The 120,316-nt window shown below is 49.3% G+C and overlaps 2 protein-coding genes across 8 annotated transcripts; both read left to right on the top strand.

Moving 5' to 3' along the window:
• Positions 1–16,199: 16,199 nt before the first annotated feature.
• Positions 16,200–46,992, top strand: LOC140898214 (uncharacterized). Of its 2 annotated transcripts, XM_073311730.2 has the most exons (5): positions 16,200–16,287; positions 16,849–16,975; positions 17,969–18,085; positions 18,331–19,954; positions 45,063–46,992. In XM_073311730.2, exons 1-4 carry the CDS (start codon positions 16,264–16,266, stop codon positions 19,950–19,952), a joined length of 1,890 nt encoding a protein of 629 aa, XP_073167831.1. In that variant the 5' UTR covers positions 16,200–16,263; the 3' UTR covers positions 19,953–19,954; positions 45,063–46,992. The 2 variants fall into 2 exon arrangements, with proteins under 2 accessions (XP_073167831.1, XP_073167837.1); XM_073311736.2 differs by lacking the exon at positions 45,063–46,992 and having other exon boundaries at positions 18,331–33,621.
• LOC140898230 (uncharacterized) lies at positions 31,766–104,156 on the top strand. Of its 6 annotated transcripts, XR_013634617.1 has the most exons (18): positions 60,627–60,809; positions 61,081–61,224; positions 66,161–66,326; positions 67,033–67,541; positions 67,818–67,915; positions 68,274–68,396; positions 68,892–68,971; positions 69,427–69,532; positions 70,127–70,222; positions 70,976–71,080; positions 71,479–71,631; positions 71,855–71,948; positions 73,372–73,524; positions 74,407–74,552; positions 98,866–99,116; positions 99,691–99,789; positions 102,099–102,285; positions 103,210–104,156. XR_013634617.1 is itself a non-coding variant. In XM_078848814.1 (11 exons), exons 3-11 carry the CDS (start codon positions 67,034–67,036, stop codon positions 71,858–71,860), a joined length of 1,275 nt encoding a protein of 424 aa, XP_078704940.1. In that variant the 5' UTR covers positions 36,731–36,819; positions 66,161–66,326; position 67,033; the 3' UTR covers positions 71,861–71,997. The 6 variants fall into 6 exon arrangements, 1 of the variants encoding a protein (XP_078704940.1); XR_013634616.1 differs by lacking the exons at positions 60,627–60,809; positions 61,081–61,224 and adding an exon at positions 36,731–36,819; XR_013634618.1 differs by lacking the exon at positions 60,627–60,809 and having other exon boundaries at positions 60,955–61,224.
• The last annotated feature ends 16,160 nt before the right edge of the window (positions 104,157–120,316 follow it).

Below are 120,316 nucleotides of genomic sequence, written 5' to 3'. Positions count from 1 at the left end.
AGGTGTAACACACATTTATTTATTATTCCTGAATGTTGCTCTGGATAGAAAAACCTTTGCAATATTTCACAGGTATCAATTTTGGCCTGGCAAAATATAAATAAATGGTTCAAGGTTAAAATTTAAGGCGACCTCGCTCCTTCTTTCTGCCCTGCTCTGATCAGAACGTCTTTCATGAACAGGAGAATGAAGGCCTGGTAGTGTCATGGTAGAGCCTATTGTGCACAGAGCGTGTGTTGGCCTAGAGGTCCAGTGATCCACTCTATAAACAATGTATAGATAGTGATGGCACTCATGTCCCATTAGAATTAACCAGGTGATCCACATTTTTGGTGCTTTAACTCTAAAGATTCTTCTTTGATCTCAGCTTCTACCTGCTTGCTAACCACATGAGATATAAATCTTATCTGTTACTAGCTATGTGCTCACAGGAAAATTTTACTCACAAACACAGCACCAGGCCCCATCACTGTGAATTGGGCTGTGAAATGTACCAGGACTGACAGAAGGAAAATAAACACAGACTCCCCTAGTAACATTATAGTTCAGACCTTTTTTCCAGACAGCCACTGCTGCTCCAGCTCTCTCTGTGTTCCTAGCTTGTAGCAACTTAAATCTTCTCAGCACTATGGAAACACCAATCAGTTCCTGAGAGACTGTGAATGTCAATGGGAGCCAGGCACCTTCCTGCCAGATTCATAGGTTTGTAAGGCTGCCCCTTCATCCTCCCAATCTCCCTATAGGGTGTGGAGGTGTTAATCACCTTTTTCTGAGGGGCAGAAGTGGAGGTTAATCCCAGGGGAAAGAGACTGAAAGTCTCACTGTGGATCTCAAATCACTGGGCTCTGTGATGGTGCAGCACAGTGGGGTGGGGGAGGCAGGGCCATCCCTAGGGGTGTGTGGGGCCTGGGACATAGATGCTTAATTTCTATCTGCTGGGGCTCCCACTCCACCCCTTCCCCCAAGGACCCACCCCCACCCCGCCTCTTCCTGCCCCCACTCTGCCCCTCCCCCTTGATCCTCTCCCCTCCACCCCAGTGCCACCGCGAAACAGCTGATCGGCAGTAAGTGCTGGGAGGGAGGGGGAGGTTGGTAGGGCGGCTCCTCCTCACGCTTTCCTGCCTCACCTCACCACCCACCTCCTCACAAAGAGCAGGGCCTGGGGCAGTCACCCCAATTAACTGTACCCTAGGGATGGCTCTGCGGGGAGGTGAAATCCACCCCACATCCCAGGGCAAGGGCATGGGCTTCCAGCCCACCCCCTTGATTGGCAGTCACTGCTAGCAGGGCCACTGGGTGGAAGTGCTGGATGCAGTCCCTCTGCATCACTTGCTCACTGGAGATTCCTGCCATGGTGCCCAGGGAAGTGGCTGCACTGCATGGTCATGCTGTACATCCCTCCTCCATGCTCTCATAGGGGTATTTTATTTGCTGTGGGTGGGTTTCACCCAGAGAGAGGGAGAGGCAGTGGGAACTAGCTGTCAGGGGATCCCAGCTCCTTAACCCTGTATCCAGGGAAATACCATGCTACTTCCTGAAGGTAACACACAGAGACATGAAGACAATGTAAATACAGTTCGGAAGGGGAGAACTTCAGCTACCACAAGAATAAGATAGAATTCACAGTGTTGCCAACTCATGATTTTTGTCATGAGTCTCATGTTACTTATTGTTTTCCTTAAAGCCCCAGCTCCTGGAGTCAAGTGGATATGTGACAATTTCAGCCTTCAGTCTTAAAGAAAAAGTATGTTTCTAGCCCTTGTGGCTGTGGAGAACGCTTCAAAATATGACCCCAGTGCACCCTAAAGCGCAAAAAGTGGAAGGCAAATAAAGAGAACTCCAAAGCTGTTATTTTTACATAACCTCATGATTTTTGAACTTTTGGGGTTGGCAGTACTGGAGAAACTTCTCAGCAGTTCCAGGATCCTTGCTTCTGCCTGCTTTAGAGTTACAGTCACTGAGCTATATTGTCTGGGCTTGTGTTGTTCTGTCCCCTTGCCCCACCACAGCCATCCTTTGGGGGCGAGGGGGACACATAGGCTCTAGCTGCAGGCTGGGAAGCAGCATCGGTCCAGGCACAGCCGGGGAGATGCTGAAGAAGTGTCACTCCAGGTTGATTCTTTTCCCGAGTGGCTGCTGTTGTGCCCAATCTGGCAGTGCTCTGGATGCCTGCCCCTCCCTTGAACCGTCTGCCCCCCCCCAGGCTCTGGCTGTCCCATTGCTTATTCTGCTACCCCAGGCTGAGTGGATGTGCTCCTTCAGGGATGGTTGCAGGGTTGGTGTGATCCCCGCCCCACTGGACTCTGGGAAGGGCCATGTCCCAGGCTGTGAGTTCCAGGCATGGGGGAGGGAAGCAGAGGAGCTGCCCCTAGGTGCCACAGACAGTGGCACTGGCCTGGGTTCCCCCTTTCCTCCACCTACCCCTCTTCTTGAACTGCCCCCCTTGTCCTGCCCAGCTGTTAGAGAGGAGCCTGCCTCATTCATCTCTGTGGGTGCTTCACTCCCTGGATCTCAGTGCCAGTGACCAGATCTCAGAAAACATTTAGGCACCTAACACCATAGAAGCGAGGAGCCTAAATACCTTTGAGGATCTGGGCCTATGTATCTGTTCACTTATTCTCACCTCGCACCGTCTCAGCATTATGCCCCTGTAGCATGCACCAAGCATGCCTATTCTAAACTCTTCTTCACCTCAGTATGAGCTCAACATGCACTGAGCATGCTAGTCCCTTCCCAGTCCCTGACACAGAATACGGGTCTGTCATGCTTTAGTGCAGTGAGCCCAGCCCAGCAGAGAGCTCCCTGCTCTCCACTGCTTTCTTCAGCTAATGCTTAGGCCAGGTCTACACTACAGAGCTATATCAATATAACAACATCGCTCGTAAGTGTGAAAAATCCACACCCCCATGAGCAATGTAGTTATGCCAACCTAATCCCCCGTGTAGACAGCGCTGCATGGATGAGAGAGCTTCTTGCCTTTTCGGTAAGTGGATTAACTATGCTGATGGGAGAAGCTTTCCCATCAGCACAGTAGTGTCTTCACTAAGGAGTTTCAGCAGCACAGCTGTAGTGCTGTACATGAAGATAACTCAAGCCCCTAGTGTCTTCCTTGGTTGGCTTTTTCTAGTACTGAGGTGAGGGGAGTCTGGGGAGTGGCTCCCGCCCTGGAGCCCAAAGAAGCAATTCTCCTGTGGCGGGAGAGGAGCACTGACAGGAGATGCTGCTGCAGTTACAGCTAGTTACAGGGGCAGCTTCTTTGAACTGGACTCAGAAGGGTTGCAGCCACTGAATCACACTGTGCATTGAAACATTCTGGCAGTGGTGTGGTCTGAATTAGACACCTTGCTGCAAATTGTCCCTGACTTTCCCTGGCAGCTGGAGGGTGTTTGCAGAGAGGATTTGCTCTCTCTCTGTCCTCCCATTGACACCATGGGATCTATGCATGATGCTCCCCCTTAATGCTGGGAAAGGCAAGTCCTGTATGCAACCACCCCCTCCTCACCACACCACAACCAGCAGAGGTGAAAGTAAGCGGTATGGTAAGGCATACTGGCAAGAGCTGGTACACAGCTGACTGTACTGGCAGGACCCTGGGCTCCCAGCAGTGGCCGGAGCCCCTGGCCCTTTAGATCGCTGCCAGAGCCCCACAGCTGGAGCCCCGCTGCTGCAGCCCTGGGGTAGCAGCGGCAGACAGAGCCCCTGACCCTTTAAATTGCCACCAGAGCCCCGATGCGGGAGCCCTGGGGTAGCGGTGGTGGCCGAGAGCCCCAGGGCTCTGGCAGCAATTTAAAAGGCCTGTGGCCCTGGCTGCTGCCACAGCTACAGCTACCATGGGGCTCTGGTGGTGATTTAAAGGGCCCAGGCTCCCAGCTCCCTGGGCCTTTTAAATCGCTGCCCGAGCCCAGGGTAGCAGCGTGACTGAAAGGGCCCACAGATTCAAAGGCCCTACCCCTTCCTCTTGAGGCTTGCCTTCTGGTTGAGGCCTACCCCCACTTGCTCAGGACTGCAGCCCTTCGTACGGGTAAGTCACCTGAGTTACTTTCACCCCTGACAACCAGTCTCAGAGCCTGGGGTGCATGGACTTGGGCTGCGGGTCTGGAAATAGCAGTGTAGTCATAGGGCTCCTAGAAAAAGAGTAGCTGCCATGCAATTGGTTTATCGCTAGGACCCAGAAGGAGCTGGGGAGGAGGGAGTGATCAACAGCATCCCTCCGTCCTGGCAGTAGGAAGTGAACTGCACTGAGTCTACAGTAACCCTTTGTTACTGTGGGGAGTCCACGCTTCTTGCAAGATCCTCGAGCCCCGGCTGCAGCCCGGAGAGGGGAATCTCGAGCAGTAACATTCCCGCTGCTCCGCAGGCCTCTCCCAGAGCAGAGCCCCCAGCCTGGCCAGGACACCCCTTAACGGGAAGATCCTTGCTCCCAAAGAAGGCACCACTGGGGGGGAAGGTAAGAGAGACCTTCCCATCCTTCCCCCGCCCCCCACAGGGAGCTGTGCCAGCCCTAGGCTGGCTGCGATTCCCTGCACTGCGTATAGGAAAGATGGCCGCCACCTCTCATTGTTTGCAGTGAGAATGAAGCCAGCCTGCTCCAGGATCAGTGTGGGACAGGGACATCTGGGGAGCCGGAGCTGGAAGGGGGCTGAAGCGAAGCAGGGGACTCTGAGAGCCAGGGGGCATGGGCGGGGAGGCAGGGATGTGTGAGGGACAGGAGGTGGGTGAACAGATGTGTGAAGGGGCAGGATGGGGCCACGGGGATGTGGGGCCGCTGAAAGGAGGCTGAGGGAATACACAGAAATTGGGGGTAGAGGGAGAATTCTGGGGAGCAGAGCTGGAACAGAGGGGAAACTGAGTGGGGGATAAAGAGAAGGAAAGGGGGGCTGTGGGGAGGCTGGAAGGAGAATATGAGAGCAAATGGAGACTGGCTGGGGAGGGGAGAGCTAGAGGGTAGCAGAAGGGAGAATGATGGTGAGAGATACAGTGGCAGCTCCCCCCAGCCCATGGGGCAGGAGAGGGGAAGGGGGCTGCCCTACCCAGCAGCCAGTGGGTTGTTGTTTTTACTGCAGATAGTCAAAAGAAGCATGGGGGGTGGGGGGGGAGACAGGGGATTAACCCCTAAGAATTCATACCCAACAAGGTAAATATCCTCATGAAACCTGCACCGCTTGCATGCACACCCCCCCCCCCCGCTGTTCCCCATTTATTATTTCATTTTTTTAAGACACTCATGATTTGGGGGGTCTGAATGTTTCGGGCTGACAGGGCTAACCAGGGTCCTGCTCTGATTTCTGTGCAACGTCAAACCAGAGGTGCTGCCAGGAACAACAGAGGGTGGGGCCAGGTGGGCAAATGAGATCAGCCTCTGCCTGACCGTGGGGGGCTGCAGGGGCAGTGCACAGAGGGTCAGTCATTGGTGCAGCCATCAGAGGGCTCTGGTTATTGCCAAGGAAGAGGAGGCTGTTGTTTGTCTTTCTCTGCTCATGATATCAGAGCACTAGAGTTCAGTCCCTGGGGCAGATGCTGCAGCCTCCTCCATTGTGATCTGGGAGCCCAGACTGAGCAGTTGCTGCTCCCCTAATGGGGGTGGGGGTGGGTCGGTGCGCTTTTACAAACTGCTGCTGACACTGTTTGCTGCCAGGAGCAATTACTGATGCCTAGGGGTTCTCCTGGGCTGCCCTGTCACAATATGCTGCCTCTGCTGTTCCCCATCCTCTAGTCCAGTGGCTCTCAACCTTTCTAGACTACTGTACCCCTTTCTGGAGTCTGATTTGTCTTGTGTACCCCAAGTTTCACCTCACTTAGAAACTACTTGCTTACAAAATCAGACCTAGAAATACAAAGATGTCACAGCTACTACTGAAAAATTGCTGACTTTTTCATTTTTACCATATAATTATAAAATAAATCAACTGGAATATAAATATTGTACTTACATTTCAGTGTGTGTGTATATAGAGCAGTATGAATAGGGCCCTAACAAATTCCCAGCCATGAAAAACGTGTCATGGACCATGAAATCTGGTCTTTTGTGTGCTTTTACCCTATACTATACTGATTTCAACTGGGGAGACCAGTTTTCTCAAACTGGGGGTCCTGACCCAAAAGGGAGTTGCAGGGGGGGTCACAAGGTTATTTTAGGGCAGTCACAGGTATTGCCACCCTTACTTCTGCACTGCTACCTTCAGGGCTGGGTGGCCAGAGAGCAGGGGCTGCTGACTGAGGGCCCAGCTGTGCAGGCAGCAGCGCAGAAATAAGGGTGGTAATACCATACCAGGCCGTCCTTACTTCTGTGCTGCTGCTGACGGCGGCTCTGCCGTCAGAGCTGGGATCCCAGCCAGCAGCCGCCACTCTCCAGCTGCCCAGGTCTGAAGGCAGTGCCACTGCCTGCAACCCCCCACTACAATAACCTTGCAGTCCCTTCCAACTCCTTTTTGGGTAAGGGCCCCTCCAATTACAACACTGTGAAATTTCAAATTGAAATAGCTGAAATCATGACATTTATGATTTTTAAAATCTTAGGACCATGAAATGACCAAAATGGACTGTGAATTTGGTAGGGCCCTAAGTATAAACAAGTCATTGTATGAAATTTTAGTTTGTACTGACTTTGCTAGCGCTTTTTATGTAGCCTGTTCAAGGGCACCAGAGCCTTCCCAAAAATGGGGAGAGGGGCAGGCCCTGCCCCTGGCCAAGCCAGAAGCTGGAGTAGGGCTGGGAGGGCCGAAAGCATCCCCCTGCCTGTGTCCCTACCCAGGGCAGGTGGAGGGACCCAGGTTCCCCACAGCTGCCCACGCGGCTCTCCCTGACCTGGTTCTGGCAGAAGGGGGATTGGGGGCTCAGAGCCACAGCCCGGCCATGATAAGAGCTGGACGGGCAGCTGTGGTGGACCCTCCATCTGCTCGTGGTGTGGGGGACCCGAGCAGCCCATGGTCTGTGTCCCTGCCCAGCGCAGGTGGAGGGTTCACAGCTGCCTGCAGGATGGCTCTCACTCTGGCCGGGCTGCAGCTCCGAGGCCACCCCCGGCCAGAGGCAGGTCAGGGAGAGCCATGGGGGCAGTGGTGGGGAGCCAGCACGAAGTCGTGGTCCTGTCCTAGGCCAGGCGGGGAATCCGGGTGGTGGGGACATGGGCCAGAGGCGGCTCTCAAAACCCCGCCCCCACCGTGGACAGGTGGGGGGTCTGCATGCAGCTCCCCACAGCTGCCTGGGCTCCCCAGCTCCAGTTGGGCTCCACTCTTGCCTGACCGGGGGGGAGGGCTTCGGGGGGAAGAGGAAGGGAAGGGGGCAGGAGGGCCCTGGCTCCCTGCTCCCCTCCAATTCCAGTGCCACTGAGCCTGTAAAACTATGCAAATATCTGGATGAGTTGATGTACCCCTTAGAAGTCCTCTGCATACCCCCAGGGGTACACATACCCCTGGTTGAGAATCACTGCTGTAGTCCAGGAGTAGCTACTTCTGATGGGTGGGGACATTTTACATCACCATTTGCTACCTCTCCCCGTTCTCCATCCTCTGCTTTTCTTTTATCTCCTGGGCCAGGAGGTAGCAAGTTGTGATAGATGGTTGGAGTGGAGGGGCTTTCTCTCATCACAGTTTGTTACCGTTGTGAAATCTCTGTTTTAAATGTGGACATAAAGAAAGAAAGGTATTTTCTGTAACTTGGAAAAGCATTCCACAGAGTTAAACCTCAGGGAAATTATATGTAAAACTCTGAATGAAGGTATTGTTATATGTTTATGGCCTAATCTATAATGGAAAGAGACTAATAGAGTTTCTATAGGAAACAAGCAGTTAGTGCACACAAAACAACTGGAACTAGTGTAAAGCAGTGTAAACCTTATTTTCAATACTTACAAATACCTGTTAAATAGAAGCAATTAGGCAGCAAATCTACCATTGTTCCTTTACACAGACTCTCTTCCGCCCCCCCCCCCCCCTTTGCCGCTGTTACGCATATTGAACAAGTTTTCAACATAATATGCACATCTGTATTTTGGCACACACCTGTGAGCATATTGCCCTCTGATCTTATTTCAGAGACATTTTCTCAGACCTTTTCCTCACTACTGAAACCAAAGTGCCTTGTCCTCACTGTGTTTTTATGTCAGAATAGCTCCTGTGCCTTAGTTACCCTGAGGTTAAACCCCCCCCCCCCCACCTATTTTAACAGTGAGGAAAAAGGCCTCAGGGCTAGATTGACCAAGGGACTTGGGCATTGTGATACTGAGCGCGGCAATGCCTACTTTTAAGCACCTAGAATGTCACAGGAACAAAGCTGTGATCCACAAAGCCTGAGTTAGGTACTATGAATGGTGGGAAATAGGTGCCTGAGAATGCCATCCACAAAAGCCAGCCGGGAGCAACCTAAGCTAGCCCATGGGAGATGCCCATCAGAGGGAAGTTTCCTAAGTGTCATCCCTCTCACAGAGGTTGGCATCTAAGTTCCCACTACAGGTGGGCATCTGGCTCTGCCTAGCAATCCAAAAATGGGAACCCCTCACCTGGAGCCTAAGATGTTTCTTGAGAGAATGAGCTAGGCAAGTGCCTAACTCCACACAAAACAGCCCCTGACAGAGGTGGTGGTGCCCACCTTATAACTTTTAGCCCTGGGGTATGAGTTAAAGGTGAGTGGTTACTCCACATCCACCTCCTGTGGCCAGGTTTTGAATGGGACCTGATCCAATAGGCAGCCTCTGAGCTTACCTACCAGATAGGGCCCTGCATGGAATTCAGGCATTCACCTACCTGTCGTCCCTGCTTTGTGAACCACTTTCTATGTATTGCTTATCGAGTCACTGTACAGCTAGGCCAATATGCTCTGCACGCACAGCAATAGCTAGTATGACACTAGTGAAATATTGCAACGGCTTATTTACACAGGGCAACATTCGGAATAGTTAGGCCATTTTAGATTTGGTTTTGGTGAGTAGTGAGGAGCTCATAGAAGAAATGGTTGTAGGGGACAACCTTGGTTCAGGCAATCATGAGCTAATTCAGTTCAAACTAAATGGAAGGATAAACAAAAATAGATCTGTGACTAGGGTTTTTTATTTCAAAAGAGCTAACTTAAAAAAATTAAGGAAATCAGCTAGGGAAGTGGATTGGACTGAAGAACTTGTGGATCTAAAGGCAGAGGAGGCATGGAATGATTTCAAGTCAAAGTTGCAGAAACTATCAGAAGCCTGCATCCCAAGAAAGGGGGGAAAATTCATAGGCAGGAGTTGTAGACCAAGCTGAATGAGCAAGCATCTCAGAGAGGTGATTAAGAAAAGGCAGAAAGCCGACAAGGAGTGGGAGATGGGAGGGATCAGCAAGGAAGGCTACCTTATTGAGGTCAGAACATGTTGGGATAAAGTGAGAAAGGCCAAAAGCCATGTAGAGTTGGACCTTGCAAAGGGAATTAAAACCAATAATAAAAGGTTCTATAGCCATATAAATAAGAAGAAAACAAAGAAAGAAGAAGTGGGACCGCTAAACACTGAGGATGGAGTGGAGATTAAGGATAATCTAGACATGGCCCAATATTTAAACAAATACTTTGCCTCAGTCTTTAATGTGGCTAATGAGGGGCTTAGGGATAATGGTAGGACGACAAATGGGAATGAAGATATGGAGGTAGATATTACCACATCCGAGGTAGAAGCCAAACTTGAACCGTTTAATGGGACTAAATCGGGGGGCCCAGATAATCTTCATCCAAGAGTATTAAAGGAAGTGGCACATGAAATTGCAAGCCCATTAGCAAAATTTTTTCATGAATCTGTAAAATCAGGGGTTGTACCATATGATGGGAGAATTGCTAACACAATTTTTATTTTTAAGAAAGGAAAAAAAAGTGATCTGGGTAACTACCGGCCTGTTACTTTGACATCTGTAGTATGCAAGGTCTTGGAAAAAATTCTGAAGGAGAAAGTAGTTAAGGACATTGAGGTCAATGGTAATTGGGACAAAATACAACATGGTTTTACAAAAGGTAGATTGTGTCAAAGCAACCTGATCTCCTTCTTTGAGAAGGTAACAGATTCTTTTAAACAAAGGAAACGTAGTGGATCTAATTTATCTCGATTTCATAGAATCATAGAATATCAGGGTTGGAAGGGACCTCAGGAGGTCATCTAAGTCCAACCCCTTGCTCAAAGCAGGACCAATCCCCAATTTTTGCCCCAGATCCCTAAATGGCCCCCTCAAGGATTGAATTCACAACCCTAGGTTTAGCAGGCCAATGCTCAAACCACTGAGCTATCCCTGCCCCCATTTGCCATCAAATGCCATCAGTAAGGCATTTGATATGGTTCCACATGTGGAATTATTAGCTAAATTGGAAAAGATGAGGATCAATATGAAAATTGAAAGGTGGATAAGGAACTGGTTAAAGGGGAGACTGCAACGGGTCACACTGAAAGATGAACTATCAGGCTGGAAGGAGGTTACTAGTGGAGTTCCTCAGGGACCAATCTTATTTATTCTTTTTATTACTGACTTTGGCACAAAAAGCGGGAATGTGCTAATAAAGTTCGTGGATGACACAAAGCTGGGAGGTATTGCCAATACAGAGAAGGACCGGGATATCATACAGGGAGATTTGAATGACCTTGTAAACTGGAGTAATAGTAATAGGATGAAATTTAATAGTGAAAAGTGCAAGGTCATGCATTTAGGGATTAATAACAAAATTTTTTGTTATAAACTGGGGACGCATCACTTGGAAGTAACAGAGGAGGAGAAGGCCTCGGAGTATTGGTTGATCACAGGATGACTATGAGCCGCCAATGTGATATGGCCGTGAAAAAAGCTAATGCGGTTTTGCGATGCATCAGGCGAGATATTTCCAGTAGAGATAAGGAGGTGTTAGTACTGTTATACAAGGCACTGGTGAGACCTCATCTGGAATATTGTGGGTAGATCTGGTCTCCCATGTTTAAGAAAGATGAATTCAAACTGGAACAGGTACAGAAAAGGGCTACTAGAATGATCCAAGGAATGGAAAACCTGTCTTATGAAAGGAGACTCAAAGAGCTTGGCTTGTTTAGCCTAACTAAAAGAAGGCTGAGAGGAGATATGATTGTTCTCTATAAATATATCAGAGGGATAAATACCACGGAGGGAGAAGAATTATTTAAGCTCAGTACCAATGTGGACACAAGAACAAATGGATATAAACTGACCACCAGGAAGTTTAGACTTGAAATTAGACAAAGGTTTCTAACCATCAGAGGAGTGAAGTTCTGCAACAGCCTTCCAAGGGAAGCAGTGGGGGCAAAAGACACATCTGGCTTCAAGACTAAGCTTGATAAGTTTATGGAAGGGATAATATGATGATATAGCCTAATTTTGGCAATTAATTGATCTTCAACTACTGGCAGTAGATATGCCCAGTGGCCTGTGATGGCATGTTAGATGGGATGGGATCTGAGTTACTACAGAGAATTCTTTCCTGGGTGTCTGGCTGGTGAGTCTTGCTCACATGTTCAGGGTTTAGCTGATCGCCATATATGGGGTCGGGAAGGAATTTTCCTCCCGGGCAGATTGGCAGAGGCCCTGGGGGGTTTTCACCTTCCTGTGCAGAGTGAGGCATGGGTCACTTGCTGGAGGATTCTCTGCACCTTGAAGTCTTTAAACCACGATTTGAGGACTTCAGTAGGCCAGACATAGGTTAGGGGTTTGTTACAGGAGTGGGTGGGTGAGATTCTGTGGCCTGTGTTGTGCAGGAGGTCAGACTAGAGGATCATAATGGTCCCTTCTGACCTCAAAGTCTATAATTCTATGATTCACAGCTTCCCTCTTTGCGCTTAAAAAAATCAAATATGGGAAGCAACTGGACTATACAAAACTTTAAAAAAATATTCAAGACCTGTCATAAGGTTGATGATTGACAATGTTTCAGGGAAGGATTTCTGCAGTCTTGTATGGTTGCCCTGACTACCACTGTCAAAACTAAGGCCTCTTGATTTCTGTATAAAAGCGTCCATGCAGGGGTTCAAAGCCCTGTAATTTATGTGCATTAAATTCACACCTTTAGTGTCACACTATGTAGACAAGCCCTTAATAGGTAAAGGGAAGGGTGATAAGAGAAACTGAAGGGGGAAGCCTCTGTTAACATTTTTAGTTTAAAATGTTTTAGCTGGTTTTCCATGACACCCACACAAATCGGGGGCTGCAGACATTCAGATGCAAATACTTCTGCTGGCAAAGGAATAACGATAGCCACACAATCAATATCAGAGTTCTTAAGACATAATAATGGTTTATTTAACATCTGAACCAGCGCTATTATCTGTGTCCTCAATGCTAAGAAAATGCGTGTTTTTTTACCATGGGGTAACTAACCTGCATTAGCTATCCCCACTGTAAAGACAGAGTAGAGACAAGGCACTTCAGTTTCACCAGAAGGCAAACAAGGTGAGGTCAGCACTATGCCTCCCACTGAACCAATGCAAAGGAGTAACCGGATCATTCATTAAAAAAGTCTTGATTTTTGGCAGGACAAAGCAGTAAACTTGTCCGAATGAAAAACATCACTGAAATGTATCATAACAAATGTATCATACATAAAAGGTTATGAAATTAAAACACACAATTAGAAGGATAAACAATTCAGTAGAAATATCAATATCTATGTATGCAACAAATGAAGTAACAGAAGAGTAAAGTGTGGACGTCAGTGTTTGCAGGATGGGATGTTACTTACAGAAATAAGGATTTTTAATAAATTTTCACTTACAAAAGTGTGTGTGTATGGGGGGGCAGGGGAGGAAGCACAAGTTACTGGACGTCAAAAATATTATAGGATTGTACAACCAACTGTTCTGTTGTTACTTCTCCTAAAGAATCCATAATCCTAGAAGTATAAAGCTAATGTGCTCTAAAGGCGCAGAAATCAAAACGCAAATTAAAAGAGCGCAAAATGTATTTAGTTATTTGTTTAATTTCATGATTTTTTGTGTGTGTAATTGATGATTTTTGAATTTTTGCTTTTGTCAGTCTACCTTGGAGTTGTATATCTATATTTAGTTTTAAAAACAGTAGCCATTTATCTTTGAGAAGAATTTCATAAAAGGTACTATTGAGCCCTTGGGGCCAGATTTTTAAAGGGGTTTAGGTAACCTTTAAAAATCTGACCTGTAGTGAATATTTGGTAACCAAGTTCTGTAGATGACTGAGGCTACGTTTTAATCAAGGGTAATTTTTTAGTAAAAGTCATGGACAGGTCATGGGCAGTAAACAAAAATTCACAGCCTGTTACCTGTCCATGACTTTTACTATATACCCCTAACTAAAACTTGGGCAAGGGGGCTGTGGGTGCTCTGGGGGGATGGTCCAGGACCTCCGCTGGTGCTGTGGAGGGAGACAGGCGGTGGTGCGCAGCCCAGGACCCCCACTGATGCTGGGGGGAGGTGGGTGGTGGTGTGTGGCCTGGGACCCCCACTGGTGCTGGGGGGAGGCAGGCAGTGGTTCTCAGCCTGGGACCTCCGTTGCTACTGGGGAGGGTGGGGGGAATGGCAGCGGGCAGCCCGGGACCCCTGCTGTTTCTGGGCCTGGAGGGCGTTGGTGGAGCTGGCAGACTTTCTACTTGACTCCACATGTCCCTGCAGCTCCTAGAGGGAGGGTGGCCAGGGGGTTCTGCATGCTGCTCCCACCACAAATGCCAGCGCTGCAGCTCCCCTTGGCCAGAAACTGCAGCCAATGGGAGGTACAAGGGTGGTGCCTGTGGATGTGGGCAGCATGTGGAGCTCCCTGGCCCCGCCGCCTAGGAACTGCAGTGACATGCCAGTGGAAGCCGAGGAGCCCCCCCCGCCAGGTAAGTGCCGTCTCAGACCCCAACCCCCTGCCCCAGCCCTGATCCCCCTCCCACACACCCAAACTGCTGCTGCTGGTTGCCTCCGTGACAGACATGCAGCCTTAGTGATGACATGTGAAAATGCACTGAGGTGCTGGACAGAGAGGCAAAATAACATTACACAAAGGCATTCCTCATTGGCAGATCAAAGGAAACTGAAGAAGTTTTGACACCAACCCAGGAAATCTGTCAGCCTTGATGCCGTATGATCCTAAAGAATAAACTTGTGTATTAAATTTAAAAAAGAGCAAAAATTTAGATTTGAAAAATAGTGTCGCAGTACGAATAAGAAGTGTTATAGCAGAAACACTGTGAGATGTTTCAGAGTAACAGCCATGTTAGTCTGTATTCGTAAAAAGAAAAGGAGTACTTGTGGCACCTTAGAGATTAAGGAATTTATTTGAGCATAAGCTTTTGTGAGCTACAGCTCACTTCATCAGATGCATCCGATGAAGTGAGCTGTAGCTCACGAAAGCTTATGCTCAAATAAATTCCTTAATCTCTAAGGTGCCACAAGTACTGAGATGTGATTGCTGAAGTTACTATTAGATATTCAATTATTATTTGTTATAAAAGTATGCACAATGAGATCCATCTGCATAGTTTTAACAAAGGTAAACTATGAAGTGCAGCGAGCAATAAAATAAAAAAATTTAAAAGTAAATAATTGAAAGCTATGAAACACCATTTACAGCAGATGACTAGAAAAAGGCAGTACAACTCAGGCAATTGGAACAATAGCTAAGACACAGTTGTGACCTGCTATGAGACATATGAACTGATAAGGGATTCATCTAAACTCTGACCATTATAATTTTTGGAGGGGGGTGTTTGTAAAATATTTCATGGAATCAAGTCTCCATTCACAGATCAGTATGTCATATCAGACAGGGAAGAGCTGCCTTATCTAGACATTGGGATGCACTGGGCCTTTAAGAACACAGCCCTGGGAAGCAATTCCCTGGGATGGAGGGAAAAAAAAACATTTGGTTCCCCACCACCACCCCATTTTTGCAATCACTACAAATAGTTCACCCCATATGGGGGAACTTTCCTCTTCTCTGCCCCTCCCTGTCCTCCTTTGCCACACTGTCTGGCCATGCCTGTACCCGATTTTGAACTGTGGCTCTTACCCTCTGTCATTTACTTTGCTACTTGGCCCCTCTTCTTCCCCTGTCTCCAGCTGTTTGACCCTCCCGTGAAGTCCCTCCCCTCTGATTTGCCTCCTTTCCTCCTTTAACTCCTGTGAACAGCAGGGAGCAGATTGTAACCCCCCGAAAGGGCAGAGCCAGGCAGCGCTTTCAGCAGACGTTACTGAGCAGGCGCAGTTGGGATGATCCTGCTGAATAATAGGCAAATTGTGTCCAAAAGTAGATTAGAATGTTACGCTAGTCTCTCCTTCTTAAAGCTTGCTCTGCACCCAACTCAGGTAGGGACTTTCCCCGGTGGCTACAATTAGGGCAGCCCCGGTGCTGGGGAATGGCAGGAAAGTGACTCTGCACAAAGGGCCTTTTCAGGGGCCTGCAGCTGGTGAGTTTGTACTAGAGGGTGACGGGCTCCCCAGGTGTCTTTGAGCAGGTGTGTCTACTAGGGAGAAAATGCCCACCTAAGTTGGACAGTAACCAGTATTCTCCAGGCAGAAAGAGAGAAGAAGAGAGAGAGAGAAGACAGAACAGTAGAGTGGAGAGATTGAAAGGGGAAGAGAGAGCAATAAATGGGAACGAGGTTTCCACACCCCAACTGTGCCAAGCTCCATTCACTGTAGCACCCCGGGAAGATTGACTTTCCTAGATAAATTCATAGAGGATAGGTCCATCAGTGGCTATTAGCCAGGATGGGCAGGGATGCTGTCCATAGCCTGTTTGCCAGAAGCTGGGAATGGGCAACAGGGGATGGATCACTGGATGATTACCTATTCTGTTCATTCCCTCTGGGGTACCTGGCACTGGCCACTGTCTGAAGACAGGATACTGGCCTAGATGGACTTTCGGTCTGACCCAGTGTGGACATTCCTATGTTCTTATAAAGAAGGTGAAGAGCAGAAAGAGGAAAAGCCAGTTCCTGCCTCTGCCTAATCCCCATGCTGCTGGGGGAATGTGCTGACCTTGGGACAATATCAGGAGGACCCCCCAAAGCAGCTCCATTGATTCTGCTCTTTTCTAGCATTTGGCTCAGACTCTGTTACTGGGATGTTTTAAAAGTGTTTCAAGGATTTTGTTCCAGTGGGAGGAACCAGGTTTACATTGTAATAAAGTGACTGAGCATTTTCACAGTCTCTCTCTGAAGGGAAAGAGCCTGGGGGAATTGGGGTGTGAAATAGACTGAAACTCCTTCTGAAACCTCCCCAGTCGTCTTCTCACCCTGACAGGCTGCAGAATAACAACCACGTTTTGCCCCAGATTATCCCATGTTCCTGAGGGACAGGGAAGGGAAATGGCTGTGTTGGATCCAGCTCAGGTAAGGGATTCTGGGGAGAGCTAGTGGGGAGGGTTGTTGTTGAGGGGGAGGGGAAGGACATACATAGGGTGAAGCAGGGAGGGGGACAGGTATAATAAACCTGCTGGGACATGCCCAGCCTAGGGCTTTGTGTGTGTGTATGTGTGTGAATATTCCTCCATATCTGAAAGAGGAAACAACCCCCTTGAACAGGGCTGGAAAAACAAACCAGAGTGCTGGAGCCTGAACCCACTAGGCAGAGACTGTGGTGAAATACAAAAGGAAGGTGTTGGGATTCCTGTCCCTGTTCCCGTGTGGAGCTCTGCTTCCCATATCAGCCTGTGCCTAGTAGGAATGTGGTAAATGAGAAGACCCTGTCGTCCTCCGTCTGCTGGGAGGGACAAGGAGCTCTCACCTTCTCTCTGTTCCTTAGAGCCTCCTGGCCACTCTGAGCAGGGTGGGGGTGGGATTCTGCTCCTCTGTCCCTCCCAGAGCTGTCATGTCTTTGTGCTTCTTCCCCCATGAATAGTGGGATTGTGGCTGGGGCAGCAGGCACTGAGTGGGGAGCACCTGTTGTTTCAGATGTCGGTGACCTTCGAGGATGTGGCTGTGTACTTCACGGAGGGGCAGGGGGCTCTGCTGGACCCCGGTCAGAGAGCCCTCTATAGGGACATCATGCAGGAGAATTATGAGATGGTGACCTCAATGGGTAAGGATTCCTGTCCCCTCAGCTATTTGAAGCCATGGGGCCTGCATTTCTGAATCTGGTCAGGCTCTTCCCTGGTTAGAGGGGAATGGGTCACATAGTCCAGGGGCTCTCAACCTTTCCAGACTACTGATTTCTAATGTATACCCCAAGTTTCACCTCGCTTAAAAACTACTTGCTTACAAAATCAGACATAAACATAAAAAATTGTTATAGCACACTATTACTGAAAGTTGCTTACTTTCTCATTTTTACCATATACTTATAAAATAAGTCAATCGGAATATAAATATTGTACTTATATTTCAGTGTGTAGCATATAGAGCAGTATAAACAAGTCATTGTCTGTATGAAATTTTAGTTTTTACTGACTTTGCTAGTGCTTTTTATGTAGCCTCTTGTAAAACTAGGCAAATATCTAGATGAGTTGATGTACTCCTGGGAGATCTCCGCATACCTCCAACATGTACCCCTGGTTGAGAACCACTGGGATTGTCCACAGCTCCAGTGTGAAAGAGCTGTTAGTCTCCAAACCTTCTTCAGTGGGATAGGGGAGTCATGAACCTAATGGACTTTCTAATTTATGCCCATCACTCCAGCTTTCCTGGGGGCAGAAGCAATGTATTATCCTATCTGCATTAATTCTCACTCGCACACAGGATCTCTGTTCACCTCCCTTCATGGGATTAGCTCCATCTCTGGGGAGGGCTCTGGATGTTTAGACATAGACAGGGGTTTAACACCAGAGCTGTGTGTGCCTCAGCAAGTCCCCCAGAGCCCACAGATCCTGAAAATTCCTAGTGAGAGTGTGACAACTCCCTCCACCCCCAAACATCTGCCACTCCCAAGGGGGCTCTGTGACCACATTCCCATCTGTTCAGATCCCACAACCCCCATCACAGTACGAGGCCAGGTTAGAATCAGGGTATGTTCTTTGTGACAAATAGTTTTTGAATCCTCAATGCACCATGATCTTGCCTGATTTCACCCCCTCAGCAGGACTCCCCATTCCCAAACCTGACCTGATTGCCCGGCTGGAAAGAGGGGAAGAGCCATGGGTCCCGGATCTCCAGGCTTCTGAGGAAAGGAAGATCCCAAGAGGCACCCACACAGGTGAGCAGTCAGTGACACTGACACAGAAACCATCTGGTGAACCTATCCTCTTAGCTGTCAGGAGTTTTCTCCCCGACTTCACTTCCCTGTGAGTGTTTGAATGGGATGTGGAGGTAGAATCCAATTTCTCACTCTCCCCAATGGTTATTGGGCTACTGTGTTTTCCCTGTTTCCCTCTTTTTTTTTTTTTTTTCCCCTTTCTCCCCAGCACAGAATGACTCTCTTCTGGATTCTCTCTCTCCCAGCAGGTGATAGGACTATGAGTGAGAACAGGGAGGAGAATCCACAACAGAAAAGTAAAGCACTGCTGAAATCACAGGGGATGCTTTTGAGAAGAGCTAAAGGGAATTCTTCTCAATGCTTGGAAAATGTCAAAACCTGGGGAAATCAACATAAATCAAAGACGAAGCTGGGAAACCACCTAAGGAAGAAAGTAGGTGAATCCATTCAGTATGGGGTAGGATGTAACGATTTCAAGGAAACCATAGCCCAGCCAAAAACCCATGTGGAAGAGAGAACCTACAAGTGCTTAGACTGTGGGAAAAGTTTCAGTCGGAACTATTCCCTTCTACTACATCAGAGAATCCATTCAGGAGAGAAACCCTATAAATGCTTGCATTGTGGGAAAAGTTTCAGTCGGAACTATACCCTTATTCTACATCAGAGAACCAGTATGGGAGAAAGAACTCCTAATCACATTGATGGTGGGAAATGTGTCAATCAGAATTCAAACCTTATTACTCATCAGAAAATCCACACAGAGGAGAGACCCCATAAGTGCTTTGAGTGTGGAAAATGTTTCACTGAGAAGTCAACCCTTGTTAAACATCAAAGACTCCACACAGGAGAGAGAGCTCATAAATGCTTGCACTGTGGGAAAAGTTTCAGTCGGAACTATACCCTTATTATACATCAGAGAATCCATACGGGAGAAAAACCCCATAAATGCTTGCACTGTGGGAAAAGTTTCAGGCGGAACTACACCCTTATTCTACATCAGAGAATCCATACGGGAGAGAAACCCTATAAATGCTTGCACTGTGGGAAAAATTACAAGCAGAAATCAAGCCTTTTTTCACATCAGAAAATCCACACAGGAGAAAAACCCCATAAATGTCTGGACTGTGGGAAAAGCTTCATTCACAGCTCACAGCTTATTAGACATGAGAGACTACACACGGGAGAGAGACCTTATAAATGCCTTGAATGTGGGAAAAACTTCAGTCGGAACCATACCCTTATTCTACATCAAAGAATCCATACAAGAGAGAGACCCCATAAGTGCCTCTACTGTGGGAAGTGTTTCAGTCGGAATTCAAACCTTGTTACTCATCAAAGAATCCACACGGGCGAGAGACCCCATAAATGCGTTGTGTGTGGGAAATGTTTCAAAGACAAGTCAAACCTTATTACACATCAGAGAATCCATACTGGGGGGAGACCCCATGCATGCTTGGACTGTGGGAAAAGCTACAGTCGGCGGTCACACCTTACTAAACATCAGAGAATCCACACAGGAGCGTGCCCCCATAAATGCTTGAGCTGTGGGAAAACTTTCAATCAGAACTCAAACCTTGTAACACATCAGAGAATCCATATGGGAGAGAAACCCTATAAATGCTTGGACTGCGGGAAAGGCTTCAGTCAGAGCTCACACCTCACTATGCATCAGAGAATCCATACAGGGTATAAACCCTATAAATGTTCCGACTGTGAGAAAACCTTCATTCAGAGATCACATCTTCTTAGACATCAGAAAGTCCACATGGGAAAGAGACATCATAAATGCCCAGACTGTGGAAAAAGGGTTAGGAAGAACTCACACCTTATCATGCACCAGAGAATCCATGTGGGAGAGACGTCTTGAATGTGGGTGATGTTTCAGTTGGGCACATATCATATCAGGCATCAGCAAATCTACACAGGGAAGAGTTCTTTTAAATGTCCTTAGCATGGCGAATGCTGCAATTAGGAAGCTAAAGCCATATTGGACCTCAGAGACGCCTCCATACAGGACAGAAATGCTGTTTGTGCTCTGACTAGGGCTGGTCACGGTAGTATATACATCTCCATTTCCTAATTCCCATACACAGCAGTGGCATTTGGCTCCCAAGTACCTAGCTGCCCATCTCTGGGGGGAGGTTCCAGCAGCAGCTGACCCTGAGGTGATCAGGGACCCTCTGGCTTTGCCTGCTCTAAGCAAACCCCAGGCAGAGGAGGAGAAGTCCTGATCAGCCCCTCCGCCCTGCTGCAGCCTTCGGTACTGAACTGATGGGCCTTCTTGCCTCTTGCTAATCTGCTGGGGGAAGGGAGAGAGAAACTCCTCCAGAAGCTCCCGCTGGGGTTTTCCCCCCCTCCTCCCTTCCCATCCAAGATGGGGTTCCCTTTCCACTGATATTAGAGAAGTATACTTAGGCCAGGCCCCACCTTCACGCCACACACTTGTCCCCATCCTGCATCTTCCACCAGTCCCTGGGCTTGGCTCAGCCTCCACGCTTATCTGGAACTGTTTCCTGCAGGATAAGTGTCCCAGGGTGCTGGGGATCAGATGTCAAGTGATCAGGAGGGGGTTTTGCCAGGAGTCTGGGGGATTTAATATTTTGGGCTGGTGGAGAAGAGAATCAAATGGACCTCAGTGCTCAGATGATCAAGATATTGGTCATCATGGAATGAGAAGAGAGGGAGAGTTCAGGGTTAGGGAGGTTCTACCCTCTATCATTCACCTCCTCTGCCCCTTTTCCCTGCCGCCTTTACATTCAGAAGGCAACACTGAGAGGGACTAATTTCCACAGGGCCTTTTTTGGGAGGCCTAGAAATTCAACCTCACCAGGAGGCTAAGTTTTTCTAGCCTAAGAAAGTGGTCAGGAGTAGCAACCAGAATGATCATGGCTTGTTTTGTAAAGGACTTGGAGGTCTACTGATGAAAAGTTCTATCCAAGCACTACATATAATTTTTTATTTATTTTGGGCCAAGCAAAATGAGACCCGACACTCAACTCCATGGCTTTTTTTGCACGTAATGCAATGACTTTGAATGCTGCAACTGATTAATTCAGCCATTTCAAACACCTGTGCAATGCATGGGGAAAGATAGGCACCTGAGGATAGGAGCCACAAAAGTCAGTACCCTAGGTGGGAAGTCACCTAAGCTGGCCAGTGGGACATGCCAATGAGAGTTCTATCCTAAATCAGTCCCTCTGACAGTTATGTACCAAAGTCTGGGCTGCTGGGAATTGCCAATTTCTGCTTGGGATGGAGGCTGGGAACCCTGTTCCTGGACTCAGGCAACTTATGCTGCAAGCAATTGGTTTATCACCAGGACCCTCAACCCAAGCAGGCGAGGGTGGAGAGGTCAGAGCAATCGCTGGAGTCATGCAGTCCTGGCGGCAGGACGGGAATTGCACTCACTGCAGTAACTCTTTGTTGTTGTGGGTGGAATCCACATTCCTTGCAAGATCTCAGAGCCCAGGCTGTAGATGGGAGAGGTTAGTATCTTCCCAAGGGACCCTCCCACTTCGAAGACCCCGGCCTGCCCAGGACATCGGTCAAGATTCCTTCCCCACTCTGAACTCTAGGGTACAGATGTAGAGACCTGCATGAAAGACCCCCGAAGCTTATTCTTACCAGCTTAAGTTAAAAACTTCCTCAAAATACAAACTTTGCTTTGTCCTTGAACCCTATGATGCCACCACCACCAAACGTGTTAAACAAAGAACAGGGAAAGAGCCCACTTGGAGACGTCTTCCCCCCACAAGCCCTACATCCCCTTTCCTGGGGAAGGCTTGATAAAAATCCTCACCAATTTGCATAGGTGAACATAGACCCAAACCCTTGGATCTTAAGAACAATGAAAAAGCAATCAGGTTCTTAAAATAAGTTGTGCTGAATGGAATGTATATTCCTGTTTTTTTTGTAACTTAAGGTTTTGCCTAGAGGGATTCTCTATGTTTTGAATCTGATTACCCTGTAAGGTATTTACCATCCTGATTTTACAGAGGTGATTCTTTTACTTTTTCTTCTATTAAAATTCTTCTTTTATCAGCCATTTAAACAAAACAGAATCTAACGCATATCTAACTAGATTGCTTATTAGCCCTTTACAGGAGTTCTGACCTGCATTCCTGCTCTGGTCCCGGCAAAAGCATCACACAGACAGAGCCTTTGTTTCCCCCCACCTCCAGCTTTGAAAGTATCTTGTCTCCTCATTGGTCTTTTTGGTCAGGTGCCAGCGAGGTTATCTTAGCTTCTTAACGCTTTACAGGTGAAAGGTTTTGCCTCTGGCCAGGAGGGATTTTATAGTTCTGTATACAGAAAGGTGGTTACCCTTCCCTTTATATTTATGACACGCCCCCCAAATCACAGGGTGAAACACTGGCTGTGATTTCTTCCTAGAGCTCTAGGAGAAAACAGTTAATAAGACACATGCACCTCTAAATATACTATTAACTGTATAAAGACTAACAATATTTTTCACATCTCAAGGACGATTTTAACCAGTTGATTCTGGGAAACTTTCACAGGAGAGTGCATCAGCCACTTTGTTAGAAGCTCCTGAGATGTGTTGCATGTCAAAATCAAAATTTTGGAGAGCTAAACTCCACCGAGTTTTTTGTTGTTTCCCGTGGTGGTATGAAGCCACTTTAGCACAGCATGGTTGGTTTGCAGGTGGAAACGCTGTCCCCAAACATATGGGCGTAGCTTTTCCAGGGCGTAGACAATGGCGTAACATTCTTTTTCACTGACTCACCAGTTGCTTTCCCTCTCAGACAGCTTCTTGATGAGAAACACTACATGGTGGAATTGTTGATCCGGTCCTTCCTGCATTAAAACTGCTCCCACACCATGCTCGGATGCATCTGTGGTTACTAGGAACGGTTTGTGAAAGTCTGGGGCCCTTAGTACAGGGTCAGACATGAGTGTCACTTTAAGCTGGTTAAAGCTTCTGACACTCTTCGGTCCACTGAACGGCATTTGGCTGTTTCTTTTCGGTTAGGTCTGTCAGTGGGGTGGCGATTTAGCTGTATTGCAGTACAAATCGCCTGTAATAACCGGCCAAGCCTAAGAAGGATTGGACCTGTTTCTTTGACTTTGGGACAGGCCACTTTTGGATAGCATCCACTTTGGCCTGTAGGGGGTTGATAGTTCCTTGACCCATCTGGTGTCCAAGGTAAGTCACTCTGTTTAGGCCTATTTGACACTTCTTAGCCTTAACAGTTAGTCCTGCCTCCCTTATGTGCTCGAAGACTTTTTGTAGATGTTCCAGGTGTTCTGCCCAGGAATCCGAAAATATGGCCACATCATGAAGGTAGGCGACTGCATATTCTCCTAATCCCGCTAGGAGACCATCTACAAGTCTTTGGAAGGTGGCAGGTGCATTCCGCAGCCTGAAAGGGAGTACATTAAATTCATACAGCCCGACGTGTGGTGAAGGCTGACCTTTCCTTGGCAGATTCATCTAGCGGTACCTGCCAGTACCCCTTGGTTAAATCCAAGGTAGAGATGAACTGGGCCCATCCCAGTTTCTTCAATAGTTCATCTGTGCGTGGCATTGGATAATTGTCTGGGCAAGTTACAGCATTTAGCTTACAGTAGTCCACAGAAAAACTTATCTCCGCATCTGGTTTGGGAACTAGAACCACTTGAGATGCCCATGCACTGCCAGAGGGGCAGATTACACCCATCTGTATCTCCCGTTCTATAGCAGTTTTAGCTTGAGGAGACACCTGGTAAGGTTGGACTTTAATTGGGTGAGCATTACCTGTGTCAATGGAGTGGTATGCCCGTTCAGTCAGTCCTGGGGTGGCTGAGAATGTCGGTGCATAGCTAGTGCACAGCTCCTTGATCTGCTGTCGCTGCATATGTCCAAGAGTCATGGAGAGGTTCACCTCTTCTACGCCACCATCACTTTTCCCTTTGTAGTAGACACCTTCAGGCCACTCAGCGTCATCTCCTCCCTGGGCTGTAAACTGACAAACCTTTAAATCTCTAGAATAAAAGGGCTTTAGAGAATTAATGTGGTACACCTTAGGCTTTCGGTTGGAGGTAGGGAATGCTATGAGATAATTAACAGCTCCCAGGTGCTCCTGGACCATGAATGGCCCTTCCCACGATGCTTCCTTTTTATGGGCCTGGAGCACCTTTAAGATCATGACCTGGTCCCCTACTTTGAAGGAACGCTCTCTGGCATGTTTATCATACCAGGCTTTTTGCTCTTTTTGAGCATACTGTAGGTTTTCTTTAGCAAGGGCTAAAGAGGTTCGGAGGGTGTTTTGTAGGTTAGTTACAAAGTCCAGAATATTAGTTTCTGGAGAAGGTGTAAATCCCTCCCATTGCTGCTTCACCAACTGTAATGGCCCCTTAACCTCCTGGCCATATACAAGTTCAAATGGTGAAAACCCTAAACTGGGATGTGGTACAGCTGTGTATGCAAAGAACAACTGCTACAACACGAGGTCCCAATCATTGGAGTGTTCATTGACGAATTTTCCTATCATGGCCCCCAGAGTTCCATTAAACTTCTCCACCATGCCATTTGTTTGATGGTGGTAAGGAGTGGCAACCAACTGATTCACCCCATGAGCTTCCCAAAGGCTTTCCATAGTTCCTGCCAAGAAATTAGTTCCTGCATCTGTGCGGATGTCAGAGGGCCAACCTGCCCTGGCAAAAATGTCTGCTACTGCCTGGCAGACACTTTTAGCCCTAGTGTTGTTTAGAGCTGCTGCTTCCGGCCATTGGGTGGCAAAATCCATGAAAGTCAGTATGTACTGTTTTCCTCTGGGTGTCTTTTTCAGAAAAGGACCCAGAATATCCACAGCTACTTGCTGAAATGGAACCTCGATGATGGGGAGTGGCTGGACAGGGGCTTTGACCTGGTCTTGGGGTTTTCCTACTCTTTTGGCACACCACACAAGACAATAGGTAGAAACATCCTTGCCCATTCCCTCCCAGTGGAACGACTTTCCCAAATGGTCTTTGTTTCTGTTCACCCTAGCATGGCCACTAGGATGGTCGTGGGCTAAGCTTAATAGCTTTACCCGGTACTTAGTTCCAACTATCAACTGTCTCTGAGGATGCCAGTCTTCCTGGTGTCCATCAGAAAGAGTTTCCATGTATAAGAGGCTATGGGTTGTTCCGTACCGCTGTCCAAGCTCTTTGGAGGTTTTCATCTGCTTCCTGTTCGGTCTGGAACTGTTCCGTTGAGACTGGAGACATCAGTTCCTCATTGGATTGTGGATCTGGGCTTGGTCCCTCTGGAAGTGATGCAGGTGATGGGGCTGTTTCCATTGACTGTGAGCCGCTTTCTGCTGGTGCACTATGTTGGGGTTCAGGCTCCAGCTGAGCCTCTTGTGTAGGGTTATCTGCTGCTGCCAGTGCAGGTTCGGTGGGGCCCGCTGGTTTTGGGGTTGCAAGTACTGGATTCAGTGCTGGCAATGGTTCTGGTGCTGGTTGTTCCGCTGGTTCCGGTTCTGAGACTGGCTCTGTCTGGGTCTCTGTGACTGGATCCACTATTGCTGTTGCAGATATTGGCATGGGATCTGGTTCCATTACCTCGGACCGGGTCCTGGTAGAAGTTTCCAGAACAGAGCTAGGCATGACAGATTGCTTAGCCTGGCTGTGGGTGACCATTCCCACCCTCTTGGCTAGCTTCACATGATTGGCCAAGTCTTCCCCCAACAGCGTGGGGATGGGATAATCATCATAGACTGCAAAAGTCCACGTTCCTGACCAGCCCTTGTACTGGACAGGCAACTTGGCTGGAGGCAAGTCAAAAGAGTTTGACTTGAAGGGTTGAATCGTCACTTGGGCCTCTGGGTTGATTAAGTTGGGGTCCACTAAGGAAGCATGGATAGCCAACACCTGTGCTCCAAGCGGTGACCTTCTTCCCGCCCACACTCACAGCTTCCCTCTGCTCTGAGGGTATCTGGAAGGTATCTGGGCCTGAGGACCTCTGGTGTAATTTCGGTGGAATAAACTGTAATCTGTTGGGGTTCTTGGGGCAGTTGGCCTTTACATGCCCCAGCTCGTTACATTTAAAACATCATCCAGCTGACAGGTCACTGGGGTGAGGTGGGTTGCTGGAGAACGATGTGGCAGGACAATAAGGTGTCTGGAGTGTTCTTTGGGGTGTAGTTGGGGCCTTGGGCTGCCCCTGGTAGTAGGGTGTGGTCTGAGGGTGTCCCTTCTGGTATCCGCTGCAACTGTGACCAGGGTTGTTCCTCTCTCCTCCCTCCACCCGTTTTGTTCCATTTTGCCCCTCCTCTCTGGCGGTCTGGGACTGCTTGTATTGATCAGCATAAGAAGCAAGACTTCCTTAGAAGAATTAGAAGGGGAAGCAAAAGTGGATGGGAATCTGGGAGGCAGTGACCATGAGTTGGTTGAGTTCAGGATCCTGACACAGGGAAGAAAGGTAAGTAGCAGGATACGGACCCTGGACTTCAGGAAAGCAGACTTCGACTCCCTCAGGGAACGGATGGGTAGGATCCCCTGGGGGACTAACATGAAGGGGAAAGGAGTCCAGGAGAGCTGGCTGTATTTCAAGGAATCCCTGTTGAGGTTACAGGGACAAACCATCCCGATGTGTCGAAAGAATAGTAAATATGGCAGGCGACCAGCTTGGCTTAACGGTGAAATCCTAGCGGATCTTAAACATAAAAAAGAAGCTTACCAGAAGTGGAAGGTTGGACATATGACCAGGGAAGAGTATAAAAATATTGCTCGGGCACGTGGGAATGAAATTAGGAGGGCCAAATCGCACCTGGAGCTGCAGCTAGCGAGAGATGTTAAGAGTAACAAGAAGGGTTTCTTCAGGTTTGTTGGCAACAAGAAGAAAGCCAAGGAAAGTGTGGGCCCCTTAATGAATGAGGGAGGCAACCTAGTGACAGAGGATGTGGAAAAAGCTAATGTATTCAATGCTTTTTTTGCCTCTGTCTTCACGAGCAAGGTCAGCTCCCAGACTGCTGCGCTGGGCATCACAACATGGGGAGTAGATGGCCAGCCCTCTGTGGAGAAAGAGGTAGTTAGGGACTATTTAGAAAAGCTGGATGTGCACAAGTCCATGGGGCCGGACGAGTTGCATCCGAGAGTGCTAAAGGAACTGGCGGCTGTGATTGCAGAGCCATTGGCCATTATCTTTGAAAACTCGTGGTGAACGGGGGAAGTCCCGGATGACTGGAAAAAGGCTAATGTAGTGCCAATCTTTAAAAAAGGGAAGAAGGAGGATCCTGGGAACTACAGGCCAGTCAGCCTCACTTCAGTCCCCGGAAAAATCATGGAGCAGGTCCTCAAAGAATCAATCCTGAAGCACTTACATGAGAGGGAAGTGATCAGAAACAGTCAGCATGGATTCACCAAGGGAAGGTCATGCCTGACTAATCTAATCGCCTTCTATGATGAGATTACTGGTTCTGTGGATGAAGGGAAAGCAGTGGATGTATTGTTGCTTGACTTTAGCAAAGCTTTTGACACGGTCTCCCACAGTATTCTTGTCAGCAAGTTAAAGAAGTACGGGCTGGATGAATGCACTCTAAGGTGGGTAGAAATTTGGCTAGATTGTCGGGCTCAACGGGTAGTGATCAATGGCTCCATGTCTAGTTGGCAGCTGGTGTCAAGTGGAGTGCCCCAGGGGTCGATCCTGGGGCCAGTTTTGTTCAATATCTTCATAAATGATCTGGAGGATGGTGTGGATTGCACTCTCAGCAAATTTGCGGATGATACTAAACTGGAAGGAGTGGTAGATACGCTGGAGGGCAGGGATAGGATACAGAGGGACCTAGACAAATTGGAGGATTGGGCCAAAAGAAATCTGATGAGGTTCAATAAGGATAAGTGCAGGGTCCTGCACTTAGGACGGAAGAACCCAATGCACAGCTACAGACTAGGGACCGAATGGCTAGGCAGCAGTTCTGCGGAAAAGGACCTAGGGGTGACAGTGGACGAGAAGCTGGATATGAGTCAGCAGTGTGCCCTTGTTGCCAAGAAGGCCAGTGGCATTTTGGGATGTATAAGTAGGGGCATAGCGAGCAGATCGAGGGACGTGATCGTCCCCCTCTATTCGACATTGGTGAGGCCTCATCTGTAGTACTGTGTCCAGTTTTGGGCCCCACACTACAAGAAGGATGTGGATAAATTGGAAAGAGTCCAGCAAAGGTCAACAAAAATGATTAGGGGTCTGGAACACATGAGTTATGAGGAGAGGCTGAGGGAGCTGGGATTGTTTAGCCTGCAGAAGAGAAGAATGAGGGGGGATTTGATAGCTGCTTTCAACTACCTGAGAGGTGGTTCCAGAGAGAATGGTTCTAGACTATTCTCAGTGGTGGAAGAGGACAGGACAAGGAGTAATGGTCTCAAGTTGCAGTGGGGGAGGTTTAGGTTGGATATTAGGAAAAACTTTTTCACTAGGAGGGTGGTGAAACACTGGAATGCGTTACCTAGGGAGGTGGTAGAATCTTCTTCCTTAGAGGTTTTTAAGGTCAGGCTTGACAAAGCCCTGGCTGGGATGATTTAATTGGGGATTGGTCCTGCTTTTGAGCAGGGGTTTGGACTAGATGACCTCCTGAGGTCCCTTCCAACCCTGATATTCTATGATTCCTGCTGAGTCCATTTTCTTATCCCATAAACACTGTTTTATTTCCTCCTTGGACATATTCAGGAATTGCTCCTGAGCCATCAAATCACAGATTCCTTCAAAGCTAGTTACACCCTTTCCTTTGACCAATTTATCTAACAGATCCTTTATCTGGTTTAGATAAGCCACATTACTTAGTCCAGGTCCTCTCTTAAGGGCTCTAAATTTTACTCTGTAAGTTTCAGGTGTAACTTGAAATTGCTTTGAAACCAAATCCTTAAATTTAGTATAGTTAGAAGCCTCATCAATAGGCATCTTATTGAATATGTCCAGAGCTCTTCCAGTCAAGTTTGCAACCAATGTGGTCATCTTGTGAGCTTCAGGAATTTTATAGAGCGTGCACAGTCTCTTAAAGGTGAGAAAATATTCAGCAATATCACTGTTATTCATCATACTGTGGACATAGTCGCTCCCATTTGTGGATTGTTGGATAAGGATTGTTAGGGTTATCCGGTATATTCTGCTGAGCCTTTGCTTTCTCCATCTCCAGTGCATGCTTCCTCTCTTTTTCCTTTGCCTTCATTTCTCTCCTGTGGGCAGCCTCTTTGGCTTTTTCTGCTTTGGGTTCTGTCATGTTAGCCTCTCTGTTTTTAACTAACTTTATACCTGAGAATTAAAAAAAAAAAACCTGGCTTGTAGAATTTTTGTGCTGTAATGTGATAGCTATGTTCTTTGATAGCTATTCTCAGCCTACAGAAAAATCCTTTGTCTCCAAGCAAATATGATTCCCAGGTGGCAACTACAATTACATTGTGAGGGAAACATTGCTGAATCCATTTAAGAAGTGCTTCTTTTATGTTGTATCTTTCTAGTTTCCTCCATATTTAAGAGCCTCCTCCCCTCCCCCCCAATTTGGGAGAATGGTGTCTCCCAGGTGTTAAAATCATCTAGCCTTTAATTGGCAGATACACCCCCTTATCCTGCATTGTTTGGGGCTTAGTCCCCATATGGGGCTGCTTTGTGTGTGATTGTCTGCCTCCTTCCTGAAGCAGAATGCATAATTGCTAAACCACTCCATCCCATATAACAACCCTACTGCATTAACCCCTCACATTCCCACCACTGCATTCACACCAAGGGATCCCAAATGCTCTGTGACAGACTGACAATGTTCTGAACAAACCTTATAGAATTAAGATAAACTTTACTGAAATAAATCCGACCTTACTGAATTAGGTTTAATCCCTTTGGGTCCATTGTGTTAAAAATGCAATTGTGTATGTGTTTATTGTGGCATTATACATCTCTTTTTCCAGTATGAGGGAGATGTGAATGTAATTCCTTCACTTATCAGCCCTTTGAAACCGCTGCCTGGAGAGTGTCGCATAAACTAATTCAAATGGGATTTTCCAGACAAAGAAAAGACTTTGGGATAAATTACCAAGGTTTAGACCGACTCAGGGCCTTCTTCTTGACCCAGCAAATGGACAGGACCCCTGGTCCATGGAAAGCTTAAATCCTTAGGGAAGGGTTGAAAGGGCACTGACCTACAGAGGCTCCATAAGACTGGGTACTGGTTCTGAGCAGAAGCTGTGATGAACCTGAAGCTACAAGGAAACTTCTTGAGTGGAAGGACTAATCTCTGGCCAGAGTCCATGTTAGAGTGGGGATGATCTCTGATAAGCTTATTAGCATGCCTGTAGGTTCTTTTATTGGTTTTAATATGTTTTCTCTGTAATGCATTTTACCTTAAGAATAAAATAGGCTTGCTTAGAAAGAGCTGTGTGATAACAGTGACTGCCCACAGTTAAAAGATAATTGTCTCTGAAGAGAAAGCAAGCAGGCCTGCTGGGGCTGCCTGTCTCTGCTGGGACCAACACAGTAAAGGTAGGGAACTAGACCATCTAGAAATGCCATGATCAGGAGGGAGAGAGATGCGGGTCTCCCCCCAAAAGAGGCAACAGTCTGGGTGCCAGAAGCTTGAGAGTTGAGGAGATGCCTGACATGCACCTCATGGTAGGAAGTAACCCAGGGAATGTAGTAGAAGTTGGTGCTTATTCCCTTAATGGGAAATCCCCTGGCTTCATAGCATCCTGGGTTGGAACCCAGTGGAGCAAGGTGGGCCTGCCTTGCCCCCCCCCCCACTTGCTTGTTTGCCTGCAAGCCCATCCAGGAGGCTCAGGGGCCATAACCTGTTTGGTTGCTTTGCCCCACCTGGGAGCTACAAACTGACTGTTTGTCCTGCCCTACCGGAGGGTGAGAAACCCCAGTTGCTGTTGCTTGCCCCAACCAGGAGGCTCAGGGGCCATAGACTGCTTGTTCACTCGCCCTGCCTGGGGGGCTACAGACTGACTGTTCTGCTCTGCCCTGCCCTGCCCTTCCCAGAGGGTCAGAAACCCCCATTGTCGCTGACTGCCACAGCCAGGAGGCTTGCAGGCGACAGACTGCTTGTTCTGCCCTAACTGGGGGCCATGGCTGGATTATTTGCTCGACCCTGCCAGGAGTTCTGAGGCCACCTTGTTACAATTATTTGATCCCACAGGGAGTCCAGATAATTGTGTGATGGGGTGTACCAATCCCACACTGGGCCAATAGGGGCAGCCCCACTCAACAAACGGCCCCCCATCACAGATCGCCTAAAATTTTCCTAACTTTTTATCTTAGACTGATCCTGCAAAGACTTATGTATCTGTATAACATCATGTCCTGTACTCCAAGAGTACTATTCACAACGTACAACATGAAGCATAAGTGTAAATATTTGTAGGATCAGGACCTAATTATGTGATTTAATATCCCTTCTGATTTTGGCCCATTTTCTGACATCGGATATTAACATAATATCTTCTCAGATTTTTCCAAGTTTCCTCTCTAATTATCAATTTGAAAAAAAATTACTTTCAATGCTTTCCCCTTTAATTCTTGGACACCTATGTCAAATCCCCTATAATAGAGGGAATATTTGAATGTAAGATACTGTGAAGAAAAGGAGACCCTGGGGAGCATGGATGGAGAATATGAGTGCAAGAGAAGATTAGATGGGAAACTGGGAGAGACAAGACAGTGATAAGGGAGAGATACAATGGCAGTTACCCTACCCAATGGGATAGAAGAGGATGAGGGGGCTGCTCCACTCGGCACCTAGTGGGGAAATTGGCACCCTGACAGCAGGATTGTCTGGCTGTGTAGACTCCCTCCTCAGGCCCTACGCTACCAGCACTCCCAGCTACCTTCAAGACACCACTGACTTCCTGAGGAAACTACAATCTGTCGGTGATCTTCCTGATAACACCATCCTGGCCACTATGGATGTAGAAGCCCTCTACACCAACATTCCACACAAAGATGGACTACAAGCCATCAAGAACACTATCCCCGATAATGTCACAGCTAACCTGGTGGCTGAACTTTGTGACTTTGTCCTTACCCATAACTATTTTACATTTGGGGACAATGTATACCTTCAAATCAGCGGCACTGCTTTGGGTACCCGCATGACCCCACAGTATGCCAACATTTTTATGGCTGACTTAGAACAACGCTTCCTCAGCTCTCATCCCCTAAAACCCCTACTCTACTTGCACTATATTGATGACATCTTCATCATCTGGACCCATGGAAAAGAAGCTCTTGAGGAATTCCACCATGATTTCAACAATTTCCATCCCACCATCAACCTCAGCCTGGTCCAGTCCACACAAGAGATCCACTTCCTGGACACTACAGTGCTAGTAAATGATGGTCACATAAACACCACCCTATACCGGAAACCTACTGACTGCTATTCCTACCTACATGCCTCCAGCTTTCACCCTGACCACACCACACGATCCATTGTCTACAGCCAAGCTCTACGATACAACCGCATTTGCTCCAACCCCTCAGACAGAGACAAACACCTACAAGATCTCTATCAAGCATTCTTACAACTACACTACCCACCTGCAGAAGTGAAGAAACAGATTGATAGAGCCAGAAGAGTTCCCAGAAGTCATCTACTACAGGACAGGCCTAACAAAGAAAATAACAGAACGCCACTAGCCGTCACCTTCAGCCCCCAACTAAAACCTCTCCAACGCATTATCAAGGATCTACAACCTATCCTGAAGGATGACCCAACACTCTCACAAATCTTGGGAGACAGGCCAGTCCTTGCCTGCAGACAGCCCCCCAACCTGAAGCGAATACTCACCAGCAACCACATACCGCACAACAGAACCACTAACCCAGGAACCTATCCTTGCAACAAAGCCCGTTGCCAACTGTGCCCACATATCTATTCAGGGGACACCATCACAGAGCCTAATAACATCAGCCGCACTATCAGAGGCTCATTCACCTGCACATCTACCAATGTGATCTATGCCATCATGTGCCAGCAATGCCCCTCTGCCATGTACATTGGTCAAACTGGACAGTCTCTATGTAAAAGAATAAATGGACAGAAATCAGATGTCAAGAATTATAACATTCATAAACCAGTCGGAGAACACTTCAATCTCGCTGGTCACACGATTACAGACGTGAAAGTTGCGATATTACAACAGAAAAACTTCAAATCCAGACTCCTGCGAGAGACTGCTGAATTGGAATTCATTTGCAAATTGGATACAATTAACTTAGGTTACCTTGCATAATGACTTAGCCACTCCCAGTCTCTATTCAAGCCGATTTCCCTTTGTTTTCCTAACCCCCCCCTTCCTCAGACGTTTTTGTTAAACCCTGGATTTGAGCTGGAAGTGTCCTACCTTGATTATCATACACATTGTAAGGAGAGTGATCACTTTAGATAAGCTATTACCAGCAGGAGAGTGGGGTGGGGGGAGAGAGTACCTTTTGTAGTGATAAACACCCATTTTTTTCATGATTTGTGTGTATAAAAACAAACATCTTCTGTATTTTCCACAGTATGCATCTGATGAAGTGAGCTGTAGCTCACGAAAGCTTATGCTCAAATAAATTGGTTAGTTGCTGAGGTGCCACAAGTACTCCTTTTCTTTTTGCAAACGCACACTGTGGGAGGTGGACAGATACACATACTCTGCTCCTTATTTATCATGTGAAAAAACTTTTTTAAGACCAACTCAGGGTTCAGGGGTCTGATGCCTGACTGTTTGGGGTTGGCAGTACGGGAAACTTTGTATATTTTAACAACTTATAGAAGGAAGAAGTGTATGCTGAAGTACCCAAGGATATCAGGATCCAGAAGATCCTCACATAATGATCCCCAGGGAATGTGCATTTGCTACTTCTGTGAAAGACCAGGGCATACTAGCCAAGAAAGGAGGAGACCACAGTCCCAGGCATTCAAAACCAAAGGGGCATCAGGAATAGTTGGCCCATCAACAGAAGGCCAAGCAGATGCAAGATTCCTAGGCCTGTCCTTGGTGGAAAATCAGTCTGCCTACAGTACTGAAAGGGAGTGCCAGCATATCTAGCAACTTCTGTGAATGAGCCTTTGGAGACTAACTGCTGAAGTACTTAGAGCAGGGAAGAAAACCAGTGTTGGTTTGATACTGGTTCAGAAGTCACCACCATTACTGAGTCGCCTTTTTCAAAATGGTTTGTACATCTAACAGCAGCTAATGGAATGGCAATCCCAGTGGGGGGATGCCTTGAAGTAGACATAGAATACATGGGTCAGATGCTGCCAGGAAAAAGCATCTTCATACTGAAAGACGAAGTCTCTGAAGGACGTAATCTGGGATATGGAGTCCCCAGGATGGTAGGGATGTACATCATTAGTGAGCTGAAGGAGCTACTCTTGCCAGGAGAAGGAACTAGGAGGATGAAGTATCCTAGGCACTCCAGCTGAAGACAGGTTCTAGGTAATCCATATTTCTGGGTTGTGACAGCCTTCAGGGATGGGGTGTTGGTGGTGTAGTGGTTAGCAGAGCTGCCATCTAAGCAGTAGGCATGGATTCAATTCCCAGCCACCACAGTGTCGTCTTCAGCTCTTTCCCATCTTGTATTACAACATTTGTAGTGTTGCAAAGCAGAGAGGAGAAGAGCTATTCAGCACCACCCCTGCTTTGTGGTGCAATGGAAAGGGTGTTGGACTTTTAAGAATAGTTTAGTGAGGAGGGCCAGTCATTCAAAAATTGTAGGTTCAGATCCCACCAGCATTTCTTTAGTGGCTACTCTGGTAGATTTTATGGAATAGGCAACCACTTGAATGTGGCCAAATGGGCCAAACACAAGGGAAGAAAGGCAGAGCTTGCAAACAGTACATGGCTCCCTCCACTTTCAGAGCGATGGGCTCAGCTCTTTTCCTGCTTCAGTGTGTAGCTGAAATATATTTTGGGGAGCCCAGCAGAGCGCGTGGGATCCTGTTATGATGGAGAGCATCTTGAGAGGGCAGGGCTCAGCCAAAGACACAGCTGGAACCCTGACCCCTCAGGTATAAAATACCCCAACACTTCCCCTTCCCTTCTGGCACCACCAAAATCCAGCTGCAGGTTGAACTGGCTGTGGGATTTCCCCTTCACATCCTGTTACCCCTCTGTTCCACCCCAGAGCCAGCTGCATCTCAGCAGTGGCAAGCGAGCCCAAGGCAGCAGTGCTGTGCGGCTGGTCCCCAGCTGCCCCACCCCAGAGGCGGCTGCATTTCACTGTGAGCCTGTGACCCTGCTACCATACACCAGAGGTGCCAAATTGGGTCTCTGAGCCCGTGGGCCATGCCCTGGGATCCCGCCAGCCACCTTGAACCTGGGTCCTATGCGTGTACGGCCCAGCAAGCTTGCTGCTGCCAGGGTAAATAACCCCAGGTGACTGATCCCTGGCTGGTGCTCTCAGCACTGTAGACAAGAACCGCTTGGCTCCAGCATCAGCAGATTCCTCCCTTGCACTGAGTTGGGAACTGCAGTAAGAGCCACAGAGCCATGCCTGCAGCAGGGAGCCGGGCAGGTGCATCTGTGTAGCTAGGGATGTGGGGAGGTGTCCCTCAGGTTCTGCAGGTGCACCCACCGTGGAGCTCCAAGAGAGCCACTTCTTCGCCACCACCGAGAATGTGATCGTGGCCTGCATGAACTACTGGCTGGAGGCGCTGGGCCTCCTGTCTCTGCCCCAGGCTGCCCTGGGGAATGCTGGCCTGTGGGACCAGCGCCTAGTGCTGTGCTGTCTGTGGGAGAAAGTGGCCACATTTGGTGGGGACCCAGCCCATTTGACACTCTTCAGCCAGAGTGCTGGGGCTGCGTCAGTCGGCTTCCATCTCCTCTTGCTGGGGAGCCGCTCCCCTCTTTGCCCATGCCGTTCTGCAGCGTGGTGTCCCCGCCTGTTCCTGGGCCTGGTTTAGCCCAGAAGCCACCCAGGAGGTAGGCTGGGTGTTGGGCTGTGACCTAGGCTGTAGGGTGACCAGACAGCAAATTTAAAAATTCAGGACAGGGGGTGGGGGGTAATAGGAGCCTATATAAGAAAAAGACCCCAAAATTGGGACTGTCCCTATAAAATCAGGACATCTGGTCACTCTACTAGGCTGTGCCGATCTCAATGACACTGCCCACGTGGGCAGCCTGTGAGGGAAGGAGCCATGAGACTTTGGGAAACACAGTGTGTCCATGCCAACTGTAGAAAGGGATTTCCTGCCCTATGTGCCACCGAGACTCTTGGAGTCTATACCCCTCCTGGCTGGCGTCACAGCCAACGAAGGCTCCTACATGGTCATCAGTGCCCTTAGCTTCACTGGGATGAACGCCACCATCTCCCTGCTTTGCCTCCAGAAGGCAGCCTGCGACTTCAGCTCTGTGAAAAAGAACATGGAGGGGTGGCCATTTTGGAAGAGGGAAAAACTGGGTTGTTTGGCTCTTGATCCTTCCTTGCTCATGGGAAGCCTCAATGAGACCTGGCTGGAGACTGTGGGTAGTTGGGTATGTCCTTGTCCCTCTCTGCTGCTACCTACTGGAGTGAAGGACACCTGGTTGGGGCATCCTCCTGTCTGCCCCCTTGTGGCTGGAATTCATTCCATTCCCCCCACTATGCTGACCCATTATTGCATTTCCCCTCAGGAATCCCACAGGGGCAGGAGGCAGTGGGAAGCAGTGGGCTCTTTACAATGCCATGGAGAAGATTGTTTTCCATATCGGAATGGAACTGCTCCAGGTGGAGGGGACATCGCCCACCCAGCTCTGTGGTTTCTTGACACCATTGGTCCCAGAGTACCAGCGGCTCAAGGGTGAGTGGCACGATTCGGGGCACAGTCTGGAGCAGTGAGGGGCTGTCATCCTGTAACCCTGAGTGCCTGAGCCAGCCAGTCCCCCGAGCCTGGCAACGGATTGGAACCAGTGCTCCCTAGAGGGAAAAGAACCCCATAATATGCTCCCATCTGCCAGTTCCCTCTTTCCATAGAGATGGGGGATATTCTGGCCTCCAGGCAAAACCTGGGGATAATTCTCCCATCCCTGGGCCTCTGGAATTCACATGCCATGGGCCACCTCTTGACTCTAGGCCTGGCTTTTTGGTGGTTGGAAAGTAACCCCCCATGCCTCTCTTTTAGCCCAGCCCAAAGGAACCTCCAGTAGGGGAGACAGAACGTGAGGAGGACAGAACGTGAGCTCTGTGGAGAAACACAAGATCTGCAGCAGGAAAAGCCCAGACCCCCCTCTGCCATCTCAGCTATGGGAGTTAGTCCCTTATTCTCATGGGTATTTGGGTGCCGAATGGGAGTTTGCTGCCTAAATATCTTTGAGGATCTTGGCCTAACTCTTCGAGCTTGGCATCGGTAGCATTTTTGTTGTAGTAATGCTGGCTGGCTACTAGATGCAGACAAGATCTGGCACACTCATCCCTCTTCCTAGTATCCCTACAGTGATACATTTATGTGCAATATATAAATATGCCCCAACTGTCACGGTGGAGGGGGAGTGGTCCCCTGGTCAACAGAGGAGACAAAGGAGGGATGCGATCGCATTTTCATATCCCTGCTTGCCAGTGCATCAAGTTAATAGCCGAAGTTAGCTGTCTCAAAGCCCAGCTTTGTCAGTGCAATAAATTTGTTAGTGCACTGGTAAAGCAGCAATGAGCAGCACTGTTGTAGTCTAACGGTATTAGCTCACAACACTATGAGATAATTTTCTTTTTTGCAAGTGAGTCTCATTACAGGTTTTATTCTAAACAAATCCAAGCATAACTTAAGAACAGCCATACTGGGTCAGCCCAGCGGTCCAGCTAGCCCAGTATCCTGTCTTACGACAGTGGCTGGTGCCAGATGTTTCAGAAGGAATAGACAGAAGAGGGCAATTATTACATGATCCATCCCCCGTTGTCTAGTCCCACGATCTGGCAGTCAGAGGTTTAGGGGCACCCAGAGCATGGGGTTGTGTCCCTGACCAGCTTGGCAAATAGCCATTGATGGACCGATTCTCCATTAACTTATCTAGTTATTTTTTTAACCCAGTTATACTTCTGGCCTTCACGACCTCCCCTGGCAATGAGTTCCACAGGTTGACTGTGTGTTGTGTGAAGAAATACTTCCTTTTGTTTGTTTTAAACCTGCTGCCTCTTAATTTCACTGGATGATTCCTGGATCTTGTGTTATGTAAAGGAGTAAATAATTCCTTATTCACTTTCCCCACACTGTTTATGATTTTATAGATGGCTCTCATATCCCTCCTCAGTTGTCTCTTTCTAAGCTGAACAGTCCCAGTCTTTTTCAATGTCTCTTCTTATGGAAGCTGTTCGATACCTCTAATCATTTTTGTTGCCCTTCTCTGTACCTTTTCCGGTTCTCATATATCTTTTTGGAGATGGGGTGACCAGAACTGCACCCAGTATTCAAGCTGTGAGCTCACCAGGGATTTATGGAGTTATTATATTTTTTGTCTTATCTATCCCTTTCCTAATGATTCTTAAAATTCTTCTGTTAGCTTTTTAAAACTGCTACTGCACATTGAGTGAATGTTTTCAGAAAATGCTCCACAATGATTCTAAGACCTCTTTCTTGACAGGTAACAGCTAATTTAGACCCTCTTATGTTAGCTATATAGTTGGGAATATGTTTCAATGTTTATTATTTTTAGATTAATTTTTTCCACTGTATATTGTTGAACCATACCTCCTTTTAAAACATTCCTATTATTAAAACTATCCGACTACAAAACAAGCCCCCTAAAACACCTGTTAGTTGCGTCTCACTATCCAACACGTGGCCACTCACTCCCAGGTTAGGGTAGACCTTTTTCACCATTCACCAGTTTTCATGTGTTCTCATCCCTGCAGTCGCATGGTGAATGTGACAAAGATCATGAGTGTGGAACACAGGGAAAGCCTCAACTGTGCAGCTTTGGGTGCTTGGAGGAGATGCAAATATAGAGATCCTCGGAGGTACATGCAAATTTCACCTGCCACCTCTTCCCCCTGTACCCTCATGGGGGAGCTAGAGAACAGTGCATGAAAAGTAGCCCAGTGGCAGGTAGGAAGGTGGTTTCCACCTGCCATTTCACCTCCAGAGGGTAGTTTAGCTGCTTGTCCCACAGGCCGACTCAGTCATTTTTGCTATAGGCAACATCCCTGCTACTTGCCCCTTTGCTTCTCTGGGAGAAATGGGAAGAAGTGGATGTATTTACAAGGAGCAGCCTCACTGTAGCCTGCACAGGACCTAAGCAGATGGCAGCCATTATAACTCAGGGCAACTTGTATCTTCACTAGCATCAAGAATAATAGGACTGTGGCCATTCTGAGTGAGGGCATAGTTTCTTCAGTGAACAATGGGAGGTGGTGGCCATCTTTGCTAGGGGCAGCCTCATTTCTACCAGTAAGGACTGTAGGCAAACAGCAGGAATCATAATTCAAGACAGGTTGTGGCTTTAGTTCCACTGAGAACAATGGGAGATGGTGGCCTTTAGTCAGGGCAACATGTGCCTTCATCCTATGTGGAAGGATGTGAGATGGCAGCCATCTTAACTGAGGGCAAAGTGTGGCTTCAGCCTTCCTCCTGTTAAGGAAAAGTTAGCACATATGACTCCATTTTGGTTTGGGGCCTACCATTGTTTAAATGCCAGCACATCATACACCAGGAGGAGCAACCCTTGGATACTGACTCCCTGTGAAAATCCTCCTCCTTGTCTCCAGCCTTCCTTGACTCCCAGTATCTGGTTTTTGTCAGTCTCTAACTCCCTGTCTTTTGGCCTTGACGTGAGGCCTCCCATCCTGATAATAAAGGTTACTGATGCATGGCTTTAGGACCATGCTGTGTAATTAACATACTGGTATAGCACGAGGAATGCACCAAGCAGGGATAGGTGGTAGATAAGACAAGGGTTTGTTTATTGGCTAAGGTTTCCGATGCACGAGGGCAACATGCTTTGCTAAAAAGTATATAACCTTTGTATAATCTGTATTCAGGGTCCCCTCCTGGCTAGCAGGGGGGCACCACGCTCGAGCGTAATAAACTTAGTGTCTTTTGGGAACTCTGCAGTTGTGGACTTTGTTTATGTTTCTCAGCCTAGATTTGAACTATGCGTGTCCTATCAGGTATAATTCGCAGCATTTGTGTGCGTGTCCTACCAGGTGTAATTCGTAACAGTTTTGGAGACCACGAAGGGACTCTAGGCTCGCCCCAACAAGCGAGACTACACTCCTTCTCTCGGACAGCTCCAGCCGGCACAGGGTGAGTTCACCTTTGAGAACTCCGAGGAGGGAGGAGTGTGAGCTGTCACTTAGGTGATAAGGTGGCACATTTGGTGTCCTTTTGGTAGCCCATTATGGGTTCTGGGCAGAGTGTAAGTAAGGGGACCCCTTTGGCTGAAATTCTCGAGAATTGGGGGAATATTTCTGGTACCCATGAGTTAGGTTAAAAAAAAAAAAAAGAAAAAGCTGTAATCTTGTGCAAGGTTGAGTGGTGTTAGCTGCTGCCTTGGAGGCTCCTTCGGGAAACCAGCATTGGCAAGGGCGCGGAGAGATGAGGGGAAGGGGGCGTGGACGGGGGACAGGAGAAGGGGGAGGTAGGGATAAAATGAGGGACAGAAATTGTAATTATTGTAAGCAACCAGGGCACTGGAGGAGGGAGTGTCCCCTGCTTCCCCGAGGGGCTCCTTGGAAGAGCCAGGTAGAGACTAATCCTTCTTTTCCCCCTAACGCCCCCCAGAACCTTGTTAACCCCCAGTGACTAGAGGCGGAGGTTTTGGGGACTTTGGGAGAGTTGGAATGGGACTTGGGATTACAGTCACAAATTTATTTGAAAGGTGGAGAACACCTTGTGCCTTTTCTAGTAGATACTGGGGACACCCTCTCCACTTTAACTTTTGTTCCGGGCTCTCTGTCCAATACCAAGGTTTGGGTGTAGGGTATAGAAGGTAATCCCTGCCCGGCTCCTTTATCCTACCCTGTCCCTATCGAGCTTGGTTCTTTAAAGCTATCACATAGGTTTGTTGTAATGCCAGAGGGCGCCGCGAACCTTCTCGGGTGGGATGTGCTGGGCAAATTGGGGGCACACATATATTGCGCCCCCGAGGGGCTCCGCATGTCCGTCCCGGACTCGGCGGTTGCTTCTCTTATGGCATCGGTTACCCCTATTCCTGGTGTGCCCTCTGAATTGTCCAGTGTTCCCCACACTTTGTGGAGCACAAATCCTACTGATGTGGGTCTTCTTAAATCAGCGGTTCCAGTGAGTCTGAAAACAAGGGGCGGACTGCCTCCGTCCGTAAAACAATACCCCTTGCCAAAGGAGGCGAAAGAAGGCATCTCACTTCTTATTGACAGCTATTTGACTCAGGGGGTTTTAGTCCCCTGCAGTTCGCCCTGTAATACTCCCATTCTTCCAATAAGGAAGCCTAAACCGGGACCAGACGGGCATCCAGTCTATTGATTTGTTCAGGATCTACGGGCTATAAATGGTTATGTTCTAGCCCCCCATCCAGTTGTCCCTGATCCGAGCACTATTCTAACACTGATTCCTCAGTCAGCCACTTGCTTCACTGTTATAGATTTGTGTGCGTGTCCTACCAGGTGTAATTCATAGCATTTGTGTGCGTGTCCTATCAGGTGTAATTCGCAGTATTTGTGTGTGTGTCCTATCAGGTGTAATTCGTAGCATTTGTCTTCGTGTCCTACAAGGTATAATTCGCAACAGTTGTGTGCGTGTCCTACCAGGTGTAATTCATAACAGTGGCCAGCACTAACAACTCAAACACCTTTTGACTGGCCACCGGATGGTTCCTTTGCTGGGGAAAAATTAACAGTGCTTAGGAAAAGGCTGGAAAATAAAGCTCCAGCCCAGATGGATTATTGGTATGTATGGGACAACTGGGCTTATGCGCATGCGAAAGGAAGTCCTCTTTCTTCCTCCTTTTCTTATTCATCTCAGGGGTCTCCAGCCCCGCTCTATGCTATGCCTGCTTCTGCCACTCCTCCGGCTTACCCTCGGCTTTCTGACTTATGCCCGTCACCTCCTTGCTTGCCAATTAGCCGTGCTTTCTGTCCAGGTGACAAGCCTCATGGGGGGAGGACTCGGGTAGCCCTTGTAAGTAAAAATATTTAAGAAAAGAGACCAGGAGGGCTGGGGGCTAGTTAAGAAGCCCACCCTCCTTGTTAATTTGGTAGTGAAACAAAGCTGGTGCTCATGGAAGGGACAGTTCAGAGAAAAAAAACAGGATCAGGCCCAAGCGGGCAGGCAACAGATAGAGAGATTGGAAAACAGGTTGAAAACTTGAAAGTCATAGTAAAAAAAGAGGAGTAAATAATTACAGGAATGGAAACATAAATCCCGGAATAATACTTAAAATGGTAAAATCTAAGTTAATTGGGTGTCGTTTTGGGAAATAAGCAAGTAATTTAAAAAAAAAAAAGTAAAAAGTTAACTCTTTAGTTGCTGGAAAGAATTAAGCAGTTGAACTTTGTAAAATACTGAAAAAAAAAAACAATTCTTGGTTTCTTTGCAGCCATTTTGGAAAAAAAATGGGCCCTTTTCCAAAAAAATGCAATTGTACAGTGCTACTTAATTAATATCTTATTAGGTTCCAAGGGGCTACAATAGGTGGTGTCTTCCTTTTCAGGTCGCTGTGTGTTTGACAGCAGGAATTAAAAATAAAAGGCAATCAAAAGTCTGGTAAAGTTTATTGTGCCCTTTTTAAAGTAAGAATCTTTAACCTGTGGATCCAAAAGCAAGCCGGAAAGCATTTGTTTTAATGTAAATTACTGAACTGATAAGGTAGAGGCCACTGAAACCTAGGCTGCCTATAAAACAAATACAAGAAAATATGGGTAATTCCTCTGTTTTGCCTGCAATTAACAAAGGTATTTGTATAAAAAGAAAATATTTTAAGCAATGACTGACTGCCCAAAAGGGGTAGATCTGTGGTTTTTTATTTGTCTTTCAGACAATCAGAGAAAATAGATGCCAGCTGAAAAGCAATTCAACATCTCATGAATTTACTGGCACAATAGGAATTCTGTTCTGTGTTCTATGTCCTGTCTTGTGGTGTTTGTCTTGTGGACAGAATTGCTGTGTTTAATTTTTCATAGGACAGTTTAGTTTAAAACTAAATAGAAGGGTTAAATCAAAATGCAGATACTTGTTTTATTCAACTTGGAATACAAAGTGTTTGGATAATATCAAAAAAATGTGATATACTAAAATTTAATACATTTGCTTAAGTAAAAAAAAAAAAATTTCATTGGCCAGATCTTTTAATTGAAAAAATTGTTAAAATTTACACACCAACAGTCTTTGGAAGCAAGGACATGAAAGGTTAACCCACTCCCCATATTATACATGAGATCCTTCTGGCTACCTCACATTTCTAGCCAGAGGGCTGGGGAGGGAGGAAAGCTATTGGACACCAGAGGTTGTACCAAGTGGACTCCTCAAAAGTGGGTGTGCTTGTCCTGGCTTGTTGCTCCAAAGCTCTGTAATGAAGTCATTTTCCTAAAAGGGTGTATGTGGCATACATTAAACAATAAGACTAAAGTGCTGTATAATGGGCAATGTACATGTGTTCCTTTTTAAACTAAGGTGTATAAGTAAAAAGTGAAAGTTTCCTTTGCAGGTTAATAAAAGCCAAGAAGGGGAAAAGAAATAAAATGGAGGACGAGCTAATTCAACGCTGTAGCTGGCAAGCTCAGTCCAAAAATAAGACACTGGCCTGCCCAAGGACATTACTCACAGCTAGGATTTGGCTAACAGCCAAGGAAGAGGGGGGCTTGAATGTGCCCAAGCAGCTGTGAGATCTGCAATACACTGCCAGACATTAATGAAATGTGTTAGGTCTCGGTATTTAGAGGTAAAAGAAGTCCTGCTTCAAAAATCCTAAGCAAACCCGCCATTTGTTAAAACCAGGTGACTGGGTCTACATAATGGTCCATCAACAAAAGACTACTCTGGCTCCATGCTGAAAAGGCCCTTATTAAGTCCTGCTAACTACCAATACTGCTGTGAAGTGCCAAGGACTGATTGGCTGTGTTAGGGAAAAAGGGTTCCCCTCCCGTCTAGGGTTAGGAGGGTAGCCTTCCCTGGACTTCTGTATTAGCCAAACAAAACACAGAGTCTTGGCTCTTTGATAAAGTGAGGCACTTTATTGCTAGCGAATACGACAGCTGAAGGGCTCACCAATTCCTTTTCAGAGGAAAATGGTGAAGCCCCGAACAAAGAACAGGGATGAGCTTTTATAGCTTGGTTCAACATACATTGTGATATCTCTTCCAGTTCGAACCGGTTAACCCAGTCTGTTTGAAGTTCTGGGGTAGGTAAGAGCATGGAGGCTTATCTGTATAAGGAATTCTCTCCCCAAAAGCAGGGAGTGCAGGTTACACACAGTTCGCATTCTTTCTATCCATAAACAAAGTAGAAAGGACAGATAAGCATAGAAAAAAGACAGCAGCGTAGCTTTACATGATTATAGGGTCGCTTTCTGGGTTTTTTTCCTATCAGCTGGACCCATGCTTCTTACTGCAAAAAGACCCCTCCACCTTGAGGTGACTTCACTTCGACTACTGATCAGCCTGTCCCTCCTTCTGGGTTTTTTTTCTTTCCTCCTTTTGAACAGCAAAAAAAACAAAAAACCCTAAGGTGAAGTGCTAGTAACCTCTCCCTTGTCCACTGACAAAGCTAAGCTGCATTCAGTATTTGCTAAAAAAAAACCCCAAAGCACTACAGGGTGACGTGCTAGTAACCTCTCCCCTGTATAATGCAAAACCATGAGTGTTCCAAAAAAAAAAAAAAAGAAACCCTTGCTCTGCTAAAACCACCAAAATCCAAGGATTCCTGACTGCAAAAGACACTGAGAATTGGCCTTGATGGCAAAGACGGAGCATTGTACATTGGCAGGGAGGAAGTTGCGGGATGTATTCTTGGGAATGTGAAGTAAAGTGGTGGGGTGGGTTTATTCCAGAGGCTGGAACCTGTGCTTGTAGGCAAGTATAAATACCAAAAACGCCTTACAGCCACGAACATTACTTCCATCATCTGCCACCACTCCTTTGCAGGTAAAGGTTCCTGGATCCATCATAGCTACGTTAGGTTGGCGCTGGGACACCCACCTGACCTTGACAAGCCATTGGACGAGCCACTTCACGAATGAACACCACGACCAACCCATGGACTAAGCTTTCCAGCTCCTGGGACCTTCACAGCCCACCAGGACTTTTTGTGTTCCTGTTTATTGGACTTACATTGGGGGTAGTGTTTTTTGTATGGTATAAAGGAGGATGCCGACATTGGTATGGTTTGCCTGGGGGGGTTCCTCTCCCTATTCCCAAGTCCAGTACAAGGATGGGAGGGCAATAGCTTCTTGAATTTAACCCGCGCTATCAAACAAGGTGTAAATCGAACGCAGTGTTGGATTGGTATTCATACCCCCACATATTTAGGTCAGGGGGTCCCCTTGGTAGGGGTACCTATCCCCCTTAATCGAACACTCCAAACTAAGGTATGGGCAAATTGCCTAAGGTATGGCAAATAAGGTATTGCCTAAGGTATGGGCAAACTAAGGTATGGGCACTTTACAATCCAAATATGGTCTATTGATATGGTGGCCCAGGGTAATTATGCTTTATGTGTGTCATGACGTAAGGGCATAGAAAATACAGTTTTTGTAGGGAATTTTGTGGGGTGCAAGGACACCACCCAAATCAGCTCTGGTGCGGGAGACCCCTCTACCTACTCCAGAACCCCGTGGCCAGTCCCCGAGGGGTCTGGCTGGTATTGGTTATGCAATCACACAGCCTATAAGGTTCTCCCAGCAGGATGGTGTGGTCCATGTACCTTAGGGGCTATAGTACCCGCCGTGACAGTACACCAGAACCTGACCCGGGGAGAGATCCGCAATCTAGTATGGAGGGACCGACGAAGTGTTCCTTTAAACCTCCTTTCTCAACGCCCAAAGGCTTTCACTCCTTTGTGCATTGGTGTCTGCCATGGTTGAGAGTAAGCGAGCTGGAAAAAGCTATAGTTAACATTTCAGCTGCTTTGAAACTAATGGCAAATGCTACTGCAGATGCTCTATCTGCCCTTCAAATTGAAGTCACCCAGCTATCCCAAACTACATTGCAAAACCACCTAGCCCTGGATTATCTCCTTGGAAATCAGGGCGGGGTTTGTGCTCTGGTCAACTCAAGCTGTTGTGTATTTGTAAATCAGCACCATAGGGTGGAAACTGACATCCACATCCTCAAGCAACAGGCAGCCCTATTCCACCACATCAGCCTCCACACTACCAGCGCCGGATTCCAGGAGGTCTGGGACTGGCTCACCTCATGGCTACTGGATCTGGGGATTTGGGGACGGCGTATTTTGTATTTACTTTTTTTGTCTGTTATTGTTTTTGCGCTATTTTTTGTATGCCTACAATGCTGCAGTATGTGCTGTCGGCAGTTGCTAACCCTGCAGCGTGGTTACTCAGCCCTGATATAGCTTACTGACGTACAAAAAGAAAGGGAGGACTGTTAAGGAAAGGTTAGCACATATGACTCCATTTTGGTTTGGGGCCTACCATTGTTTAAATGCCAGCACATCATACACCAGGAGGAGCAACCCTTAGATACTGAATCCCTGTGAAAATCCTCCTCCTTGTCTCCAGCCTTCCTTGACTCCCAGTATCTGGTTTTTGTCAGTCTCCAACTCCCTGTCTTTTGGCCTTGACGTGAGGCCTCCCATCCTGATAATAAAGGTTACTGATGCATGGCTTTAGGACCATGCTGTGTAATTAACATACTGGTATAGCACGAGGAATGCACCAAGCAGGGATAGGTGGTAGATAAGACAAGGGTTTGTTTATTGGCTAAGGTTTCCGATGCACGAGGGCAACATGCTTTGCCAAAAAGTATATAACCTTTGTATAATCTGTATTCAGGGTCCCCTCCTGGCTGGCAGGGGGGCACCACGCTCGAGCGTAATAAACTTAATGTCTTTTGGGAACTCTGCAGTTGTGGACTTTGTTTATGTTTCTCAGCCTAGATTTGAACTGTGCGTGTCCTATCAGGTATAATTCGCAGCATTTGTGTGCGTGACCTATCAGGTATAATTCGCAGCATTTGTGCAGCATTTGTGTGCGTGTCCTATCAGGTATAATTTGCAGCAGTTGTATGCGTGTCCTCTCAGGTGTAATTCGTAACACTCCCAGTTTAGATCTTCCTGTCCATGCCCCCATGTTTCCCTACCACCTTAGTGTCCTTCCCTAGTCTGCCATATCCTCTCTGTCGGAGGAGCACAGAGCTCTCAGCAGACTCCGAGGCATGGGGCTGGTTTTATCCTCCTGTGCCAGCGACCAGCCATGCAGGGAGCACAGCACAGACTGTGAGGGAAGAGCACCTCCTGCTGGGGGGAGGGATAGCTCAGTGGTTTGAGCATTGGCTTGCTAAACCCAGGGTTGTGAGTTCAATCCTTGAGGGGGCCTTTAGGGATCGGGGGCAAAAATTGGGGATTGGTCCTGCTTTGAGCAGGGGGTTGGACTAGATGACCTCCTGAGGGCCCTTCCAACCCTGATATTCTATGAGCCCCAACCCTGCTCCCTGCAGCACAGTGTCCTCTAGTGCCGCACTGGGGTCAGCACTCATTGAGCTGCCTCCCCCATATTTGCAAACAGCTTCCAGCACAGATCAAGCCAAACCCATTAACTGTGAGATCAAAGTGTTTGTCCTTATTAGCATGGGTTCATCAAGATCCATCCCACCTCTGCACAGGCTGCTTATAGCTCACATTGTGAGGTTACTTATTGGAAATACGTTTCACAGTCGATGCAATTAGTTTACAAATGGGGATAAGAGACTTATACAAAATCAGTCATAAGCCTGGGACTAAAACCCAGGAGTCCTGGCTCTCAGCCTCTCCTGCTCTAACCTACTAGACCCCACTTTTCAGAGCAGGAGCTAGTACCCAGGAGTCCTAGCCCCACTCCCGCTCTAAACACTAGGCCCCACTCCCATTCCATAGCCTGGGATAGACCCTAGGTGTCCTGACTAGAGCTGACTGGAATTTTTCATCTAAACCTCTTTCTATCAGAAAGTGCTGCTCCTTTGAAAGAGACACTTTCTGCAGCATCCTGCTGGTTTTGTTAAGCTTCAGTCAGGATGGTAGCTCAGGTCCCAGGTGGAGTTTCTGGTTGACACCAGAGAGAGAGAGAGAGAGAGAGACACCTGCACACCTGATTGAGAGCAAAGATTTGAAACTGGATCATCCACATCACAGCCATGTGCCGACTGAACTTCCCCAAGAACTGAGGCCCATCGCAAACCTCCACCCATTCCTCTCCACGGGCAAAGTCTAGTTCTTCAGCTGGGCTTTCTCTAACTAACACATAGCAGCAGAGAACTATGAAGTAGCTACTGAAACAAGACACTCCACAGCACCCTTCCTCCTCTGGGTAGAGGACAAGAGACCAAACCCCATGTGACGGATGCATAGAAACCTGGCTTAATGCACGTTTGGGAGAGGCTCAGATACTACAGTGATGAGGATGGTATCAAAACTTATACAGACTTGAACCACTTGGTTCTCTGAGAGTGGGGCAGGCTCTTCCTGTCTGGTTCTGAGTATGAATTCCAGGGTGAATCCGAATCATTTCCCCCCAAAAGCTTTGTGGAAACTGATCTTTGGCTCCAATTTCAACCATTTTTCATTTTGATGCAGAAGGAAAACAAATGTCAAAACTTCCATGTGTTTTTAACAATTCAGCCAGCAAAAAAGTCTGGGTTAATCATAGAATCATAGAATATCAGGGTTGGAAGGGACCCCAGAAGGTCATCTAGTCCAACCCCCTGCTCGAAGCAGGACCAATTCCCAGTTAAATCATCCCAGCCAAGGCTTTGTCAAGCCTGACCTTAAAAACCTCTAAGGAAGGAGATTCTACCACCTCCCTAGGTAACGCATTCCAGTGTTTCACCACCCTCTTAGTGAAAAAGTTTTTCCTAATATCCATCCTAAACCTCCCCCACTGCAACTTGAGACCATTACTCCTCGTTCTGTCATCTGCTACCATTGAGAACAGTCTAGAGCCATCCTCTTTGGAACCCCCTTTCAGGTAGTTGAAAGCAGCTATCAAATCCCCCCTCATTCTTCTCTTCTGCAGGCTAAACAATCCCAGCTCCCTCAGCCTCTCCTCATAAGTCATGTGTTCCAGACCCCTAATCATTTTTGTTGCCCTTCGCTGGACTCTCTCCAATTTATCCACATCCTTCTTGTAGTGTGGGGCCCAAAACTGGACACAGTACTCCAGATGAGGCCTCACCAATGTCGAATAGAGGGGAACGATCACGTCCCTCGATCTGCTCACTATGCCCCTACTTATACATCCCAAAATGCCATTGGCCTTCTTGGCAACAAGGGCACACTGCTGACTCATATCCAGCTTCTCGTCCACTGTCACCCCTAGGTCCTTTTCCGCAGAACTGCTGCCTAGCCATTCGGTCCCTAGTCTGTAGCTGTGCATTGGGTTCTTCCGTCCTAAGTGCAGGACCCTGCACTTATCCTTATTGAACCTCATCAGATTTCTTTTGGCCCAATCCTCCAATTTGTCTAGGTCCTTCTGTATCCTATCCTTCCCCTCCAGCGTATCTACCACTCCTCCCAGTTTAGTTTAGCTGTCTAGGGGAAATCTGTCTGAGAACTTAAGTAACCCCGGTTCATACCCTCATCCAAAAAACCCCTGTCTTGATTACGTATATACTGTTGGGATATTATTATATTATGAATGAGGCCAGTCAGCCTCACCTCAGTCCCTGGAAAAATCATGGAGCACGTCCTCAAGGAATCAATTCTGAAGCACTTAGAGGAGAGGAAAGTGATCAGGAACAGTCAGCATGGATTCACCAAGAGCAAGTCATGCCTGACTAATCTAATTGCCTTCTATGACGAGATAACTGGCTCTGTGGATGAGGGGAAAGCGGTGGATGTGTTGTTCCTTGACTTTAGCAAAGCTATTGACACGGTCTCCCACAATATTCTTGCCAGCAAGTTAAAGAAGTATGGGTTGGGTGAATGGACTATAAGGTGGATAGAAAGCTGGCTAGATTGTCGGGATCAATGGCTCCATGTCTAGTTGGCAGCCGGTATCAAGTGGAGTGCCCCAAGGGTCGGTCCTGGGGCCGGTTTTGTTCAATATCTTCATAAATGATCTGGAGGATGGTGTGGATTGCACCCTCAGCAAGTTTGCAGATGACACTAAACTGGGAGGAGAGGTAGATATGCTGGAGGGTAGGGCTAGGATCCAGAGGGCCCTAGCCAAATTAGAGGATTGGGCCAAAAGAAATCTGATGAGGTTCAACAAGGACAAGTGCAGAGTCCTGCACTTAGGACAGAAGAATCCCATGCACCGCTACAGACTAGGGACCGAATGGCTCGGCAGCAGTTCCGCAGAAAAGGACCTAGGGGTTACAGTGGACGAGAAGCTGGATATGAGTCAACAGTGTGCCCTTGTTGCCAAGAAGGCCAATGGCATTTTGTGGTGTATAAGTAGGGGCATTGCCAGCAGATCGAGGGACGTGATCGTTCCCCTCTATTTGACATTGGTGAGGCCTCATCTGGAGTATTGTGTCCAGTTTTGATCCCCACACTACAAGAAGGATGTGGAAAAATTGGAAAGAGTCCAGCAGAGGGCAACAAAAATGATTAGGGGACTGGAACACATGACTTATGAGGAGAGGCTGAGGGAACTGGGGATGTTTAGTCTACGGAAGAGAAGAATGAGGGGGGATTTGATAGCTGCTTTCAACTACCTGAAAGGGGGTTCCAAAGAGAATGGCTCTAGACTGTTCTCAGTGGTAGCTGATGACAGAACAAGGAGTAATGGTCTCAAGTTGCAGTGAGGGAGGTTTAGGTTGGATATTAGGAAAAACTTTTTCACTAGGAGGGTGGTGAAACACTGGAATGCGTTACCTAGGGAGGTGGTAGAATCTCCTTTCTTAGAAGTTTTTAAGGTCAGGCTTGACAAAGCTCTGGCTGGGATGATTTAGTTGGTGTTGGTCCTGCTTTGAGCAGGGGGTTGGACTAGATGACCTCCTGAGGTCCCTTCCAACCCTGATATTCTATGATTCTATGTGGTCCCTAACAGTCTTTGTCCAGGAACTGCCCCCATTCCAAGAAATTCCCCATATATAAGGTAGGGGATGATACCGAGGCCTTCTTAGAACATTTTGAAAGGGCCTGCCTTGGGTACAACACCCCTACAGACCAGTATATGGTGGAGCTGAGGCCACAACTCAGTGACCCCTTAACAGAAGTGGTGGTTGAAATGCCTAAAGAATGCATGAATGACTACGAGCATGTCTGTCGGTGGTTTAGAGCTCTAAGGTAAAAACCGGATCTGCCATTTTCCCGGCACGCCTACCACATTGTAAAAAATTGGGATGCCTGGGTATCAGGAGCAAGTGTTAAGTCTCTGGAAGATCTGTCTTTCCTAATGCAAATGGCGCAGTGGTACATCCTAGACAGGAAGTCCAACAGTGTTATCGAGGCAGGGGAGATCAGAACCAAATGGGTGGAGGTGGCGGAGAAGAAGAAAGTTGGAGTGGATATCAGAAGGAGCAACCCGAGACAACACCTTACCTCTTGGGACACCCTATTACTTGGGGACAGCCCAAGGCCCCATCTACACCCCAAGGAAAATCCCAGACACCTTATTCTCCCACCACACCATTCTCCAACAATTCACTTTGCCCCAGTGACCAGTCAGCCGGGTGATGTTTAAAATATAATGAGCTGGAGCATGTGAAGGCCAACTGTCCCAAGAAACCCAACAGATTGCAGTTCATTGCACCAGAATCACACCAAAGGTCCTCTGGCCCAGATGCCTCCCAGATACCCTAAGAGCAAAAAGAAAAGGAGTACTTGTGGCACCTTAGAGACTAACCAATTTTTTTGAGCATGAGCTTTCGTGAGCTACAGCTCACTTCATCGGATGCATACCATGGAAACTGCAGAAGACATTATATACACACAGAGACCATGAAACAATACCTCCTCCCACCCCACTGTGCAGGCACTTCTTTTCTTTTTGCGAATACAGACTAACACGGCTGTTACTCTGAAACCTAAGAGCAAAGGGAAACTGGGAGAGTGGGCAGGAAGAAGGTTATTGTGTGGACGGATACCGGAGCACAAGTGTCAGCTATCCATGCTTCCTTAGTGGACCCCAATTTAATCAACCCAGAGGCCCAAGTGACGATTCAATCCTTCAAGTCAAACTCTTTAAACCTGCCTACAGCCAAGTTGCCTGTCCAGTACAAGGGCATCCCATGCTGTTGGGGGAAGACTTGGCCAATCATGTGAACCTAGCCAAGAGGGTGGGAATGGTCACCCACAACCAGGCTAAGGAAATCTTCACACCTATCCTTGCTCCTGAGCCTTCTACCAGGGCCCCGTCTGTATTACCAGTGGTGGAACCGGACCCCATGCCAACGTCTGTGACAGCAGTAGTGGATCCGGTCACAAAGTCTCAACCAGAACCAGTCCCAGAGCTGGAACTGGTGGAGCAAGCAGTCTGTCTCAATGGTGCCCTCTGGTATTTGAACTGTAGATAAGGGGTTACAGTGCTGGGGTAGATAAGGGGTTACGCAGATGAAAGCCTCCAGGGAACTTGGACGTTGGCACTAATTTCTGGAACTTGTTTCCTGGCAGGGTCCATGAAAAGCCTTTGGGAAGCTCATGGGGTGAACCACTTTGTTGCTTCCCCTTACCACGATCAGACAAATGGCCTGGTGGAGAAGTTTAATGGAATTTTGCGGGGGGCCAGTGATTGGAACCTAGTGTTGCAGCAGTCGCTCTTTCCCTACAGGCCTCTACCACATCCCAGTTTGGACTTTTCACCATTTACACTTGTGTATGGCTCCGAGGTTAAGGGGCCATTACAGTTGGTGCAGCAGCAATGGGAGGGGGTTACACCTTCTCCAGGAACTAACATTCTGGATTTTGTAACCAACCTACAAAACACCCTCTGAACCTCTTTAGCCCTTGCTAAAGGCACTCCAGGCCCATAGGATGGAAGCATCATGGGAAGGGCCATTTACAGTCCAAAAGCACCTGGGTGCTGTTAACTATCTCATAGCATTCCCCACCTCCAACCTAATGCCTGAAGTGTGCCCTGTTAATTCTCTAAAGCCCTTTTATTCCAGAGAATTAAAGGTTTGTCACTTTACAGCCCAGGGAGGAGATGACCCTGAGTGGCCTGAAGGTGTCTACTATGAAGGAAAAAGTGATGGTGGCGTAGAAGAGGTGAACCTCTCCATGATTCTCGGACATATGTAGAGACAGCAGATCAAGGCGCTGTGCACTAGCTTTACACCGATATTCTCAGCCACCCCAGGACGTACCAAATGGGCTTACCACTCCATTGTCACAGGGCTCCAGGAAGAAATCACAGCCAGTGTGGAACAGGCTGTCCAGCACTGTCTGTGATTTGGTGTGTGTGTGTGTGTGTGATAAATATAAAGAAAAGGGCAGGATAAAATCCCTGCTTGGCAGCTGTACTGAATCACTTTACCTGTAAGGGGTTAAGTAGCTCAAATGCCTAGTTGGCACTGACCAAAAGGCCCAATGAAGAAAGAAGAGGAGGTTACTCACCCTGTGCAGTAACTGATGTTCTGCGAGATGAGTGTCCCTGTGGGTGATCCACTCTAGGTGTTGGTGCGTCTCTGCGCCTTCGCTTGGAGATTTTTACAGCAGTACTCGTACCAGTCACGCATGCGCCAGTGCTTCCCGCCCGCTCTGATAGTACGCATCCGTGGCCTGTCTCCTCAGTTCCGTCTCTGCAATGGAGCTACCCCAGCTCCGAAGTAGTGGGGAGGAGGGCAGATACTGGAGCACCCACAGGTACACTCATCTCGAAGAACATCAGTTACGGCACAGGATGAGTAACCTCCTCTTGGAGGGAGAAAAAGAGCTGTCCCTGTGGGTGCTCCACTCCAGGTGACTTAAAAGCAGTGTATCTCAAGGAGGTAGGGACTTCGGACTTTTGGAATTAATTTGCAAATTGGACACCATTAAATTAGGCTTAAATGAAGACTGGGAGTGGATGTGTCATTACACAAAGTAAAACTATTTCCCAATGTTTATTCCCCCCCGCCCACCACTGTTCCTCAGACGTTCTTGTCAACTGCTGGAAATGGCCCACCTTGATTATCACTACAAAAGGTTCCCCGCCCCCGCTCTCCTGCTTACCTTATAACTCTCGTTACAGTGTGTATGGTAACACCCATTGTTTCATGTTCTCTGTGTATATAAAATCTCTGTCTTGTATTTTCCACTGAATGCATCCGATGAAGTGAGCTGTAGTTCACGAAAGCTTATGCTCAAATAAATTTGTTAGTCTCGAAGATGTCACAAGTATTCCTTTTCTAATAGCAGCTAGGTGGACTTTGATGGAGCTAAAAGAAAGGCCAGATTGTTTGAGGTCCAACAGGTAGGATTGTTTGCAGTCCTCCTTATACAAGAGGAAGACAGACATAGCAGGCAGTTGTTTAGTTGAACACCATTGTGTAAATCGCTTCCACTTTTGGAGATAGGTGGTGTGAGTAGATTGTGATCTGCTATGTAGGAGCACTCTTTGAAGTTCATCAGAGTATGCTAGTTCGTTTTGCGAGAACCATATAGGAAGCAAGCTTTGAGGTGATGCATGGACAGATTGGGGTGGCGAAATCAGCCATGTTCCTGCCATAGGAGGTTCGGAATGAGAGGCAAGGAGATTGGTGGTCGAGTTGACATCCTGGTGAGGAATGGGAACCATGGTTGTCTGGGCCATGCTGGGGCAATCAGGATCACCTTGGCATGATCTGTTCATATTTTTGCCAGAACTCTGTGGAGAATCAGAATCAGGAGACAAACATACAGTAAGTTCCGGTTCCACGGAATCATAAATGCATCTCCCAGGGAGTGCTTGCCCAGTTCTGCTCTGGAGCAAAATTCAGAGCATTTTGTGTTTTTTGCCGTTGAAAAGAGGTCTATGGTTGGGTAGCCCCAAATGCGTTTATCTCCCATTCGTGGTCCCAGGGAAAGCGTCTGCTTAATTCATCCACTGTCGTATTCATTGCCCCGGGAAGGTAGGCGGCTGATATCCCGATATTGTACGCAAGGCACCAGTTCGAGAGTTTCATAGGTTCTGTGCAAAGAGAGTGAGAGCGAGCTCCTCCCTGCTTGTTTACATAGAACATGCAGGCAGTGTTGTCTGTCATTATCCGTACATGTTGGTTCCGGATTAACGGGAGGAAGTGACGGCAGGCATTGCTTATAGCTTGAAGTTCCAGGACGTTTATGTGCAGGGAGGTTTCCATTGCAGACCATAGCTCTTGGGTTGTGTGATGTAACATGTGACCACCCCACCCTGTCTGCGATGCATCAGTAGTCATTATGATGGCGGTGTAAGTGCTTAAGTGGGAACATTGTTTTTGAACCCTCGACCAAGGCTTCAAATCTGCTTGTTAGTTGGAGCGGGTTGAGACACTGCTACGGAATTGGGGCAGTGATGCTGGTCTGGGTCTCTGGCGTTGTTGCTTTATTTGGTCATGTGATCACTGGAACTGCTGGGTATATGTGGGATACTGTCGATGTTGGTAAGCTTGGTATCTATATTGTCGATAACTTCTTCCTGCCCACTCTCCCAGTTTTCCTTTGCTCTGAGGGTTTCTGAGAGGCATCTGGGCCAGAGGACCTTTGGTGTGATTCTGGTGCAATGAACTGCAATCTGTTGGGTTTCTTGGGACAGTTAGCCTTCACATGCTCCAGCTCATTAAATTTTAAACATCACCCGGCTGACTGGTCACTGGGGCAAAGTGAGTTGTTGGAGAATGGTGTGGTGGGAGAATAAGGTGTCTGGGATTTTCCTTGGGGTGTAGATGGGGCCTTGGGCTGTCCCCAAGTAATAGGGTGTCCCAAGAGGTAAGGTGTTGTCTCGGGTTGCCCCTTCTGATATCCACTCCAACTTTCTTCTTCTCCGCCACCTCCACCCATTTGGTTCTGATCTCCCCTGCCTCGATAACACTGTTGGACTTCCTGTCTAGGATGTACCACTGCGCCATTTGCATTAGGAAAGACAGATCTTCCAGAGACTTAACACTTGCTCCTGATACCCAGGCATCCCAATTTTTTACAATGTGGTAGGCGTGCCAGGAAAATGGCAGATCCAGTTTTTACCTTAGAGCTCTAAACCACCGACAGACATGCTCGTAGTCATTCATTTGTTCGTAGTCATTCATGTGTTCTTTAGGCATTTCAGTCACCACCTCTGCTAAGGGTTCACTGAGTTATGGCTTCAGCTCCACCATATACTGGTCTGTAGGGGTGTTGTACCCAAGGCAGGCCCTTTCAAAATGTTCTAAGAAGGCCTCGGTGTCATCCCCTACTTTGTATATGGGGAATTTCTTGGAATGGGGGCAGTTCCTGGACAAAGACAGTTAGGTGTTACCTGCTGGACCAAGCTTAGCCCTTTCCAGCTCTAAGCATTTCAGCTCTAACTCCATCTCCAAATGCTTTGCCTCTTTTCCATAAATTCTCAGAGATCGATTGACTTCAAAAGAGCGATGACAATTTAAACCAGCTGAGAATTAGCCCCTTGGTTTTTCAGGAACCCAAGTGTGTGATACGTCCATTTATTCAGAGAAACAAAACACAGCACGTTTAAAATGTATCCGGTCAAAACAGCTCAAACACGGAGTATTTTTGATGAGCTGTTTGTCAGTGAGCGATGGAGTAAGTATTAAACTGGTGATGTTAATGTGTTTACTCTACATTGGTGTTGGTTCAGATGCGTTGGGATATCAGACCCTTACATTTCTGTCACACTCACTTTCTCCAGGGGTCTCTCAGCCAATTCTGGATCCTTGTGTAGACAGGCTCTTGGCCAAAGCCTAATTTCTTTGAAGTGAGGGGGCTAAATCTCAGTGACTTCAATGGGATCCAAACTTGGCCTCACTAGCCCAAGTTGGATTTTCTTTAGAAAACACTGGTTAAAATAATCAGACAGCTACCTGAGGCTCTTTCTCCCCTAACACATCATTCAGAATACAATAATATCCCAACAGTGTATACATAATCGAGTCAGGAGGAACTTACCCATGCAGAGACTTCTTTTGCACCCTTTTATCATTGTGGGGAGCAAACCTTCAGCTCACTCAGAAAACCCCATCAAAGATATGACATATCAGCACTCTCAAGAGAAGGCAAACATAGAAAATCCTGTCGAACCAAAATCTCACTGTCTCAACAGGCCTGCCCATCTGCAAACCCACCTGGAACAAAGAAACAAATAAAAACAACAAACTCAACAAAAATAAACTAAAAAACTGACAAACAAAAACCAAAGAACAAATGTGTTGATACCTCCGTCAGAGTTATACTCCTGAAAAAGAAGAGCCAGCGAACACACTAGGAACTTTGCTATGGCTACTGATTATCACATAGAATGGTGATGTCTAGCAGTACATAGATAGATAGATAGATTTCGATCTTAATTACATTGATGTAAATCTATACTAACTACAATTTTCTTGAGTTAAATTTGTCTGGATTTTTATTAATGTAAATACCCAATTCTGCATAAACAGATTGCAAAGTATGCTCTCATGAAGGCAATCATGTCATCCGAGGATTCTATTTATAAAGAAACACAGAATGAACTCGTGATCAGTGGAGAAATATAGACATTTTATTCTTGCTGAATAACATCCAAACTATCAGTTTACTCAGGGCACCTTTCATTTCCTTGTTTCTCATGCTGTAGATGATCGGATTCATCATTGGGGGCAACACAGAATAGAGAACAGCCAGCAAGAGATTCAGCTCTGAGGTCGAGTTGGAGGCTGGTTTCAGGAAGGCAAAGGTGCCCGTGAAAAGGAATAAGGAGACAACAGTGAGGTGAGGGAGGCAGGTGGAGAGGGCTTTATGCTGGCCCTGTTCCGAATGGATTCTCAGCACTGTTTTGTAGATCTGAACATACGACACAATTATAAAATCAACCAGATTCAGCCTAAAAGCACATGAAGAAATCACAACCATTTCCCCGAGGTACGACTGAAAGAGATGGAACCAAAGTCTAGCATGGATAGATTCATCAGGAAGAAGTACATGGGACTTGTGAAGGTGTTGCTTGCAGGCTATGGCTGTGATGATGAGAAATTTCCCCAACACGGATATCAAGTAAAGCAGTAGAAACACCAATAAGTGTAAAATCTGTAGCTCCCGAACATCAGAGACTCCCAGGAGAAAGAATTCGGTCATGGCGGTTTGGTTGGACATTTTCTTCCTCAGTACACTGTGTGACGGCTGTTGAGGGAATGAGAAGGACAATGATCAGGATTAGAATGGCCCTCTTTCTCCTTTCCCTAATATCTCATTCTATAAATGTCCAAGTTCCATAGAACTCATCACTTACAATGACTAGATGTTGTTCGTGCACCTCACCTCTGACAATCAATCAGTAATATTATCACACTCGTGTAACCAAGCACCTTGAAACTCAACAGAGCTTCATCACTTTACCCAATCTGAGGATTCACCCAAGGTGTGGCTTGATAAAATTCAGTATGAAGGATGGAACAAAGCACCCTCCAAATCCAACAATTCTTGCAAAGAAGGTCCCTCCATTGCGACCATCACCAAGCTTACCACTTGGGCATGAATCTAATAGAGTAAAATGCCAAAACAGCCCCGTGTCTTCTGTGTCTTCCATGTAAGTTCTGTCCACCCATTTATACCTTTTATACTCAGCCAGCAGCAGTGTGGAGCTAGGCCAGGAGCTCTGGGTTCTACTCCCAGTCTGCTCCCATATGTCCTTGAATGTGGTCAGGGTAGACAGGCTTTGGCTGCTTGGTTCAACTCTAACCCAGGGTTTAAAGGGGCTCTTCTGTCTAAAACATGATGTGCGCTGCCAACTTTACTGCTTATTCAATTGTTACCTCCACGTAACTATCCCTTTGAAAGAGAAATCACACAGATGCGATAGAATCAATGGGTTTGAAATCAGGCTCTCATCAGACAATATGAATGTTCCCCAATGTATTTAACATTTACCGCTGGTTGGAAATTTTCAGCTGTGTTCTGTTAATGGAGATTGTTTTTTCAGCTAAACAATATTGCCAACAACAACTTCTTAGAACCTGTCTACTTCCCTCCAGCATTTTGGGATTCTTTTGTAAAGAAACTGAAAACTCAAAAACCAAACATTTTTGCTTTGCTGATGAAAAAAAATCTAGTTTTCCACAGAAAGTTTACATTTGCCAACAACTGGGGAGAAAAAATTGATTTGGCATTTTCAGTGAAAAGTCAAAATTTTCCCCAAGAGTGGAAAAATTCCAATCCACAGCTGGTATTTGATTTCATAACGTAAGTCTTATTTCTCATCGTAATGTATGTTGATCCACCAATATATTTAATTGAAATAGCAAACTTTCTGACCTTTGTGGATTTTTTCCCAGCACATGATGCATTCAGTCATCCGGCACCAGGCTTTTGGGGTCAATATCTATCTATAGACCAGAATCTAGAAGCTAAAGGCACAGGTATCTGAGAATCTTTCCCCCCCACCCCCAGCCCTTCTGAGCCTGAATGGACAGAACTAGACTCAAACCTGTTGCTCTCTGCAGATGAAGTGTGTGCAGCTGGCATTAAGTATCACTGGCATTGAAGGACTGATGCTGCGGGAAGGTGATTAATTCATGTCTATTTCCTAAGGGCGAGCGGGACTCACTCCCTGGAGCCCAGCACACTCAGCAGCAGAGGCCCAGAGGCAAGTGCAGAGATGCTTAGGTGATAAAGCCAAAAGAGCCATTCTGTCCCTCAAGCCTGAGACCCACATAGCATGAGGCCTATGATCTCCCCCAGCATTCCCCAATTCCAGCCCTGCTTCTGTGTTATCTGTGGGCCAGGATCACAAAGATGGAGACAGGCACCGACGGGGATTGATCAATGCTCTTAAATGAGCTCGGTGGCTAAGTCCCATGGTCATTCAGTGGGAGTGAGGACCTGAACCTGCTTAGATGCTATTGTAAATCCGAATAGGCACCTGTCTCCTTCTTTAGGTGCCTTTGTAACCCTGGTCCTGTGTCTAGCTTGTTCACTTTGAAGGCCTGGGCTTCTCCAGAATTTCAGACAATGAAGGCTGGGATTCACAAAAGAGCATATGGGAGTAAGGCATGTACATCTTGGGCTCCTGACTCCCTTGAGAAGCCCAGCCTGAAATGATAACTAGTACAGCCAGGGATCTAGAGAGAGGAGGTCACAAGAGGCCAAGAACTCCTAGAATCTAAGCCCAAAATCTGGGGCATAATAATTGAGACTGGATGAAAAATTCATAATGAAACTTTTATTTTGAGATGATCCATGGTTCAGCTTTGTTTGACCTCTTCATGAATTTTCATTGATCTGGGTGAAATATTGGCCTTTTTTTTATCCAGATAGAATTTGCTTGTGTTCCCTAGGAATATAGGAATCATCAGAGTCCAGTGCCCTGGCTCTGACAGGAGCCAGCAACAGATACTGCATCATCCACAGCCTGGAACGACAGGGATGGGATGGGGAGATCTGCCTGCACTGCAGCATCTGCAGCATCGTCTGCCTGAGTCTGAAGAGGGCCTGAGACAATGGCTCTGGGAGAAGGAACTACCGCAGGCATCTCCATGGGATTTGAACTCCCAGCCCCACTTGTCTGGAGCACCCCACCAACCCCACCCCAGCAGGGGACTCTCTGTGCAGGGGGGAGGGAAGAGCACAGCAGTCCTGACCCCCTCACCCAAGCATACCCCCTGGCTGGGGAGGTAAGGACTTGGACTACCACAACTGCTCCCTGCCTGACTGTGGGCAACTTGCTGATCCCAAGGGGTTGGGGGAGAGGCTCCTGCTCCTCTTCTGGGACAGAGCAGGGCTCCTAGGCCACTGTCCCAGCATCTCTTTGAGGGCCTCCTGCCACTGCCACTCCATGTGGGGCACCGGATCAATGGGGCAGTCCCTTGCCTGGCCCAGGAGTGTCTGAATCCAGCCCTGAGAGTCAGCAGAGCTTTATGGGTCTAAATGTGCCTCTTTCCACAGGCTCCTGGGAAGAGCCCTGTTCAGAGCAGCGACTCCTGGAGGGACTAGTGCCAGCTACTGTAAAGGGAGGGGCAGAGACCTTGCCCCCAATCAATGGACAATTCTGCGCGATGGGACAATTCTCCCATATCAGGGAGATTCCCTGTGAGTGAGTGGCTGGTTGGAGACATGTGCTATAGTGGTTTAATTCATTCTCTGATCAAATGTAACTGTGAAGGCTTTCATGATCCCTGTCAGTGTCTCACCCTGCTGGTCATTTTGTCTCAGTAATACCCTGTGGCAGTGAGTTCCCCAGGTTAGCTGTGTACTGGGTGGGGCTGGGCAGAGGCCATCATGGAAATAGTGTTCAGAAAAGAGACTGGGTAGGCAGAGGAAGGGTAAGGAAGAAAGTGGTGGCCAGGGCTTGCCAATGGGGAGAAGGAGGAGAGAATGGGCAGGTGTTTAGAGACAGGGGCGTGGGGCGGTTCCTGGGGCTGAGGCCATTTTAGGGGAGTGGGGCTGAGCGGAGGAGGGGAATGGTGGGCAGAGGGGTTAAGCAGGGGCAAAGAGAAGCCAAAAGAACCTTGCTTTCCAAAGAGGCAAGGAGGAGAAGGAGACAATCCATCAAGAGAGACTGCTCTAGAGGTTCCTGGATGAAGAGAGGTGGATCAGACAGCGGGACGGATTGCTCAGGGAGAGAATGCTGGATCTGTGGGCCAGCAGGCTGATTCATCCAGCTCCGTGATGGTGCCTGCACCAGTGCATGCCAATGTCTGCAGGTGCACAGGTACCTGTAGACAGGAGAGGGGAATGGTGTCCCTGGTCCTGGTTCACAATGGTTGGAGGGTGGAGTTTCGAGCAGGACCAGTGAACAACATGACAAGTAGGGTTTGTTTTCCAAACTATTCACTGTTGTGTATCTGAGAGAAAGATCCTCTAACCCCTGTCCAAGAGATGTACCCCTGTCTCCGAGACCAGGGAGGTAGCAGAGCACATTCTGGTTTATGATATATACGACACCTTTACTGGTGAGCCCTGAACTCTGAATTCCATGATTAATCTTCTTCTGACACTTAATAGCTTTTCTATTTTGGCTGTGGTGATTCTTCAGACGCTCGGCCAAATCGCAATCCTGCTCCCACGTGGCACCTCAATTTCCCACTCTCTAAAAATGGGGATAATCCTGACCCACATTCAGAAAGTGGTTGATCTTCTCTCTTTCTTCCCAAGTCCCTCCCTTCCTTGCCCAGCCCTGGCCCTGTTCCCTGTACCCCAAACTTCCATGTCCATGTTAGTGGCTGTCTCACCCCCACTCAACCTGCAAGGTCTTCTGCCAGCAAAGGGAAGCTGCTCCCAGGTCTGGAGCTGCATTCGCATGTCCTGAGTGCTGTCCTGCACCATGCTGACCACGGGTAGGTAGGTCATCAACCTCCATCTGTGTCCCAGGTGCAGGATGGCCTCTGGTTCCTGCTCCCTCAGGCACCTGGAGCTGCTGAAATAGGGGTGGGGTTGGCAGAGCAGGAGAGCACCCCATGAGGTTAAGAAATGGCAGTGAGAGCTTTTTCCCTCCCTGAGAGATAACGGTGTCCCTCTGTGGGGACTCTCTTCCTGGCAGATGCTGTGCTTTTGTTCCTGGACGCTACCACTCTAGAGTGTATTTGTAAGCTGATGACCCCCACATGTTGTTTAGAAGCTATGGATAATACAAGCTCGGAAATTTGTTCTGTGCTTAGCCCCTATGGCACAGCTGGGCTGGGTGGCCTTTTCTTGCTGTGTTGTGAGCAGGTTCTGGGCACGAGGGATATGAAGAGGCTCTCAGGGACTAATTTTTGAAAGTAAATATCAATGATCTGCAATCCAATATTAAATCACTGCTGCTAACATTGGTGGGTGATGAAATAGTAGCAGAGTGGTCATTAATGATGAGGTCAGGGCAGTGACACAGAGCAATCGGGTTCCTTGATAAGCTGGACCCATTCAAAGAAAACAAGCTTGAAAAGAACCAAATGAAGGGTCCTTTCGCTAGCAACAAAGCATGCAGGCCACACCTACAGAATGGGGAAGTGTAGCCTGGAAAGCACTGAGTGTGAAGAGAATTTAGGGGCCATGCTGGGCAAGTCATTCAACATGAGCACCCAGGGTGATGCTGTGGTGAACAGGGCTAAAGCCATCATTAGATGTATAAAAAGAGCAGTGAGGAGCATAGGGAGGTGACACACCATGAGGAAGACTGATCATGGAATACTGCATCCAGTTTTGGTGTCTATCTTTGAAAAAGATTTGAAAATATTGGAGATGGGGCAGCAAAAAAAGCAATGAAACATTTTGAGGGCTGGAGAAAAATGCCTGCGAATGAGCTATTGAAAGAGCTCAGCCTGTTTAGATGATAAAAAAAAGATCGGGAGGTGACGTCATTGAAGTGTTGAAGTGACTTCATGGAGAGAAAATATTGGGTAGGAAAGGGCTCATTAATCCCGCAGAGAAAAGCATAACAAGACCCAGTGGCTGGAAACTCAAAAGAGACCATTTCGTATTCGAAAGAGGGTGCACATATTCAACCTTGAGGATGAATCACCAAAGGAACAAAGTAGAAAGGGAAGTGGTGGGAATTCTCCACCTCTTGATGTCTTCTAATGAAGACTAGATGTCTTTCTGGAATGTGTGTAGTCAAAAACGAGCTACTATGCTCTACAGAAAGCATGTGATATGCAGTGGGTCAGATGACATGCTCTAATTGTCTCTTCTGTCCATAAAGTCTGCTAATTTATGAAAAACTGAGTGTAGCATGGGGAGAAGCCTCTGATGATTTACTTTGTTCGGCTTGAGCCCACAATGAACGCTCATTGCGTGGGGTGATCCAGGAGAAGCAGCTGAAACATCCACTGTGTCTGGACAGGGGCAGGACATCAGCACTGCAAGGGAGGGGTGGGTGTGTCAGTGACATGACAAGGGCCTTTGGCAGGACCTCAGCCTATTGGACAAAGGTGGTGGGGAGGCGATGATCTCACAGAGAGATCTTGACATCAGCCAGGCAGGACAGGGGTGCAGGACAGGGGCAAGCTCGGAGATCCCTGTGGCTTTGCTTCAGCACGTCTCCTTCTCGAGGTCTCTCCTGGAGGACTGAGAGAGCATTCACTTTCACATTCGTGAGGAAAAGGAGGATCCTCTTCAGAGTTTTCTCCTTTTCTTTTAGTGGTTTTGCTTGAAAACAGACATCCCTGTATAGAAGGTAAGAGCCTCGGAGAGGTTTGGAACCTGTTCAGTCTGATCCATCAGGTGCCGGCTGATTTTTAGGAAAGGAAAGCATTAGATTGTGGGGGCAGGATTTTATTTCCGACCTAGGACTTTGTCCCTTAGAATTACTGGGGATATTGGGGTTTCTCCTTTTTGTTTTCCCTTTTCCTCTGTCCCTCCTACCTTTCTCTTCTTGCTTCCTTTTTCCTTTTCCTCTGCTCTCCTCCCACCACCAGGAGCTCTGTGTGTGGAGCGGGGGCTGGGGGTGTGTGTGTGTGTGGGAGGCCCTCACAGAGAGGTGAGACTGGAATAGTGCTCTGAGAGTGATCCCCTCGGTGGTGACCAGGGCCATTCTTTGGGCTATTTGATGAGAACCCTTAGCCTCCCACCCCTCAAAGTCTCAACCTTGATTGGCTGAGGAGGGGGCTATTGACAGGGAGGAAACTCTGGTCTTTGTTGTTCTCTTTTATGACCAAGCAAATAAGTCACAACCACTTCTATGTTTGACCAATGTGAATGCTGCTCTCCATTCATTTTCTCGGAGCAGTTCATGATCCTCTCGAACATTCCAGTTCTTCTGAAATATTTGCTGAATAATTACTAGGAACAATTGTTGGTCTGTAGCTCATTTGAGAGCAACTCTGCTACTGACTGGCTGCATCAGCTAAGACAAGTCACTGCTCCTTTCTCAGCCTTCGTTTCTCCTTCTGTCATAAACGAATGACAATCTTCTCCCACCTACCTCGCCTGGGTGGATGCTGGGGATCCACTGAAGAGTGTCACTCGGAGCAGTGCAGACTAGGGGGTGTCCTATCACACTGAGCCATATCAGATTATGACTAATATTCTATTGGATTTGTATTTTATTCTTTTGAAATTGTGAAGAGCAGGAACTACTTAGTTCAGACTGAAGCATCTCATCTAATTTTCTAGATCATAGTGTTTCCCCTTTGTGTACAATGAGACAGTTTACTGCACTGTGACAAACAGGAGATGCTCTTGTTTTGCAAACAAATATTTTTTGCAAAGAATTTTCATCCTACTTATTACGATTTTGTCTGAATGGATTTTCTGACAGAAAATGGTTTCCATGAAAATATTCACACCTGATTTCCTGGGCTTTATCCCTGCCGCCGGGGGGTTGTTGTCTATTAGTTAGAACAGGAGTCAGGACTGTTGTCTTCTCTTTCTGGCTCCGTCAGCACTTTGCTGTGTGACACCTTAGGTAGGTCCAATGGGAACAAGGTCAATTCTCTAACTCCAGGCAGCAGGGAGCCTGGGTGAGATAAGGGATATTAAGGCCGCCTGCGAAGGAGAAAGGGATGTTTCCAGGTGTTGAATGTCAAGAATTCTAAACTTTGCTAAAATGGCTAGTCTCGGGAAACAAGAACTAGTTGGGGCCAAACTTTAACCATTGTCTTTTTTAAAGCCCATTCAGGGATGTGAGTCCCAGAGAGCCATAGAGAGGTGGAGCAACTTGCCCAAAGTCCCACAGATCAATAGGCAACAATGGAAGCAGGAGTGACACTCCCTCTCAAAGGCAGGGGGACCAGCCATTAGGGCCTGGTTGCAATTGCCAGCTGTGGGAGGGAGTGTGCGGCAGTGGTTAGTGAAGGGGTCCATCCATGGCTCTGACACTCAGTGTGACCCTGAGCTGGTAGCTGAGGCCCGTTTGCTATCAGTAGGGTTGGGGTCCCATCGCTACAGCCCAGTGGGTTTGGGAGGCTCCAGGAAGGTGTGTAAAGTGCTGGGATGTCAGGATCCGGGAGGCGCTGTCACCTCCGCCCTAGGGCAGTGTTCTGCACCCCCCTGCTGCTGGCTGAGTTTCTCTGTCCCTTGGCAATAAGACAGACTCTTGTTTTCACAGCTAGTCGATCGCCCTCGTGTCATCACCCTGCCTGCTGGCTGGGCAGGGAAACTCCTGAGGTCACCACCCTCTCCAGCCTGCCTTGGGCTTGGAGAGTGAGGAGGAGGGTGAGGGACGTCTGCTGACCCTGAACATCCGCCATCCATCATCCCATCACTGAGAGCAAGTGAGTGGCATTCGGGTTCCTCGGTGGCTTCCCCTGTCTTTCTGGGGAGAGGCAGAAACAGGGGGAGAGAATATCTCCAAAGGAGGATTTGATTTGCAAACAGCCCCAAAGAGCTCCTCACTCTTAGACCGGGCAGGGGCTTCTCCAGAGCCGCCTCCAGGGTGTTTGGAAAGGTTCCAGCAATGGGGCTTCCAGCCCTTCCCTTGTGGGACACTGTTCCCCAGGCTGAGAGTCTCTGAGCTGGGCCAGACCCTGTGAGGTGCTGAGCCTGGAAATCAATGGGGAAGGAGGAGGGCCCTGGTCTTCCTGTGCTTAGGGTCTTTGTGACTTTGATGTGGGGAATGGTTTCCCAGGAGAAATCCAGACTCCTGGGTTCTGTTCCATCTCTAGCCTGGGTTGGAGAGTGGCTTGGGACGACAGGAGTGGGCTGCTTGTCCAGAGTAACCGATGGTCTTTGGGACTGACCCCATTGCTCGAAAAGGATGAGACTTCCTGGCTACTGCAGCAGCAGGGATTATGAAGGGGAACGTTGGGAGCAGATCATGCAATGAACTCCTGCCAATGTGTGTAGATGGCACTCCCTGCACTCCTGTGGGGGCAGAGGGGGCTGCTGTGGTTGGAGCAGGGAGGAGGAGGGAGAGAAAAGGCCCATGACTGAAAGGCTGCCTTGAGCCCAGACTCACCCCTGCTCCCCGCTCGGTTCCAGGATGGCCAGGCTCCTGCATATGTTCCGGATGAAGGCTCTGCAGGTGGCCCCAGAGCCTGAGGGAAGCAGCTGCCATCTTCCCAAGGGGCAGAGCAACCCCTGCGTCCCAGCTGGCGGGGAAGCAGCTCCCATCCAGGCCAGAAGGCGGAAGTGCCCAGCCTTCTGGAAAAGGAACCCAGCTTCCGGCGCAGGTGCCGAGCTGGGAGAGGCCCCCACCAGGCCGCAGTGGAGCTGGCCCAGGCTGTGGTTTTGCAGAGAGGACCCAGCCCAGGAGGGGTGCCGGGCAGGGTGGCTCTGGGGCTTGTTGTGTGGGCAGCAGCGGCCCCAGGAGCCCAGCCCTCGTTCCCATCAGGAGGCATCGCCCTGCCCGCTCACTAAGGACCTTTCAGCCCCGGCAGGCCAGGAGGTGGAAGGTCCCTGTCCCAGCACCAGCAGCTCAGCATGGGACAGCGGCAGCACCTGGGCCTCTGGCAGCAGCCAGGCCGATGGAGGCCACTGCTTTGTTCCAGGTGAGGAGCCAGGCTGGGCTGAGGGAGGGCTGAGGACGGGGATGTGAACACCCTGGGCCCAGATGCTCTCCCGGTGCTGGGGGAATCGGTATCTCCCCTGAAGTCCTGGGCAGTGGAGGGGGGCTCTCTGCTCTGGGCTTCTGCAGATATTGGGGGCTGAAGGCATCCCTGAGAGGGAGGTTTGGGGCCCGATGTGCCCTGGGTGCCTGAGGTGGGAAGGGAGGTCTTGAATCCTGCTCTGCCCACCACACCCTTGTCCTTCCCTCCCTGGTGCAGGGACCCCCCTGGATTCAGAGCAGGAGGAAGGGGTGGACGTGGCCAAAGATGAAGTTGCTCTCAAAGTCATCCGAGAGCAGCTCCAGTGCAGAGATAAGGTACAAATGTTCCCCACCTGGGCTGGAAGCAAGATTGCCCTGTCCCTTCCCAACATCCCCACCCCCTGCCGAGGGTCTTGTCCCTCCTGCTTCACAACTCCTAATGGGGCCCTTTTACATCCATGATGGGACCCCCAACATGGGGGTGTTTGTCCCACAACAGCCGAGGTCGTCTCCCCCCACAGGCACTGTCCCACTTCCTGATCCTGCTTGTGTAGGAGTCGTGGGGGATTTGGAGAATAGGCGGGTGCCCACAATCCCCCATTGAGGCCTGAGCCCTGGAGCTGGTTTGGGTGGGGCAGGAAGGTCGCTAGCTAACAGGTTCTCTCTCGCTATTCCCCACTCCTGGTGGGTCCAGGATGAGGGGCAGCAGCTCCTGTTCCTTCGGGCCATCTACCCCGCATGTCTGGCTGCACGGGAGAGAGGGGAGGACACGCTGGAGCCGCACTGCTGCAAGGCGGCTGTGGTGAAGAGGATTGTGGTGAGTGAGACACACCATACAGCAGCTGGAGGGAGGAGAGAGACATGGGATTGGCAGGGGTATGGGCGGGCTAATGGGTGGGGGCTGAGTGGTGTTGGAGGGGGCATCAGAGGGCAGGGATTGCTGGGGCTGAAGACTGGGGAGAAGAGAAGGGAGAAATTCTGAGATTAGTCAGTAGTGGGCAGGGGGGGAATTGTGGGGCTGGAGGGCAGCTGAGAGTGGGGGCCAAGGAATCACATGGTCCCAGCTCGGTCATCGGGATGGGGCTGAATGGGGGCAGTTTTGAGAGGGAGGAGGAGAGAAGGGGATTGGGAGTGAGCTGGGCAGGAATCCGGGAAGGGGGACAGGTCTGATGGGCAGAAAGGAATGGGAGGAGCGGGAAGTGGTGGGGGATCCTGCTGGCCATGTGGGGCACTGGCTGTGTCATCTCCTCAGTGGGAGGTGTCAGTCGGGCCTGAATCTCACACGCTCCTTTGTCTCCTTCGCGTCTCACAGGAGCTCATCGAGGAGCTTCCCGATGACTCGTCACACAGTGCCATCCTCACCCACTCCCTGGCTGCAGTGGGCAACTTCTGGTACCGAGACAGCCCCACCCCCCCACCCTGCCGGCTCTCCTCACCCCAGTGCTGCTCAGGCCCAAGGCTGGGAGTCACCGTCACTGTCCCTCCCAGGTCACCTCCCAAGAGTGGCGCCTCTGGCAGAGATGGTGGGGTGGGAAGGGTCACTCTCTCCTGGCAGGGCTCTTCTTTTCACTTCCATAACATGACAGGGGCCTTGGGGCGGGGAGGTGGGGGGGACGGACTCACTCCCAGGCTCAGATACAGGACGGGCAGCAGGCTCCAGGGAACAGGAGCTATTCCTGTCCTGCCACTGTCTGTCTGTGATGCCTTGGCCTTGTCATTCCCTAGCTAAGTGCCTCAGTTTCCATTCTCACCAGCCTGTGCCTCTATCCCTATGGGTTAGTGTCCGTGTTGGCGACAGTCCCACCCCCGTACTGCACAGTCTAATAGCAGCTCCTCTCTCTTGCCAGCACCATGAAACCTGCCCTGGAGCCAGTCCTAGAGACCCACCTCTTGCGAGCTGCCCTTCACTCCGTCTTCACCCTGGGCACGGAGAAGGACACCACTGGCATCCAGGTACATCCTCCTCCTCCATCCTCCTCCTCTTCCAGAGTGGTCCTTGGTCCCTGCTCCCTTCATTCACTGGAGCTCCAGATTTAGGGGTGGGGTAGCGGAGATGGAAAAAGCTGCAGGGTTGGATCCTTCCCTCCAGCAGGGAAGAGATTACCCCTCCCTGGGGGATGGATTTCTTTCTTTCTTTCTTTCTTTCTTTCTTTCTTTCTTTCTTTCTTTCTTTCTTTCTTTCTTTCTTTCTTTCTTTCTTTCTTTCTTTCTTTCTTTCTTTCTTTCTTTCTTTCTTTCTTTCTTTCTTTCTTTCTTTCTTTCTTTCTTTCTTTCATAAGCCGTGTTTGCCCAGAAGCCAAGCTTCCATCCATAGCAACTTGGCTGTTTCCTACTCTTCTGCCTACAAGGCCCTCTGCAGAGACCTGCTAAGCTCATGGATCAAAGGTCCAGGTGTCAACAATTCTTGCGAATTGCCTGCAGTGGTATGTGAAGGAGAGAGGCCAGAAGATGTGTTTGGGAGTCTCCCCAGTGCTTCCCTGAGACCCTTCTTCCCATCCTGTGGCAGGTGTAGGCCCAGGCTCCCTAAGTCTGACTCATGCTTTGCAGGCTCTGCGCAAAGTCATCCCAGAGGTCCTGGATGCCATGCTGGGGAACCTGCTGGCAGAGTCCCCAGACACAGACAGGCTCCACTTCATCTTGGAGGTGAGCCCCATTTTACCGTAACTCTTTGGGGGACTCGTAAGGAGAGACTGGAAGATCCATTTTCTACTCTGTCCTCCTAGCTGGGTCCCCAGTGGGTCGTCCTTGGCTGGGGAGGTCAGTGCAATGCAGTGTCAGGTCCTTCCTTCTTGAGGGACAGAGAAAGGAGCTGGGACTTCAAGCCAGAGCTCTGCCTGGTTCTGCTGAGCACAAACCACAGGGCTCCTGGCTGTCTTGGGGAGTGAGAGTCTGAAACCCCACCCTTCCCCCACCCCTCCACCACACACACCCCATGAGATTTGGAAGATGGTTCTCAGAGAAGAGGCACATGCTCTTTCCTAGAGAAACAGGAGGATCCCAGGGAATCAGCCCTTCCCTCTGATCTGCTGTGAAATTCCTGGGGGGATTGTGCTCTCAGTCACTCCCTACATCCCCGCAAGGATTTTCATAGCAGGGAAGGGCCGAGGGTTCAGTCTCCTTTCTGGTGAACTGTTCAGGAATCAGGAGTTCTGGGAGGATGGGACCAGCCCCGACCCCGAACATTGTCCCAATCGAGAGAGACGCTGAGAAGTTGTGACCTGCAGGGTAGAAGCTGCGTCCTGGGGGAAAGAATCCCCTTCTAAAGCTCTGCCATCAATGACTCAGCTATTCCCCCCTGCGCAGAATGTCTCAGGCCCCTGGGGCTGGGGGCGAGGGGCTCATTTGCAAAGCAGGTGCACCTGGCCACTGAGTCTGACCTGCCTCCTTTCCCCAAAGCATGTCAACTTCTGGGTCGTGTCCAGGGTGTCCCAGGAGCAAGCCAGGGCTATCAGGAGCAGCACAGCCCTGCTGAGATACACAGTCACCCACCCTGAGTTTGACGTAAGTGAGCTCCGACCCCAGCTTTCTGGCTCCAGGCGGAGGCGGGCTGGCTCCAGCGGGCTGCAGGATCTGCTGCTGGCGGGGCTGTGGGTTAGGAGGGTTCTTCATGGGGAGGCAGAGTCAGAGCAGGGACTGAGCTAGGCTTGAGTCAAGTTCTTCTTGTCCTGGTTCAGTGTTGTCCCTGGGCCTTTAAGGGGACCATGCTCCAGCCCTTGCTTGGCATCCCAAAGCAGCTCCGGTCTCCCTTGGCAGCAGAGCAAATGAAGGGTCGATCTCAAGCTCCTCTCCCCCAGCATCTCCTGCAGAGAGGTTAAGGGGAAGGAGCCCTCTGGCCCAGGGGGGACAGGAAGCTGACAGGAAAATGCTGATGGAGTCCCCTCTGCTCTCCCTTCCATTAGATCTCATTTCCCCATGGCCTGGTGTCCATGTCCCTAGGATGGGGCACCATGTGGCCCAGCTGGCTCTGTTTGTCAGCGAGCCAGACAAGGACATCAGCCGGCCGGCCAGGGAGGGGACTTACCGGCTCTACCAACTGCTGCTCCAACAGAGGGGTAAGGAATCCAGCTGGGACATGGAACCCAATAGGGGACTAAGAGTGACCACAGGTGGATAATGGGACCCCAGACCATTTCTCTCAGACTGACCGCAGCTGGAGGACAAGTCTCTCTCTGCCTCTGTTCTTCTCCACTCCACTGTGCAGCCACCAATGGGATTGGAAGGACACAGAAACTGCAACCAGAATGAGAAAAGTCTCTCTCTCTCTCTTTCTTCCAGGCCTGACCATACATGAGGCGGAAGATCTCTGGTGCTATGACTAGCACCAGGAAGCAGGCTCTTGGGCTACAAGAATACAGCCAGAGTGGGGGAGGTAAGGGCACTGTGCCAGGGCATGACACAGCTCAGGGAGTGTGGCTGGCTGGGTTCCCTGCAGTGGATGCCTCCTGGAGACAGGAAAAGAGCCCACTCCTTATTTCCAGCTCAGAGTTCCTCATCCAGCAACCAGTGGGACAGGCTGGTGCGAAAGGTCCCACATTGGAACCTCGCTAGTTGCCATGATTTGAGGAGAATCCCCCGTGGGTGAGTTAAGATAGGATTATGGCTCTGGGTGTCTCTCTGCTCCTTGTCCCCCTGGCTGATCCCCAAGTGCCTGAGAGGAGAGCAATGGGTCAGTCAGTCACGATTGCTTGATCAAACCCTTCTTTAATTCCCTGCACCCTGTAGAAGCTGAGAAAGGAGATGGGGTTTGCCCAATTCCATTGCCGGTCAGGAAGCAGAATGCCCCAACCTGGGAACTGGGTAGGGGACATAGTGAGCTCCAGAGCCAATATGGACCACATGCGCCCCCCTCATGTCTCCAGACCTGGCCAGGGAATGGCAGAGTATCTGGACCTCAGCCACTGTTCCAAAGAAGCACATTGTCACTGACCCAAGTTGCGGCTACTTGCTGCACAAGTAGAAAATCAAAGACACCCCGCCCCACCCCCGTCTCACAACTGTGGTGAGAATATCCAAACCTTCGAACACACCGTAACACAGTGCCCCCAGACTGGAGTCAAAGGTGAAATGGGTGATTTCCACAACATCACAGAGGAGGCCTTGGAATGGCTCCTGGATCGACAAGGGCATCTACAGAACACTGCTCCACAGACGCCCCGTGAGAGAGACTGTGTGAGCTTGTCCCGCCTCCCACAAGCTGAATTGCTGCAGCGGAAGAAAAGTCTCCGAGGAGTGTCTGTGATGGGGACTGGGCCATGCGTCTTCTTGTCCTTGTCAGGCTGCAGGTTGGATTCCCCTTGAAGAAACCAAGGAGCTGCAGAGGCCATACCCAGCAACGAGAGAAATCACTTAGCTGGAGGAAGAGACCTTTGGTCTGTCAGCTCCAACCCCGTCCCCACCCCCCCTCAACAACACACACAAACTCCTCTAGCCGCTGAGGTGCAGGAGATCTCTCTGCTGGAAGCAACACAGGGTCCCCTGTGGTCTCTGTGCCCTGCACAGCAGAGTGGACCTGCTCACAGTCATTAGAGATCCATTTCCAGCCCATCCTGGCCCCTGCCAGAAATTGCCCTCCCGAAAGAGCCACTGGAGGCTTTGGTCCCTCAGCATCTGCGACCTTTTAATAAAGGGGCTTCGCTGAGCCCTGGGAGCCTGAAAGCCTCCTGGGGAATGAAGTGCCTTGGCCACAGCAGCTCTCTTCCCCACCCTTTGGGGCACTAGACGCCATTGTACCGCCAGGACTTGGAGGCAGGCTCTGGGCAATGTGCTCGAGCCTCATGTCCTCTCGGTTTTAGGTCTTTGGAAAATTCTTCTCCGTCGGACAGAGAAGATCCTTCCTACAGACAGCAGTGCTGGCCATCCACGACCCCCTGCTGCGTGTCAGCCAGGCTGGGCTGGTGCTCGTCTACTCCCTCCTGGGGGAAGCCCAGCAACTGATGGGGGAGACGGTAAGCAGCTGCAATCGACTCAGGAGCTTGGGGTGGGGCCCAGGGCCTCATTCCCATCCTCTCGCCATTCGCTGGCCTGGTAGCAAGGAGCCTAGTGGGGACTTCTGGACCTCATGGACTTCTCTTCTTAGGATGTGGTGCTCTGCTATCACTCCTGGGAAGGACAGGAGAGTCCCCTAAGTGCCCTCTGGGAACCTTTCCTGCCCCACAGAGCTGCCCCCATTTCCCCATGGCCTGGTGTCCATGTCACCCGAGCCACCATTGAGAGTTGCTCCCATCCCTGGCAGCCTGGGAGGCCGAGGACTGACTGGTGATGGCGACTGACCAGGAAGGGCTGAGGCACATGGGCGTGGGAAGCTGGTCTTGCTGCTGGTAGGGCTCTGGTAGGGCTGGACCCGCTCTCGAGAGATTGGGAGGATTCAGTCAGCAGGGGCTGCTGACCTGCCCCGTTCCCCAGGGCTGCCATCCTGTGGCTTCAGCTTTTGTCACTGGGGTGACTTGGGGAAAGGTCTCAAGCTCTCCCCATCCCACTTCACTGCTGCCAGAATCCCTCCCGCCCCCCACCATCCTGCTAGAGCCCCCTCCCTGCCCTACCTGGGTGGGGATGGAGGTAGGGGTGGAAGAGAGGGTTCTAGGAACTTGAGCGGTATCCCCAGGTGGGTTGGAGGTGGAACAGCTGTCAGGGGCACTGATGGGGGGGTTGGCACTGGAGGTCACGAGAGAGGACAGCAAGCCTCCATCCTGGGAGTCAGGAGAGTGAATCTACCACTCAGATATGAGCAGGTGCTGGGTGGAAATGATGGTGCTGGTTCCAGGTGCCCTTAATCCTCCCTGATTCCTGGGGAGCGTCTCGGTCTCTGACTTGTTCTCGTTCCCCTGCAGCACGAGGATGTCACAGCCAAGGTCATGTGTGACTTCACATCATCCGGCACTTGCACCAGATGCCCGAGGCGCTGCAAGGGCTGTGGCTCATCTGATGCTCTTAAAGGTTCCCCTCCCTATTCAGCAAGTCCCGCTCCCTGCTGCAGGTACTGCTCTGTCTCACTGTAAATGGGGGGCTAGTGGAAGCGGAAATGGAGGTCCCTGGCACTCACAGAAACTCTCTCCCCTCTCTGTGGAGCTGGGTCCTTCCCTCGGCCGCCCAAATTCCTTCATGTGGGGCAGGAGCTCTTTCCCTCACACCCATATCCCTCCCCTCTTTCCTTGATCTCACCCCCATCCCATTCCCCGTACTCCCAGGCAGAGATCTTCCTGCCCCATATGGCGCAGAAGGACCTTTGGGTCAGGGCTACAGACTGTCTGCCCAACTGAAGCTCAGGAAGCTCCACATTTGAGGCGGTGAGGATGGGACAGAAGCTCAGGGCTAGCTTCATCTCCTGCCCTTTATTCTTCCTTTGGCCCTTCTCTGGGCTCTCCAAGTCTGACATGAAGAGGAGCCTCCTCCCCCCGTGTCTTCTAGGCCCTGGGGTGTGTGACAGCCTCCCAGATGGATTCAGTCAGAAGCTGAAGGACCTCAGAGAGCAGTGGGGACAGGTCCCTTGTCCTAGGAAACAAAGCAGTGGTAGTTCTCAAAGAGGCTGAGAGGGAAGACTCCGCTCCCTCCTGGAGGTAAGAGCCATTGACTTCTTTGGGCATCTGGGTTTCTTGGGGGAGAAATGGGATCCCTGCTGCATAGCCTAGCTGGGAGCTTCCCCCATCCCTGGGACAGAGACATCTCCATCAATGTGCCACCCTTGTTTTTTTCCTAGCAAGAGGCTCCCAAGAGAACTCCTCCTCAAACCTGTTCTCCTGGGAGCGTTTCTGGGAGGAGGCTCCTGTCCCTCAGTCTCCAACTCCATCATGCAGTCTCTTTCACCTAACATCTCGGCTCTCCAGCTCCACTTCCCGCAGCAGGACAAATGGACCTTCAGCTCCTAGAGAACAGACTCTGACCTCCTTCTGATCAGCAATGGGGTTTCCCCATCCCCTCAGCAAACCTGTCAGCCAGGCTGGACCGGATTTGAAGGAGGAGGGTATCTAACAGGGTGGCTTGGCCTATGGCTAGGCCAAATTGATGACCAAGTGAGCCCCACCTAAGAGGAAACAAGGGGAAACAGCAGCAAAAGTAGAGAAGCAGAGCGAGCTGTTCAGTAGATGGCCTTGGGCCAAACCCTGGAGTCCAGGGTAGGACTGGATTCTCTCACCGTCCCTAAGGAAGGGGACATAGAAGACCCTAGAAATCCAAGAAGGGCAGGCTGAGCCGAAATCAGGCTGAGGAAGAACTCAAGGAGCACAACCCAGGAAGGAGTGGAGTAAAGGACAGTCACCTGGTTGGAGGGCTGAGTTCCCAGCCAAGAAACTGCAAGAGTGAGTCTCAGCGGGGTTGCTAGCCCAGCTAGAAAGCGGTGACACGAGGCCTGGCCAGCATCTAGCGGTGAGTGAACTTTGGTACACACCCAAACTGGCTGTGTCTGGAGCCCTGTGTAGCCTCTTCTGTGGGAAGTTCCCATGGGTCAGTGGGGCCTGAATCTCTACTGCTCCTTTGGTCTCTTTGGGCTTCACACGAGATATGTGGTGAACTGCCCTTGGATTCTGGACCCAGCACCGCTCAGAACTTATTCGCTACCTTCAGAGAGACAGGGCACAGCTCAGCCTGTTGGGAAGGCTGGAGACTCACACTTCACTCGAACATACAACACTGAGGTGGTTTGGGAAGCATAGTAACAAAGAAGAGATTTAAGGGACACCAAGCAAGAGAAAGAGACAAATTTCAACCAGAGAAACAAAACACAACACACTTTGTAGTGACTAAAACTGAATCTTAACAAGTCACAATCTTTGCCTTAGCAGTTTCCAGACTAACATCTCAGCTTTCCTAACAGACCTTCTTTGATGTCCCTGTAGGGTAGAAACCTTCTCTGTCGAATCCGCTGATTTGATTGCTTCGTCTTGTGGTTTCAGACCCTCTGTTCTCCTTCTGGGCTGCCTGGACCCTGACTGTAACATCTCTCTGGCCCAGCCTCTTACATAGACGTGTGCTGCAGCCAGCCCAGCGCAGAGAGCAGTGGGGACAGATGATCTCATCAGACCAAGGGTGCGGCATTGAGGAGACTCTCCTGCTGTCCCAAAGGGTTTCTGTTCTCCTGCACAGTCAGACCGTGGGGCCAGGTTGCAGAATGGGGAAGAGCTGGTTGGTGATGAGTCGGAGGATTCACCATACAAGTGGCAGCAGCTGCAGATCCTGGAGTCCCTGTGGTAGGGTTACCATGCGTCCGAATTTTCCCAGACATGTCCAGCTTTTTGGGTTTTAAATCGGCCTCTGGGAGGAATTTGTAAAAGTCTCAAAAGGTCCAGGATTTCCCTCCTAATGCAGCACTCTGGGGGCGGAGGGGGAGCTGTGCGCTCTGCGGGGGAGCACGGCACTGTGTCTGGCTCCGCACCCCAGACACACTGCTCTGAGCAGCAGGGTACAGGGGCCCGGGGGCTGGAGAAGGCGCATGGGGTCCCAAGGGACAGTCAGGGGACAGGGAGCAGGAGGGGTTGGATGGGTCAGGGGTTCTGGGGAGAGCCTGTCAGGGGGTGGGCATATGGAGAGGGGTCGGGGGAGTCAAGGAACAGGGAGCAGGGGGGCTTGGATGGGGTGGAAGTTTGGGGGGGAAGTCAGGGGCAGGGAGCAGGGGGGATTAGATGGGTCGGGGGCTCTGCAGGGGCAGTCAGGGGACAGGGAGTGGTTGGATACGTGTGGGAGACCCGGGGGTCTGTCAGGGGTCGGGGGTGGGGCAGTCAGGGGACAGGTAGGGGGTGGAGTTCTAGGGGGGCAGTTAGGGTGGAGGGGTCTAAGGAGGGGGCAGTTGGAGACAGGGAGAAGGAAGGCTTAGATAGAGGGCAGGGTCCTGGGAGGGGGCGATCAGGGGACAAGGAGCAGGGGGGGTTGGATGGGTTGGTGGTTCTGTGGGGAGCAGTCAGGGGGCAGGAAGTGGGAGGGAGTAGATAGGGGGCAGGGCTACCACTCCCCCCTCCCCCCCGGAGTGTCCTCTTTTTTGAAAGTTCAAATATGGTAACCCTAACCTATGTGCCCAGCCTCCATTCCTGGAATGGAGGTCAGAGGTCACTCTAGGAGCTTCAAATTTCAGATTCTGTCCCTATTGCCTGCTTTGACCAGCTGATCTCAACCCAGCACCTCCCTCAGGTGGTCGCAGTGGTGAGCTCTTTCCCTCTTTTTCTGGAGTAGCTGCCATTACGGGGACAGGATACATGTGGCCAAGGAAATGGAGAGGCATGGGGGTCACTTGCAGAGGAATGCAGATAACTTGCAGAGTTGCCTGTTCATGCAGCTCCTATGGGGGAAGCACGGTAGGGTCCCGTGCACTCCGGGGCACCATTTCCAATTTTGGTGGTGGCGGGGAGGATAATTTCACCATGATTCCAGGGGCTACTTAGGCACCTGAAAACTCTAGTGTTTTGACAGATAACTTAGCAATAGGGACAGAATCTGAAATTTGAAGCTCCCTGAGAACAGGGGGAGGTTCGCCTGAACTCTCAGGAATTCTGGAACTCTGCAAGTTATCTGCATTCCTCTGCAAGTGACCTTCCTCAGCCTGATTTTGGCTCAGCCTGCCCTTCTTGGATTTCTAGGGTCTTCTATGTCCCCTTCCTTAGGGACGGTGAGAGAATCCAGTCCTACCCTGGACTCCAGGGTTTGGCCCAAGGCCATCTACTGAACAGCTCGCTCTGCTTCTCTACTTTTGCTGCTGTTTCCCCTTGTTTCCTCTTAGGTGGGGCTCACTTGGTCATCAATTTGGCCTAGCCATAGGCCAAGCCACCCTGTTAGATACCCTCCTCCTTCAAATCCGGTCCAGCCTGGCTGACAGGTTTGCTGAGGGGATGGGGAAACCCCATTGCTGATCAGAAGGAGGTCAGAGTCTGTTCTCTAGGAGCTGAAGGTCCATTTGTCCTGCTGCGGGAAGTGGAGCTGGAGAGCCCTCAAAACGTTTCATTGCTTTTTGCTGCCCCATCTCCAATATTTCAAAATCCTTTTTCAAAGGTGGACGCCAAAACTGGATGCAGGATTCCATGATCAGTCTTCCTCATGGTGTGTCACCTCCCTATGCTCCTCACTGCTCTTTTCATACATCTAATGATGACTTTAGCCCTGTTCACCACAGCATCACCCTGGGTGCTCATGTTGAATGGCTTGCCCAGCATGGCCCCGAAATCCTCTGCACAGTCAGTGCTTTCCTGGATACACTTCCCCACTCTGTAGGTGTGGCCTGCATGCTTTGTTGCTAGCTATAGGACCCTTCCTTTGGTTCTTTTCCAACTTGTTTTCTTTGAATGGCTCCACTTTATCAAGGGATCCGATTGCTCTGGGTCACTGCCCTCTTCTCATCATTAATTACCACTCTACTACTATTTTATCGCCCACCAATGTTAGCAGCAGTGATTTTATTTGCGTTGCAGATCATTGATATTGATTTTCAAGAATTAGTCCCCGAGAGCCTCTTCATATCCCTAGTGCCCAGAACCTGCTCCACACAGCACAGTGAGAAAAGGCCGCCCAGCCCAGCTGTGACAGAGGGGCTAAGCACAGAACAAACTTGGGAGCTTGTGTCATCCATAGCTTCTGAAAAACATTCTGAACAACAGCTTACAAAAAGACACTCTAAACCGGTAGCGTAGACAGGCCCCAAATGTGTCTAAGTGTCCCGCCTTGAAAAACAGAAGAGAAAAAACCAGAACCTTGAGTAGCTTTATTTTATAGTCGTGGGAACTGAGGCACACAGAAGCAAAGAGATTCGCTCATGGTCAAAAAGCCAGGAATAGAAAACAGCAGATCTGCTGATAGTCAGTCCTGGGCCCTAGCCATGTTTGTCCTGGCTTCTCTGCTTCAGCTCCAGTAACAACCCGAGTCAAGGTTTTCTTCTTCTCCGTGTCCTTTAACTTCACGTCACTGCAGAAGAAAGATTGTTTCTGACCAGCTGGCTCTAATGCATGTCGATGTCTTTCCAGAAGATGTGCTCTGGCTCAGTCACATGTCATCGGTTTCTGGAGGAAGCGCTCGGTGCCGTTCTAGGGCCTGTGTTACACAAAAGATGGACAGAATGGTCCTTTCTGACCTTAATTGTTTTCTTTCGCTAGGAGGGTAACGCTGGACATTTTCTCCCATTCACCCTCCTTTGGAATAATTTCAATCCAGACCAAAGGATTTCCTCTTCCATTGTGTCTTCAGCACCTTTCCTAGCAAAGAGTTCCTGTTCGAGCACAGGTTTCCAGTTTCAGGCTGTCCCAGGGTGAGATGGCCATGAAAGGGGTAGTAATGAACTAACTCAACTGAACCTATCCCCAGGTGAAGGGAATAAGTGCAGGGGTCACATGAGAAGGAGCAGCATGGAACTAGGATCCAGGCCTGTTGGGTGATATAAGAACAGCATGTGCTCAGCCAGGAGAGAGACCCGCAATGGGAGCAGGCCTGGGAGGTGCTTGGATAGTCCTTTCAAGGCAGTTTCGGTACACGGTAGGGGATGGAACAGCCAAGCTGCTGGGTTGGGAGCTGGGCCTCCTGGCAGTGTCCAGGAACGAAAGTACAGCATCTGCGAGGAAGGGAGTCCCCACAGAGGGACACTGTAATCTCCCAGAAAGCGAAAACGCTCTCACTGCCATTTCTTAACCTCATGGGGTATTCTCCTGCTCTGCCAACCCCACCCCTATTTCAGCATCTCCAGGTGCCTGAGGGAGCAGGCACCAGAGGCCATCCTGCAGCTGGGACAGAGATGGAGGTTGATGACCTACCTGCCCGTGGTGACCATGGTGCAGGACAGCCCTCAGGACATGCGAATGCAGCTCCAGATCTGGGAGCAGCTTCCCTTTGCTGGCATGAGACCTTTGCAGGTTGCGGGGGGTGAGACAGGCACTAACTTTTGGTAACCCTCAGTGGGATCAGAGGGCAATGGTTTGTAGAAAGTGGTGTTGGAGAGCTATACAAAAACTAGGCCCCAAACCATTTACAACACACACTTTGCTTCTCTACAAAAGAAAAAGGACACTAAACTATCTAAACTACTACATGCCACAAGGGGCCACAACAGTGGTTCCTTTAACCCACCCAGCAGTATTGTTAATCTATCCAACTATACTCTTAGCCCAGCAGAAGAATCTCTCCTGTCGCGGGGCCTCTCCTTCTGCCCCTCCACCCCCACGAACATGAGACCGTTCTGTGGTGACCTAGAATCCTATTTTTGACGTCTCCCACTCAAGGAATATTGCCAACACACCACTGAACAACATACTAACCCATAGAGACCTTCCTACCAACACTACAAAAAGAAGGATTCTGGGTGGACTCCTCCTGAAGGTTGAAGCAACAGACTGGACTTCTACAGAGAGTGCTTCCGCTGATGTGCACGGGCTGAAATTGTGGAAAAGCAACATCACTTGCCCCATAACCTCAGCTGTGCAGAACACAATGCCATCCACAGCCTCAGAAACAGCTCAGACATCATAATCAAAAAGGCTGACAAAGGAGGTTCTGTTGTCATCATGAATAGGTCGGAATATGAACAAGAGGCTGCTCGGCAGCTCTCCCACACCACTTTCTACAAGCCATTACCCTCTGATCCCACTGAGGGTTACCAAAAGAAACTACAGCATTTGCTCAAGAAACTCCCAGAAAAAGTACAAGATCAAATCCGCACAGACACGCCCCTGGAACCTCGACCTGGGATATTCTATCTACTACCCAAGATCCATAAACCTGGAAATCCTGGATGCCCCATCATCTCAGGCATTGGCACCCTGACAGCAGGATTGTCTGGCTATGTAGACTCCCTCCTCAGGTCCTATGCTACCAGCACTCCCAGCTATCTTCCAGACACCACTGACTTCCTGAGGAAACTACAATCCATCGGTGATCTTCCTGAAAACACCATCCTGGCCACTATGGATGTAGAAGCCCTCTACAACAACATTCCACACAAAGATGGACTACAAGCCATCAGGTATCCCCGATAATGTCACGGCAAACCTGGTGGCTGAACTTTGTGACTTTGTCCTCACCCATAACTCTTTCACATTTGGGGACAATGTATACCTTCAAATCAGCGGCACTGCTGTGGGTACCCGCATGGCCCCACAGTATGCCAACATTTTTATGGCTGATTTAGAACAACGCTTCCTCAGCTCTCGTCCCCTAATGCCCCTACTCTACTTGTGCTATATTGATGACATCTTCATCATCTGGACCCATGGAAAAGAAGCCCGCGAGGAATTCCACCATGATTTCAACAATTTCCATCCCACCATCAACCTCAACCTGGAGCAGTCCACACAAGAGATCCACTTCCTGGACACTACAGTGCTAATAAGCGATGGTCACATAACCACCACCCTATACTGGAAACCTACTGACCGCTATTCCTACCTACATGCCTCCAGCTTTCACCCAGACCACACCACACGATCCATTGCCTACGGCCAAGCTCTACGATACAACCGCATTTGCTCCAACCCCTCAGACAGAGACAAACACCTACAAGAGCTCTATCAAGCATTCTTACAACTACAGTAGCCACCTGCTGAAGTGAAGAAACAGATTGACAGAGCCAGAAGAGTACCCAGAAGTCACCTACTACAGGACAGGCCTAACAAAGATAATAACAGAATGCCTCTAGCCGTCACCTTCAGTCCTCAACTAAAACCTCTCCAACGCATTATCAAGGATCTACAACCTATCCTGAAGGACGACCCATCACTCTCACAAATCTTGGGAGACAGGCCAATCCTTGATTACAGACAGCCCCCCAACCTGAAGCAAATACTCACCAGCAACCACATACCACACCACAGAACCACTAACCCAGGAACCTATCCTTGCAACAAAGCCCGTTGCCAACTGTGCCCCCATATCTATTCAGGGGACACCATCACAGGGCCTAATCACATCAGCCACACTCTCAGAGGCTCGTTCACCTGCACATCTACCAATGTGATCTATGCCACCATGTGCCAGTAATGCCCCTCTGCCATGTACATTGATCAAACTGGACAGTCTCTACGTAAAAGAATAAATGGACACAAATCAGATGTCAAGAATTATAACATTAAAAAACCAGTCAGAGAACACTTAAATCTCTCTGGTCACGCGATTACAGACATGAAAATTGTGATATTACAACAGAAAAACTTCAGAAACAGACTTCAACGAGAGACTGCTGAATTGGAATTCATTTGCAAATTGGATACAATTAACTTAGGCTTGAATAGAGACTGGGAGTGGTTGAGTCATTATGCAAAGTAACTTATTTCCCCTTGTTTATTCCTTCCCCTCCCCCCCCGCCACCCCCCCCCCGCCACTGTTCCTCAGACGTTCTTGTTAAACCCTGAATTTGTGGTGGAAATGGCCCACCTTGATTATCATACACATTGTGAGGAGAGTGATCACTTTAGATAAGCTATTACCAGCAGGAGAGTGGGGTGGGGGGAGAGAAAACCTTTTGAAGTGATAAACACCCATTTTGTCATGGTCTGTGTGTATAAAAACATCCTCACTGTATTTTCCACTTTATGCATCCGATGAAGTGAGGTGTAGCTCACGAAAGCTTACGCTCAAATAAATTGGTTAGTCTCTGAGGTGCCATAAGTCCTCCTTTTCTTTTTGCAAATACAGACTAACACGGCTGCTACTCTGAAACCTGACTACACAGAGTGCTGTCAGTTGCACAAAGATAAAATGGAGAAATGTTGTGTGTGTTTAACCTCTTTCAAACAGTGGGCTCTTAAATGTTGCAAATAATTTCTAGCTCAACCAGAAGTTAGGGGCTTTAGGTAGGAGTCTCCCAGGCATTGTTTTCACTGCAAAAGTGGGTTTACATGGAGATAGCTAACTTGATGTAAAATCCTAGTGGAGACAAGGCACAGGTGGCTTTAACCTCTGTGTCACTTGTCCAGGTAAATTCCAGGCTGAGTGTATAGCATTCCTGGACTAGCTACATCAAGGTAAAAGACACCTCTCCCTCACCTCTACTAGTACTTTACATTGAGTTAGCCAGCTGAATGTAAACACATACTTTTTGAGCTGGGAGGTTGATTTTTTTTGTTTGTTTGCTGCTTTTTGGTGGTGGTGGGGGAGGTCACTGAAGCCATAATAGTGACATTCTCTAGCCTGTGTTATTTGTATTACTGTAGCACATAGGAGCCCCAGTCATGGATCAGGACCCGGTTGTGCTAGGTGCTGTAGAAAACAGTACAAAAGACAGTCCCTGCCCCAAAGAGTTGACAATCTAAGTATAAGACAAGAGACAGATGGAGACAGACAGACAGGGGAGTGCAAGGAAATAATGAGACTGTATTGGTCGGTATGATAGGCAGTGGTCTCAGCACCTCAGGAGACAGGCTGTTGAATTTTTGGTAGACACCAGGGCAAAGAAGAGCATTGATTTGGGAATTGGAGATGGATAATGAGGTAGGTTTGCAAATGTTTAACGGGCTCTCATCCTGAGCATGTAGGGCATGTGGCAGAAAGCATGAATGGGGTTGTCTGAAAATTTAACAAGTGGGTGTTGCTGGCAGCATGGACCGATTGGAGGTGAGACCTTGGTACAGTGAATGAGAGATGTCCAGTTGGGAGAGGACAGTATGTGAAGGGCCTTGAAAGCGAAGACAAGCAGCTTCTGTTTGATGCAATAGAGAAGGGGAGCCAGTGGAGGGATGCAAAGAGGGGTGACATGGTGAAAGCAATGGACTAGGAGAATGATCTTTGCAGCTTAGAGCAATATTCTGAATGGATCTGAGCTGGGCAAGATGGAGAAGAGAAGCATGTGGCGGTAACTGAGATGTGATGTGATCAGAGCCTCGATGGGAATTTTAGCTGTGTGGATGGAGAGGAAAGGCTGTATCTTAGAGATGTTATGCAGGAAATCTCCACAAGACTTAAGCACAGCCCTGGATGTGAGGACCTAGAGCAGAGGTGGGTAAACTATGGCCCCCAGGCCACATCCGGCCTGCGGGACTGTCCTGCCCGGGACCTGAGCTCCTGGCAGGGGAGGCTAGCCCCCGGTTCCCCCCCTACTGTCCCTCCGCCCCTGCAGCCTCACCTCACTGCGCCTTTGGCGCTCTGGCCTCCTGCTCCTACTGGGCAGCGAGGCGGTGGGGCTGCGAGCTCCTGCTGCTCTGAGCGGCATGGTAAGGGAGCGGGGCTTAGATAAGGGGCAGTCAGGGGATGGGGCAGTTGGATGGTGTGGAGGTTCTGCGGGGGGGTGGTCAGGAGATGAGGAACAGGGGGGGTTGGATAGGTGTGGGATTCCCGGGGGGGGGCTGTCAGGGAGCAGGGGTGTGGATAGGGATCGGGGCACTCAGGGAACAGGGGTTGGATACGGGATGGGGTCCCAGAGGGGGCGGTTAGGGATGGGGGTCAGTCAGGGGGCGGGAAGTGGGAGGGGGCGGATAGGGGGTGGGGGCCAGGCTATTTGGGGAGTCACAGCCTTCCCTACCCGGCCCTCCTCTGGTGGGCGGGGGGAGGGAAATGAACAATTCATGAAATGGACTCAGACTGATCTTTGAAAACAGCGTGAGAAAACTCAAACCCTGTAACCGCCATTTCTGGGTGGGATCTGGGGTCTTGCCCACCTCAGGGCCAGGGGGCACAGGAGGAGGAGGAGGGGAGGGTGACGTGGCATTGATAGCCATGTAAACGAATATTAGGGAAGATTTCTGGCTGTAACAACCGTAACACAAAATGTCCACTGGAAACCAAAGGACAGCACATTGTTCATCACAGAGAGCAGGGTTCCCCTTGAAAGCCTCCTATCCCCACACCCAGAGAACGGGCTGCATGCAGAGCAGACTCAGGAGAGGCGGTGAGGAGAACATGCAGGGTGGGGGGGGAGATTGAAATTGAGGTGAGGAAAGGAAGGAGGGAGGATTGAGAAAAGGGGGAACAGGAGAAATGCAGGAAGGGGACGGGGGAGAGAAAGAACTAGGGTAGAAGCAGGAACTGGAGAAGGAAAGAGAGAGAAGAGAGGAGGGAGAAGAAGAAAAACCCGAAAGAATCAGGGAGGGAAGGTGGGAGCAGCCCCCAGTGACTGCGACAAAGAAAACCCAGAGCTGGGAATGAAACCCGCAGTCACGGCCCCTGGAATCAAAGTGCACCTCTGAGAGGTGAACCACCGATGGGGATCTGGGGGGTCAGATTGCACCCTTCAGCCTGGCCCCCCTCCATGCACCATGTAACCTAAACCAGCTCCCCACATCTGCCTGGAATCAGGGAGGTGTTTGCTGCTAGCCAGAGACGCCCAGGTGGGATATGTGAGCCGTGGCTCCAGGGCTCCCTGGCTGGCCACCACCCAGTTGGTCCAGCAGCCCCGGGGCTGGATCGGCTAGCAGGAGGCGCTCGGGGGAGGGGCGGAGAGGAGCAAGTGGCAGGCAGGTGAGGGGCCTCGGGGGAGGGGATGGAGAGGAGTGAGTGGCGGCCATGTGGGGAGGGACCTTGGGGGAAGGGGGCAGGAAGAGGTGTAGCGAGGGCGGGGCCTCGGGGTGGAGCACCCACCAGGAGAAACAAAAGTCTGCACATGTGACGGGCCGGGTGTCCTCTTTGACCACACAGCCCCGTGCCTGTGTCACGCTCTGTGCTCCCCCTTCTGGGGGACCTGCAGGCCGCTGGTCGGCCACTTCCCTTAGTGGCTACTGCAGCGTATTGTCTGGCCATTTTCTCGTGGCCCCAGCATCCTCTTTGCCCTCACCTCAGGGCCTCAGCCTGCAAGCCCCAGCAGCCTCTCTCGCTCCCCCATTCCCCGCACACTGCCCCCTAGGTCAAATGGCTGCAACACGGCTGTTAGCCCATCCTGGGTCTTTGTCCCAGCCCATTCATTTCAACAGCGGATGTAGTTAAGGCTCTTGGTGCCTTGTCCAATCCAGGATCAGGATGCTAATAGAGTATATGGCCACGCCCCTGTGTGTATTGCAGTCTCCTTGCGGCTGACTTTTTTCCCGGGTTTTTCCTTGCACTAGCAATGGGGGAAGACATGATGTGTGTGAAGAGGGGAGTTCGGGCTCCCCCCTCAGCTAATGCACAGAGAGGGGGAGATGGAGCAGGGACCTCACCTGCAAGGAGTGCTGCAACCATGAAGTCCCTGGACGAGATAAGCTGTGATCTTATAGAATCATAGAATCATAGAATATCAGGGTTGGAAGGGACCCCTGAAGGTCATCTAGTCCAACCCCCTGCTCGAAGCAGGACCAATTCCCAGTTAAATCATCCCAGCCAGGGCTTTGTCAAGCCTGACCTTAAAAACCTCTAAGGAAGGAGATTCTACCACCTCCCTAGGTAACGCATTCCAGTGTTTCACCACCCTCTTAGTGAAAAAGTTTTTCCTAATATCCAATCTAAACCTCCCCCACTGCAACTTGAGACCATTACTCCTCGTTCTGTCATCTGCTACCATTGAGAACAGTCTAGAGCCATCCTCTTTGGAACCCCCTTTCAGGTAGTTGAAAGCAGCTATCAAATCCCCCCTCATTCTTCTCTTCTGCAGGCTAAACAATCCCAGCTCCCTCAGCTTCTCCTCATAAGTCGTGTTCTAGACCCCTAATCATTTTTGTTGCCCTTCGCTGGACTCTCTCCAATTTATCCACATCCTTCTTGTAGTGTGGGGCCCAAAACTGGACACAGTACTCCAGATGAGGCCTCACCATTGTCGAATAGAGGGGAACGATCACGTCCCTCGATCTGCTCGCTATGCCCCTACTTATACATCCCAAAATGCCATTGGCCTTCTTGGCAACAAGGGCACACTGCTGACTCATATCCAGCTTCTCGTCCACTGTCACCCCTAGGTCCTTTTCCGCAGAACTGCTGCCTAGCCATTCGGTCCCTAGTCTGTAGCGGTGCATTGGGTTCTTCCGTCCTAAGTGCAGGACCCTGCACTTATCCTTATTGAACCTCATCAGATTTCTTTTGGCCCAATCCTCCAATTTGTCTAGGTCCTTCTGTATCCTATCCCTCCCCTCCAGCGTATCTACCACTCCTCCCAGTTTAGTATCATCCGCAAATTTGCTGAGAGTGCAATCCACACCGTCCTCCAGATCCTCACCTGGAATACTGTGTGCAGTTCTGGTCTCCCATGTTTAAGAAGGATGAATTCAAACTGGAACAGGTACAGAGAAGGGCTACTAGGATGATCCGAGGAATGGAAAACTTGTCTTATGAAAGGAGACTCAGGGAGCTTGGCTTGTTTAGCCTAACTAAAAGAAGGCTGAGAGGAGATATGATTGTTCTCTATAAATATATCAGAGGGATAAATACCAGAGAGGGAGAGGAATTATTTAAACTCAGTACCAATGTGGACACAAGAACAAATGGATATAAACTGGCCACTAGGAAATTTAGATTAGAAATTAGACGAAGGTTTCTAACCATCAGAGGAGTGAAGTTTTGGAATAGCCTTCCGAGGGAAGTAGTGGGGGCAAAAGATCTATCTTGCTTTAAGATTAAACTCGATAAGTTTATGGAGGAGATGGTATGATGGGATAACATGGTTTTGGTAATTAAATATTCATGGTAAATAGGCCCAATGGCCTGTGATGGGTTTTTAGATGGGGTAAGATCCAAGTTACCCGGGAAAGAATTTTCTGTAGTATCTGGCTGATGAATCTTGCCCATATGCTCAGGGTTTAGCTGATCGCCATATTTGGGGTCGGGAAGGAATTTTCCTCCAGGGCAGATTGGAAGGCCCTGGAGGTTTTTCGCCTTCCTCTGTAGCATGGGGCACGGGTCACTTGCTGGAGGATTCTCTGCTCCTTGAGGTCTTCAAACTACAATTTGAGGACTTCAATAGCACAGATATAGGTGTGAGGTCTTTTTTAGGAGTGGTGGGTGAAATTCTGTGGCCTGCATTGTGCAGGAGGTCAGACTAGATGATCATAATGGTCCCTTCTGACCTAAATATCTATGAATCTATGAATATTGAACAAAACTGGCCCCAGGACCGACCCTTGGGGCATTCCACTTGATACCGGCTGCCAACTAGACATGGAGCCATTGATCACTACCTGTTGAGCCCGACAATCTAGACAGCTCTCTACCCACCTCACAGTGCATTCATCCAGCCCATACTTCCTTAACTTGCTGACAAGAATACTGTGGGAGACCATGTCAAAAGCTTTGCTAAAGTCAAGAAACAATACATCCACTGCTTTCCCTTCATCCACAGAACCAGTAATCTCATCATAAAAGGCGATTAGATTAGTCAGGCATGACCTTCCCTTGGTGAATCCATGCTGGCTGTTCCTGATCACTTTCTTCTCATGCAAGTGCATCAGGATTGATTCTTTGAGGACCTGCTCCATGATTTTTCCAGGGACTGAGGTGAGGCTGACTGGCCTGTAGTTCCCAGGATCCTCCTTCTTCCCTTTTTTAAAGATTGGCACTACATTAGCCTTTTTCCAGTCATCCGGGACTTCCCCCGTTCGCCACGAGTTTTCAAAGATAATGGCCAATGGCTCTGCAATCACAGCCGCCAATTCCTTCAGCACTCTCGGATGCAACTCGTCCGGCCCCATGGACTTGTGCACGTCCAGCTTTTCTAAATAGTCCCTAACCACCTCTTTCTCCACAGAGGGCTGGCCATCTACTCCCCATTTTGTGATGCCCAGTGCAGCAGTCTGGGAGCTGACCTTGTTCGTGAAGACAGAGGCAAAAAAAGCATTGAGTACATTAGCTTTTTCCACATCCTCTGTCACTAGGTTGCCTCCCTCATTCAGTAAGGGGCCCACACTTTCCTTGGCTTTCTTCTTGTTGCCAACATACCTGAAGAAATCCTTCTTGTTACTCTTGACATCTCTTGCTAGCTGCAGCTCCAGGTGCGATTTGGCCCTCCTGATTTCATTCCTACATGCCTGAGCAATATTTTTATACTCTTCCCTGGTCATATGTCCAACCTTACACTTCTTGTAAGCTTCTTTTTTATGTTTAAGATCCGCTAGGATTTCACTATTAAGCCAAGCTGGTCGCCTGCCATATTTACTATTCTTTCGACTCATCGGGATGGTTTGTCCCTGTAACCTCAACAGGGATTCCTTGAAATACAGCCAGCTCTCCTGGACTCCTTTCCCCTTCAAGTTAGTCCCCCAGGGGATCCTGGCCATCCGTTCCCTGAGGGAGTCGAAGTCTGCTTTCCTGAAGTCCAGGGTCCGTATCCTGCTGCTTACCTTTCTTCCCTGTGTCAGGATCCTGAACTCAACCAACTCATGGTCACTGCCTCCTAGATTCCCATCCACTTTTGCTTCCCCCACTAATTCTACCTGGTTTGTGAGCAGCAGGTCAAGAAAAGTGCCCCCCCAGTTGGCTCCTCTAGCACTTGCGCCAGGAAATTGTCCCCTACGCTTTCCAAAAACTTCCTGGATTGTCTATGCACCGCTGTATTGCTCTCCCAGCAGATATCAGGAAAATTAAAGTCACCCATGAGAATCAGGGCATCTTCCTACGTAGCAGTGGCTTGTGAAACTGATTCCCAACCCCCTGCTCTGCAAAGGGTGACATGGGCTTGGGTGGAGATCAGAGGTTATTTGGGAGACCCTGATATTGCAGCAGCCCTATTGTAGTTTTCACAGCCCCCAAAGGTGGGCTAAAGGGCCTCCCAGGACACATGAATGATGTAATATTATTTGCAGATTTAATAATTTTATTAAGATGATGTTGAAGTAAAAGGAAAACGGTACAGAGTTTAAGAATAGAAGTTTCTGGTTATCAGGGAATAAGGTACAGATTTCCAAGGGATGCGAAATTCAGATTAGGAACAGATGGCATAAGGAATACATAATCTGCAATCTCTGCGATTGGGGGTAAAAGTTTAACGGGTCAAAGTACAGACATTGAGATATCGGGTCATGTTGTGCATATAATGGCTATGTTCAGATGTGGAGTATAATGAGCGGATACGATGATGAGGATGGATTTACCATCATTTGGTGGGATTTAATGTTCAGTGTTTTATGGCTCCCAGCAGAACAGAATCCCATTGTGCTCGGTGCTGTATCTGTATATAGTAAGAGACTGTCTCTGCCCTGAAGAGCTGTGCTAGGTGCTGTAGAGACACTTAGTTACAACTGCGTGGTCTCTACCCTGAAGCTGGTATGATCCAGTTTCACATGTGTCACCAGGAAAGGGATGAACAAAATACCTGAAAGGAGGATAGGTGTGTTACTGCCTCAGTTTCCATAGATACAGGTTTTTTAGGTCTACTTCTGAGTCCTCAGCTTGCCTAATCCCTCTGGTATATCACAGCCCCAGTGCATGAAATGCAGCCACCTCTGGGTTGGGGCAGCTGGCAATAGCCGTGCAGCAAGGTTGCCCAGGGATTGCTTGCCAAGTACTGAAATATAACTGCCCCTGGGGTTGGGTGAAGCAGCTGGTTGACAGCCATATAGTAACAATGCGCAGCGATCGCTCGTCCAGTGCTGAAATGCAGCCATCTCTGGGGTGGGACTCATCAAATGTTTAAATGTATATCAACGTTTTTGCAAAAAAATTTAGTTGCATTTTTTCACTTAGAACAAACTCAGGTTTTGGGTTAAAGGGGGTGGAGTCATGGAAGAGAGTGCGTAGTGAACAAAAGATTGATTTTAAATGTGTCAGAACAATATTGTGAAACCAGGAAATTCCTACAGTCTTGACAATCTTTCCTGAAAAACCCTTGCATTCCAAAAATAGTCACTTTTCTACAGACAATCCTTCCTTTGGAAAAGATTTTCAACCGTGTCTAGAAATCGCTCCCAGGTCAGTGTCTCTCTGAGTGTGGGGTGCACTCATTTGCCCTCCCCTTCCCCTGGGGATGTATATGAAGCACTAGTTAGAGGGGTACAGAAGAGGTATAAATAAAGATGATTAGGTCTTTAGGAATACACATGTGGAGGGTGTGGGGGGAGAGAGACATGACTGATTGTATTGTCCTGAAGCAGTGCACAGCTTCCAAAGATTTGATGAATGCTTCTCTGGGGGAAGCAGTGTAACTGACTACACAGAGTGCTGTCAAAAGAAAAGGAGTACTTGTGGCACCTTAGAGACTAACCAATTTATTTGAGCATAAGTTTTCGTGAGCTACAGCTCACTTCATCGGATGCATTCAGTGGAAAATACAGTGGGGAGATTTATATACACACAGAACATGAAACAATGGGTGTTACCATACACACTCTAAGGAGAGCGATCACTTAAGATGAGCTATTACCAGAAAAAAATAGGGGGGGGGAACAAAACCTTTTGTAGTGCTAATTAAGGTGAGCCATTTTCAGCAGTTAACAAGAACATCGGAGGAACAGTGGGGGGTGGGGGGAGAATAAACATAGGGAAATAGTTTCACTTTGTGCAATGACCCATACACTCCCAGTCTCTATTCAATCCTAAGTTAATTGTATGCAGTTTGCAAATTAATTCCAATTCAGCAGTCTCTCCTTGGAGTCTGTTTTTGAAGTTTTTTGTTGTTGAAGAATTGCCACTTTTAGGTCTGAGTTCGAGTGACCAGAGAGATTGAAGTGTTCTCCGACTGGTTTATGAATGTTATAATTCTTGACATCTGATTTGTGTCCATTTATTCTTTTACGTAGAGACTGTCCAGTTTGACCAATGTACATGGCAGAGGGGCATTGCTTGCACATGATGGCATATACCACATTGGTAGATGTGCAGGTGAACGAGCCTCTGATAGTGTGGCTGATGTTATTAGGCCCTATGATGGTGTCCCCTGAATAGATATGTGGACACAGTTGGCAATGGGCTTTGTTGTAAGGATAGGTTCCTGGATTAGTGGTTCTGTGGTATGGTGTATGGTTGCTGGTGAGTATTTGCTTCAGGTTGAGGGGCTGTCTGTAAGCAAGGACTGCCCTGTCTCCCAAGATCTGTGAAAGCAATGGGTCGTCCTTCAGGATAGGTTGTAGATCATAGAGTCATAGAATCATAGAATATCAGGGTTGGAAGGGACCTCAGGAGGTCATCTAGTCCAACCTCCTGCTCAAAGCAGGACCAATCCCCAATTAAATCATCCCAGCCAGGGCTTTGTCAAGCCTGACCTTAAAAACTTCTAAGGAAGGAGATTCTACCACCTCCCTAGGTAACGCATTCCAGTGTTTCACCACCCTCCTAGTGAAAAAGTTTTTCCTAATATCCAACCTAAACCTCCCCCACTGCAACTTGAGACCATTACTCCTTGTCCTGTCCTCTTCTACAACTGAGAATAGTCTAGAACCATCCTCTCTGGAACCACCTCTCAGGTAGTTGAAAGCAGCTATCAAATCCCCCCTCATTCTTCTCTTCTGCAGACTAAACAATCCCAGTTCCCTCAGCCTCTCCTCATAAGTCGTGTGTTCCAGTCCCCTAATCATTTTTGTTGCCCTTCGCTGGACTCTCTCCAATTTATCCACATCCTTCTTGTAGTGTGGGGCCCAAAACTGGACACAGTACTCCAGATGAGGCCTCACCAATGTCGAATAGAGGGGGACGATCACGTCCCTCGATCTGCTCGCTATGCCCCTACTTATACATCCCAAAATGCCATTGGCCTTCTTGGCAACAAGGGCACACTGCTGACTCATATCCAGCTTCTCGTCCACTGTCACCCCTAGGTCCTTTTCCGCAGAACTGCTGCCTAGCTATTCGGTCCCTAGTCTGTAGCTGTGCATTGGGTTCTTCCGTCCTAAGTGCAGGACCCTGCACTTATCCTTATTGAACCTCATCAGATTTCTTTTGGCCCAATCCTCCAATTTGTCTAGGTCCCTCTGTATCCTATCCCTGCCCTCCAGTGTATCTACCACTCCTCCCAGTTTAGTATCATCCGCAAATTTGCTGAGAGTGCAATCCACACCATCCTCCAGATCATTTATGAAGATATTGAACAAAACTGGCCCCAGGACCGACCCCTGGGGCACTCCACTTGACACCGGCTGCCAACTAGACATGGAGCCATTGATCACTACCCGTTGAGCCCGACAATCTAGCCAACTTTCTACCCACCTTGTAGATCCTTGATGATGCGCTGGAGAGTTTTTAGTTGGGGGCTGAAGGTGATGGCTAGTGGCGTTCTGTTATTTTCTTTGTTGGGCCTGTCCTGTAGTAGGTGACTTCTGGGTACTCTTCTTGCTCTGTCAATCTGTTTCTTCACTTCAGCAGGTGGCTACTGTAGTTGTAAGAATGCTTGATAGAGCTCTTGTAGGTGTTTGTCTCTGTCTGAGGGGTTGGAGCAAATACGGTTGTATTGTAGAGCTTGGCTGTAGACAATGGATCGTGTGGTGTGATCTGGGTGAAAGCTGGAGGCATGTAGGTAGGAATAGCAGTCAGTAGGTTTCCGGTATAGGGTGGTGGTTATGTGACCATTGCTTATTAGCACCATAGTGTCCAGGAAGTGGATCTCTTGTGTGGACTGCTCCAGGCTGAGGTTTATGGTGGGATGGAAGTTGTTGAAATCATGTTGGAATTCCTCGCGGGCTTCTTTTCCATGGGCCCAGATGATGAAGATGTCATCAATGTAGCGCAAGTAGAGTAGTGACATTAGGGGACGAGAGCAGAGGAAGCGTTGTTCTAAGTCAGCCATAAAAATGTTGGCATACTGTGGGGCCATGCGGGTACCCACAGCAGTGCCGCTGATTTGAAGGTATACATTGTCCCCAAATGTGAAAGAGTTATGGGTGAGGACAAAGTCACAAAGTTCAGCCACCAGGTTTGCCGTGACATTATGGGGAATAGTGGTCCTGTTGGCTTGTAGTTCATCTTTGTGTGGAATGTTGTTGTAGAGGGCTTCTACATCCATAGTGGCCAGGATGGTGTTTTCAGGAAGATCACCGATGGATTGTAGTTTCCTCAGGAAGTCAGTGGTGTCTGGAAGATAGCTGGGAGTGCTGGTAGCATAGGACCTGAGGAGGGAGTCTACATAGCCAGACAATCCTGCTGTCAGGGTGCCAATGCCTGAGATGATATATAATGCCTGGCCCAATATCTAAACAAATACTTTGCCTCAGTCTTTAATAAGACTAAAGAGGATCTTAGGGATAATGGTAGCATGATAAATGGGAATGAGGATATGGAGGTAGACATCACCATATCTGAGGTAGAAGCGAAACTCAAACAGCTTAATGGGGCTAAATCGGGGGGCCCAGATAATCTTCATCCAAGAATATTAAAAGAATTGGCACAAGAAATTGCAAGCCCATTAGCAAGAATTTTTAATGAATCTGTAAATTCAGGGGTTGTACCATATGATTGGAGAATTGCTAACATAGTTCCTATTTTTAAGAAAGGGAAAAAAAGTGATCCAAGTAATTATAGGCCTGTTAGTTTGACATCTGTAGTATGCAAGGTCTTGGAAAAAATTTTGAAGGAGAAGGTAGTTAAGGACATTGAAGTCAATGGTAAATGGGACAAAACACAACATGGTTTTACAAAAGGTAGATCGTGCCAAACCAACCTGATTTCCTTCTTTGAGAGAGTAACAGATTTTTTAGATAAAGGAAACGCAGTGGATCTAATTTATTTAGATTTTAGTAAGGCGTTTGATACTGTGCCACATGGGGAATTATTAGTTAAATTGGATAAGATGGGCATCAATAGGAAAATTGAAAGGTGGATAGGGAATTGGTTAAAGGGGAGACTACAACGGGTCCTATTGAAAGGTGAACTGTCAAGTTGGAGGGAGGTTACCAGTGGAGTTCCTCAAGGATCAGTTTTGGGACCAATCTTATTTAATCTTTTTATTACTGACCTGGGCACAAAAAGTGGGAGTGTGCTAATAAAGTTTGCAGATGATACAAAGCTGGGAGGTATTGCTAATTTAGAGAAGGACAGGGATACCCTACAGGAGGATCTGGATGACCTTGTAAACTGGAGTAATAGGAATAGGATGAAATTTAATAGTGAGAAGTGTAAGGTCATGCATTTAGGGATTAATAACAAGAATTTTAGTTATAAGCTAGGGACGCATCAACTAGAAGTAACGGAGGAGGAAAAGGACCTTGGAGTATTGGTTGATCATAGGTTGACTATGAGCTGCCAATGTGATATGGCTGTGAAAAAAGCTAATGTCGTCTTGGGATGCATCAGGAGAGGTATTTCCAGTAGGGATAAGGAGGTTTTAGTACCGTTATATAAGGCACTGGTGAGACCTCACCTGGAATACTGTGTGCAGTTCTGGTCTCCCATGTTTAAGAAGGATGAATTCAAACTGGAACAGGTACAGAGAAGGGCTACTAGGATGATCCGAGGAATGGAAAACTTGTCTTATGAAAGGAGACTCAAGGAGCTTGGCTTGTTTAGCCTAACTAAAAGAAGGTTGAGGGGAGATATGATTGCTCTCTATAAATATATCAGAGGGATAAATACCAGAGAGGGAGAGGAATTATTTAAACTCAATACCAATGTGGACACAAGAACAAATGGATATAAACTGGCCACTAGGAAATTTAGATTAGAAATTAGACGAAGGTTTCTAACCATCAGAGGAGTGAAGTTTTGGAATAGCCTTCCGAGGGAAGTAGTGGGGGCAAAAGATCTATCTTGCTTTAAGATTAAACTCGATAAGTTTATGGAGGAGATGGTATGATGGGATAACATGGTTTTGGTAATTAAATATTCATGGTAAATAGGCCCAATGGCCTGTGATGGGTTTTTAGATGGGGTAAGATCCAAGTTACCCGGGAAAGAATTTTCTGTAGTATCTGGCTGATGAATCTTGCCCATATGCTCAGGGTTTAGCTGATCGCCATATTTGGGGTCGGGAAGGAATTTTCCTCCAGGGCAGATTGGAAGGCCCTGGAGGTTTTTCGCCTTCCTCTGTAGCATGGGGCACGGGTCACTTGCTGGAGGATTCTCTGCTCCTTGAGGTCTTCAAACTACAATTTGAGGACTTCAATAGCACAGATATAGGTGTGAGGTCTTTTTTAGGAGTGGTGGGTGAAATTCTGTGGCCTGCATTGTGCAGGAGGTCAGACTAGATGATCATAATGGTCCCTTCTGACCTAAATATCTATGAATCTATGAATCTATGATGGGGCATCCAGGATTTCCAGGTTTATGGATCTTGGGTAGTAGATAGAATATCCCAGGTCGGGGTTCCAGGGGCGTGTCTGTGCGGATTTGATCTTGTACTTTTTCTGGGAGTTTCTTGAGCAAATGCTGTAGTTTCTTTTGGTAACCCTCAGTGGGATCAGAGGGTAATGGCTTGTAGAAAGTGGTGTGGGAGAGCTGCCGAGCAGCCTCTTGTTCATATTCCGACCTATTCATGATGACGACAGCACCTCCTTTGTCAGCCTTTTTGATTATGATGTCAGTGTTGTTTCTGAGGCTGTGGATGGCATTGTGTTCTGCATGGCTGAGGTTATGCGGCAAGTGATGTTGCTTTTCCACTATTTCAGCCCGTGCACGTCGGCGGAAGCACTCTCTGTAGAAGTCCAGTCTGTTGTTTCGACCTTCAGGAGGAGTCCACCCAGAATCCTTCTTTTTGTAGTGTTGGTAGAAAGGTCTCTGTGGGCTAGTATATTGTTCAGAGGTGTGTTGGAAATATTCCTTGAGTGGGAGACGTCGAAAATGGGATTCTAGGTCACCACAGAACTGTATCATGTTCGTGGGGCTGGAGGGGCCGAAGGAGAGGCCCCGAGATAGGACAGATTCTTCTTCTGGGCTAAGACTATAGTTGGATAGATGAACAATATTGCTGCGTGGGTTAAGGGAACCACTGTTGTGGCCCCTTGTGGCATGTAGTAGTTTAGAGAGTTTAGTGTCCTTTTTCTTTTGTAGAGAAGCAAAGTGTGTGTTGTAAATGGCTTGTCTAGTTTTTGTAAAGTCCAGCCATGAGGAAGTTTGTGTGGAATGTTGTTTTTTTATGAGAATATCCAGTTTTGAGAGCTCATTGTTAATCTTTCCCTGTTTGCTGTAGAGGATGTTGATCAGGTGGTTCCGCAGTTTCTTTGAGAGCGTGTGGCATAAGCTGTCAGCATAGTCTGTGTGATATGTAGGTTGTAATGGATTTTTTACCTTCAGTCCTTTTGGTATGATGTCCATCTGTTTGCATTTGGAAAGGAAGATGATGTCTGTCTGTATCTGTACGAGTTTTTTCATGAAGTTGATAGATTTCCACTCCATACGGCTAAATTCAGTGCCTTGCACCATGACAGGTTTCAGAGTAGCAGCCGTGTTAGTCTGTATTTGCAAAAAGAAAAGGAGTACTTGTGGCACCTTGTTTGATGCAATAGAGAAGGGGGAGCTGGGTTAAATGGAGATGAGGCTGAGGGCGGGACGCACGTGGATCAGCTGCTGTTGTGAGGAAATCGGGCACTGGCATCTCAGCTGTGGCTGAGGTCGTGCTGTGGCTGTGAACTCACCCGGCGGGATGCGGCTGCAAGCCGGCTTGCCTGGTGTGCGGGACCTCACCTCCTTCCCCCCGGCTGCGGTGCCGGGTGCTCTTCCCGTGGGTGAGACGCTCCCGGTCCCAACGGTCCCTGCCAGAGCCACCCGGGGCGCGGGAGGGAGGGAGGGTGCTGCTGGCTGCTCTGCGGTGGCTCGCTCGCTGCACAGCGGGGTTTGCGGGCAAGTTACAGCCACAGCCGGGCTGGGGCGAGCGGGCACCACGAGCCCAAATGGGGTGGGGGCTGGGAGGGGGAGGGCTCAGAGCTGGGGACCGAATGGGGAGTTCGAGGGGCTGGGGCCCGAATGGGGGGGCGGGGCTCGGGCTTGGGGCTGGGGACCAAATGGGGGAGGGGCTCCGAATGGGGAGAGCGGGGCCGGAATGGGGGCGGGGCTCGGGTGTGTGTCTGGGAACCGCATGGGGGCGGGGCTCCAAATGGGGGGCTCGGGCGGTGGCTGGGGACCACATGGGGAGGGCAGCACGGTGGCAGGGGCCGTTTCTTGGCCAAAGGGCGGGGATTTTGGGCCAAAGGGGGGCGATTCAGGGGGCGGGCCCTGGGCCAAAGGGCGGGGGGGGGTTCGAGAGAGCTCTCCCCCCCCCGGAAGGGAAAGGAAGGGCCAGGCAGAGGAGCGCAGGACGCTGTTTCAAGTCCCGCCCTGCCAGGAGGGGGCTGGGTCAGGAACAGGGCTGTTTCGAGCCCTAGCCCTGTCCCCTTGTGATATCCTACTCACACTTACTTCTAGGAGGATTGTGTGTGTGAGGAGGGTCTTCTCCCCCACCCCCCAGCTGGGTGCCTGTCACGGGTGGGCGAGGCCTTTAGGAGATCAGGTCTCTGAGGCCCTGGGGGGCGGAGGGGCTGATAGGAGTTAAGGGGGTTTAATCATCATGGCACCGCCTCTGGCAGGGGGTTGGGCTGCTGGGCAGGCAACGAGAAACCACAAATCGCCTCCCCCACCCCTGACCTGTCCTGCTTGGTCCCTCTCGGTTTCAGATCGGCTGGAGAGTCTGGAGCAGGGACGGGGAGCCAGGGCCAGGACCTCTGCCTCGGCTTTGCTGCTGCCAAATCGGACCCACTCCGACCGAGAGGAGCCGACCCCAGCCCAGCACCTGCAGCAGCGTCTGTGGCCTGAGTGTTGCTGAGAGAGACAATAGGGACAGCAACTGGGGCTGCTGAGAGCGAAGAGCCGCTGCAGGAGTTGTGTGTTAATGGCAATGGACACCTGGAGACTGGAGGGAACCCAGGTAATGGGGCATCTCTGCCTGTGAGCAGGCTGGAGAGAGACACTGAAACTGCCCGGGGTGCTGGAAGGGGGCGTGGCCCTCCCGCTTTTTGTCACTGGCCCCTCCCCTCCCCCCCCCTTCCCCCTGAGGTCCCCCCACCCCGCCTCTGGCTGGCAGCTGGAGTCCAGGCAGTTGCAGGGAGCCGTGGATGACCCTCCACTTGCCTGGGGTGGGGGGTAGAGAGCAGCCCCTGGTCCGTATCCCTCCCCCCAGGCTCCCTGCCCAGAGCAGGGGGAGGGTCTGTAGTTCCCCACAGCGGCAGCTCTTACCATGGCCCGGCTGCTGCTCTGAGGCCCTGCTACCCAGCCAGAGCTGGATCTTGGTAACAGCCCCAGGGTAGCTCTAGGGAGCCATGGACCCTCCATCTGCCCTTGGAGGTGGGGGGGGGTCTGCCTGACACTCAGGGCTCCTCTCCCAGAGCGTCTGAGGGAAGGAGCAATCGACAGAACGGTGCATGTTCCAGGGCAGCTCCAGCCCCGGTGCTGTCAGTGAGACGTGTCCTCCCAGCCCTGCCTGACGGGTCTTTCTGTTTCAGACCCTCCTTGTAACTGCCAGAAAAGTCCAACCTGTGGAGTTGTGGTTGCACTGATAGTTGTATCGTCTGCTTTGATCGCTGCCATCATTGCTCTGGCAGGTGAGTTCCCAGCTTCCGCCCCGCTCCCTTCCCCTCCATCTACGATCTCCGTGCATCCCATTCCCCCGTGACCTACCACGCTCACTTTCTCCTCCCGGCCTGTCTGGCTTCTGCCCCTGGGACAGAGGATTCCTGGGGGATGTTCCTCCCCAACCTTCCTCCTGCTCCGTCCCAGACCCCTGCACCTGGGCACTTTCTGTGTCGGGACGATCTGACTGACATTAGCCCCCCCCAGCCCATCTCTGAGCACTTTGGACCCAAGTCGCCTTTGCCATGTGCCATGAAGCAGTCCCTGTCCAGGGTGTCCAATGGGACAGGGTGCAGCGCATCCCTGAGCCCTTTGCCTTCCCTGTGTTGCTCTGAGGTTACCAGCCTGGCCTTCCTGGATCTTCAGGTCACGCCTGTGGCCGGGCGGCAGGTGCTGCAGTGTTATTGAAATGAGCCGGAGAACTCAGTCTAGACCCCTCCACCAGCGCAGTGTGGAAACCCCCCAATCGCTGAGCGTGGCCATGAAGGCTCCCATAGCACCATTCACACCCCCGGCTGCCCAGACAGCGTGTGCTCGTGCAGAGGGTGTCTGTTTGCGGTGAACATGAACCCTGCTGTATCCCCCTGTTGTCTGGAGTAGGGCGTGCTGGAGACTGTCGGGGGTGGGATTTTTCTATTGCCCTGGGATCTGATCACTGGGCCCCAGGAGGGTTTAGCAGCTGGCAGAGGGGATTGAATCCAGGTCTGTCTGCATTAGGAATCCTCTGTGCCGATGTCATGACATCCGTGCAGTTGAATTGGTGCAAACCGCTAAAGGAGACGCACTGCACTGGTGCACAAAGCAGCTTGCCTTGGTGCAGTTCGCTGCAGGAAGTTACCAGAGCGAGCTGCACTGCTCCAGCGCATCTCCAGGAGGTGTTTGCCCTGATGTCACTGCGTCACTGTGATTATACTGGTGCAGCTTGCTCTGATACAGATGGGCCCTGAATCCCAGCTCCCTGCTGTAATGGCAGGCTGTTGCAATGGGCAGCATTGGCTCTCACTGTGTAAGGTGGGAATCTGTGAGCTTAGGGTTGGTTACACACCTGCAGGTGCAGGGAGCTCTGTAGAACATGTGGCATCTGACCTGGAGATGGATGGTGGAGACAGCCTGTGCCATCAACTGTTAGTCACTGACTTCTCTGCTCAGTTCAGTAGGGCAGAGGTGTGGGCTACCGTGCACTGGACAGTTAAATCTAGAGGGTCAGACATGCCTTGTGCGTGAGTGAACACATGCTCGTTTTCTGATCACCGCTGCCACGTTTCCTAACTCTTCCCTACTTAGAGTGTCTGTTCCTCGCTGAGCGCCAGCCACATGGGAAGGCTTGAAAACCAGCTACCGAGTTACTGTGGTGCAAAAAAAAAGTGATGTGCTCAAAAACGTCTGGAGGGGTTTGAGTCCGACTCCTCTCAACTAGACAGGCCTTCCAAATCCTCTTTGGTGTCACTTAAGGGTGACCCCACTGCTGCTCTTTCATGGCTCTGAAAGGGTTACACTGCTGTGAGGCCTTACAGAAAGTGCCTTTCTTGCTGCTGTGTTTGGGGAGAGAAAAGTCTGCAGGTAGGAGGTGAATTAAGTTCCATCATTCCTGGCCCACAGTGCAACAGGTCACTTCCGGTTGCTGTGGTTTCTGGCGCCCCCTTGTGGCTTTCATGTCCCTGCTTGAAAGTTCCCAAGTTCTTCTCAGTTGTTCACCTGCCGTTTGTTGCTAGGTTGAACGTCAAGCTGTTGATCTTGTGCCTGGGGTGAAATGCTCTGAGCTGTGTCAGTCCCTCCCAGGCTGGGAGTGTCCCTGGAATCCTTCTTGCCAGGCAAATTTACTGTGACAAACATCTCCATCCTCCTGTGTCTGATTGCCGTGGACCAGCCCCAGCTGGGGGTCCCAGTAGACTTGGCAAGCAGGTCAATTGACTGCCTGTTTGGCCGCAGTCAAATACTCCAGCAAGAACCCTGAGGGTAGGTGGCAGCCTGCCTTTTTGATTGCGTCTTGGAGTCTCACTTGTGTTTTTCAGAACTTGGTTTCATTGTTTCGCCTTTTTTTTCTGAGTTAAAATAACTTAGTGAAATACATTTTTTAAAAAAAATTACTTAGATACGTATCTATTGAAAGCTAAACCTACTGGAGACAATGACGTCTTGCTCTTTTTTGTTACTGTTCTGATAAATTGGTATTTTAAAATATCTGACCACTCTTTGACACTCAATTGACCAATTTTTGTACCAGTCAAATGCCCAATTCGAGGTGTAACTCTTACCCTCCATGTGACTGTCTCATTCTCAGTGCTGACATCTCAGCTTTCATCAGCTGATCTGTGCCCCCTGCTGGCCCCTTGTGCCCGGACGGCTGGATGGGATACCAAGGGAAATGCTACTATTTCTCAGAGAGGGAAGGGAGCTGGACCGACAGCCAGAGCCGCTGCTCTGCAGCGGGTGCCTCCCTGGCTGGGATCGACAGTGAGCAGGAAACGGTGAGAGACTCTCGAATTGCCAGACACTGATCTTGGCACAGTGGTGGCTGCTGAAGTAGGACCTGGGCTCTGCCCCGTGGGGTGAGGAGCAGCTCTGAGCCCTCCCGTGCTGGGAGGCCAGAGTGAATGAACTTCCAGCGGCTGAACGCCAGCCCTGGCTGGGCCCAGGGCCCTACTGTCTGTGTGTGATCACAGGGATTGCCCATTCTCAGCTGCCCCCTCCCCAAATAGGGAGACAGCTTCTGTCTAGGGCAGGGCTGGCTCAGGCATCTCCTGGCCTGCTGGCTGCTGGAGTGGGACTGAGAACCCAGCCAGTGCTCCTGTTGTGGGGATGGGAAAGGAGCAGCCAGCTGAGGAGGGGGGAGGAGGGGATCCTCTCACATTGACCGCTCCCACTTCAGCTTGACTCGCTCCCTCCTTCTGCCTTGTTGTGGTGAGTGGGGAATGATCTGTGAGAAGAGAGGTCTCTGCAGAGAGCTTAGACCCAGCAGCTCCCCCCAGCCCAGGGGGACTTGGGGTGCGGGTGACTGGACTGGGTGGGGCTGCTCTGTGCAGGGGGAGGGTTAATACTGCTTGGGTGATCTTGTACTTTGCAAAAGGGAGGGGAAACACCCCCCCCGCCGAAAATAAACTGAGCACCCTTCAATATGGGGGGAGGGATAGCTCAGTGGTTTGAGCATTGGCCTGCTAAACCCAGGGTTGTGAGTTCAATTCTTGAGGGGGCCATTTAGGGATATGGGGCAGAAATGTGTTGGATCATTTAATTGGGAATGGGGGTGGAACTAGAAGATCTCCTGAGGTCCCTTCCAACCCTGATACTCTGTGAATATGAGACTGGGATTCTCTGCGGCACAGAGCCCTGGAGGAGGGGGGGGAAGCACCGGAGCTGGGGCTGATACCTGCTGTCCCTCGGCTTTCTTGAAGGCGTTCCTGCTGCGCCATAAGGGTGTCCGGGACCACTGGATCGGCCTCCGGAGGGAACAGGGTCAGCCCTGGAAATGGACCAACGGCACCAAATTCAACCACCTGTGAGTCTCTCTCACCCCTCTGGACTAATTCCCTGGGCTGGGGATTCTGGTGTCTGAGCGGTTTGAGCTCAGGTCGATCCACCATTCAGTGCTAGTGAAACCACCAGACACGACCCTGGTCCGTTCGCGTCCTGCGTGTATCGGAGACCGATGGGAGCCGGCGTGTCCCTGAACTCTCGGCTCCTCCCCGCAGCACGGTGCTGGGCCGGAGACAGAGCCCGCCATAGCCAGAGGTGCCCTCGCAGCGCGCTGGGATTTCAGCTGGGACACTCGCTGTTCTCCCCCAGCCCTCTTCAGCAACGTCCCTGGGGTGTCTGACCCCCCCCGCCCCCCTGGGGAAAGGAGGCAGCAGGGAGCTCAGGTTAACAGTGGCTGCTAGAGAGGGCAGCATGCCGAGCACTGCATGGCAGGTACAGGTCTCGCTGGGGATTGCAGTCGGCAGGTTTGAGTGACTTGGCTGGTGAGGCCTCTGAATTGTCAGAGCCACATTCTGAGGCTGCCAAAAATTTGTGAGAACCCTGGCTGTAGAAAGTGTTAGGATTTTGTTTTCTATGTAACCATTACTTTCCAGTATTTGCAGAAAGAAAAAGAGGACTTGTGGTACCTTAGAGACTAACCAATTTATTTGAGCATAAGCTTTCGTGAGCTACAGCTCACTTCTTTGGATGCATTCAGTGGAAAATACAGTGGGGAGATTTATATACACACAGAACATGAAACAATGGGTGTTACCAGTATTTATTCACTCTCGCTTGCATCTCTGTTCTTTGATAATAAACTCATTCCTGTTTTCTGTATATCTAAGTGCTGTGTTCTAAATAGAGTGGTTGGCCTGAATTGAATCTTACAAGCTGCTGTGGACCGCGCCTGTGGGATTAGAGTCACAGTTCTGCGTGTGCTCTGTGGAACAGGCTGAGCACTCCCGAGGGACGCTCAGAGGCTTTGGGGGTGTCGATCGCTAACCTGTACACAGAGAGCGAGGCCTGCAGGGGGCTGGAAGGTCAGGCTTGCACTGCCAGGGGTGGTGGTTTCAGAGAGCTGACCCATGGCAGGCCTGGACAAGGCTCCCCCAAAGGTGCCTCGTATGCTTGCTATGAATCACTCAAACAGGCACATGTCCCCGGCTCATTCCACCCCTGCACCCCACAGGTACAACCCACACAAGGCATTTGACCAGAGTGAAGAGAACACCTGCAGTGCCCTGTCACCTGATGCGCTGAATTTGCCTCTGAGCCCATTTTCCCTGCCAGCTTGGGACTCCAGAACCCTGCCTTCTTGAGCCAGACATGCTTGCCAGCTGCAAACACAGACCCAGGTCTGGGCTACACCCCCAACGCTGCAGACTTTAACCCAAAACTGCTCAGCAGGTCACCTGTCTCCAGCACCCAGCTCCCAATGGGATCCAAACCCCAAATAAATCTGTTTTACTCTGTATAAAGTTTATACAGGGTAAACTCAAATTGTCCACCCTCTATAACACTGATAGGGAGAGATGCCCAGCTGTTTGCTCCCCCAGGTATTAATCACTTACTCTGGGTTAATTAATAAACAAAAGTGCTTTCATTAAATATAAAAAGTAGGATTTAAATGGTTTCAAGTAATAACAGACAGAACAAATAAGTTACCAAGCAAAATAAAACAAAACACGCAAGTCTAAGCCTAATACATTAAGAAATGGAATACACGTAAATCTCACCCTGATAAGCTTCTTTCCCAGACTGGACTCTCTCCAGTCTGGGCCCAATCCTTTCCCCTGGTACAGCCTTGTTCCAGCTCAGGTGGTAACTCGGGGATTTCTTATGACTGGCAGCCCCCTTTGTTCTGTTCCACCCCCTTTTATATCTTTGGCACAATCCTCTCGTGTTCTCTCTGGGTTCCCACCCCTGCTTCTAAATGGAAAAACACCAGGTTAAAGATGGATTCAACTATCATGTGACATGTTCACATGTCCTGTGAGCCCCCCTCCATTCTTTCAGGACTGGCCTGCACCTATGCAGTGAAGGCTTGCAGGTGAACAGAGCCATCTACAGTCAGTTGTCCTAGCTAATGGGAGCCATCAAGATTCTAAGCCACCATTAATGGCCCACACTTTGCATAACTACAGTAGGACCTCAGAGTGATATCTCATATTCCTAATTTCAGATACAAGAATGACACATTCATACAAATAGGATGAACACACTCAGTAGACTTGTAAGGTATCATTACAAAGCTTATAGAGACCTTCTGCATAAAGCATATTCCAGTTACTACATATTCACACTTAAACATTTTTATAAAGCTTATGAAGTGCAATGTCACAGGGTCAATACCCTCAGAGGATGCCTGCAGATAGAGGCTTCCCTGGCTGGTGGAAAGGCCTCAACTGCCCTGCTTCCCATGGCCAGAATGCATTGTAGTACAGCTATTCTCAGCTTACCTGGGCCTATGTGGAGCGGAATGTACATTAGAGCAGCCCCAAGGCTGCTCTGACTTAGACATGGTCAGCACAAAGCCTGATGATCATTTGTCTACTCTCCGATCAGCACTGGCTGCCAGTGAGTTGGCCACCCAGGAAGCCTAGCCCCTGGCCCTTCCCCTTGTGCCTGAGGTCCCGCCACTCCCCTTCTGCCCCCTCCCTCCCCTTTTACCTGCCTCTCCCCCGCAGGAGCCCAAAGCACCCTCACCACAGCCCACAGCCCCAGCACTGGACGGCAGAGGTCGGGGGGCGAGACCCCAGCCCCGGGGCACTGCAACCTCAGTGCCCACAGCCCCATGATACCTGCTGCCCATGCTGATCACACTGTCTGGATTGAAGAGATTTGATGCACGTTACCCTACTGTACCTGTATCGTGTCCGAATCCCAGAGCTGTTGGCATGATGACACCACTGGAAACGGAACATTCATTCATCCCTAAATCTGCTCAAAGTTTGTAAGTGCAAAGAAGAAAGGAAAAATAAAATATATATAAGAGAACCCCTGAGATGCCTAGCTCTGTAAACAGTGAGAGGTGAGGAAGCCCCTCTCGTGTGGGTGCATCGTATGGTGCCATATGCACACCCAGCACTTCTCAAATCCCAGATGTTCTAATCCACGTCCATCTCCTCATCCTCCCATTCTCCCATCTCCTCCACCTCCATCTCCTCCATGTCGCTGCTGTCAGGCTCGTCCTGGGGCTCCGTCGTGGCCTTGGCTTTTGGGCTATCTGCTGCTCCGTAGAAATCCCTGGCAGCATCTCCCATTGGCAGCTGCAATGTGATATTCACAGCAAAGTACGAAGCATGGTTGAAATCTACAATCCAAGCACAGAGCCCCGCGGCTGGGTTAGAGGCCAAGTGCACAGAGGTTTGTGCTGCTTATGCAGGTGGAGGGATGAAGGCAAAAACATGAAACTAGGAACCGAATTGGACAACCGTTTCAGTGTAGACAAAGATCTCATGCCCCTCAATCTGACCAGCAGCTCTCTGCTAGCCCAGTTTTGTCAATACTCCTCAGTCCCACCCCAGAGCCCACTGTGGTTCTGGCCCTAGGTCACCCCAGACAGCTCTCTTGATTCTCTTCACTCCTTCTGTGGCAGATACAGGATACACAGCGGGGCGGTGAGCGGGTTTCCTTGGCACTCACTTCGAGTGAGCTCCATAACTCAAGGCTTCACCGTTCATTAGTAACACGCCAGTTGCAACCCCACACCAGCCAAACCCATTGCAGCGCCAGCAGGGCTTCCGGAGGCTATTTCTTCCCCTGTGGCCCGTGCAGCAAAAAAGTTTTACTCAATATTTTAAGCCACCCAAAAAAAAAAAAGGGGGGGGGTGCTGTATTTTTTTTTAAACCCAGCCTGTTGGGGTTTTCTGTTTTTTTTTTCTGCCCCAGGAGCCAGGTATTTCCATTCTCCAAGCAGAGGTTTTCAGAGCTACCTAAGGATACACAGTTCATCATAAGCCATGAAATCCTCTTTAAAAGCTTCCTAGTGCCCTGACTGGGAGTGATCCGCTGGGGTTGACCCTGTGACCTCTGGAAAGCCTCTAACAGAGCTGAGTAAGGAAAATATACTCAGTTGATCCCAGCGAGCAACCTGCCCACATGCTGCAGAGGGAGGCGAAACATCCCCTAGGTCCATGCCAATCTGACCTGGGAGAAAATTCCTTCCCTACCCCACATATGGTGATCACTTAAACCCTGAGCATGTGAGCAAGACCCAGCCAGCAAAGCCCCTTAGAGAAAGAAAGCTTGGTACCACTCCAGAGCATTGGCCCACACTATTCAGTGTTCCACCTCCAGCGGGGGCCAACTCCAGTGCTTCAGAGGATGGAAACAACACACATCCTCCCCCCAACCCAGAATACACTGGCGAGGAAAATCCCTTCCTGACCCCTGCAGGTGACCAGCTGAAGCAAGAGACTTGGTACCTGTCATAAATATAAAGGGAAGGGTAAACCCCTTTAAAATCCCTCCTGGCCAGAGGAAAAATCCTCTCACCTGTAAAGGGTTAAGAAACTAAATGTAACCTCGCTGGCACCTGACCAAAATGACCAATGAGGAGACAAGATACTTTCAAATGCTGGGAGGAGGGAGAGAAACAAAGGGTCTGTGTCTGTCTGTATGCTGCTTTTGCCGGGGATAGACCAGGAATGGAGTCTTAGAACTTTTAGTAAGTAATATAGCTAGGTATGTGTTAGATTATGATTTCTTTAAATGGCTGAGAAAAGAACTGTGCTGAATAGAATGACTATTCCTGTCTGTGTACCTTTTTTGTAACTTAAGGTTTTGCCTAGAGGGATTCTCTATGTTTTGAATCTAATTACCCTGTAAGGTATCTACCATCCTGATTTTACAGAGGTGATTCCTTTACTTCTATTAAAAGTCTTCTTGTAAGGAAACTGAATGCTTTTTCATTGTTCTAAGATCCAAAGGTTTGGGTCTGTGGTCACCTATGCAAATTGGTGAGGATTTTTACCAAACCTTCCCTGGGAAGTGGGGTGCAAGGGTTGGGAGGATTTTGGGGGGGGGAAGATGTGTCCAAACTACGTTTCCCAGTAAACCCAGTTAAAGTTTGGTGGTGGCAGTGGAAATCCAGGGTCAAAGGATAAAATTAATTTGTACCTTGGGGAAGTTTTAACCTAAGCTGGTGAAAGTAAGTTTAGGATGTTTTCATGCAGGTCCCCACATCTGTACCCTAGAGTTCAGAGTGGGGGAGGAACCTTGACAGGACCATAAGACATATACCAGTCAAGACCCTCAGGGTTGCCCAGTCCACCCCCATCCCACAAGCAACCCTCTCATACAGTCACACTCAAATGTGTCCAATGCTCTCTTAAAACTAATAAAGTTTGCCCCTATTGGGAAGCTGTTCCAGAACCTCCCTCCTCAGATGGTTAGAAACTTTCTAATCTCCAGCCTGAACTTGTTCTTGGCCAGTTGATCCGCCTTTGTTCTTGTGCCTACATTGTCCTTTAGCTAGAACAGCTCTCCACCCTCTCTGGTGTTTACCCCGATGTATTTATGGAGAGCCATCAGATCCCCTCTCAGCCTTTGTTTTGCTAGACTAAACCAGCCCAGCTCTCCCAGCCTTCTCTCATAAGACAGGCCCTCCATTCCCTGATCATCCTGAGAACTCTTCTCTGCATCTGTTTCACTCTGAATTCATCTTTCTCGAATGACCAGAATCGTACACAGGATTCTAGAGGAGGGCTCTCCAGGGCCATGTACTTTAGTACTTCTCTGTCTCGACTGGAAGTGCCTCAGCTGATGCATCCTAGCATCACCTTTGCCTTTTTCATGGCCACATCACATGGGTGGCTCAGTCACCCTATAATCGATCAACACATCAAGGTCTCGCCCTTCCTCTGTCGCCTCCAACTGATGAGCCCCCAACATAATGAAGAAATTCTTCTTATTAGACCCTAAGTGCAGGATTTTGCACCTGGTACCATTAAATGTCATCCTTCTTCTTCTACTCCAGTCTTCAAGGGCATCCAGATCTTCCTGTATAATATTCTACCCACTCTGGACAGACCATGTTTCCCAGCTTTTTAATCATCAGTAAGTTTTGTTATCACTCTCCTACTTTTTGGGTTAACACCATTAATAAAGAGATTAATGAAGATGGATCCCAAAACAGATCCTTGAAGAATTCCATTAGGAATCTCCCTCCGATCCCATAGTTCAGCTTCCAGCCTTCTCCCCTTTAATTGGTTCCTTACCCATCTTACAGTTCTTGTACTGATCCCCATCTTCTCTAATTTAGCTAATAATTTCCCACGTGATACCATATCAAATGCTTTACTGAAGTCCAAGTATATTAGATCTGCTGCATTTCCCCTCTCTAAACAACCAGTTCTCATCTCAAAGAAAGAGCTCAGGTTAGTCTGGCCCCATCTACCTTTGGTTACATCCCCTTTTCCATAACCTCCATGAATAGAATTCTCCTCCCCTCAAAGTGTGTTCTACAGCGCCTTGCCTGCTCCGGAGCTCACTGACAGAAAAGCAAGAGGGAGTGAAAAAGTGTGATATGGGGACAAAGATACTGGGCGTCCACTGGCCAAGAGCAGCTGGGGGAAGCCTGGGAGCAACAGGTATCAGAATAAGCAAGTCAATCTCAGACCATGGACTAGTTTCCAGACAGCTCTGGGCCGATTCTTGGAGGACGCAGCTCCTGGCAAAGCCACCCCACAGAGTCAGGCCCTCAATGGTTCTCCCAGCGCACTAGCCCCTGGGTGCAGCGATGGTGCAGAGATCGGTGTGAAATAGGAACCCCTGCAAGTTGCTGGCTCTACCTGCGGTCCCTGACCCCTCCGGGGGCTCCAGCGCAGCTCCCCCATATGCAGGCAGAGCTCAGAGCAGAGTCAGCAGCAGCCCCACCCCAGCGAGAGCTCCCAGCGAAGGCAGAGGCCTGGCAGAGAGAGGAGAGGGGCACAGGCCGGCCAGCGGAGAGCGGGAAGGTGGCTTCCACCCCAGGAGGGTTAACAGAGAAAGAAGAGCGGAGCTGGGAGAGCGCAGAACAGAGACACCCCCCAGCAACCCCCCAGCAACCCCCCAGACACCGAGATCCCGGCCTGGGAGAGCCCTAGCAGAGGGGTTCACTCCCCGATACTTACTCATGACAGTTGCAGCAAGGGGTCCTTGTGGGGTGGGAGGAGGTGCCACCCCGCTCTGGCTGGCTGGCTTTGGAGAGATATAACGGTGAAGAGTGCGCTGAGGAGTTGGTGCCCTGGGAAAGAGGTGGAACAAGAGTGGGGGCTAAGGGCACAACAGGGGTGGAGCATCCACGGGGAAAAATAAGTCAGTGCCTGTTGAGGGGAAGGCCGGGGGCTCTGTTCCATGAGGGCTGAGTGTGTCAGAGCAAAACTCTGGAGCAGCGTCATTGTGGCCTCCTCCTGAGCGTCCCTGATTCCCCAGGGTATACTGCATTTCCCCGGCTCCTTCCCTTGCTAGGTGTAATTTCAGAAAATGCATCAAATCACTCTCCTGTCCCTAACCCCCACAGCCGCTGTGTATGAGCCACTGCCAGGCCTCTCTAGATGGGCTAAGGTCTGGATCCTGACTAAGCTGGTCCTATCCCACGTGGCCAATTGCAAGTGACCAAAAAAAATAAAAAAAAAATCACAAGTCAGAGCCCCCCTGAAAAACTATTGCTTTTAAAATCTCGTTGGTTTTAAGCCAACAAGTTTGGGTTCAGTTCTCCATTTCCTGGTGTTGGAGCCTTTTTTTTGGGGGGGGGGTGTCATCTTTTCAAACTTTTCTCCCCATCCAGGAGAGCAAGATCAAGAAAAACTTCTTCCAAGAATGGCCAACCCCGCAAAAACTTCTACCAGCACCGGAAAACGGTTAGTCCGTTAGTCCAAAATTGGGGAAAAAACAAAACAAAAACCCCACATCATCTAAACCATTTTTGGTTTTTGAAGTTTCCAACAAAAAATTGATTTTTTTCCTGTTAAAGTGACACTTTCCACAAAAAATTGTCTTTAATCAAACACCCAATTTTCCCTAGCAAAAAATGTTGATGGAAGCATTTCAGTGTATTAGTTAAAGTTGCTGTGAAATCCCCACCTCCCCATACATCCCTACCAGCACCAGCCCCAGCACCTATGGGGCATGCAGCTGTGCAGCCTGCCTGGCTGTAGGGCCCCTTCCCTGCCTCCCAAACAGCAGCTGGAGCCAGGGAGCCATCGGGGATCCCCACAGGGACTGGCTGCACCTGCTGCTGCTCAGCTCAGCCCCACAGGGTCAGCATCAGCCTCTCCCCATCCCTTTCCTGGGCAGAGAAGTGGCACTACGTGGAGCTCCGCTGTCCTGAAGATGCCCCACGGGCTGCGGTGCCTTGGCGCAGGGAGAAGCTGCTGGATGCGGCTGGGCTGGGGGTGAGCGCTGGGCTCGGGAACCTCTGGGACAGCCGGGCGGTCGGTTTGCGGGGCTGGTCCTGCTCCTGCGAACACAGCGCGCTTCTCTCCAAGGGGAGCTTGAACAGGGCCTCCAGCCCCAGCAGGAGGAAGGGTCTGCAACAGCCCCGGGGACCCAGCGCAGAGACACCCCCCGACCCCAGTGAGCTCCCCTGGGGCAGCAGCAGCCTGGCCTGAGGGGAGAGAGGGAGAGAGACACAGCAGGGGAGAGTAATGGGATAGTTCTGGTTTTGCACCGTGCAGCGAGGGAGAGCTCAGCTGAGCACCCAGGGCAGGCAGGGTGTTAGGGCAAGGGGCTGACAAAGGAGGAACTAGAGAATGCCTGAATCCTGTACAATCCTCTAGTAAAGCTCAAATCTTGACCGCCTCAGGAAGCAAAGCATGGCTCGGAAAACTCTCCTCCCATTGCAAAGCCATTCCGGAGTTGTTAAATGAATCTCTAACCGGCTCTGTTGATCGTCTGGTGGAACTGCCCATGCCCCGTTTAGACCACCAGCTTACTGCGCTTTCGTAGAGTCAGGTGACGGGGGGCTGGCCTTAGCTTTTGGTGAAGTTGCCGCCGATCTCGCCCGTTCCTTTTGCGCCTCTGCCATGCCGTGGGTCGGGGTGTTTCTGGGGCTCTTCCTCCCAGCCCGCCCCTCTGGGTTTTTGGATGGCACTTCAGGGAAGAGATTCCATCTCCCGTCTGGCCCGTTCAGTGGGGCTGGAGTCCTAAGCAGAAAAGGGGAGGGGGAGGTGTGTTGTCTGGGGGTTAGAGAAGGTAGAGCTGGGGCGGGCGGGGGGGCATGGCGGGGGGGCAGCTGCAGGGCCCATGTGTTCCCAACACCTCCGCATGCCCCTTTCTTCAGGCCCTGTCCCGCCCAGGGGCGCTGGAACCATTTGTACAGTGAGGGGGCAGAGAGCCACTGAGCCAAACTGTAAACCCTGGATAAGATGGAAACCGCTTCAAGCCGGGGGGGGGGGGGGGGGCCACTAGGTCCAGCACTGGTGGTCCTGCCCATGTCGATTTTACAGAAAATATTTGGGGCTTTTTTGTCCAGTTTTTTTATTTTTATTTATTTATTTGCAAATCCCCAGCTGCTGGCTGAGCAGGCGAGACTGAGAGGCGCAGAGAATAGGGACAGAGGGAAGAGCAAGTGGAAAGAACACACAGAGGAGGGGGGAGGGATTATTTTGTAAACTTTCTTTGAATGCAGTTTAGCAGCTGGAGACAGAGAGGATTGGCCAGCGCCTTGCATCCAGCCAGCCCCACTTGATCACAAGCAGAGAATCCCCTGGCAAGCCCCAGGTTAGGGAACTGGGGCTGCGGGGTGGGGCAGGGTTGAAGCGTGTGTCTTCTCGAGCAGGGGGAGTCGACCTTGGGTTTTAAGGTCTTGGGGCTGGGGGGAGCATGTCCTCACTGCAGAGTTAACTGGAGTTATGGACACTGGGGGTTATAATCTGCTTGCAGAGATGTGCTGTGTAAATGCATGAGATGAAATCAGATCTGGTGCCGGCGTGAGAGGTGTGCATGGCGTGATGGGGGGTGTGTGTGAGTGTGAGAAGCAGCCCTTGTTAATTGCACGCTGCCCACTCATGGCAGGGAAACCCCAGCACTCACCTCTAGATCTTTCTGTGATCTACCTACAGGAAGGAGCAGGTGGATGTGACACCCCTTCATTCCCTGTCTCAGGATCTTCCCAGGCCTTCCTCACCTCTGACTCCGCTCTCCCGGTTGATTGTTAGGGCTGAGCTCTGGCTTTTTGTCCGGACAAGCCCCAGCAGAAAATGCACAAGCCCCACATCTGTAGAACGAATTGTAAAAAGTCTGGGGTCACATTCTTTTAGATCAAAACCCCCTTTGTTCTGCCACAGCAAATATCTCAAACTCTTTGGTAGCAAGTTGTTCGTTTAAAATCATTTTGTTTAAGAAGAGTCCTACCTCTCTTCGAGCCAGCGTTGTTGATATTCCTGGAGATGTTTTGCTCAGTCATGGAATGTCGGGGGTTTAAAAAACGCCATGGTTTGCTATGAAAAAGCTCTAAAAGGCTTGAGCAGGTTTTGCAAAATAATGCCCAGAGTTCGTCTCCTAAATCCAGGCATAAATGGGCAGCGCCCTGCAAATCCGCAGAGATCCGCTTCATAGCCGTGGATCGTGTGCAGAAACAAATGTTGTACCCACACAGGGCTCTATAAACGTGGCCTGATGCACAAAAGTGTGAGACCCTCTCGCTCTCACTGCAGCTGCTGAAGGCCTGGCACTTCAGTGTCCTTACAGGACCAAGAATGGACGGAAAGACATGAGAATGATTGCATCGCACGCTTCTCGTTGGGCTGCCCTACAGCAGAATTGCATGAAGTGCAATGGATGGGGAGTGGAGGGTTGTCAAGGGGAGAGGTACCTTCAGGCACAAGACCACTGATGTTCCCGGGGTACCCATGGCCTCTACCTCCACAGGGGGAAGAGCTAAAGAGCCTAACGATGCATTAATCAGAGGATTCCCTACAATTAGTTCCCTGTGATATTAGGCAAATATTCCTCATTCCCACTGTTGGCAACTCCCCTGATCTTTGTCATGCATCTCACAGTATTTGGCGTTTGATTTTCTAAAAGCCCCAGAGCCTGGAGTCCTGTGATAAGCACATCCATTTGTTTAAACCAAAATATGGGGTTTATGTAGGATGACTTGAAAAAAGTGACTTCCCTTGCTCCCTTCTCTCCCCTGCCCCTGACTCCAGGCTCAAAACTCAAAAGATGAAAAAGCAGTCCCCACCACAAATGTATTATTTTTAAACACTTAATGATTTTTTAGGCAACCTGCTGAGATTTGAAGGCAGGCTGTGGGTTGGCAAAACTCTGCAAGATACAATAAAGTGGCATTCCAAGAGGACAGAGTTAAGGTTATATGGGGGAACCGGCAACTATAACTGAGCTCCTCCTGGTTAGCAGAGCTCTGTGGTTTGTTTTCCCCTGTAGTGCTAAGATTCTTTCCCAGTGTTACATGGGGAAGATCTTAGCTGAGCATTTCCTGGCTCTCCAACAGCTGAGTTTGGGGCAGTGACATCCCAGAAGGGCCTGGGGAGCAGAACTGCCTGTTGGTCAGCAAAAACAGGTTGCATTTGATTTAGATCAAATCGATTTAAAACACTAGTCAGGAAGACTCGATTTAATCATGGATTTCTTCATAAAAGTGTCTTCTTGTTGGTTGTTATAACCTTAATACATGTTCTTCACGACTCAGAGATAGATGTAGGTTTCATTTTTAGAAGGTACACACTATTCATTTTTAAAGGGTGATTTATTCTGAAAACTTTTCAGATGAGTTTTACAGCTATCTCAGAAAATGAATGATTGTTTGGTTATTATGTTGGATCATATTAAAGAAGTTCTGTATTAAAATCACAAATGAGTTTATTCCCCATAGTTTAAATTCCAGGGTATTATCAATGAAGAGGTCTTGGTTTTTGGCACTGTTTCTCTCCCTCTAAGTGTGAAACTTGCAAGCTGCTAATTGTGTTAGTACATTCTAAGACAGAGTCTGTTCTCAAAGCAATTCTTTGTAACAACAACTACTCACAGAGAGAGACTCAAAGCAATACTCTGTAACAATAGAAACAGCACCCAGAGACTCCCCGCCCTTTTGTTGTATTTATCTTGCTTTGTTAACCATTATGATTAAAATAGAGATAGAGGATGTATGTGGATGGATGCTTGGTGTGGATAATAACTGAATGATCAGGGAGGTGCCAGCCTAAGAATGCAGTGTCCATCGGCTGAAGAAGGCGTCAAGTGGAAATAACCAGAGGACCCCACCCCCCCGGAGGGCAGACTGGAATCCACCCAACAGCCTCAAGAATGGGAGAACCAAAGAACAAGATAACATCTGGCAGCACGGAGCCGTCAGGAATGTGACATCTGCTGATTGATTCAGCAACAACATGATGAAGCAATTCCCATAGACTGGCATAGGAAGAAATTCCTATAAAAATGGATTCTAGAAAGTGAGAACTTTGGGGTCTGACTCTGCAAACCAACTTCCAGGAGCATCAGATGTGCATCTGACAAGGCCCTGCTCCCTCCTCATGTCCAGGGCACCTAGCCAGTGGCTTGGCATGAGCAACTCTAAGGCTGGTAACTATAACAACCTTGCAGAACCTGTGTGTGTGTGTTTGTATGAATGAATGTGTGAATAAATATGAGATTGAATGGAATGTTATAGCGATAACTAACTGCTTACTATGATTCTGTCTGTATTCACAATAAATGTGGTATTTTGCCTTTTCCCCTTCAATAAGATCCTGCTGGTTTTTATTTTATTGGTATAACAATTTCATTTACCAAAGGTAATTGAAGCAGATAGTTCACCTCCCAATGACTTCATAAATATCTCCAATTCAACTGGTTAATCATTAATATCTGGAGGATTTTCTTGCCAGGCTGTAATAGGAGGAGAACATCACCAGACAGACATTTAAATTGTTTTCTTTAACTAAAACAACAACGTTAAGTATTCTGGATTTTTTTCTTCAAGAGCAAACAGATAATATTTCAACAAAACAAGCATATGTCCCTCCCTTCTTACATTTATCTCCAGACTTCTCCTTGTCCAGATCTATTCTGCCCCCAACAATCTTCTATTCATTGAACTTTTTGAAACTTTGCACTTTTAGAGAGAGGTAAGGGATTGACTCTGTGTACACCAATTTGCAGAGGGACAATAGAGTTGAGGTCTGTTATTTCTCACCTCTCTCTATTTATTTATTTATTTATTTATTTGAAAACATTTTTGCTGTTAACAAGCTTGTTACCTCTGGAGACACAAATCCACAGTTTGAGAACTGCAAAACTAAGCATCTCTGATGGTATCTTCCAGACTGGGCACTGAATCCCATTGGGTAGGTAGGTAGATTAAACTACATAATCTATACAGAAGCCTGTGGAACCCCATAAGATTGGGTCCTTAATACATGAAGTATTGGAACTCATTTACAAAACTTTTCTGAAACATTACATGAATCTGTTGTCTCATACTATAGAATTAGAATTTATAATCCTTATTCCATGATGAGAGATCTTTGAGCTATAATGTATCTTAATTAAAACAATCTTTAGATAGCTTTTTGAGGGGCAAAAAACATTTTATCAAAAAATCCAATTTTTTTTATTTTTTTTTTTTTAATCATGGATTTTTATCCACCCTGGTTGCAAGTGAATAGCAAAGCTGGTCCCAGCAGGGAGCCAGAGTGTCAAAAATTCTTAGCTGGTGGGAGAGCCTCTCTGTGAGCATCTACAAAGCATCTCACTTCAACAGTGACTGGTTGAACGATTTATTGTAAGGGACGCCCTTTCTCAGACCCTTTCCCTTTATTGTCTCCCACCCCCCCATGTCAGTCCCTGACCCAGGATTGCCAAGCCAAACTAAAATGCCACTTGTTTGAAACCTCACAGCTCGCGAAGATTGTCTAATTGTCCAGGTAGCTGAGCCGGAAGGCAGCTCTGTGAACACCTCCATACCAAATGCCACCTACGTTTCAGAGACGTCTTTCTTCGTGCAGAAATATAACATCTCCACTTCGTCGTGGGAAGATGTCATTTACTCCTCTGATGGGGCCTCCCAAACAGTCCTCAGTTCCTTCCAGGAGACACTCTCCTTTTCTGGTGGATACTTCAAGATGGAGAACTTGAGCAAAGGGGCTGAAGGAGTTTACAGGATTCAAGGTGAAATGTACAGGAAGTGTGTGGCTGTCGTCGTAAACTTTACCGTGGTGGGTAAGTTGTGCAATCAGTGACCCCAGAAAAAACTCTGCTCCCCTTGCACTTCTCAGGCCGTGTAAAGCCTGTGGAAACATCCGATAAACTCCCAGAATATGGAAGACCCCAGCAGACATTGAGCTGGGAGAGCCATCTCCTCTGCATCTGCAGCCCCAGCCCAAGGGGCGTGTCATGTGGGAATGCGTGAGGAGAGGAACTAGCCAGACCACAATGCACTCTGGCTCTTCTCAGTGGATGGGCGGTCCCTGAGGGCCCCCTGCCAGCCGGCACACACTAGAGCAGCGCCCAGGCTGCTATAACCAATGACGGGACTGGCATTAGAGCTAGGGCAGAGAACCAGGAAGGTGTAAATCCTGTTGGGCCAGAGCAGGCGCTTTGTCTACACTAGGCCCACCAATGTTCCTACCACTGACTCTAGTAACAATGAAGATTTTTTGCAAAAGTGGTCAGCTAGTGCCCCGGCCGCCCCGGGGAGGCTAGTCCCTGGCCCCTTCCCTTGTGTACAAGGCCCCACCCCTCCCCTTCTGCCCCCTTGCCCCTGCAGGAGCCCAAAGCACCCCCACCATGGCCCCCGGCCCCAGTGCCGGGCAGCTGTGGGGGCGAGGCCCCAGGCCCGGCGGGCAGCTGTGTCCCCAGGCCTGACACTCAGGGTGGCTGGTGCTGGGGCGTGCCGCCCGGAGTTCCTGCGGGAGGCAGGCCAGCCAGCCTCAGCCAGGGCAGAGCGCTGGGAACAGCAGGAGGGGGCCTGGCCTGGGGGTGGAGCGTGGGCAGGGCCATGGTAGGCTGTCTGGGGAGTCACAGGCTCCCCCTGCCTACGATACCTGCTGCCCATATTTGCAAAATTGCTGCAGTGCAGGCAAGGTTTAAAGCACCCCAAGGACTCACAGGGAAAGTGGCATGTGTTGTATAGGCCACGGGGTAACTTTTACTTTTCTTGTGGCTAGCAAGCCTTTTGTTCATCGGGCTGCTCGTTAACATACTGCTGGCTCTGTCTGACTGCGGGATCAGGAGCAAACATTCATGAAGGGTCTGCACTGAAATCCCTGGGAAATACGTGGTATGCCGTGATCTGTTTTCTCTCTGGCCACTGTCACCCTCGTCTCTGAGGCCCAGATCTTCAAAGATCAAGGGGAATTGGATGCCTAAATAACTTGGAGGATCTGGGCCTAAGGGCCAGATTGTCAAAGGTATTTAGGCCCCCAAAGGTGCAAATAGGCATGTAGGGGAATTTTCAAAAGCACGCAGCTGCCTAACTCTCATTGAAGAGGGTAGTTAGTCACTTTTGAAAATCCCATTAGTGGCCTACCTGCGTCTTCAGGGATGCAAATACCTTTGAGTATCTGGCCCTAGATAGAATCATAGAATACCAGGGTTGGAAGGGACCTCAGGAGGTCATCTAGTCCAACCCCCTGCTCAAAGCAGGACCAATCCCCAATTTTTGCCCCAAATGGCCCCTTCAAGGATTGAACTCAGAACCCTGGGTTTAGCAGGCCAATGCTCAAACCACTGAGCCCGACCGAGCTATCCCTCCCCCCATATAATCAAAGGGCTCCGGGACAGAGGCTGGAATTGAACCAGGCACGTCTGGCTCCTGGATCAGCACCTCCCTCCTCAGGCCAACCTTCTGCAGGGCAGGCAAAGAGAGGAGAATCAGGCATGTGCTGTACGGAGCCCTCACCAGCTCTTCCCTCCTGAGTGTCTGGTTCCAGAGCCCAGCTCATTCCCACCAGCTGCGTCTGGGATCTCTGGGGCTGAGGAGGAAGCTTGTGATGAGACCAAAGGGGATGGGAAGTAGCTTGTGATGGGAGATTTCCTTCCCCAGTAGCCTCTCTCCTCCCTGTCTGTATTTCACACTGAGGTCAGTGTGAGCTTGAGGGCAGCATCCAGTTGCTCTGGATCTTCTCAGGCAGCTTGATGGCTTGTGCCACAATTGGCCAAAAATGGACCACGGGGAGCTGGCACAGCAGAGTTGGCTACGGCCAAGGACAAGCCCTTGGCTGATTGAGGCGCCGTGTTTGGCACGCGAGTGCAGAGTGTCAATTAAGGGGATGAGTTCAGGGGCAGAAAACTGTGATCCTCAAAACCCAGCATGCTCTGGGGGGAGCCACCTATGCTAGCCAAGGGGAGATGTTGATGAGAGGGGTGTGTCCTAAGCCCTGCACCTCTCTGTGTTCTATGCGTGGTATGGCTTGTGATCCCGGGAAACCCCTCTCTTGCAGCCAGGTGATTTAGATGCTGCTTAAGTCCTATCTTGCAGGAATATGTTAGGTACCTGCCATGCTCCATGCAAAATGGCAGAGGAGCCGTCCCAACCCAGCCCTGTGGTTAGAGCACTCAGCTGGGAGAGCCCCGTTCAATTCTCCATGATTAAAAAAAGAAGTCAGTCCATTCTTCTGAATGCTCTCAGACAGGCAACTCCTGTTTGTCTGGGTTCGGTGAGGGAGTTGCTTAGGCACTGTCAAATAATTACTTAACAGTCCAATTAATCTAAGTATTGTACTTAACAGGTTTCTGGAATTTGTAACCGCTTTCGCAAGGTCATTCCATGCCAGGCTGGTGCACCGTTAAAAAGAAACCGGGGCCAGGCAGAAGTAAGCAGCAGCATCTTAAAGCCGTTTGTCAACCATTCAGTTTTCTTCAAGTTGCAAGGAGAGAGGCTTGTAGACGGCCTAGAGAAGAAATCACTTTGCATGAGGATTCTGTTGGTGTTTAAACCGAGGGGGTGTTTTCTGCAAAGGGAGGAGGTGGGAAGGAACCTGCTTTTTGGCTCAGGCTCTGTCTGCACTTAAAACACTACAGCTGCTGCAGCCCTTCAGTATAGACACTTCCCACAGCAACGGGACTCCTAGTCCAGCGCTCTAGGCCTCGCTCAAA

Source organism: Lepidochelys kempii, chromosome 14, assembly GCF_965140285.1.
Source record: "Lepidochelys kempii isolate rLepKem1 chromosome 14, rLepKem1.hap1, whole genome shotgun sequence".
Lineage (NCBI taxonomy): Eukaryota > Metazoa > Chordata > Testudines > Cheloniidae > Lepidochelys > Lepidochelys kempii.
The sequence above is the reverse complement of the archived record's forward strand: the minus strand, read 5'-3'. Positions and strand labels throughout refer to the sequence as shown.

What these genes read in the sequence shown, in the direction of transcription:
- LOC140898230 (XM_078848814.1), top strand. Translation starts at nt 67,034, where the DNA reads ATGGCCAGGCTCCTGCATATGTTCCGGATGAAGGCTCTGCAGGTGGCC. An exon ending in AGGACACCACTGGCATCCAG is followed by an intron (nt 69,533 to 70,126) that starts GTACATCCTCCT and finishes CATGCTTTGCAG; the next exon opens with GCTCTGCGCAAAGTCATCCC. An exon ending in GGCTCCACTTCATCTTGGAG is followed by an intron (nt 70,223 to 70,975) that starts GTGAGCCCCATT and finishes CTTTCCCCAAAG; the next exon opens with CATGTCAACTTCTGGGTCGT.
- LOC140898214 (XM_073311730.2), top strand. Translation starts at nt 16,264, where the DNA reads ATGGCTGTGTTGGATCCAGCTCAG. An exon ending in CTGTGTTGGATCCAGCTCAG is followed by an intron (nt 16,288 to 16,848) that starts GTAAGGGATTCT and finishes CTGTTGTTTCAG; the next exon opens with ATGTCGGTGACCTTCGAGGA. An exon ending in CCCAAGAGGCACCCACACAG is followed by an intron (nt 18,086 to 18,330) that starts GTGAGCAGTCAG and finishes TCTCTCTCCCAG; the next exon opens with CAGGTGATAGGACTATGAGT.